The following is a 144,179-nucleotide window of genomic DNA, read 5'->3' on the forward strand; positions in this document are numbered from 1 at the left end:
CGAGCAATGTTAGTGACCTCTTGGTATAACAACTGCCTAATTTGCAGGGCTAAATGGAATATTGGAAGTGCACAGGATTCTTGGCTGGGTCTGTGGCTGCTCCTTAGCAAGTAAAATTAGCTAACACTGCCCAGGGATCCACTGGCTGCAGTTAATAATCCTGAGAGTTTGTGAGAGTGTGGATGGGGTAGAGAGGTCCTTGGGGCAAAGGGGATGATGAGGACCAAGGTGGGAAGAAGAAAAGGCTGATAGATCCCTGGCCTAGTTTGAGGGACTGATTTTGGGCCATCCCCAACCAGGGCCAGGGGTGGAGAGTGGGGGTAGGGTGTGCCAGAGGTGATGGGGAATAGTTAGCTTGGCTGGGGAGTGGGGCAGAGGATGGGGAAGGTCGGGGCATGGAGTCAGAGGCTGAGGATACTCTGTTCACGAAGGCATCTGTGCTGCTGCTTTAAGAGCCAGGTGACCCAGTGTGACTCAAAGTTAAGGAGAGGTGTTCACACCACACCAGACCCCCACTGAAGGTTTAGGGGGCCACCAACAGAAGACAGACAGCTGCACCTGACAGAGCAGTACAATAAACCAAGGGCACCATCAGCAGGGACAGGATGGCTTCCAGGCAGCAGCCTGCAAGCAGGAGTGGAGAAGCATGAATGGACTCACACCTGAGCGCAGGTAGGCAGAAATACCTGGGGGTTACTATGAGAGCACCTGAAACTCCTCTGTGAGCAGATGGGACTCATAGCTCTCATGATGTGAGATTCAATGTTAATTCAATCATATTTTATACTCTCAGGCTGAGGAAGCCAGGTGACTTGAAGTGACACAGGTAAGGCTAGCAAAGGCCAACAAATAGTAAGTGTGGCTTGTGTGGCTTATGTGGCTTTCTGCCTCCTGCTTAACCCCCTTTATAATAAAAGGCCCTTCTGGTCCAGATTCCACTGTTTCGTATTTCAATAAGAACCCTCTTTACTTCACCTTATTGGCATCATTTTGCACATAGCTCAGCTCCTCCATATTGTACTAACCATAAAATGAACATACATTCTCTGTTGCCTGGCAACATAAGAAAAAGCTGATATATGAGGCTAAGAGAATAAGCAGAGATAATGATATTTACTCATCCATTCAACAAATATTTAGCCTAATATGTGCTAGGCATTGTGTTGATTCCAAAAAAATTGTATATTTATTTCAAAATAAACTTGATAGTACAACCGATGCATCTACAAAATACATTTTTGTTTTTGTATTATGCTTTTTACTTCTTGTATGAGATTTTACTATAAGAAAAACTAGTATTTACTATGACATAAAACACACACACACACAACAAAACCTTAGCAACTGCTGGCTAAACAGCGTAACATGTAGCACACTTTCCTGCTTTCATATGTCATTCACTTTTAAAAATCATAGTTGGACAAGCTGCCCCTCAAGTGGGTGATCACATGATTTGCATGCAGACATAAGCTAAGAGAAAGCAGTACCAAAAAAATCCTTGCCCTCCAAAGAGACTATAACCTGATTGGAAAGGTAAGAGATATTCCTGAAATAACTACATTCCCCACAAAGAGACAAGCACTGAGTAGACTACCTTCATAGCCCCCTGTTAGGGAATGAAGCCATGTGACACGTTTGGTGTCACTTTCAGGCCAAGCATTTAACTGTCTATTCAAGACCTTCCAGTGCTCTCTTTTCCTCTGGCACAGCAATCAGCACCATTTGAATTGTGTCAGTGCTATCATTTTGGGTCCCTGGGTGTTTGCTGTGAGCAGAGCTCCCTCCTAATGCATGATAGATACATAGCAGGAATGAGAAAGAAACCTGTTTTTGTTTTAAGTCATTGAGTATCAGAGATTGTTTGCTAACACAGCATAACCTGGGTTATTCTGACTGAGAAACACTAACAGGGTGAAATGGCCAAATGTCTAGGGCACTTTAGAGAATAGAGGATCTTGAAGAACTGAGACCAGCAAACACAGGTATTTTTTAAGGGTGTTCCAGGAACTACAGGCTGCCAAGTTTGACTTTTGCTCTCTACAAGAATCTAGATGGAACAGGTAAAAAGAAAGGTCTGTGGGCCTGTAGAAAAGAAAGCAACAATCATAAGTAATCAGTGCAGTTCACCAAGGACAATCACAGCCAACTAATTTTCATTTGCTTTCCAGACAGGTTTTATGGCAGGGTCTTGGCAGGTAACAGATGGCGTACTCAAATTAGGATGACATTAAAAGAAAGTTGTATAAAGGGACTATATACAAAGATGAACATGATGTACAAAAATTACAAGGAATAGTACAGAATCTTGGGCTAGTAACAGTGGGGATGTTGCTACCTCTGAGCATGAAGGGGTGGGGGCAGCCTGAACCCTGGAACTAGCAGCGTGCAAACAGAGGGACTAAATGCAGAGACACTTGCCCAGCCAGAAGTGACCCTGCATTAAGGGAATTTGGAGATATCCTAAATTCCGAACTCCTCCTTCTCTTTCCTTCCAAACTCCTTTGTCTCCATTGACCAAACTCAACTGAAAATTCAACCAGAGGGCCAAAAAGCCATTGATGTAATCCATGCGGTCAGCTCCTGGGGCACAGAGCAGGGTGGACAGGGTGGAGAGCAGGTCTGCAGGGGCCAATAGAAGATTTCCAGCTGAAGACTATTATGGAAATCAAATATTCTAAATGTATCTGGACACAAGTGAGGTATTTGACAAGGAATGTCAGGAATTCCTTGAGGAAAAAGTGAAGAAATTCATGCCAGATACACATATCTGGTTGAACAAAGCACATGTCATTGACGTGATATAAAGCTGCTTATAGAAAGTAAAGTACCGACTTGTGGAAATAAAAAATAAGATTTATTATTGTTTTTATTATTGTACTATAACGAAAAGGTGCTAAATAAGAAAGCAATATTGGTCACAGTCTCATTTGTGCTCCAGTGGCACATTGCATTCATTCCTTGGAGTGGGTGGTGGACAATGGAGTTTCACTACTTCAGCTTGCACCTCCATCTCACCTCTGGCAATAGCACCTTCATATTTTCCAGGGAACTTAACCCTAATCCTTGTGTTTCAGATGCGGTCAATTGCCATACCGCATCTCCTAATCCCCAACTCCAAAGGATGGACACTGGAATGAGTCAGGCCAACATTCCCACAGCCACTAGCCAGAAAGATGTTATCTTGCCCATGGGTTACAGTATTGGAAAGATGCAAGTCTGGAGCAATGGACAGCCATCTTCCCCAGCTCAGCAGGAGAAGCCATCTATGATAAGAGAGTTCATGATCCTCACAAGAAGTAAGGAAAAAAAAATCTATTGAAGAAAAATAATTCTAATAATATTGTCTGAGTTCCTGGATCAAACTTACTGATGTTAATCCCCTCTAAATTTCTCAGTTATATGAGCCACTCTATTAACTTTTTCACTTTTGCTAGCTTGAGTTAGATTTCTTTTGTTCACAACAGAGATGTCTAATTAATCTACTTGTATTATACCTCTTCCAATATTAACCTCACAGTGCCATCAAAATTTATTAAAATACATTTTAACCCAAATAAAGGCTAGAATAGTAATAACAGCAGCTACCATTGTTGAGTGCTCAGTAAATGTTCATGAGATAAATGATTGTCACCAAAGTAAATGAAAGCCTTGTCAAACAACAGGGTAAGGCCCAGCTGAGGCCACATAGTCTTGGATCCTTCTCTAGGAATTTCAGTGCTCGCCTGCCCCAGCCCTCATATAACATCTGCACTACTAGAGAAGCCACAGAAGGAAAGGAGGGCCGTGGTCAGTGTTGTCCCTTCCTTGCTCCATTGCTTTCGCCTTGCTCAAGCTGTGATTTTAGGCCTTCTCTTGGGTCACATGCAGGGAGAAACAAGATTTGAAGAAAAGAGCAAGGCCTTCCATACATAATATTGTAATCCAGCTTTAGATCCCTGTAGGTAGCAGATGCCAAAGTACTAGCTCTTTCTTTCATGGAATACTTTTTGTGGGTTTCTCAGAGACCCGCTACCCGGGGCTCCTTTACTATACCATCCATAGCTGTGAGTGATGCAGCTGCTCCCATCCTCAAGCCCCTGATCCTTTGATACATTCCAGGAAGCTTCTCTGTAGTGGCATGAGGTCCCTGGGTTGGATCCCTCAAGCTGATTAATGTCCCATGGAGGGTATGGCCCTTGCCCGGCTATCAGCACAATCCACCTAATTCACTCTGCAGTCCTCTCTCCTTGTTCTGACATCAGAGTCATCTCCAGCCAGGCTCACCTCTTGGCTTCTCCAGGCATGAGTCAGGCATCAGCTTCTGTACTGTATAAACTCATGAAGCTTCCCTTACTTGTCTGAAATTGGAGGAAGGGCACTATCCTCCTCTCTTCTATGGGCAGGGGAAGGAAATCACACAGCACTCCAACAACTCTTCTCAAAGAAATCTCCACTCCCCAGCTCTCTTTCTCTCAGCCCCTACTTTCTCTCACAAATGGTCAGAATAGTGGGATAAGGCTCATAATCATGTTGGAGATTTCCAGTTGGCAAGGCCTGCCTAGATGGCCAAATTCCTTTCTTTAGTACTGTACCATCCAATATGGCAGCCACTAGCTACATAAATATGGCTAATGAGCTTTTGAAGTATGGCTGATCCAAACCGGGATTGTACTAAGTGTAACAGACACAACAGCTTTCAAAGACTTTGTATAAATAAAATAATGTAAAATATCTTATTAATATTTTTTATATTCACTAGTTGTTGAAATAATATCTTTGACATATTGGAATAACAAAATATCTCAAAAATTGATTTCATCTCTTTTTATAAAATAAGATGTGGCTACTAGAAAATTTTAAACTACATACATGGCTTACATTATATTTCTATAGGTGCTGCCTTAAAATGTATGGGCACTTGGCTTTAAGGCCTGGACCAAAACTCAAAGAGTCTGTTATATGATATTTGTAAATCCCTTAGCCCGCTGCCTGGCACACATTAAGCATGCAATCATTAGGATAAAGGAGGGACTGGAGGTGGGAGAAGAGGAGGAGAGGTTGTTGTTATTTTTGTGGTAGTAGATGATGTTGTTACTGGTATTATTCACCTCTGTTTACCCATCTGTAAAATAAGAATAGTAATTGCTGTTCCACTGACTTCACAAGATTGAGGGTAGTTTGAGGGAAATAAAAGCTCTTTAAAGTGTAAATAGCTGCATAGACAGCGGTTGTCCCAGTACTAATAATCATGGTGGCCACTGTAACATCCTGGCTCCTGGCGGTAACCAGACCTTAGCTCAGCTGCTCTGGCCGGCTGGCCTGGGGCCCAGCAGCTTTTTTAATTTGCATGAAAACCTGCATAATGGGTCTGCCGCCAGGTGGCAGTGAAAGCCACGCTGCGGTCCCGCTAGGTCCCCTGAAGTGCAGTCCCACCTTGTTCAGGAAAACAAGTTAGTTCCCTGAGGACTCCCGGGTGAAGCACTTTTTGCTGCTAGGCACTGTGAGGAATACAAAACTTGTAAGGCACGGTCCAGCTCTTCAGGAGCTGCAGTGTGTTAAACAAAAGTGATCCAGGCTGTTGTTTTGGACTGAGCTCCTGCGCTAGGCCCAACAGACCAGACCAAATCAAAGTGGAGTCACTCGTAGTAAATGCCACATGATCAAACTGAAACTTTAAGGAAGCAACAGATCCCAAAACAGGCCTTTTTTTCCCCCCCCTGAAAACAGGGGATTCCAATCTACCCAAATCAGCAAAATAAGAAAGTCCCCTCTACTTTAATCCTTACAGAAAGGTAGCCTGAAGTAACCTGATGTAAACCGATCGGCTTTTCGAAAGTCTTTGATTCTGTTTCTTCATCCCCACCTCACAAAACCCACTCTTCTGCCATTGCCCAGTGGGAACTCTTATTCTATCTTGTTGAATGGAGGCTGCCCCAATTCAATCACGAATAAAAGCCAATTAGTTCTATACATTTGTGGTAATGTCTTTTGACAAGTGTAACAAAGGAAATGACCCCCAAACAACCCATCCAATAGAGGAGATCCCAGCTAGATCAGAGGGAGGACGGCCACTGTGGGAGCCCTTGGGAGGCTGTGGGAACAGGAAGAACTCCCTGAGATGTGACATTTGAGCTGGAGTTTTATGAAGGACATCTTCACTTGGTTGAGAAGAGTAGAGGAGGTTACAGGAAGAGGAATAGGCAAATGCAAAATACACATGGCCCATTTGGGAAAAGGTATGGGCATTTGGACATGAATGATGAGGGGGTTGAAGCAGATGAAATTAAGAGCAATGAAACCCAGAATCCTCATAAACCATCAACTAGTAAGGTGTCAACAGGTGCTTCTGCTGACACTGACTGGGATAATGGCATTGAAGATGCTTATATTTTAGAAGCTACTGAAGATGCTGAATTAGCTGAAGCTGCAGAGAACAGTCTTCTCAGTTACAACAGTGAAATGGATGAAATTCCTGATAAACTAATCACGCAAGTACTATACAAGTACCTAATTCACTATGGACACTTATGTCACCAGGCTATAATTTGCCTGATGTCTGTGAGATTTGATAACAAATATATTGTCATTAAACCTGTTTACATAAACTAAGTTTTATCACTTTGTTTTCCAATTTTTTCTTTCTATAAACCAGTTTTACCGAAAATTAGCTTTGGTGTACTTAAATTCAGTAGAAATCTCCTTCTTAATCAAAATTAGTTTATGTTCACATCAAGTTAATTTTATGTTTATTAAAACTCTTATATCTGGGGCTGATTAAGATACGACGTCAACAGTTTAAAATTTATTACTCAAGATATTAGCCAGAAAAGATGATCACGGCCTTTAAAACTATTTGAAAACCAGATGCCATTTAACATTGTTCACAGTCATTTAATTTGAATGACAAATATTAGGTTCTGATAACTAGGCCTTACTTATTTGCAAAAAAAAATTATTTATAAAAGTATAGTTTCAGAAGGTAACAGTAGCATGAAACTAACATTTCTAAAGGCACATTTTAGTAGGCTGCGCTTCTTTCTGGTCAAGGAGCTTCTCTAATTGATGGTTGATATTTTGCAGGTGATTTTCAGCTCCCAAAATTGTTAAAATAACAGAGCTGGAAGGCTGGATGAATTATACGTTTCCTTTATGTTTGGTTCTTTCTCCTGGACATCTGAATAATCTTGATAAAGCCATTTTAAATTAGATAAGAAATAAGCTGCATTCCTAAGGGAAGACTTTCTCTCCTTAAGTTTATCACATTTTGTTTGTAGTTGTTTCAGCTGTGGCTCTAATGAAGCAGTTCATCCTAAACTTCAATCAAACGTTGCCTTTTCTTTTCAATATCTGAAATCATCTTAGCATTCTTCCTTTTCAAACTTTTCAACATCTGGACTTCTTTAAACATTTTGATGGGTTCTTTTTAATGTTAAAATAAAATGTGTTGATGGCTTTCTTACAAATTTTAGATTCTATTCTTTGTTTATACTCTAGGAGGATTTTCTCGAATGTGGGCAAAACAATATTCAACTCCATGATGTTACTGGTTTTCTTATAGACACCAAATATGCACAATGTTGGAATCATCTGAGTCAATGGCTTTACTTCTTGATTTCTTCCTTTTGTCATAAGACATCTTTCCTTTTTCTGAGTTTTCAATTAAATTTCTGTTGCCAAGGTCTCTTTCTCAACAGAGGGCTGGGCACTAAGAGGTCCTATCTTTTTAGAAGTGCCATTAATTCATTCCTTTTTATGGCTAAGTAGTATTCCATGGTGTGTGTGTGTGTGTGTATATATATATCTATATACACACCACGGTTTCTTTATCTGCTCTTTGATTGATGGGCTGGTTCCACGTTTTTTCAGTTGTGAATTGTGCTGCTATAAACATGCATGTGCAAGTATCTTTTTCGTAAAATGACTTCTTTTCCTCTGGGTAAATAACCAGTAGTGGGATTGCTGGACAAATGGTAGTTCTAGTTCTTTAAGGAATCTCCACACTGTTTTCCATAGTGGCTGTACTAGTTTACATGCCCACCAGCAGTGTAGAAGTGTACCCTGTTCACTGCATCCATGCCCATATCTACCATTTTTTAATTTTTTTTTTTATTATGGCCGTTCTTGCAGGAGTAAGGTGGTATCACATTGTGGTTTTGATTTGCATTTCCCTGATCATTAGTGATGTTGAGCACTTCATGTTTGTTGGCCATTTGTATATCTTCCTTTGAGAATTGTCTATTCATGTCCTTAGCCCACTTTTTGATGGAATTGTTTTTTTCTTACTGATCTGAGTTCGTTGTAGATTCTGGATATTAGTTCTTTGTCAGATGTATAGATTGTGAAGATTTTCTCCCACTCTTTGGGTCATCTGTTTACTCTGCTGACTCTTCCTTTTGCTGTGAAAAAGCTCTTTAGTTTAATTAAGTCCCAGCAATTTATCTTTGTTTTTTTTTTTTTTGAGACGGAGTCTTGCTCGGTCGCCCAGGCTGGAGTGCAGTGGCGCAATCTCGGCTCACTGCAAGCTCCGCCTCCCGGGTTCACGCCATTCTCCTGCCTCAGCCTCTCCAAGTAGCTGGGACTACAGGCGCCTGCCACCACGCCCGGCTAATTTTTTGTATTTTTAGTAGAGACGGGGTTTCACCCTGGTCTCGATCTCCTGACCTCGTGATCCGCCCGCCTCGGCCTCCCAAAGTGCTGGGATTACAAGCGTGAGCCACCGCGCCCGGCCTATCTTTGTTTTTATTACATTTGCTTTTGGGTTCTTGGTCATGAAATCCTTGCCTAAGCCAATGTCTAGAAGGGTTTTTCCAATGTTATTTTCTAGAATTTTTACAGTTTCAGGTCTTAGATTTAAGTCTTTAATCCATCTTGAGTTGATTTTTGTATAAGGTGAGAGATGAGGATCCCGTTTACATGTGGCTAACCAATTATCCCAGTGCCGTTTGTTGAAAAGGGTATTCTTCCCCAACTTTATGTTTTTGTTTGCTTTGTTTAAGATCAGTTGGCTATAAGTATTTGGGTTTATTTCTGGGTTCTCTATTCTGTTCCATTGGTCTATGTGCTTATTTTTATACCAGTACCATGTTTTGGTGACTATGGCCTTATAGTATAGTTTGAAATCAGTAATGTGATGCCTCCAGATTTGTGCTTTTTGCTTAGTCTTGCTTTGGCTATGTGGGCTTTTCTTTGGTTCCATATGAATTTTAGGATTTTTTTTTCTAATTCTGCGAAGAATGATGGTGGTATTTTGATGGGAATTATGTTGAATTTGTAGATTGCTTTTGGCAGTACAGTCATTTTCACAGTATTGATTCTACCCATTCATGAGCATAGGATGTGTTTCCATTTGTTTGTGTCATCTATGATTTCTTTCAGCAGTGTTTTGTAGTTTTCCTTGTAGAGGTCTTTCACCTCATTGGTTAGGTATATTCCTAAGTATTTTATTTTTTTGCAGCGATTGTAAAGGGGTTGAGTTCTTGATTTGATTCTCAGCTTGGTCACTGTTGGTCTATAGAAGAGCTACTGGTTTGCGTACATTAGTTTGTACACCATTTGTATTATTAATTTGTACTTTTCCAGATAATATATTATCTGGAAACTTTGCTGAATTATTTTATCAGTTCTAGGAGCTTTCTGGAGGAGTCTTTAGGGTTTTCTCAGTAAACGACCATATCATCAGCAAAGAGCAACAGTTTGACTTCCTCTTTACCGATTTGGATGCCCTGTATTTCTTTCTTTTATTTGATTGCTCTGGCTAGAATTTCCAGTACTATGTTGAGGAGTGGTGAGAGTGGGCATCCTTGTCTTGGTGCAAGTCTCAGAGGGAATGCTTTCAAGTTTTCCCCATTCAGTATTATGTCGGCCATGGGTTTGTCATAGATGGCTTTTATTATATTGAGATATGTCCCTTGTATGCCAATTTTGCTGATAGTTTTAATCACAAAGTGATGCTGTATTTTGCGGAATGCTTTTTCTGTATCTATTGAGATGTCATGTGATTTTTGTTTTTAATTCTGTTCATGTGGTATATCATATTTATTGCCTTGTGTATGTTAAACCATCCCACCATCTTGGTATGAAACCCACTTGATCATGGTGAATTATCTTTTTGGTATGTTGCTGGATTCAGTTAGCTAGTATTTTATTAAGGATTTTAGCATCTATGTTCATCAGGGATATTTGTCTATAGTTTTCTCTTGTGGTTATGTCCTTTCCTGGTTTTGGCATTAGGGTGATATTGGCTTCATCGAATGATTTAGGGAGGGTTCATTCTTTCTCTATCTTGTGAAATAGTGTCAATAGGATTGGTACCAATTCTTCTTTGAATGTCTGGTAGAATTCTGCTGTGAATCTGTATGGTCCTGGGCTTTTTTTGTTGATAATTTTTTAATTACTACTTCAATATCACTGTTGGTCAGTTCAGAGTATCTAATTCTTCCTGGTTTAAGCTAGGAGGATGAGAGTCCTGGAAATATCTTTCCAAGAATTTATCCATGTCTTCTAGGTTTTCTAGTTTATGAGCGTAAAGGTGTTCATGGTAGCCTTGAATAATCTTTTGTATTTTGGTGGTATCAGTTGTAATATCACCTTTTACGTTTCTTATTGAGCTTATTTGGATTTTCTCTCTTCTTTTCTTGGTTAATCTTGCTAATGATTTGTCAATTTTACTTATCTTTTCAAAGAACCAGCTTTTTGTTTCATTTATCTTTTGTATGTGTTTTGTTTCAATTTCACTTAGTTCTGCTCTGATCTTGGTTATTTCCTTTCTTCTGCTGGGTTTGGGTTTGGTTTGTTCTTGTTTCTCTAGTTCTTTGAGGTGTGATCTTAGATTGTCTATTTGTGCTCTTTCAGATTTTTTTTTTTGAGACAGGGTCTCACTCAGTTGCCCAGGCTGGAGTGCAGTGGTCGATCTCCGCTCACTGCAAGCTCTGCCTCCTGGGTTAATGCCATTCTCCTGCCTCAGCCTCCCGAGTAGCTGGGACTACAGGCACCCGCCACCACGCCCGGCTAATTTTTTTGTATTTTTTTTAGTAGAGACGGGGTTTCACCGTGTTAGCCAGGATGGTCGTGATCTCCTGACCTTGTGATCTGCCTGCCTTGGCCTCCCAAAGTGCTGGGATTACAGGCGTGAGCCACAGTGGCGCCTGGCCTCTTTCAGACTTTTTGATGTAGGTGTTTAGGGCTATGAACTTTTCTTAGCACTGCCTTTGCTGTGTCTTAGAGGTGTTGATAGGTTGTGTCACTATTGTTGTTCAGTTCAAAGAATTGTTAAATTTTCATCTTGATTTCGTTTTTGACCCAATACTCATTCAGGAGCAGGTTATTTAATTTCCATTTATTTGCATGCTTTTGGAGGTTGCTTTTGTAGTTGACTTCCAGTTTTATTCCACTGTGGTCTGAGAGAGTGTTTGACATAATTTCGATTTTCTTAAATTTATTGAGGCTCATTTTGTGGCCTACCATAAGATCTATCTTGGAGAATTTCCATGTGCTGTTAAATAGAATGTATATTCTGCAGTTGTTGGATGGGATATTCTGTATATGCCTGTTAAGTTCATTTGTTCCAGCATATAGTTTAAATCCACTGTTTCTTTGTTGATATTCTGTCTTGATGACTTATCTAGTGCTGTCAGTGGAGTATTGAAGCCCCCTACTATTATTGTATTGCTGTCTATCTCATTTCTTAGGTCTATTAGTAATTGTTTTATAAATTTGGGAGCTCCAGTGTTAGATGCATATATGTTTAGGATTGTGATATTTTCCTGTTGGACAAGGCCTTTTATCATTGTATAACGTCCCTCTTTGCCTTTTAACTGCTGCTGGTTTAAAGTTTGTTTTGTCTGATATAAGAATAGCTACTCCTGCTCGCTTTTGGTGTCTATTTGCATGAAATGTCTTTTTATACCCTTTACCTTGGGTTTGCATGAGTCCTTATATGTTAGGTGAGTCTCTTGGAGGCAGCAGATAGTTGGTTGGTGAATTTTTATCCATTCCACGATTCTGTATCTTTTAAGTGGAGCATTTAGTCCATTTACATTCGATGTTAGTATTGAGATGTGATGTACCACTCCATTCATCATGCTATTTGTTGCCTATATACATTGTTTTTTTGTTTCTGTTTTTTAAATTGTATTTTTGTTTTATAGGTCCTGTGAGATTTATGCTTTAAAGAGGTTCTGTTCTGATGTGTTTTCAGGATTTCTTTCAAGATTTAGAGCTCCTTTTACCAGTTGTAGTAGTGGCTTGGTTGCGGCAAATTCTCTCAGTGTTTGTTTGTCTGAAAAAGACTGTCTCTTTCCTTCATATATGAAGCTTAGTTTCACTGGATACAAAATTCTTGGCTGATAGTTGTTTTGTTTGAGGAGGCTTAAAATAGGGCCCCAATTCCTTCTAGCCTGTAGGGTTTGTGCTGAGAAATCTACTGTTAATCTGATAGGTTTTCCTTTATAGGTTACCTGTTGCTTTTGTCTCATAGCTCTTAAGATTTTTTCCTTCAGGCCAGGTGCGGTGGCTCATGCCTGTAATCCCAGCACTTTGGGAGGCCGAGGTGGGTGGATCAAGAGGTCAGGAGTTCGAGACCAGCCTGGCCAACATGGTGAAACCCCGTCTCTACTAAAAATATAAAAATTAGCTGGGCATGGTGGTGCATGCCTTTAGTCCCAGCTACTCAGGCAGGAGAATTGCTTGAACCTGGGAGGCAGAGGTTGTAGTGAGCTGAGATTGCGCCATTGCATTCCAGCTTAGGCGAGAGAGTGAGACTTTGTCTTGAAAGAAAAAGAAAAAGAAAAAAGATTCTTAACTTCAGATAACCTGGTGACAATGTGCCTAGGCAATGCTCTTTTTGCTATGAATTTTCCAGGTGTTCTTTGTGCTTCTTGTGTTTGGATGTCTAGGTCTCCATCAAGGCCAGGGAATTTTTCCTCAATTATTCCCCAAAATGTTTTCCAAACTTTTAGATTTCTCTTCTTCCTCAGGAATACCAATTATTCTTAGGTTTGGTTGTTTAACATAATCCCAGACTTCTTACAGGCTTTGTTCATATTTTCTTATTACTTTTCCTTTGTCTTTGTTGGATTGGGTTAATTTGAAGACCTTGACTTCCAGCTCTGAATTTCTTTCTTCTACTTTTTCAATTATATTGTTGCGACTTTCCCGAGGGTTTTGCATTTCTTAAGTGTGTCCATTGTTTCCTGAAGTTTTGATTAATTATTTATGTTATCTATTTCCTTGAATATTTCTACCTTCAATTCTTGTATGATTTTTTGGATTTCCTTATGCTGAGCTTCACCTTTCTCTGGTGCCTCCCTGATTAGCTTAATAACTAACCTCCTGAATTCTTTTTCAGGTAAATCTAGGATTTCTTCTTGGTTTGGGTCTACTGCTGGTGAACTAGTGTGACTTTGAGGGTGTGTTAAAGAACCTAGATTTGTCATATTACCAGGGTTGGTTTTCTGGTTCCTTCTCATTTGGGTAGGCCAGATGGGAAGATCTAGGCCTGAAGGCTGCTGTTCAGATTTTTTGTCCCATGGGGTGTTCCCTTGATGTAGTATTCTCCCCCCTTTTCTTATGGATGTGGCTTCCTGGGAGCTGAGCTGTAATGATTGTTATCTCCCTTCTGGGTCTAACCACCCAGCAAGTCTACCAGGCTCCTTGATGTTATTGGGGGTTGTCTGCATGGAGTCCTGTGACATGAACCATCTGTGGGTCTCTCAGCTGTGGATACCAGCACAGTATTTGGGGTGTCTCCCAGGTACTGCAGGAGCAACCCGCTTCCTTTAGGGGGTCTGTGGGACCTCTCAGATTTCCTGATTTATTCCTGCAGTCATTCTGGAGCAAAAATTCATGATGCAAGCCTCCCCACACTGCTCTGTCCATCCAAGTTAGAGCTGCAATCTAGTCTTGCCTCCGGTTCGCTATCTCTCAAATACTTCTTGAAGTTCCCAAGGAATATTTGGCATAGAATCATGAACCAATCCATCAGTTTTAACCAACGCTTGGCCCCACCCTCTAGCTTGCCCTGGTTCTCCCTTGTCAACGTCCTCTGATGTCATATCTGCATAAGGGAGCATCCACACACCCAGAAATGGCTGTTCCCTTTCTGCTTGAGCCCAGAGTCTCACAACATCTGTAACTCATCTCTCCATCAGGACTCACAAACATTTCAAGGGGCTTGGCAGAAAATATACACCCCCAAAAAATATCCTATCTCCCTCTTCTCTCTGTCTTCCATCCCAATTAAATTATAATTGCTTATAATTTAAGCAATTATAGTACTATATATTATCCATGGGGGCTAACAGTACATAACTGTCATGCATATCAGCTCATATAAATAGAGTCCAAGAGGGTGACCGGTCCACCAGTTCTGACTCCCAGTTTGGGTTCAACTAGGACACTCTTGTGCGTATGTAACTACAATGTAGCAGTGACAAAAGCTATCTAGTTGCAAGACAGGAAAAGGGCATGTAAACCAGACAAGTATATCTTGGAGGAGGGGCATCTAAATTAGCCTTAAGCAATTAATAGGAAAAGTTGAAGGGATGACAGAGGGATGACATTCCAGACAGGAGGAACAGCATAAGCAAAGTTGCAGAGGCATCAGCTTGGTGTTGCTAGTGTGTAAAATGCAGGGCAGGGAAGAAGAGGTGAAGTTGGAGGAGTCAACAGAAGCCAAATGAAAGATGGTTTTATAGATGATATTGAGGAGATTGTACTTTCAGGCAGCAGAGAGGCCATTGAGGGTGTTTAGCAGAGGAGAGGATGATTAACTGTGTGCTTTAGAAAGATTCTTCTGGTCACCTAGAATAAATTTGAACAGTGTCAAAGAGGAGGAGTGGACCTACCAGGCAGGCTGTTGGAAAGATTAGGGTAAGAGGTTATAAGGAACAGGGCTGAGCAGTGGTTAAGGAGAGCAGGAGGAGGAAAAGGAAGAGGAGGCAGAGGAGAAGTGGGAGGAGGAGAAGGACGAGGATTGGGGCAGGTTCATAAGTAAAGAAGAGAAGGACAGCTCTCAGAATTATGGCTTAAATACCACATGTATTGTAGGCACTGACTAAGACAGATAACATAGTAGAAGGGAGAATTAGAAGATGGGAAGTTCCTTTCTGAAGATGTCTGTGATACCTTTTGGGAGTTGACAGGTGGACCTGTGGAAGTATGCATCTGAAGCTCAGGAGAGGTGTCTGAGCTGAGGATATAGATTTGGGGTCATCAGAGGGGAACTTTTGTTTGTGGATGGGTTATTGCCGGAGAGCATCTAAAGGACAGAAGAGTGCTGAGGGCAGAGCTTTGCGGGACATTGATGTGTAAAGAGCAGTCAAAAAATAAAAATAAAAAGTCAACAAAGTAGATTGGGATATCATTGTGATAAGTACAGTCAAAGGAAGGGAGAAACTCAAGGAAATGAATTGGTCAACAGTACCAATTGGTGCGGAGAGGTCAGATGCAATCAGGACTTAATTTTCAGCAAGTCCTGATTGCATCTGACTACATCAGATGTGCCTAGCCAGATTGCAATGTGCTGAAGTTTGGGTGGCAAGGGAGGGAGTTGAGAGAGAAAGGATAGACAACTCTTTTAAGTTTAGAGGTGGAAGTAGAGAACAATGAGGCATTCGTGTGAGGAGGAGCCAGTATAGGGAGTGCCTGTCTCTCCACAGAGTATATCAGAGCAGGCTGCCAGGGTAAAGGGAAGGAAGTGGACAGCAAAAGGCTAGAAGGAATAATTGATAGGTAGATGTCCTGGAATGGTCAAGAGGGAAAGGGCACATTAACACAGGTAGGAGCCTGGCTTTGAAGGAGAAGGGATGTGGCTGAGACCCAGGAGGGTGTAGGTCAGAGTCTGTAAGTTAGAGGGGTTTCATGACCAATGTTCTCTGTTATTTGAGAGAAAGAATCTGGACTGATTATGAACTTGTGGAGAGTGGAGAAGGCACAAAATGGCCACCGTGGGGAGTGGGCAAAGCAGCCCACCAGGGCTGTTCAGACAAGTTGTGCTTTGGTTTTGGTTTTCTTTCCCTACTGCCTGTGTGCAAGAGAATTTGCCCCAGCAGAAATCAACCTGAGAGTGCATGCTGATCCCCTTTTTCCTTTCACTTTTCTCCAAAAGAAAAGTGTCTTGTGAAAGCGTAAGCTTTCTGAGTCTGTGGCCCTCCCACCTGTCACAGACACCCACTGCTGATGCCCCTGACCTCATTCCACTCCTACATCTTCCCTACATCTTCATCACCCCTCATTTCTGGATTTACTGCAGCTTTCCCAGTTCCTCAAAGCTCAGCTGCATCCTGTGCCCAGACACCTCAGGCTTTGGGACCAGCAAGAGTCCCATGGAGCCCAAGGACTAGCTCTTCTGTGCCCACCCATGCCTCCTGAGCCCAGGCCTAGACTCCTACTTTGGCAGTTATTGCCTGCCCAGCCCTGCCCGTGGCCTCATGACTAGTACTTTCTCCCATAGGGTGACTTCTCAATGCCTGACACTGGCTTCTGGGCTCAGAGGCCATGTGAATATCTGACTAGCTGAAGCCCTCTTGCTGAGGGTGCAATCACCTGTCTGAGGGTTGCTGTGCTCCGGGCGATGTCACCCTCACTATGAGTTCCTTGAAGATAGAGAAGGTGTTGGAGCCACAGTTATCTCATCAGCCCCTGACCAAGAACCTGACACAGGGTCCATTTGTGGACAGACACATGGGAAGATGGACAGATGGGTAGATGTGCGGATACATGCACTGACCACTGCTGGAGTCTGCCATGTGACCCCTGCCCTGACTGCCTCTCAGTGAGGCTCTGTGATAAGTCTGGTCCTCACTGCCTCCTGGTGTTTCAAAAGATGAGTCCAGTTGGCTCCAGACTTTCTAAATAGGAGGCTCTTAGAAGTGGTAAGCAGGTTGGAAAGGTCAGCGAGAAGATCTGCCTTAAACTTGCATTTCCATTGCAAGCACCGTTTTTTGTGTGGTAGAAATAGAGATGTACCACTGCACTCCTCTTTGAAGAAGGACTTGCTGCACAACTGCAGGGGATGTAGCCAGCAGACAGCCTTCAATGTCAGTTCCTTCCAGGTCTACCTCACCTGCAGAGTTGCCAAGCCCAAAATCATCAGTCTTTATCTGGTGCCTGAGAGAGGTGGGGTATCAAGGCTTACCCATTGCAGCTTGATGCACCACACTTTAACAGGCAATACTGACTCCTGCGCTCCCCGCCATGGGGCTGAAACTTTATCAGGCCTGCAACACAGTTTGATTTCTTTCTTTGCCCAATCCAGCTTTCACTCCCTTCTTTTCACAGGTATTGATCCCTCATATAGATCTTGAGCCCAAATTTCAACCCAACCCAGAGTCTAGTCTGAAGAACCCAAAGTCCACATTACTTAACTTACAGATCAATATAAGTAGCAATATTTTCTAAAATGCTTATATGCAAGCTTTTTATGATAGAAAAATTATCCCTTTCAAAGAATAACAAGGGAAGGCTATGGGATGTTAGTGGAGATTATGAAGAGGCTAAAACTCCCTCCAGTCTCCCCTTTTCTCTAATATTGACTTTTGGTGGGGCTCTCCGGTTTGAAAGTCCTAAGGGTGCAGGTGAACTTAGCAAAGGGTACATCGGCAACAGGGAGCTTGTTGCCCTTGCCTAGTGAGTCAAAGAAAGCTTCAGGTTTCTTTCTAGACATTAGGTACTTCCTTATTCAGACAGCCAGAAACACTACCAAGATTAGATTGAGGGTCAAAAGATGAGGAAGGAAAAGTGTTCTCTACCTAGTGACACACTGTCAGCTTGGACCAGGCTGCTTAGAATCCAGGAGAAGTGTGAGTCAGGCTAGCCAGGAAGATGTCAGCAGGGTACAAACAGCAAAGCAGAGCCTCACACGGCAGGGTGGTTTCCTAGTTGCCTTTGGACCATTCTCTGTCTGGTAGGGAGCCAACAGGAAGTTCTCTGGGCCCAGCCAGTGAGTTCAAGCTGGGAGCTGAGTGACTCCGCAGATCCCTTAAAATGAAAACTAAATGGATCTGACTATATACATAGGCAGAGAAGTGGAGACTAATGGAGAGCAATGGTCCACCTGCATGGAGGAAACAGAGATCAGAGGCTGGAGCTGCTGAAATGGCTGGAAATTGAGGGTCAGGATACAAGATGGAGGGAGTTATACAGGGAAGAAGCTCCTGAAATCCGCATATGGGCCCCTTTGAGTCTTTGGCCAAGTGCTAAGCAGAAGATGCACAGAGCAATAGACCACAGGCCTGTCAAGAAACAGCTAATGGGGTCCCTATCAGCTAAATGATAATTCTGAAGCTTGCACACTGCTGGAGATATTGGTCTTCCATCTAGCCAGAATAAAGAGACTTCACTGAGTACCCCAGGCATTCAGTTGAAAGCTTGGAATGACCATACCTTTGGAGTAGGTCTGCTCTAGTCTTAGAATAACGGGAGGCCAAGGCAGGAGGATCACTCGAGGCCAGGAGTTCAAGAACCACAATGTTCATCAAGCAATAATAATTACTAGATACGAGAAGGAGCAGGAAAATGGGACCTATAATTAGGAACAGCAATAGCAACAACAACAACAACAAACAAAAAAGTGCAAAGAAACAGACCCAGACAGGATATTTATGTTTTGTTTTGTTTTGGAAACAGGGTCTCACTCTGTCACCCAGGCACAATCATAGTTCACTGCGACCTCGAACTCCTAGGCTCAAGCGATGCTCCCACTTCAGTCTCTTGGATAGCTAGGACTACAGGTGCATACCATCACACTTGGCTAATTAAAAAACATTTTTTGTAGAGTTGGGGTCTCACTATGTTGCCCAGGCTGATCTTGAACTCCTGGCCGAAAGTGATCTTCCTGCCTTGGCCTCCCAAAGTGCTAGGATTATAGATAGGTATGAGCCACCAAACCCAGCCCCCAACATATATGTTAAAATCAGCAGTCAAGGACTTTAAAACAGCTATTACAAATATATTCAAGATTCAAAGGAATAGATGGACATAGGGACTGTCAGTAGAGAAATGGAAAGTAAAAAAAGATAATTACATGAAAATTCTAGAACTAAAGTGTATAATATTTGAAATGAGATTTTACTGGATGGGCTTAATAGTAAATAGGACACTATAAAAAAAATCAGTAAACTTGAAGACAGGTCAATAAAAACAATCCAAACCAAAGCACAAAGAGAAAAAGAAATGAAAAAGTAAACATAGACTGAGTAACCTATGAGGTAACACTAAAGAGTCTAATATATGCATACACGAAGTCTCAGCATAAAAGAGAGTAAGACTGGCACAGAAAAAAAAACTTTTAATGGCCAAATTTTTCTAAATTTAATAAAAACTATAAACCCCTAGACCCCAGAAGAAGCTCAATAAAACCTAAGCAGTATAAACATTAAAAAAAAAACAAAACCTTAACACATTCATTATAGTTAAATTGCAGGAAGCAAAATAAAGCAGCCAGAGAAAAAGGGTGTAGTACATATAGGAGACCAATCCTAAGAATAATCACTGATTTTTTATGGGAAGCAACAGAGGTAAAAAGAAAATAGAATGATGTATTAATATTTAAAGTAATAAGGAAAAAAATTGTCAACCTAGAATTTTTTCCAGAGATAAAAAATAGATGAAATAAAGACATTTCCAAATAAAGAAAAAAAGCTGATGAAATTCATCAGCAAAGCTATATACTACAAGAAATGTTAATGTTTTCAGGCTGAAGGGAAATGTCAGCAGTTGGAAATATGAATTGACCATGGAGTTTTGGAATAAAAAACTTCAGAAATGTTTTTATTATTGTTTAAGTTCATTACAAGAAAAACAGTTGATTATTTAAACAAAAATATTAACTATGTATTGCAGCTCTGTGTACCATTTGGAAAAGTTAAAAAAAAAAAAGTTGACCACAGTGAAGCACAAAATAGGGAGGAGATAAATGGAAATATACTATCGTAAGGCTCTTATATGTTAGGTGGTGTAACATTAATTCAAAGTATACTATAAGTTAAAATATTAGCCAAATAAATTTAGTGGTCTATACGAAAGCTAGTATAACATGACTAATTGAGTTTAATCCTAGAAATGTGAGGTTTTATCATTTAAAGTGGAATAATTCACCAGCTCCACAGATTAAAGGCAAATAATCACAATGTTTTTCCTGTTCTAGAACTGTCCTTTTCCATCCTGACAAGGTAAATGGAAAACTGTATTAACACCAGGCCGCTTATAGATACATAAGTTTGACAAAAGATGGCAGATACATAGCACACATTGTCATGTTTTTGTTTTCTGCACCCGTGACAGACATGACTGAATGATCATGCATGGCATTCTCTTCTGCTGAGCCCCTCTTGGGCCTTAACATTTTTCTTAACACAGGTATCAGCTATTAACTAGCTGATTTGCAAAAACATCAGATAAAACCTGGTTCTTTGTGATCCCTGGTTTGGACCAGGAGAATGAGAATATGGAATAGAGTTTTATCAGAACCATGGGAGCAATAATTTAAAAGACTAATCTTACTGTTATAAATAAATAATAATTTATATTAAAAGTAATAGTGATAAAAATAAAAATATAGTGAGTCAATGCTAGCCACTGCCACTTTCCAGACTTCTTACATAAAAAACAATTAACTGCAGCCTGGGCTTCTAGATATTTACAGTTGAAAGCATTCCTGATACAGACATGATGCCCACATTGAAACATGAAAGACAGGTGAAAGTAGACAGAACTTTGTAGGCAGAAGGACATAATGATGAAGGCAAGAAAGAGACTAGAATTTTGGTGGAACGAAAAGTGCTTGGGGTGTGAGAAGTAGGAAAAATGTGAGACATGAGAAGCTATTGTCCAGACCATAATGAGCTTAGAAATTGTTTATGAAGTATGGACTTGATCCTGGGGCCAGTATACAAAAGGGATGATCAGATTTGTGATTCAGAAAGATTATTCTGGCTGCTGAAAAGGGCATGCTTTGGAAAGGAACCACGCTAGAGGCACAAAGACCAGTTACAAAGATGTTATAATCCATGTAAGAGAAGTGTTGGTCTTCAGGATCACAGTACTAGTGGTGAAGACGTAAGAAAGTTAAGGGGGCCGGGCGCAGTGGCTCACGCTTGTGATCCCAGCACTTTGGGAGGCCAAGGCGGGCGGATCACGAGGTCAGGAGATGGAGACCACAGTGAAACCCCGTCTCTACTAAAAATACAAAAAAATTGGCCGGGCGTGGCGGGCGCCTGTAGTCCCAGCTACTCGGAGAGGCTGAGGCAGGAGAATGGCGTGAATCCGGGAGGCGGAGCTTGCAGTGAGCCGAGATTGCGCCACTGCACTCCAGCCTGGGCGACAGAGCGAGACTCCGTCTCAAAAAAAAAGAAAAGGGACTAGGGTGGAAAACATGTGGTGACTTATGCAATATTTAGTATAAGGAGAGAGAAGATTTAAGAATGATTCCTGGCTGGGCACGGTGGCTCACGCCTGTAATCCCAGCACTTTGGAAGGCTGAGGCAGGCAGATTATTTGAGGTCAGTAGTTCGAGACCAGTCTGACCAACATGGTGAAACCCCGTCTCTACTAAAAATACAAAAATTAGCCAGGTGTGGTGGCAGGTGCCCATAGTCCCAGCTACTTGGGAGGCTGAGGCAGGAGAATCACTTGAACCCGGGAGGCAGAGGTTTCAGTGAGCCGAGATCATGCCACTGCACTCCAGCCTGGGCAACAGAGTGAGACTCCATCTCAAAAAAAAAAAAAAAAAAAAGATAATTCCACTTTGGGGAACCTTGAGCAGTCTCCTCCTCTTCTAGAGCAGAGTGGATCTCAGGGAATGGATGAAGGGCACTCTTCTGAAGTGCTATGACTTTCAGACTGGGTAGAAAAGAAGTTTGTGAAGGCAAAGAATTTGGTTTCTGGACGTTGGTGGACTAACCAAATCTGTGGTCTCCACACTCTGCCATATAATGACACGTGAAACAGCATACATGATTCCCATGTAATGATGGTGTCCTCATGGTACATCAGGTACTGACAGGGAAAGTACTCGCCAATTGGAAAAACAGAAAAAGGCAGTGACAATTTTTGTCAAGACTGGTCAACAGGCTTTATTCCGTCATATTTGGTGTCTTGAACCAGCACTACCAAAATGTATATGAGGAGCTGTACCCAAGTCCAGCAGAAAGCAGCACCCTCAGAAAAGTAACAGAGTTTAAGGAAACGACTATTTACAAATGTGTGAGCAGGGTCATGGCGCCCAACAAGAGATGGTGAAACACAATGAGGAGAATGTCAGGGCAAAGGGAGGTGGCAGTTATTGAAACTCTGAGAAATGTGTAGCCTTAAGAGTAGGGCCACCCTATGGAAGCACTGGCATTTGGCAGAAGAAGGCAACCACTGCTAAGCCAGAGCCCATAGGGAGTGACACGAATAACCCCTCGGTCCTCTCTTCGGTCCTCTACTCCTGCCAATGCCTCTCATTGGCTGAACCCCACCAGAAGCCAGAAGGCAAGGGAACCCAAATGTGTCACCCACAAAGGTCAGCTTGCCGTGGCAAAGAGCAGTGTGGAAAAGAGAGAAGAGGGCTCTGCAGGGGTGAAGGGGGAACACTGAGCATAGGAACTCTCCTTTTAGGGGAAGGAGGTTAGGGTGGGGATTGAATCAGAATTAGAAACTCAACTCAGTTGAAATAACTAGGAAATTCTAGCCAAGGAAAAAAGATAAAAGATAACCAGGTTTATTTTGTGAATGTATTCATTTAAACTGTAATGGAAAAAAAGAGTAAATTAGCCTAGAAAAAAACCCTGGCAACTGACTGTGGAAACATCGTACACACTCCTTTGAAAATGAGAATGGCTGAGAAAGCTGATGGAATGCCTGGAGCAACAAGACCCAAATCGTAACCACGCCAGGCGTGGTGGCTCACACCTGTAATCCTAGCACTTTTGGGAGGCCAAGGCAGGTGGATCACTTCAGGTCAGGAGTTAAAGACCAGCCTGGGCAACATGGCGAAACCCCATCTCTACTAAAAATACAAAAATTAGCTGGGCGTGGTGGCAGGCATCTATAGCCCCAGCTACTCAGGAGACTGAGGCACGAGAATTGCTTGAACCCGGGAGGCTAAGGTTGCAGTGAGCCAAGATCATGCCATTGCACTCTAGCCTGGGCAACAAAGTGAGACTCTGTCTCAAAGAAAAAAAAAGACCCAAAACTAGAGCTAAGAACCTGTGATTTAACAATTTCTAAACACATGTGTTTTGCAATTTCTAGTTGTAAGTGAAATTATTCTGGCATAGATTTTTGTCCTGAGGAAGGAACCTAGCTCAATTTCAAGATTTTAAGTGCATACACGGCTAAGTAGATGATTTCCTTCCTGTTTCAGTTAACTGGGAGCTTGTTTCCCGGACAGTTTAAAGTCTTAATGAATTATAAGCCACTGCTCGTCCTGTGCCTATAATTTTTCAGCATGGAGGACTATAAGGCTAGTGGAATGTGAAATGTTCTTGGGAGCCAAGTTACACAATTAGAAAAATCAAATTATTTTGTGTTTCAGGTTTATCTCTTTTAAATACATGCAAAAGGAGGGAAACTCCCAAAATGTTCTTGGGAAACAAATAGGGCCCAAGTTACATGCTGTAAATTTCTCAACCCCAGAAGAGAAGACAAACCCTTGTTTGCTTGAAAACTGGCTGCCTACAGACCACTGGAGGTGGGAAAGAGGGTGAGTTGTCTCGAGGTCTGGCTAACAAAAAAAAAACCATGGGATGGATAATTTGGAAGCTGCAAACTGAGGAATTCTTCTGCCTGTGGGAGAAGTAAGTAGGAATTGTGTCGTTGGGGGGGAAAGATTGGAAGGATCTTCTCTATCTCTGAGGCCAAGAACTGCTGGCTGCAGAAAAGCCACAGTAGGGGAGGTGCTCAAGGAAAGAGATATTATTACTAACACCACAAACAGAAAAGGGAACTAATGTTTTCTATTTTTTCTCAAAATTTCAGAATCTGTAATCCTTAAAAATAGTTTTAAAAAAGAAAATGTGATAGAAATAAAATGTTAGAAATCGGAAAACCATAGAGTAAAAGTGGAAAATATAAATTAGGTTGCATTAATATAATTCTAATATAATTCCTTTTATAGTTTGGGACTTTTTTTGGTGATTCTGAGGGAAGAGTTACTGAATACTTACTATGTACCACACACTTTCTATTCATTGTACTATTCAAATGCTTACAACCACCTTCCCAGGTAGTTATTTTACAGATGTGGAAACTGAAGCTGAGAGGCTGACTCATTCATGACCACACAGCTGGTAAGTGGCAGTGAATTTATACTTAGTCAGTCTCTCGCTTTCCACAATACAGTTCTGCTTCTCTATCCTTATGGAAGAATTTTGTTGGCCGGGCGCGGTGGCTCACGCTTGTAATCCCAGCACTTTGGGAGGCCGAGGCGGGCGGATCACGAGGTCAGGAGATCGAGACCACGGTGAAACCCCGTCTCTACTAAAAATACAAAAAATTAGCCGGGCGTGGTGGCGGGTGCCTGTAGTCCCAGCTACTCGGAGAGGCTGAGGCAGGAGAATGGCGTGAACCCAGGAGGCGGAGCTTGCAGTGAGCCGAGATCGTGCCACTGCACTCCAGCCTGGGCAACAGAGCGAGACTCCGTCTCAAAAAAAACAAAAAAAAAAACAAAAAAACGGTTTTGTTATCATAGTTTTTTGTTTGTTCTTTTAGACAGGGTTTCTTTCTGTCACCCAGGCCAGAGTGCAGTGGTGTGATCATGCCTTGATTTCCTGTGTTCAGCTCCCCAGCCCTACCCACCCCCGCCTCTAGTAACTGGGACAACAGGCACATACCACCATGCCAGGCTAATTCTTTATTTTTTTTGTAGAGACAGGGTCTCACTATATTGCCCAGGCTGGTATTAGTTTTTAAATTTTAGAAGTGACCAGGTACTTCTGCTCTGGAGTTACTATGGAATAGTATGTTAGAGATGCAGATAAGGTATATTTATTTACAAAAACAACAGAGTGTTTATACTAAAATGGCAGTGGAATTTGCTGAAAAAATGCTAAAGAACTGAAATTGTGTACATTGTTGTCATCTACTTTTGTCTTACTTGGAAAAAATGCTGGAATTTTTTCCCCAAGAGTGGCAAAACATTTCTTGAAAAGGTTTGGGTGGCTCTTAAATACCCTAAGTATGTCAAATCACCCACAAGGATTATTATAAATGTCTAGTCCGTGTCCCAGTTGTCTGGGATACATGGCTCCTAGACACCTCTATGTATATGGAGCTCTTCAGATGATCCTACTGCATATCACTGGCTTAGGGCAGGCACAATCAAATCTGGATCATCAGAGTCACTGGGAGAGAATTTTAAAATTGAGATCCCTGGGCTTTTCTCTAATCACAAACTCTAGAGGTCAGGCCGAGCATGGTGGCTCACACCTGTAATCCCAGCACTTTGGGAGGCCAAGGTGGGTGGATCACTTGAGGTCAGGCATTCGAGACCAGCATGGTCAAAGTGGTGAAACCCCGTCTCTAGAAAAAATACAATTAGCTAGGTGCAGGGGTGCTAGCCTGTAGTCTCAGCTACTTGGGAGGCAGAGGCAGGAGAATTGCTTGAACTCAGGAGGCAGAGGTTGCAGTGAGCTGAGATCATGCCACTGCCCTCCAGCCTGGGCGATAGAGTGAGACTCTGTTACAAAGAAAGGAAGGAAGGAAGGAAAGGAAGAAAAGGAAGAAAAGAAACAAACTCCAGGGGTCAGTCCAGGGAACCGCTATGTTTAAAAAGTTAGCCAGTAATTTTGACCTGGCCAGATATGAGATCTTGGTTTGGGGGTTAGCTAGAATGAACTCTGAGCTTGTGGACTGCAAAGTGATTGGCATCATCCAATGAGATGGCATTTTCAGTTTGGGGCTTTATAAACTTATGATCTGATTCTTCAAGAACCCTAGCAATGATGTCAAGAGTGTGAGCTCAGAGAAATCATCTGAATTAAAGAAGAATTAAGTAAGCATAATGTTTGACAAAACTTTTCTGCTTTTTAAAAACTATTGTTTCTGAAAAGGTCTCCCCCAACAAATTAATATTCTCTGACAGCACCTTTTATTTGCTGAGTTATGTGACATAAAAGGAATAGGATATATATATTAACATTATATATACACACACACACACACACACACACACACACTGACTCCAATTTTACCACTGACCCTTGAAGGGTCAGTGGTAAAATTGGGAGTCAGTTTAGCAAGTTAGCAATATTCAATGTTCTTTAAGAATCCCTTTCAACACTAATCTTTAACTGCTTGGTTATTTCCAAAAGTGTCATTCTTCTTGTATGTGGACCTTATAGGAGCCCAGTCCCCTGGAAGAAGAATGCCAGCTGATCCTGGGAGGCTCATTGCAGCTGGCAAGGGAGCTTTCAAATGGGAGATGGGGAAGGCACGAGCAGACAGGATCAGTCAAGGAACTATGTGACAGAAAGAAGAATAGCAAATGAGACCAGGGTAGGCAAACAAGTATAAGCGGCTTTCAAAGAGATGAAGCTAGGTTTATACAGTATGCTCAGGCTTTGTAAAAAAAGCCTGTGGAGTTTTAGAATGCCTAAAAGTCAACATTTGCCCCTTGCATTTTTCTCCACTAAGTGAAAAAAAGATTTCCTTTCTGCTCTAAGGGGCTCTTCCATTTTCCTCCTACAGGATGGTTTTTGTGTGTGTTTTTGATACTAATATATCTACCTAGTGCCAAGGAGGATTTCTGGGTACTCCAGGACCCAAGTACTGACATTTATTTAAGAACTATCCATTTACTCTGATAACCCAGAATCTAGTGGTCTAGTAAAACTAACAGAGTATGGATATATACAGTGTACTTGTAGGTGAAGTATATCTGACAATACATGAGAGGCAGAAGGGTGTTTATAATGTGGTTTGAGTTAGAACAATATTGAATACTGAGGGAACTAAGGCTTGAAGTCTGGTGAATCTCAGAACAAGGTAGGCAGTTCTTACAGTGCACTGTGTACTGTCTCTTGTACCAGATGGGGGAAAAATAAAAAAATCAGTGCAGGTCTATAAGATGCATTCTGGCATATTGCAGAAGGCAGATATAGGCAGGGCAGTGTTCCATCTACTGTGCTCTGTCAGGTGTCACATGCACAGCCCACCCTCCTAACCACTTCAGCACTACTGAGCTCAGCAGAGTCATCAAACCTATCCATAAACCAGAAATCAAGTTGCCCCTCAATCTAGACAACTAGATCTCTTTGGAAAAATGTCTTCAAAGAAAAACCCTGGAGGTGTAAAGGCATCTGTTAGTACTTTGATTATGATCTGTTAACAATTTAGAAAAGAGCACTTAGTATGATTTTACATTAATGGATCACAAACAGCTAATCAATGCTTATTGAATAAAAGACAGTAAAGTTTGTCAACTGTGGAGTTTCTAACATGGGGTATTTGCATTACACATTGCGTTAACATCTCTAGGTGACCAACAACAAGAGTTAGTGATGTTAACTTTTATACCCTCCTTGGCAAAGTCTTGATTGCAAAATCTTATATATAAGCAGGAAGCTTAAGAATCCTGTGACTGATGGAAGGAAGGACAAACTTCATTCTACAGTTAAGATGAAACATTCATTGAGTAACTTCTATGTGCCAGGTACCTTAAAAAATAGGCCCTGCCCTGTAAGAATGCTCATACATCAAATAGAGGAAACAATGTAAATTGGCGTTTTTAATGTAATGGGGTAGGTTAGGCTGTTTTCATAGAGGTTAAGGCAAAAGAATCTTGATTATTTCAGATTTCTTCTAATAACACATTTGAAAATTAGCAATACTTTCTTTTTTTTTTTTTTTTTGGCATTTCTATATTTCATTTTATTTTGCTTTTTTTTTTTTTTGCCTTTTTTTTTTTTTTTTATTATACTTTAGGGTTTTAGGGTACATGTGCACAATGTGCAGGTTTGTTACATATGTATCCATGTGCCATGTTGATTTCCTGCACCCATTAACTCATCATTTAGCATTAGGTGTATCTCCTAATGCTGTCCCTCCCCCCTCCCCCAACCCCACAACAGTCCCCGGAGTGTGATGTTCCCCTTCCTGTGTCCATGAGTTCTCATTGTTCAATTCCCACCTATGAGTGAGAACATGCGGTGTTTGGTTTTTTGTCCTTGCGATAGTTTACTGAGAATGATGTTTTCCAGTTTCATCCATGTCCCTACAAAGGACACGAACTCATCATTTTTTATGGCTGCATAGTATTCCATGGTGTATATGTGCCACATTTTCTTAATCCAGTCTATCGTTGTTGGACATTTGGGTTGGTTCCAACTCTTTGCTATTGTGAATAGTGCCGCAATAAACATACGTGTGCATGTGTCTTTATAGCAGCATGATTTATAGTCCTTTGGGTATATACCCAGTAATGGGATGGCTGGGTCAAATGGTATTTCTAGTTCGAGATCCCTGAGGAATCGCCACACTGACTTCCACAATGGTTGAACTAGTTTACAGTCCCACCAACAGTGTAAAAGTGTTCCTATTTCTCCACATCCTCTCCAGCACCTGTTGTTTCCTGATTTTTTAATGATGGCCATTCTAACTGGTGTGAGATGGTATCTCACTGTGGTTTTGATTTGCATTTCTCTGATGGCCAGTGATGATGAGCATTTCTTCATGTGTTTTTTGGCTGCATAAATGTCTTCTTTTGAGAAGTGTCTGTTCATGTCCTCTGCCCACTTTTTGATGGGGTTGTTTGTTTTTTTCTTGTAAATTTGTTTGAGTTCATTGTAGATTCTGGATATTAGCCCTTTGTCAGATGAGTAGGTTGCAAAAATTTTCTCCCATTCTGTAGGTTGCCTGTTTACTCTGATGATAATTTCTTTTGCTGTGCAGAAGCTCTTTAGTTTAATGAGATCCCATTTGTCGATTTTTGCTTTTGTTGCCATTGCTTTTGGTGTTTTAGACATGAAGTCCTTGCCCATGCCTATGTCCTGAATGGTATTGCCTAGGTTTTCTTGTAGGATTTTAATGGTTTTAGGTCTAACATATAAGTCTTTAATCCATCTTGAATTCATTTTTGTATAAGGTGTAAGGAAGGGATCCAGTTGCAGCTTTCTACATATGGCTAGCCAGTTTTCCCAGCACCATTTATTAAATAGGGAATCCTTTCCCCATTTCTTGTTTTTGTCAGGTTTGTCAAAGATCAGATAGTTGTAGCTATGCGGCATCATTTCTGAGGGCTCTGTTCTGTTCCATTGATCTATGTCTCTGTTGTGGTACCAGTACCCCGCTGTTTTGGTTACTGTAGCCTTGTAGTATAGTTTAAAGTCAGGTAGCGTGATGCCTCCAGCTTTGTTCTTTTGGCTTAGGATTGACTTGGCGATGCGGGCTCTTTTTTGGTTCCATATGAACTTTAAAGTAGTTTTTTCCAATTCTGTGAAGAAAGTCATTGGTAGCTTGATGGGGATGGCATTGAATCTATAAATTACCTTGGGCAGTATGGCCATTTTCACGATATTGATTCTTCCAACCCATGAGCATGGAATGTTCTTCCATTTGTTTGTATCCTCTTTTATTTCATTGAGCAGTGGTTTGTAGTTCTCCTTGAAGAGGTCCTTCACATCCCTTGTAAGTTGGATTCCTAGGTATTTTATTCTCTTTGAAGCAATTGTGAATGGGAGTTCACTCATGATTTGGCTCTCTGTTTGTCTGTTATTGGTGTACAAGAATGCTTGTGATTTTTGTACATTAATTTTGTATCCTGAGACTTTGCTGAAGTTGCTAATCAGCTTAAGGAGATTTTGGGCTGAGACAATGGGGTTTTCTAGATATACAATCATGTCATCTGCAAACAGGGACAATTTGACTTCCTCTTTTCCTAGTTGAATACCCTTTATTTCCTTCTCCTGCCTGATTGCTCTGGCCAGAACTTCCAGCACTATGTTGAATAGGAGCGGTGAGAGAGGGCATCCCTGTCTTGTGCCAGTTTTCAGAGGGAATGCTTCCAGTTTTTGCCCATTCAGTATGATATTGGCTGTGGATTTGTCATAGATAGCTCTTATTATTTTGAGATATGTCCCATCAATACCTAATTTATTGAGAGTTTTTAGCATGAAGGGTTGTTGAATTTTGTCAAAGGCCTTTTCTGCATCTATTGAGATAATCATGTGGTTTTTGTCTTTGGTTCTGTTTATATGCTGGATTACATTTATTGATTTGCGTGTGTTGAACCAGCCTTGCATCCCAGGGATGAAGCCCACTTGATCATGGTGGATAAGCTTTTTGATGTGCTGCTGGATTCGGTTTGCCAGTATTTTATTGAGGATTTTTGCATCAATGTTCATCAAGGATATTGGTCTGAAATTCTCTTTTTTGGTTATGTCTCTGCCAGGTTTTGGTATCAGGACGATGCTGGCTTCATAAAATGTGTTAGGGAGGATTCCCTCTTTTTCTATCGATTGGAATAGTTTCAGAAGGAATGGTACCAGTTCCTCCTTGTACCTCTGGTAGAATTCAGCTGTGAATCCATCAGGTCCTGGACTCTTTTTGGTTGGTAAGCTATTGATTATTGCCACAATTTCAGAACCTGTTATTGGTCTATTCAGAGATTCAACTTCTTCCTGGTTTAGTCTTGGGAGGGTGTATTTGTCGAGGAATTTACCCATTTCTTCTAGATTTTCTAGTTTATTTGCATAGAGGTGTTTGTAGTATTCTCTGATGGTAGATTGTATTTCTGTGGGATCAGTGGTGATATCCCCTTTTTCGTTTTTTATTGCATCTATTTGATTCTTCTCTCTTTTCTTGTTAGTCTTGCTAGCAGTCCATCAATTTTGTTGATCTTTTCAAAAAACCAGCTCCTGGATTCATTAATTTTTTGAAGGGTTTTTTGTGTCTCTATTTCCTTCAGTTCTGCTCTGATTTTAGTTATTTCTAGCCTTCTGCTAGCTTTTGAATGTGTTTGCTCTTGCTTTTCTAGTTCTTTTAATTGTGATGTTAGGGTGTCAATTTTGGATCTTTCTTGCTTTCTCTTGTGGGCATTTAGTGCTATAAATTTCCCTCTACACACTGCTTTGAATGTGTCCCAGAGATTCTGGTATGTCGTGTCTTTGTTCTCGTTGGTTTCAAAGAACATCTTTATTTCTGCCTTCATTTCATTATGTACCCAATAGTCATTCAGGAGCAGGTTGTTCAGTTTCCATGTAGTTGAGCGGTTTTGAGTGAGTTTCTTAATCCTGAGTTCTAGTTTGATTGCACTGTGGTCTGAGAGACAGTTTGTTATAATTTCTGTTCTTTTACATTTGCTGAGGATAGCTTTACTTCCAACTATGTGGTCAATTTTGGAATAGGTGTGGTGTGGTGCTGAAAAAAATGTATATTCTGTTGACTTGGGGTGGAGAGTTCTGTAGATGTCTATTAGGTCCACTTTGTGTAGAGCTGAGTTCAATTCCTGGATATCCTTGTTAACTTTCTGTCTCGTTGATCTGTCTAATGCTGACAGTGGGGTGTTAAAATCTCCCATTATTATTGTGTGGGAGTTTAAGTCCCTTTGTAGGTCACTGAGGACTTGCTTTATGAATCTGGGTGCTCCTGTGTTGGGTGCATATATATTTAGGATAGTTAGCTCTTCTTGTTGAATTGATCCCTTTACCATTATGTAATGGCCTTCTTTGTCTCTTTTGATCTTTGTTGGTTTAAAGTCTATTTTATCAGAGACTAGGATTGCAACCCCTGCCTTTTTTTGTTTTCCAGTTGCTTGATAGATCTTCCTCCATCCCTTTATTTTGAGTCTATGTGTGTCTCTGCACGTGAGATGGGTTTCCTGAATACAGCACACTGATGGGTCCTGACTCCTTATCCAGTTTGCCAGTCTGTGTCTTTTGATTGGAGCATTTAGCCCATTTACATTTAACGTTAATATTGTTATGTGTGAATCTGATCCTGTCATTATGATGTTAGTTGGTTATTTTGCTCGTTAGTTGCTATTGTTTCTTCCTAGCCTCGCTGGTCTTTACAATTTGGCATGTTTTTGCAGTGGCTGGTACCGGTTGTTCCTTTCCATGTTTAGTGCTTCCTTCAGGAGCTCTTTTAGGGCAGGCCTGGTGGTGACAAAATCACTCAGCGTTTGCTTGTCTGTAAAGTATTTTATTTCTCCTTCACTTATGAAGCTTAGTTTGGCGGGATAGCAAATTCTGGGTTGAAAATTCTTTTCTTTAAGAATGTTGAATATCGGCCCCCACTCTCTTCTGGCTTGTAGAGTTTCTGCTGAGAGATCAGCTGTTAGTCTGATGGGCTTCCCTTTGTGGGTAACCCGACCTTTCTCTCTGGCTGCCCTTAACATTTTTTCCTTCATTTCAACTTTGGTGAATCTGACAATTATGTGTCTTGGAGTTGCCCTTCTCGAGGAGTATCTTTGTGGCGTTCTCTGTATTTCCTGAATCTGAATGCTGGCCTGCCTTGCTAGATTGGGGAAGTTCTCCTGGATAATATCTTGCAGAGTGTTTTCCAACTTGGTTCCATTCTCCCCATCATTTTCAGGTACACCAATCAGACGTAGGTTTGGTCTTTTCACATAGTCCCAAATTTCTTGGAGGCTTTGTTCATTTCTTTTTATTCTTTTTTCTCTAAACTTCCCTTCTCTCTTCATTTCATTCATTTCATCTTCCATCAGTGATACCCTTTCTTCCAGTTGATCGCATCTGCTACTGAGGCTTCTGCAATCTTCGCGTAGTTCTCGAAACTTGGCTTTCAGCTCCATCAGCTCCTTTAAGCCCTTCTCTCCATTGGTTATTCTAGTTATCCATTCTTCTAATATTTTTTCAAAGTTTTTAACTTCTTTGCTATTGTTTTGAATTTCCTCTCGTAGCTCAGAGTAGTTTGATCGTCTGAAGCCTTCTTCTCTCAACTCATCAAAGTCATCCTCCATCCAGCTTTGTTCCGTTGCTGGTGAGGAACTGCGTTCCTTTGGAGGAGGAGAGGTGCTCTGTTTTTTAGAGTTTCCAGTTTTTCTGCTCTGTTTTTTCCCCATCTTTGTGGTTTTATCTACTTTTTGTCTTTGATGATGGTGATGTACAGATGAGTTTTTGGTGTGGATGTCCTTTCTGTTTGTTAGTTTTCCTTCTACCAGACAGGACCCTCAACTGCAGGTCTGTTGGAGTTTGCTAGAGGTCCACTCCAGACCCTGTTTGGCTGGGTGTCAGCAGCGGTGGCTGCAGAACAGCGGATTTTCGTGAGACCACAAATTCAGCTGTCTGATAGTTCGTCTGAAAGTTTTGTCTCAGAGGGGTACCCGGTTGAATGAGGTGTCAGTCTGTCCCTACTGGGGGGGTGCCTCTCAGTTAGGCTGCTCAGGGGTGAGGGACCCACTTTAGGAGGCAGTCTGTCCGTTCTCAGATCTCCAGCTGCGTGCTGGGAGAACCACTACTCTCTTCAAAGCTGTCAGTCAGACAGGGACCTTTAAGTCTGTGGAGGTTCTTGCTGAGTTTTTGTTTGTCTGTGCCCTGCCCCCAGAGGTGGAGCCTACAGAGGCAGGCAGGCCTCCTTGAGCTGTGGTGGGCTCCACCCAGTTCGAGCTTCCTGGCTGCTTTGTTTACCTAAGCAAGCCTGGGCAATGGCGGGCGCCCCTCCCCCAGCCTCGCTGCCGCCTTGCAGCTTGATCTCAGACTGCTGTGCTAGCAATCAGCGAGACTCCGTGGGCACAGGACCCTCCGAGCCAGGTGCGGGACACAATCTCCTAGTGTGCCGTTTTCCAGGCCCGTTGGAAAAGCGCAGTATTGGGGTGGGACTGACCCGATATTCCAGGTGCCGTCTGTTTCCCCTTTCTTTGACTAGGAAAGGGAACTCCCTGACCCCTTGCGCTTCCCGAGTGAGGCAATGCCTCGCCCTGCTTCGGCTGGCGCACAGTGCGCTTCACCGACTGTCCTGCACCCACTGTTAGGCACTCCCTAGTGAGATGAAACCGGTACCTCAAGCAGAAATGCAGAAATCACCCGTCTTCTGTGTCGCTGGGGCTGGGAGCTGGAGACCGGAGCTGTTCCTATTCGGCCATCTTGGCTCCACCCCTCGAAAATTAGCAATACTTTCAACTGTTGGTACCATGCTATGGTAGTTAGACGTTCCCATAGCACAGGCTCTAGAACTCAGCTTTAAGGACCAGAAATACCTTCTCAGTCTACTATGAGTTGAGCAGTCTCTGTGAGAGCTGATTCTCTATAAACTCACAGTTACTTGATTTATAAATGAGAATGCCAACATAGCATTATAATGGGAATCACAAAGGAAAACTAAGCTAGCTGGAGGAGTGATTACTTATTATATGGACAGGATGTATACTCGGGGGTTGGCAAGGTCATCAGAGAAAGACCAAGTTAGAAACTGGTAAGGGTGGAAGTATTTACCAAGTCCACCAAACACACAACAAAAAAAACCTGGACAATCTCAAGGGCCACAGCAGCCTAGTAAATTATTGTTCCCTACTCACAAGAAAAATTGTCTCAAGCTAAAAATTCAGATTGAATGAACCCTCACTTTTTATTGGAGATAAGACATTTTTTACACTTTTGTTATTTTTCTATATCCAAGCATCCTCATCCTTACATTACTTTAAAAACTTTGCTTTGGTTAAAAAATCATTCAGGGTCACTGCAGAAAACTAATATAAAAGAACAAGGGACTCATGACCACCACATAGCGCTAACTTCTTTAATATTTTGGCCTTATTCTTGCCAGTTGACCTTTTTCTATGTACACGTTTGGTATTTTTTTTTTTTTTTTTTTTTTGAGATGGAGTATCACTCTGTCACCCAGGCTGAAGTGCAGTTGTGCTGTCTCAGCTCACTGCAACCTCTGCCTCCCAGATTCAAGCAATTCTCCTGCCTCAGCCTCGTAAGTAGCTGGGATTACAGGTGTGCGCCACTATACCTGGCTATCTTTTTTGTATTTTTAGTAGAGATGGGGTTTCAACATGTTGGCCAGGCTGGTCTCAAACTCCTGACCTCATGATCCGCCCACCTCGGCCTCCCAAAGTGCTGGAATTACAGGCTTGAGCGACCGTGCCTGGCATTAAACATTGATTTTTAAATGGTGCTTACTTGACCCTGTCCCAAAATCCCAGAAAAGCAGTCCACTTAGATCGTGTTGGTATGGCATGAAGACTGACTCTTAGGCCAGTGGTTCTCCAATCTTAGTGTGTATCAGAAATACCTGGAGGACTTGTTGAAATAGATTGCTGAGCTCCACCCCAGTTTCTGACTCAATAGGTCTGGGGTGGGGTCCGAAATTTGCATTTCCAGTGAATTCCCATGTGATGACCATGCTGACTCCTCTGGTCTTGGGATTGCACTTTGAGAATCATAGAAAACTGAAAAAGAAAGAGACTGGTTGTTTAAACGCTGGTATGGTCTGTATTCTCAAAAAACAAGTGACACTATACCAGTATTTTTTTTCTCTTCAATTTTCATTTAGAAAATATATTTAAAAGTCTGTTCATTTAAAGTACAAAATCTACTCGTATTTAAGAGAAATTGGGTATGTCAGAGACATCTGAACCAGAGCAACTCCATCTTGAATAGGGACTGGGTAAAATAAGGCTGACACCTGCTGGGCTGCATTCCCAAATTAGGCATTCTATGTCACAGGATGAGATAGGAGGTCAGAACAAGATACAGGTCATAAAGACCTTGCTGATAAAACTGGTTGCAGTGAAGAAGTCAGCTAAAACCTACCAAAACCAAGATGGTGATGCGAGTGACCTCTGGTCATCCTCACTGCTACACTCCCACCAGGGCTATGACAGTTTACGAATGCCATGGCAAAATCAGGAAGTTAACCTATATGGTCTACAAAGGGGAGGCATGGATAATCCATTCCTTGTTTGGCATATAATCAAGAAATAACCATAAAAATGGGCAACCAGCAGCCCTCAGGGCTGCTCTACCTATGGAATAGCCATTCTTCATTCCTTTCTTAATAAACGTGCTTTCACTTTATGGATTCACCGAGAATTCTTTCTTGTACGCGATTCAAGAACCCTCTCTTGGGGCCTGGATTGGGACCCCTTTTCCAGTAACAGATGTGCTTTGGCTAGGAAAACCTTCTTAGTGATGTTGTAATAGCCATTCCATAGCCTATAGTGCATTCTGAGCGTCTGAAGGCCCTCAGATGGCCCAGCAATCTCTACAGCTTCATCTTTCTTTAGCCATCCTCTCCTTTAGCACCAAAACATTTCCTCTGGGTTCCTTACACCTCCCAGCTTTTGCAAATGCTCTTCCTGAAACCTGGATGCTTCCCTACCCCAGCATTCCACCAATCTGACATAAAACCACAATTCAAAAGTACTCTATGAGCTTTCTTGAAATAGGCAAGAAATCGCTTCTCTGTGTGCTCTTAGTATTTTGTTCTTGCCTGTCATTACATATTAAAATTATCTGCTTATTTATCTATATCAAATCATAAAATCCTAAGGGAAGGCAGTGTGTCATATTCAGGACTGGGCCACTGAGCAGCTTAGTTTGGTATGTGATACAGATAATTGCAATAATTGCAATATAAGACACAGTGCCTAAATCATAACAGGCACTCAAAATTTGTTGAATGGATGAATGCTGGGTTTTTTAAATGAAGTCAACAAAGACATTTAGTACAAGTCAGGTAACCTCTGAATAGTCCAGAAATATCTGTATTCCTATGGTGAAAGAGAGTACAGTATAATGGACTGGAGCGTGGGCTTTGGAACTAGTCTGAGTTCAAGTCTCGGCTCTGCTACTAGCAGTGTAACCGGGGGTACTTTATTAACATCATATACCTTAGTTATCACACTTACAAACACAGAGGGCATAAGTGGGTTATTACATGTAAAATGCTTATAGTAGTGCTTGGCACATTGTAAGAACTTAACAAATGTTATTAATGTTGTTTTTATAACATAAAATGTGCAATGCTGGTTTCGCTCTCAAGAAACCAACAATCAACTTGGGAGAAGTTAGGGGAAATGACAAGAACCTGTTAAGGATGTGACATAAAGCAGAAAGTTAGGTATTAAATGTCAAACAACTAAATACTGATAAACAATCTGGATGACTACTTTAATATAACTACACCCATCTGTCTAGGTTCAGGTGTGTTAGAAAACCAAAGAAAAAAAGGCAGCTATACTAGACTGAGCCATATGAGATTTCTTATAGGTCAAAGACATATTAGCATTTTTATATGGCTCAACCTAACACTTTCTAGTTATACCTTGCTCAAAACAAGTGAAAGGAAGCTCTCTAGATTTTTATGAGAGAGAAAGAATTAGGTTTACTGTACAACAGCAGAAAATAAAGGAATTCTGCCTCCAAAGCATCTTTGGAAGATAGCTAATTCAACTTCATGGAACTTTAAAAATGAAAATTAAATGTCTAGAAGAGAAAAGTATTCTGAAGACAATAACTAAGAATGTTAACTTTGTTTTAAATAAATGAATTCAGAAAAATCTTGTCTCTCTCTCTTCCCCCTTGTATAAAATTACAGGTATCATAGCTATCTGTGATCTCTGGCCAAAAAACAATTATATCCTTATTTCTCTGAGTTCAGGCCCATGGTAAAGACATTAAACTTTACTTACCACTTCATGTTTTTCTAAATAAATGAATTTTAGAGACATCAACTTGCAAAGGAGCACATCAAACTTAATGTTACTCAAATTTTTCTTTAATAAAGACAAAGGATTTAACAATTTTTGCACAACTAAACTGACAAAGATGATTTGTTTAGGATCTTAAGGATAGCAAAGATATATGCTAAGAGGGTACCACCAGGAAAAAAGACAAATACATTCTATCACTAGAAAATGCTTCAAGACAAAAATATTAATTCAATAAGAAAATACTTCATATATTTCTTTTATCACAGAGACTATTAACTCATTTCTGTAATCCAGTTACGTGGCGTACATTCCTTTTTCTAGTTTCTCATGCAAAAGGTTGGAAAGTTTTTCTCAAAACAGCAAGTTAGCGCTAATGGTTTCATGTCAGGGCTGGGAGTCAGCCTAGAAGAGCATGCTCAGAAGGCCATTTACACTTACCTGACCCCAGCCTGATGCTCTCCCCCGTCCAAAAGGGGTCAGTTAATTCCTATTACTAATGAATTATCTCTTATACTTACTCGATAGACATATAAATTACTACAAATATACCTATAAATTAACAAGATATCATTCAATGTGGAGGAGAGCAGCTGCAACCTAATGACACCCTGGAGGTATCTTGGTTACTTTTTAGAAAACAGAAAAAAACCTGCCTCATTCCAGGTAATACATAAAAATAACACTTTAACACAAAGTGTTCATCCTGCCTGTATGCTTTCCCTAAAATGCTGTGTGAACAACTCAGAATTAAATAAAATTAGGACATAAGAATTAACAAGTACACCTAAAACAGACAAGAAGTGTAATTAAGGACTGCTTCCTGTAATCCTAGCCATATTGTTCCACGGATAATTTTCAGAACATAAAAATACAATAAATACTATAATGGAAATATAGGGATTCATTTATTACTTTTTGGTTTACAAACAAAGGCACCCAATAATGCTTTTATTTACTTCTTATAAAAGATTCTCAATTTACATTTAAAACAAACAAAAAAAACCCCACAAAACAAAAAATCCCAAGTTAATTCCTACAGACAACACAAAAAAAGGGGGAAAAGGAAATTCTTTTCCCTGCTTTCAAGCTTTATTACACAGGTTCAAAAATGATTATTTTATGCCATCCTTAAGTCAAAGAACATACTGCCAAGCTTCTCTGCACTGAGTCTTAGGACTTGTTACTGTTGCCAAGTCAAATATAAATATAGTTTCAATGACATCACAATTTACAAATGCATATTCCAAGATTAAAACTGAATGGGGGAAAAACCCCAAATGTTTTAGAATACAGTTTAATCAAATGAGTTAAATGAAATAAGAAACATTTAATTCAGTAGGCTATCCTGTTAAATAAGAAGTTTGTGTAGGAAATATAATCAAACAGAACTAAAAATCACGTCTAGTAAATGACACAAATAATTTCTCAAATCTTTAAGTCTGACTTAAGTTCAAAGTCTAGTTGGTGGGGATTAACAATCTATATACTCTTTATACTAATCTTAGAACTTTAAATTCTAGAATGACAAACTAATTTATTCATTAGTTTTCTTTTGACAACAGAACTCAACACACAAATTAATGCAGTGGCCTCAGCACCCTCCCAGTTAACATTTCTTTAAGCTAGATTACAAGAACAATAAAACCGTTCAGAAGACATATACTCCTTATGCACTTCATAGGCCTGCCCAAGTTGTCCCCAACTCTTTTGCAAGACACACAGACAATTCATCTGATTCTAAGTCTATTCAGCAGAAGTATAAAAATCATACAAATGTTAGCATGTTTTCAACACATTATGGAAATACATTTGGAGAGATGGAGTACTCAAATGTATATTATGTGGGCCACTTTAAATAAAAGGCATCATTATCTATTCCATTTTCAGACATTGTCATGGTCTCTTATACCTTTATATAAGGTATGGTCCTAGACCAGAGACTTTAATATCATTCCAAAGAATATAGAGATATTTATATACATATTTCTTTTAAAATAATATTTAAAAGTTTTACTACAGAAAATCTGGCTTCAACATGGAAGCATTTTTCCTTTTTAAGATTATACACCTGCATGAAAGTAGGTGATTTCCTTTACATTTAGTTTTTCACAATAGCAAAATAAACTTCTTATACATTGCATTTAAATTGACAAAGTTAAGATGTAAAGCTCCATGTAACTTTTTGTATTGCAAACTGTTCTCTTTAAACATACTCCAGATACACTGCTGATTATTTAATACAGTACAACTTGATAAACTTAATTAGAAGTGTTATGCTGAACAATTTGTTAAATCAAATGTATGTTAAAACAGTAAGTAGGGTTAACTATTATGATTAAAAGGGAATTTTAATGTATCATTAAAATATACATCAATTTTCTTGCTATTGTTTCTAGAATGCATTTCTTTCTAAAGCTAAAACCACATGCATAAAAAATAAATGATACCTTCAAACTCATTCAACAGTTTGCTACCTTATGTGGTATGTAAATAAAGTTCTTTATTTAATTTCGTACACATTATCTTAAGCATTATTTTATTTTTCTTGAAGGAATTCATCTTTCAAGGTCAAAATTAGTATGTGTTTACACACGAGTACATTTTTTTAATGTTATTACTACCTGCAAATACATTCTTCCATAATAATGCACTTTCAGTTTTCATTGGAAAGATAGCACAAGCCTTTTAAAAGTCCTATGAATAAAATTTATAAAGGGAGGAGAACACAAGCATGGTGAATCCCTCCCAACTCCCACTTCCATCAAAGTCTCAAGAAATCCTCCTGCTTCAAAACATAAACAATCTCACAGATTTTTATTTGATCATAATGTGGACAAGAAAACTGTATTCCTATTCTTTTTGATACTAACAGTTTTACTGAATTTGTTTTCACTTTCTGTCAAAAAACACGTTACGGTGCTGATATGGATTCTCAAACCCATTTAGATCGAATAGAGTCATTAGAATAATATAGCCTTCTGATTTTAAAAGCAACTGATTGCTTATAGAAAAATGATATGCATCAGACATTTAATAAGAAAAAGAAAAATGAGAACATGTCTTTCATGTTTGATACCATTTAACTTACAGAATGATGTGAAAATAGGTTGGTTATAATTTTAACAAAACTAAAACCCACTTCCACTAATGAAAAAAACAAACACTGAAGAATCAAATATCTACCAACTTAGCTAGTATTACTGTCCAAATGAATGTCTTCCATTGCACTGAACATTAGAATTAGAAATTCACTATATTTTAAGGCATATTTTAATTAATATGTTCCAGAATTGCACAGTTATACTGGTCAGTGTTCCTATTTCCCCACTCTTGTCCTCAGCACACCCCTTTCTTCTAGGGCTCAAAATATTAAGTCATGGTTTTGGTGGCTACTGTAGATTTGAGCTGGCATAACACAGTGTGTTCACTAAGTTTTATGAGCATAAACATTAAAATGTTACATAAAATATACCATAATTTACTTCACACTCCGATCTAAGATGGTTTAATGTCTTGACAAAAGGTGAGATGACTTAAGTACATTTTACATTTTGTACATTTAGATCACCATATGTATAGATGTTCTAATGCTGAATTCTTGGTCTTCAGTATCTCATAGTGCTGGATGCTCGGAAGTATGACAGAAACTTGTAACACAGACTAACCACAAAGTACCAGATATTTCTTGCCATTTGTGATCTTGCAATAAAAATGCGCCAGATGAGGATCACAAGGATAGTATTAAAACCATAACGTATATTCCGCAACCTGGAAAGCAAATCAAGAGATATGTTCGACAGTATTTTCCAGAATAAAATATTGTTAGATGGCAGCTAATACTGAGTTTTTAATCAAAGCTCAAATCCATATTAATTTGAAACTTACGATAGGCATTAAGTATACTGTAGGTAAACCAGGTATGTACCTTGAATTTCTAGAGCTTCCCATCTTATCTAAAAAGGTTCATTCATTACTTACATCACAGTACAGACAAAATAGAGCAAACCTTTTTTTTTTTTTTGACATCTTTAGTTGCTTACAAGTTGTCAGACAAGTAACTTACTCTTTCAGTTACAGCTGACAGTCACAAGATCAAAGGCCAAGTGGACAAGCCCTTATCCAAGCATAAAACATGGCATTAACTTGATAGAGGATCTTCCCTTTTCTCAAAGAGTAACAATATGTTACTCTCATGTTTCAGCTCATGTTTCAAAAAATTTTGATGTTTCTGATGGTGTTTGAAAGAAATACAAACCTTTAGATATGTAATAATGTTACATAAATTATACTGACTTCAGCAGACAGTGCAAGATAGGACTGCAATGTAAGAAAAATGATGTAGAGAAAAGAGCTTCGAATATGGAGTCAAAGATCAATATTCTAGTTTGCTTTGCCACTCAATACAATATGGCCTAGGCAAATACAACTTTCCTAAGCCTCAATTTCCTCATCTGTAGAGCTGGCTGCCCTGCAAAGTCTCACAGAGTTATGAGGCATGAGAGGGATAATAATGTGAAAGTCTTAAAAAGTGTCATGAAAATCATATTTAAAAGCACTACTAATGTAAGAGATTACCATTAAAAATTATCTGCATCTTTGAATGCTGGATTACCAGTGATTTTTCCTCTATTTTCTGAGTATTTAAAAAAAAACCAGTGTGTTACTCGTATAAAGAGATAAAGATATAGCTCTATTTTATATAAGAAAAAATATTCTATGCTGAATAATGTATTCTCTTCTCTTCCTCCAAAGATTATTGAGGATTAAAATAAAAACACAAACCTTTAAAATAGATTATCTAAACTATCTTTCTTCTAATATCTTTACTTTTTAAGTAGCAATATAAATAAAGATAATAGTAATTTCTGAAACTCAATTCCACCTGAACTTCATACTAAGAAAGACATAAACTGATGAAGACAGTAAGTTTCAACAATCTTAGGCTAAAGTAATACTACCATAGTTCCAGTCCAAAGGTAAGTACTTTTCCTAAATATAATAAATTATTAGCAATATCTTTTATTCAATATACCAGTTTACCAAAAAAATTGTGGAATATTTCATAAGGAAGACAAGCAGCAATCAAATCCATGCATCAAACTCACTTGTTCAGATGTTTTCTGGCTGCAGGGAGGCCAGACATTTCTTCATTCAATACGTACTTCTTAGTTCCCAAGCAGTAGTTCTCTATATATTCTGCCCAATGTAACTGCCGTACATCAATATTGAAGGTCTACATTAACAAAAAAATTACTGATTATTTTCTTGACTAATTTTTCTCACAACCAGTCAGAAATTCACACTTTTTCTAAAGGTCAGTTCCAAGTGACATAATTACAAAATTCTTAAATACAGAATTAACTTCTGAAATCTTACTGCTAGTCGCAGAAAAGTTTGTATTCCTAGTTCATACCATCCATTAAACATGGAAACATTTGAGAAGATAATCTGGAAACTAATGTCAGCATTTAAAGAGAAGTAGGTTAAATATAAGAAAAAAGCCCGGACGATTTTGCTAAACAAAGAAAAAAAGACAAAATTATATTGTCCAAATAGATCTATGTATTCCTCACTACTTTATGCATGTACTGATACATTTCCAGTTCCTTTCTATGTGCAGTCTCTTCTCTCTTCCTGTACATCATGCCTACTGAACAGACTAATTTTCCTGGAGAAGACTTCTGACATCAAGAGGCATTATGAAAACAACATCTCTGACATCAAAATATGTTATGAAAGCTGGCTAATGAGTTTGGATAACAGTAATTAGATTATTTGATGAAAAGGATAGGTAAATCCAGAAAATGAAAGCCTTCAGGAATGTTATGGCAAAGTAAGAGGGCTATGCATTGCTCAGTGCTCCTTAGCATATAATCAGATAATTTTTTGGAGTTACAAAGGTATTATTCAGTATATACCATCACTTATCTAAAAATAGCCAATTCTAGGAAGGGAAACCTACTATAAAAAATTCAGTAAAACATTAAAATGCAGTAACTCTGCATTAAAATGAAGACTTAGGAAACATTTTGAGAAGGTATATGTGTATGTTATTGGGAATCCCATAAGAACAGTTATTAAAAAAAATAGAAGCAGTATCTGAGAAGACAATGCCTGGAAATTTTCCAAAAATAAGAAACCAAGTCACGAATTCAAAACACAAATACAACTCCCACTCCCCCCATCCCTGCCCCGACACACATCTAGGCATATGAGAGTCAGAAAGAGGTCCTATAGATTACCTCCAAAAGAACAACTATTAGACTGTAAGTTGACTTCTCAACAGAAGCAATGAAAGCCAAAAGACAGAGATGTTTTCCAAGTACTCAATGAAAATAAGTGCTAAGATAAAACTCTATGCCAGTGTAAATATCCTTGAAAAATAAAGGTGAAATAAAGATATTTCCAGAGAATAAAACCTGAGACAATCTGACATCAGCAGAAAACCCATGCCAGAGAAAGTAAACTTAAGGACATTCTTTAGGCAGGAGAATGATTCTAGATTTAAGTCTGGGGATGGAGGAAGAAATAAAGAGCAATAAAAGGACAGTTACGCTGGTAAATCTGTATGAATATTTATTGCATAAGCTGCAATAAAAATACTGGCTTGTGTGGCTTAATATATATATAGAATTAAAACATGCATTATGGCTGAAACCGCAATTACTTTCGCACCAACCTAGTAACAATAACAGATACATGCTGATTCTTCACTATCAGAGAAGGATAAAAGTATCAATTTATATTAGACCTTGCTAAATTAAAGGACATTGTAATCTCTAGAGTAACCTACTAAACCAAAAAGGAACATAATTCTATGTAACACGTATAGATGGGAAAATATTAAATTATTCAAAATATAATCTAAAGGGCAGCAAAAAAAAAAAAACAAAAAACTTAAAACCAGCGTGACAAATACAAAGCACTACTAGTCAGACTAAATCTAAAATGATAGGAATTACATAGGGGTTAAGTTCTCCAATTAAAGGTCAAAAATTGTCAGACTGAAAAACAACTATATGCCGCTTACAACTAACTATATGCTGCTTACAAAAGACATATCTAAAAGATAAGATACAAAATGATTGAAAATAAAATGGAGAAACATACACCATATAGTTCTACCAGCAATGTGTAAGGATGCTGATTTGTCCAGGGACTCACCAGAGTACATTGTCCAAGTCTGCATTTTTGTAAATTTGATAAATAGTAAATAATATCCCAGTCTAACTTTAGTCTGCATTTCCACTGAGTAAAGCTGAGTATCTTTTCAAATACTTGGGAATCATTTTCTGTAAACTGTTCATCTCTCTAATCTATTTTCCAATAGGATTTTTTTTTGTTTTACTATTTTTAAATAAACATTTTATGTACTAGGGAATGTATACTAAAATCATTTTGTTATACCACTATTTATCAACTAAGTGGCTAAAATTAAAAATCAAAATTAAAAGGCCAAGTGTTACGGAGGATGTGGATTAACAGGAACTCTCATACACTGTCCTTTGGAACGTAAACTGATATAACCACTTTGGAAAACTGCCATTACCTGGTAAACTGAACGTATGAACGCCCTATGCTATCCTATTTCTAGGTATATACCCTACACAAACGTGTACACATAGACATAAAGAATGTTCATAGGATAATTATTCCTAATAGCCAGAAACTGGAAATAACTCAAATGTCTATCAACAGAAGAATGAAAAAATACTGTATAATACCATTTATGTAAAGTCAAAAATAGGTAAAACTAATATTTAGTGCTAGAATTCAAGAGTTGTTCCCCCTGGGAAGACAGAGGAGGTACTGATTAGGTGCATTAGTCTATTCTCGCATCCCTACAAAGAACTACCTGAGAATGGGTAATTTGTAAAGATAAAAAGGTTTAATTGACTCATGGTTCTGCAGGGAGTACAGGCTTCTGTTTCTGTACCCACCTGTGCCTCTTGGGCACTTTTAATATGGCTAGCTCAATATGAAAAAATAGAAAGTGAAATATCCTTTAAATAATTTTTAGGTTTTTGATATGTTCAAACAATATTTTTTATTATATATTAGGTTAAAACATTTTGAAAATTAAAAAAATAAGTGGGAAGAGAAAGGAAGCTGGCACTGGATGAAAAAAATTCTTGAGAAACTGTAATGAACCAAATCTACAGTCTTTTTTTTTTTTATTTTTATTTTTTGAGGCGGAGTCTCGCTCTGTTGCCCAGGCTGGAGTGCAGTGACACAATCTTGGCTCCCTGCAACCTCTGCCTCCTAGGCTCAATCCATCCTCCCATCCCAGCCTCCCAAGTAGTTGGGACTACAGGCATGCGCCACCACGCCTGGCTACTTTTTTTTTTTTTTTTTTTTTTTTTTGTAGAGAGAGGGTCTCACTTTGTTGCCCAGGCTGGTCTCGAACTCCTGAGCTCAAGTTATCCGCTGGCCTCCCAAAGTGCTGGGATTACAGATGTGGGCCACCATGCCCGGCCCCTACTGTCTATTTAAGGCCTACATTAATCTGAGTTGTGCTAAAAACCTAATCAGATATTTTAAAGGGGCCCTGGCTTATAAATGCCAGCTAGCTAATTAACTAGGCTACTGGTAGAAGCAAAGGCAAATCCTTATCAGAAAACTGCAATTTCAATCCTGGCCTCAAAAAAATTCTCACCCTCAAAGAATATAAATTTATAGTCAAACAAATATTTTTTTTAAAAGATGCCATGGGTGAGACCTAGCTCAAGCAATAGATGGCAGAATCAGATGCTGCAAATCATCTGGAAGCTTAAATTATCAGAAGCAGAATGTAAAACAATTATATTTAATATGTTTCAAGAAAAAGTTCTAGAGACTGTTTAAGAAACATAAGATCTGAAAAATAAATTATACTTTCTAAAACTGAAAATAAAACAACTAAAACTCTAAATTCAATTGGATAGTTTAGATACAGCTGGCAGACTGTCACAGAATCTTAAATTATCTAGAGTTTAGCCCAGAAACACAGAGATACAAAATATGAAATTAAGGTTAAAAGATTTGGAGGACAGAATAATCTTACACTAGGAATTTTGGAAGACAATATAAGAATAGTGAAGAGGCAATATTTGAAGAAACACTGGCTAAGAAGTATTTCTCTGAATTGCTTAAACACACCAAACCTCAGATTCAGAAAGCCCAATCCAATCTAGGTAAATTTTTCAAAATTACACCCACTTTCATAGTGATACTGCCAAGCAGCAAACATAAAGAGAAAATGGAAGACAAGCCAGGAATAACAGATCACCTATAAAGAAGAGTCAACTACTGACTTTTCAACAGCAAAAATGTAAGACAGAATATAAAAAGTTTTTTTTTGTTTTTTTGTTTTTTGAAAGACTGTCACTCTATTGTTCAAGCTGGAGTGCAATGATGTGATCACATCTCACTGCAGCCTTGACCTCCTGGGCTCAACTGATCCTCCCACCTCAGCCTCCTGAGTAGCTGGGACTACAGGCACATGTCACCATGCCTGTCTCATTTTTTTTTATTTTTGTGGAGATGAGTCTCGCTATGTTGCCCAGGCTGGTCTCGAACTCCTGGCCTCAAGCCATCCTTCCACCTCAGCCTCCAAAGTATTGGGATATAGGCATGAGCTACTAGGCCCAGTAAAAAAGTTCTTTAACGTGCTGAAATCATGTTCCAAAACCAAGGGTGAAACAACACACATATCAGACAATCAAAAACTCAGAATTCACTATAAAACAGATTCCCTAGTAAAACATATTCTAGGTATGCTGAATATATTTCAGGCAGAAAGAAGATCATAAGGAGAAAATCTGAAAGCACAGACACTGGTATACACATATACATATATATATATAGAGAGAGAGAGAGAGAGAGAGAGATCTAAATAAAAACTAAATGAACAAAAGAGTATCTCAACACGGGGTTTAAATAGAGAACTGTGCCGGGTGTGGTGGCTCACGCCTGTAATTCCAGCACTTGGGGAGGCTGAGGAGGGCAGATCACCTGAGGTCAAGAGTTCCAGACCAGCCTGACTAACATGGTGAAACCCCATCTCTACTAAAAATACAAAAATTAGCTGTGTGTGATGGCATGTGCCTGTAATCCCAGCTACTTGGGAGGCTGAGGCAGGAGAATTGCTTGAACCCGAGAGGCAGAGGTTGCAGTGAGCCAAGATTGTGCCATTGCACTCCAGCCTGGGCACAGAACAAAACTCCATCTCAAAAAAAAAAAGAAAGAGAAAGAAAAAAAAATTAGAGAACTGAAGTAATGTATTAATGCAACCATTTTAAGTGAGTGGGGGTAGTAACCACAACTAAAACATTTTAAGGTTCTAAATATTATTAATATTAAGGAGGCTATGAATATTGCTTAACTTAGTCTGTGTTAGATATACATGTTAAAACATCTACAGTAAGCCCAAAAAGAACAATACACAAAGAATTTAAGTTCCAAACTAACAAAGGGCAAAATGTGGAATAACAAAAAGTAAAAGAGTTTATAAAAAACAATTTCTTAGAGAAGTTTTTTCTCAAAACTCAGAGAAAACAAAGTGTTTGAAAGAAAAACACATAAAGATAAAATTCTCTCTGAAACCAACATTAAGGAAAAAAAAGAATCAACATTTCAATCATGCTTTGAAAATACCTTTGCCACTCTAAAATACTTACACTAGAAATGTTAAGATACAGCAATTTTATTTCACCACTAACAATTATGACTAAAGCTTTATGAGAGACTATAAATAATGGCTTTCTTGTTGCATAATAGCTGTGGAAAATATTTCTCAGGTTGCTAATAGTTCTGTAATTAGTATGCTACTTATTTTCTAATATAAAACAGAAAATACTTGCTTGCCTTTTTATCTTCAGGGTTTAGTTGATTCATTAACATATTGACATTGTCAGTATTCCAAACCCAAGAATTACTTGTGAAATATTCAAGAAACACCATAGCTTTGTGAAGACGAGTTATTGTTTTCATCATCCTGTATTGTAAGAAAAATTGACAGATTCATATTTTGTACAGATGAGGAAAAATCCTATCACCACCCAGGGTGCAAGTTTCCCCCTATAATATAGACATTAGTATTAAAATTATAACATTTAATCATTAAGTGTACCAAATCAGCAGGGAATAAGACTATTTCTGCATCTTGGATGAATAATTTATAAATCCAAAAGGAAAATAAATTTTTTTTGAAAGCAGCAGCAAATGCATTTAATACCACCTAAACAGAGTTCTGCTGATATACAGAATTAACTCTCAAAGGGTATACAATACTCTTAAATTTTCTACATAAAATACTAAGCAAATGAATGGATTCAATTAATATTTCCTTGCTTTCTATTCCTTAAACTACATTTTAATTCACAGCTGCATTTGCTAAGATTTCCTGTGAATTCATAACATACTGTGTTATATTTATAATTCCAACTCTTCAGCACTGCTGAAGCAAAGAATACAGAAATATTCGTTTGCCACATAGTCAACTCTATTCATTTAAAAAAACAAAACAACTTTTCTTTAACAATGGTTGGCGCCACTCTTGATCATCTGGATGTGCTGTGAAATCAATGACTCATGCTGAAAACTATCTGAAATAGATATCCACTCACCTCCCCATACCCCAATACTCATCTTTATAGAAATAAAGGAGTGTGACACTCTTTTTAAAGTGTGTCTTTAAAGAAAGAGTGTGATTCTTTGTTTTTAAAAGTACAAGGAGCTTTAATCTTTAAATCTGTCATTTTATATATCATGGCTCACTGTAAGTCACTGATATCATAACACTAACTTGAGCAGTAACATCTATACAATAATATTTATGATAAGTAGTAGGGAAAGGGAAGAAAGAACTTTTTGAAACAAAACAAACTCCAAAAAAATCCCAACTTCTGTGAACAGAAAAATAATTTGTGGAGAAGTACTTTTTAAAGATTTCATTTATATTATAATAACGATTAGGATTATATGTATCATATAGTTTAGACAGTCTCAAAATTAGGGGTTTTAGAAATGGGACGGGCATGGAGGGAAATTACATTAGAAATAAGGAGAAAAAAATCAAAGTATCATTAGCTAAGCAATTCTGGTAACACATTCAATACATTTAGAAATAAACTCTGAATCCAGAATACTGGAAGAAAATGAAGCAATATAAACTATGTAAACAAAAACTATATTTCATCTAATAAAGTAATTTCAAAATAAAATCTCAATTAAACACAAAATGAATTATCAAGCATCGAAGGCCATTTCTGGACAGGGATAGTTCTGTAGATAAAAAGCATCTGAGGGGGACAAACACATGCTGCTCTTAGAAAAGATTAGGTGATTATTTTTTTCTAAACAAAAAGATACAACAACTGTCACTAAATTAGTACATACTATCATGCCAGTTTAGCATACTTAAATCTCTCACACACACACAGCTAACACGGTTTTCCTATACATACCTTATTAAAAAGTTTTTCTTAACTCTTGTTCACTGATAATTCTCTCACCTAATCTTATCTTCAGATTCATTCAAGTGACACAATCACCCTAACATTAATCAGTAATTCAGCCATTCAAAAAATAATTGCAATAAAAATTGGGGAGGGGGAAGAAATTTGAAAGGCCATATATTTGTGTGTGAAATTTATAGAATATTTATCATGCAACAAAAATACTGGATTGAAAACTATTGGGGAATAAGAAATGTAAAACTTTGCACCATCACTCCTTGGTTAAACATACCTTAGAACAGATGTTTATGACTACATTGCCAGGTATGTTCTGAATATGTATTTATTGTTTATTATGGCAACTTAAAAAAAATCACAATCTTTTAGAGTAAGGCAAGATCTTAATGATTATCTAGTCCAGGGTTTCTCAACCTTGGCACTATAAATACTGTGGGTCTGATCATTCTTTCGTGTGGAGGGCTATCTTGCGTGATGTAAGATGCTTGTCACCATCCCTGGCCTCTAGGTGCTGGTAGCAGCCCTCCCCCAGTTGTGATAACTAAAAATACCTGCAAACGTTGTCAAATGTCTCCAGTTGAGAAGTACACAGATTAAAAATAGATATCTGGTTTAGAGAAGTTAAGCTAGATAAAGTTATGCTAGTTAACCAAAACATAAGATCATGGAGCCATTTTTTAAAAAAATGTCAGGTCAGATGCTTATCTAGCTCACATTCAGAATTATTACGTAAACGAGTAAACTGGATAAAATGAATGACATGACTGACATCACTTTAATGTAGAATTAGGCATCATAGTAAGGCCCCAATATAAGGTGTAAAGTCTATTACTGTGCTCAATAAATTTCTGAACAAATGAAATAATATAAATTATAAGACTTTGTATTTAACATTTATAAAATTGTCTAAGTAAAAAAACCTTTATATTCCTTGTTGCATTCAGATTATAAGCTCCTGGAGGTCAAGGATCTGTCCTGCTTTGATACTTAGAAAGACTCACAAGGCACAAACCTCAGGTAAGAAGACTGTTTCCTTAATATTTCCTATTTAGGAAAGATATTAACTTCCAAAGATGCCTATGATATTATCTCCCATCCTACATGCCCACCTACAATACAATGTCACCTTGACTGTATTCTCAATGAGAGTTGAAAATAACTTAAAACCAACAGAATGAGGTAGAAGTGACATGATGTGACTTCCAAAGCTAGGTCAGAAAAGGTGTAGAGCTTTCTGTTTTGCTCACTGAATACTCACCCTTGAAGCCTTCAGTCACTGTGTATGCTGTCCAACTCCCCCTGAGGCTGCCATACTGCGAGGAAGCTCAAACTAGTCCATATGGAGAGGCCACATGGAGAGGGTCTGACACTACTGGAGAGAGATGCCCAGCCACCCCAGCTACTCTGTCCCCTTCCCCCCTTTACCACTGACTCCACAGCAAAGCTGCTCCAGTCCCTGTCTGACTACAATCATTTGAAAGATCCTGAGCCATTACCATCAAGCTAACCCTTCTAGAATTCCTGACCCACAGATATTGTGACACACAAATAAAACGATTGCTTTAAGACACTAAGTTTGAGGTGACTTGTTATGTAAAACAGATTAACAAATCTCAACACAGATCTCAATACTGGGAGGGGCTGCTATAATAAAAACCTAAAACATGTGGTACTGGCTTCAGGGTCAAGTGGTAAACAAAATCTGTAAGGCCTGTGAGGTGATCAGTAGTGAAATGTGAAAGGACCAGGAAAACATTATTAATGGAAGCCTTAAAGGGTTTTAAGAAAGCTGTTGGTGAGGGCTTGAAGTGAGGACAACAAACTGTCACCTCTGGTTATATGGAATATAGAAAGTGTACTAATAAACTCAGTGATCTAGCCAAAATTTGCTGAAAGAGGGCAAAAGAGGACAAAGATGATCTTAAAAAAAATGAACTATTTGAGTGGAATTTGGAGGAAATGTAAAATGTCAGCCAGGAATTCCTTAAGAAACAGTTTCTGAGCATAGCAGGGTAGGGGAAGGTGAATCCTTTGTTAAGACTTTAGAAAGACCTAGGCAGTGCCTTCTAGAACTTTAAGACAGACAAAAGGCACTCTCCAGATCTTAAAGAAATGTGTAACAGAAACTCTTACTGTTCAAAAGGCAGGATCTAAGAGGCAAGGATCTAAGATCTAAAAGTATTGTCCCATAGCAACCTCACAGGGGACCCAAGATAGAGAAGAGCTTGTATCAAAGAGACTTATGGGTATGGCTTTCGTCTAACAGGTTGGATTCCTTGAAAACAGATAACACCGGAAACCCACACAATTTTTAAGCAATCACGTCAGATTACATGTAAAGGGATAGACAAAAAAAAAAAAAAAGAAGAGACTGCTATATCAAGGGTCAGCAAACCAGGGCCTATATACCAAATCCAGCCCACCACCTGTTTTTGTAAGTAAAGTTTTACTGGGACACAATCATGTTCATTCATTTGCCTATTGTCTATGGCTGCTTTCATTTTTAACAGCAAAGATGAGTAGCTTCCACAAAAACCGCATGTCCTGCTAAACCTAAAATATTTACTATATGGCCCTAATTTACAAGAAAAGCTTGCCAGTTCCTGCCCTGATCCCCTAACCTTTCATGGGCACGAAGCAGGATAAGAAGGCTACTTGGCTGCACACAGAGCCCACAGGCCAGTTTCTATGCATAAGGAAGGATGACTCAGAGGGCAGAGGCAAGAACCTCAGAGAACTCCCAGAGAATAAGACTGAGCTCCTAATCAAGAAATCATCAACACATATCTGACTGCAATTCAGAAATGTTATAGACCAGTGTTTGTTGGATGCCTCCCAATTTCTCTCTTTTTGAATAAAACTGTCTAAAGCCATTATCCTATGCTTACCATCATTTATGATGGGTGTATGGGCAGTCAGTAACTCGTTGCTTTAGTTCACAGATCAATTCTTGAGGAACTATACTTGAGGAGCTATACTGACAAAATCACTACTAAAGAGCCTCATCCGACAATTGACCAGATTTAGATGACAAAACTGTGGCTTCCAGCTGATGCCACAGGGATCTGGGGCGGTGGTGGGGGTGGGGAGGCACGAGGGGGAAGGCAGGATGAGCGGGGGAGAAACAACTGTCCTTTCCATGTAGAAGAAATATGAATTGTTTTGGCCAGAAGGCTGACTATAGCAGATTGTACTTTCCAAAAATGATGGCAACAATACCCTTCATCTTGATCACTTTCTAAATCCCCTTATTTGGACACAGGGTGGGGAATATCACACACTGGGGGCCTGTCGTGGGGTGGGGGAAGGGGGGAGGGATACCATTAGGAGAAATACCTAATGTAAATGATGAATTAATGGGTGCAGCACACGAACATGGCACACGTATACATATGTAACAAATATGCACGTTGTGTACATGTACTCTAGAACTTAAAGTATTTTAAAAAAATGTGCTGTCAGGCACCAAAATAAAATTATGAACATATGAAAAAAAATTTAAGAAGATTTGTGACTCACTCGTGACTAGAAGAATGAGGCAAAAGTGATGCTGCATGACTTCTATGGGTAGCTCAGAAAAGGCAACGCAGCTTCCACCTTACTTGCTAAAAGACTTCCCCCTTGAAACCATCAGCTGCTATATAAGATCAGCTGCTATATAAGAAGTCTAATTCCCCTATCATTAATCCTTGCAAAGAACTATATGGAGAGATCCTTATGACATGACAAAGAGTAACAGCAGTCCCCTTGCTGTTCCACTGCCTCTCTGCCCACCTGCTTCTTTCATCTGATCACAAACACATGAAAGACTCCAAGCCAAAACTGCCCAGTGGATTCTTTCTCAAATTCCTGATCCTGACAGAAATAATTGAAAGAAATAATAAAATGACTGTTGCTGTTTTTAGCCTCTAAGTTTGAGAAGACTTGTTATGCAGCAACATCTCCTCTGAAGCATTTAGTAAACTAGCTATTCACTTATTTTTTTTTAATTTTACTAAGCCCCCTTTCTTTGTGCAAGGTAATGTGATATATTTAACCTGTTTTTTTTTTTGACTCGGTTTTTACTTTTCTGCCCTAAATTATAACAACCTTATTAATATAAAGAAAGCATGCACTGCCACCATTCATGAATTTACATCTGCTTTTTAGCCATGAAAGAACGCTTCCAATGGCAAGTATTGCATTTTGCAGATCATTCTAGAAAAGTCTGAAAATATTTCTTTACCTGTTCTAAAGTTGTTCAACACCTCTCACATATTTCAATTAGCTAACATATAGGGTTAGAAACATCATGGAAAAGTGAATCCACAGACAATACCTACAAGGAACTCAGATCCTGATACACTGTAACTGGCAGATACCTCACTTTTATTTTTTGAGTAGTTGATGGAAGTTCTGGGATCAGCATCTTCTTTATACAAAAATACTCAAATCCTGAACTCTCCAATCAACGACTCCACTGTAATGCCAAGGTAGTTAAAAAAAAAAATTAAGTATTTTAATAGTATATTCCACTGTTAATTGTGTGGTAAAGACGGTAGGAGATCTTTAAGTTTGTGGGATTTCAACAAAAACAAAAAAGAAAGGCAGTAACAACTATAAGAAAACGAAATTTTCCATTTATTATTAACTTTTTTTTCATAACTATGCCATTCCCAACCTGGAAAATTAGTCAAAAACTGAAATAACCATATTATAAGCTGAAAAGGCAGCTGAGGTATTTCAAGTAATTTTCTAGAAGCATCCTATATTTTTCACATAAAACTGCACCATCCATTTAAAGCAAAATGTTTGCCCTTAATCCCCTATACAAACTCATCCCTAGGTTTTTAAGAGGGAGAGAAGGGCTCAATTTCAGCTTACAATAACAATGACAACCATGATGTAGGACATTTCCTATATTATGGAATTTTGGAGGATGAACGATCCAATACGATGTGATCCATAGTTAGTGACCCCAAAGATCTCCAAATTCTAAGAAATGTCCTAGCATTCTGATTGTGATTAATCAGGTGAGTAAATCTAAAGGTAAAGCTCATGCTAGTGATTTTTTCATCTCTCCACCAAGCTTTCACCACCTTACCAATACATAGTATATTTACTGCTATTCTTCTTACCGCGGTTTCTGACATGTCAACATGAGTGCAATCGAGCAATAATGCAGACACTCTATGGCTGACACCCTTCCGATAATGATGCAATAGGCTGTTGGAATTAAACTTAAAACTGGGGCACCTGAATACTTGGTTTAAAGGATTCATCTTGAAGGAATGACTTACATAATATCCTGTAGGAAAAATAAGCGTCAAAGCAATTTAAATATTGTTATTCAGAAAGAAACCTAAAGTAAGACCTAGAATTCAATACATGACAATAACTTATCCAAACTTTAAACAAATTAGAGTGACTTACAACACTACCTTTGCTTTTCTGACAAAGTCTAAAATTCAAGCGTCTTCTCATTCACAAAAGGCTATTAAGCCTTATCATAAGCATAAACAAATACAGAGTTAATATGCATTTTAGTGTAAGCATGGGTTGTTTAACAGAGGAACAGATAAGACAGAGATAGTCACCATTACCTTGGGCTTCTTCCAGTCATCCTGAGGTAGATATCATACAGGAATGCTGGGGCTTTATGGCTTACAGCAATCCAGTAATGATATAAAAGATGATTGGAGGTTAGATTTACATTGGGCCGTCTGAAGGCCTGTTCGAGAGGATTCCTCTTGAAAGTGGAAATTACATGGTACTCTGAAGAAGAAAAGTTGCATAACAGCTTTGATAATAACCATGTAATGAAGTTTTGAAAAAAAATCATGTTTTTACAATGCAAAATATTTTACCAAAGATGTCAGAGTGCGTACATTTAAAAAACAAACTTTTCTACTCTCTAGTAGCTAAGAGAATATGGTTATTAGACTGCTAAACTCAAGTGGTTTTATAACTGCCGCTATTTATGAATTTTAGATGAATGAATTTTTGCTAAAATTCACTCTTAAAATCCTTTTAACGCTTTATCTACGTCAGTTTAGTGTCACTTTCTATATTTCACCTCTCAACAATAGCTTCTTCCTTTCTGTTCCTCTTTCCAGACTCTTATTACTGTACTTACTTAAAAAAGAAAAGGAAAATAATCATCCTTTGCTTAAGATGCTCAAATTAACATATGTTAACAGGCTTAAAACAACCCAAAATTAACTTCTGTTGTAATTTATATAGGCTATGTAATGTCAACACAATCAAATCTAGTATCATCTATATTAATACTTTACTGGAAATGTATATGGAGATAGTCACTAAAATATAATGCTCAATTTCAGCTTTTACTAAACTTTACAACACAATAAAAGATTACCAAAAAACCTAACTCATTAAAAATGTTTAAATATTCTTAAAAGAATACTGAAAATAATTATCATAAAGTTAAAATCATCTTAGATTTTATCTTTTTCTTATATGCTCTAAAGGTCAATTTTACACTGAAATAAAAATGCCACAGAAAAATCCTAGGACAAATGTCATAAAAAATTTACATTGAAATCAAAATTGTTCTGCAGGGGTAATTAATCAATTAGAGGTTAAATAAGACCTATCACTAAATCAATGCCAAAAAAATTTTACTTTAAATTTGAACTCATCAACCAACAATTTAAAAATGACTCAATTTCAATGGGTTTTAACTATTCCTATTTAAGTTATACTATTCCTATAGAACTAGGAACATGTACATCTGCTGTGAATCCATGAATTTAAATAGATTAATAAAGGTTAACAGAAAATATTCTGGCAAACTGTATCCTACTTCCTAACTCCTTCATTTATTACTCTGGGTACCACTTGATATACCACCTCTTGTAAGAAGTGATACTGCCTATGGATAGGCAACATCAAGACCGAGGGTGCTCACAAGGGAGAAAAAAAGCACTGTTCCCATGCCATAGGTATCTACGAGGGTTACTGCAGACGGCAGCAGAAAAACAGCAAGGCTTAGACAAGGGTAGGGTGGGTGGGTAAGAATAGACAGCAGGATATTTTTAAATTTGTTTAAAACAAATTAAGGACCACAAGGTAGTATTGGTAGATAATACTTCTAAGACAACAAGCAAGAACAAATTGGTAACTCAGTGGCCTTAATGCCTCATAGGTATTCTAACATTAAAACTTCAGGGAACTTGGTTCTTTAAGATTTATTCTAACATTCAAAAACACAGGTAAAATCATACCAACTTCACCCCAGTGGAAAGGATTAGTGCTGCCTGTTGTACAATTATACACCATGATGTTCCTTGGTCTGCAAAGACAAAGATGAAACCAATTAATCATAATAAGAGGCCAAACATATCCAATCTAAGTCCTACATAGTATTCAAGAAGACATGAGGATGATGGGCACCTTTTCTATACTAATTATTTTTTTTTTAAATTATCCTTAAAGGATTAGTTTTTACTTGAATGACTATTTACAACTACCCTTTCTTCTTTCCCTACCAAAAATTACTTATTTTTAAAAATACAGACTTTTTTTCTTTCACATTTTTCCTCCTTATATTAGCAAGAATGTCTATTTTTAAACACGAGGAAAACAACAAACGACCTCAGCTCTTCTTGTCTCATTTTCAGAGGATCTAGCTGAAAAAAAATTATGGACTAAGTTTCCTTTTGCGAGAAACAACATATTCATATAATCCTCTCTCTCTTTTTTCAGGACAGAAAATACTGATGATCAAAAATAAGGGTAGTTTACTACCTAGAAAAAAAAAGTTATTGGGAAGTTTAAAGTTTAAGTGTTACCTGTAAATGCTACTATTATCTTTTAAAGGAAAGATGCTCATGGGCTGCTCTGGTGTACCATGTTTAATATATGTAAACCATATTCTGTGAATTTCAGCTCTTTATATATACGCCAAGTTTTAGTTTGGATTAAAAAATCATCCTTAGGGAGGGTATTTTTTTTTTTCGTTTTTAACCTCTAGTGAACTTGTCTATCCTGTAAGTAATACATGAGCATTAACATTAATTCTTCATTACTACTGATAGGAGCACTTGCTATCATCTGTGATAATACCAACTCTTGGAGTTGGCAGTGATATTGCCTAAATATTGGTATGGCAATATCTGGATAGAGGGATTAATTAACATTACTCAATAGCTATGTCTTCCCTTTTCAGTTACTATACATTTAATAAGCGACATTGTCACCTCATATACCTATTAACTCCGGAATACCAGGCTGCCGCAAGACTCATGTTGACAACTACATCTACAGGAACAAGATCTGCAAGGGCATTGTTGGAGGCACGTATTGTTCGAAGAATTCCTTTCCCTGCCTTTGTTGAAATTAAAAACAACACCTTAAGATATATAAGCCATAGTGTATATATATTTAAAGATATACAAAAAGCAGGAAAATGTATAGAATATTAAATAAATCAAAAAGTTTACTTACCGCAATAAAGAGACCACTTGGTCCATTAAAGTTATCAATCCATCCCTAATACCAAAAATTTTAAAAGGGGGAGAAGCTTAGAAACATTATGAAGCTAGAGATTTATTATTTGAACTCTACAACCCCAAATATATACTTGGTAGCTGTCTTCTAAAAACTAAAAAAACAGACTAGATTCAGGCCAGACTATTTCTACCAGTCCCAAACAGAAGCAGTCTTCCTCTGGGATCAAAAATGATTGAGTAAAATCATTTTCAAAGGGCTACCTACTACTCTTCCATTAACTCTCTGCAAAGAGAAATTTATAAAAGAGGGTTTATATTGTTGAATATTTTTGCAAAATTAAGCTTGTTCAAGTTTGATTTTATGCTATTTACTAATTCAGTATCCTGAGATTAGGGAAAATGGTAAATCCTCCTCAAAATTATGAATAAAACGGAAAAATAGAATAATTGTCAAAGCAACAAGAGATGCTATCACTTACTACCATTACACAGACCTAGGTTTTGCCTAAATCAATTGACCCAACTGGTTTATATTTCTGCTTTCTCTCATACCAGGAATTCACAAATAACCTAACACCCTGTACCTTTTTTAGCTTTGTGATCTACAGAGGAAGGGGTCTACCTCTTGGAAGGTCTGCCTCTTTTTGGTACTAAGAAACAAACCAAATCTCCTCTGACTTGAGAAAATGTCACAGCTTTTAATTTTCAATTAGGATTTTTTAAATGTTGATCTACATTTCTATATACCCAGCATCACATTATAGAAATGAAAGTACCAATAAAATTAACTCTATGAACACAAAACAACTTTGCCATGGTAATTCGCCTTTAGTAAATAATACCTGTTCTTAAAGAACTGCCAGCTCTTTTTATACAGAGTTACAACTTAAAATTCTCAACTCCAATTATTTATAAAGGTTTTTAACAACTTACTGGAAAAGGTTCTTTCCAACTGGCACCAACAATCGATGGCCTTACAATTGCCACATTTAGTTTTGCTCCTTCTTGTTGTACAACATATTCTGCCAATGCTTTTGTGTATATGTATGTATTAGGTCTGTCTCCTATCAATTTTGGCGTGATATCGTTTACTAGGCCATCATCCATCCACCTGGTAAAGAAATTGCATACAAATATATTTCCAGATATTTTACTATAAAATAAAAAGCTACGTAATTGAACTTTGCACATTCAAACATACCTGTTGTTCTGACTCAAATCATTTGACAACTTTTACTGAAAAATGGAACTTAGTCTTATTTTTCTTAAACATCAACTATAGGTCCACAATCCCTTATCTGCAATTTCTGTATCCAAAAAGATCTGAAAACTAAGAGTTCTTTCATAAATCATACAGTGGATAGCAAAATCTGATCTACACTGACTTATGGTCTTTTTTTGATACAACTTAGTTTAAACATGCATATATTTTATATGTATTTCATCAGGGATACTAACCCAGATCAAGTTAAAGTTTTTTCTTATTACACAGTACATAAATTATATTCCCTCTCTAAAGTTCAAATAAATTCCAAAATATATCTGAAACCTTCTGGAAGTTTGCAGGTTAGGAAATATAGATCTGTATATAACCACCTAATGAAGTAACATGTTAATTATATACAGTTACAATTAACATACATTTATAATGAACATAAAAGGCATAAAAGGCCTAGTATTTAAGGTGCAGCACTGCAAATCATATGCTCTAATGAGATTAACAAATACTATGATGAACGATAAAAATAAATTGAAGCATGCTATAAAAATTCAATTAGCAACCTACTATGAAGTCAAAAAATTCCTCCAATTCTCTTTGAAGAAATGGTCTACTCTGTTCATCTGTAAAAGGAGGGCGATATACTAGGTGGTGTCCATGGTTTTTCCTAAACTTCTGATTCTAATACGTTATGTACTTGTTTTTCCTTCTTGTCCATAATGCTGTGTATGCAAGTAGACTCAGTATATTGTCATACTCTAATGATACCCATACTAATTGATAACAAAGCATAAAATGGAGATTATCAAGATAAAATTTTCTTCTGTATATGGAAGTACTTTTTGCATATGAAAGGAAAAAAAATTAATTAAATTGAAGGGAAATTGCTACCCAACTTAGGAAAAATTCCACCATGGAGATGAGATTTGAAAAATGAAAGGGATAGTTGATACATGAGGAAAAAAAAAAAACCTGCCTAAACTCAGGAGAAACTTTGGCCAGTAAGCCTTATTATTAGAATGAGTTTATAGAACAAACCCATGAGTTATCCTAAAATTATGTTAGCTAGATTTCTTTGCAGCAAGGAAAGGAGATACAGCATTAGCTTACAAGTTCTTTTTCAGTTTCTCAAATGTTTGTATATATTGTTAGTAAGAGAAAAAGTAAAATGCTCCATTAACTTCCACACTCAACTTTTCCCACAGATATTAAACACTTCTGTTTATTGACCTATGAAGAAAATGAAGTAGATATTTGGGACCATCTAAGAAAATGAGTGAGAAAATAGAAATTAGGGAATTACAATGAAAATCTCTTGGTAATTTCTCATACTTATTTTTTTTACAATCTATCTGTTTCCTCATATTAGCAGGAAAGCCTTAAAGAAAAGACTGTGCTTATTTTAGGAGAAAGCAGCAGATGTTAATGAAGCAGTCAAAGTGGATAGAATCTCTGGAAAGAAAGGAGACTAAAAGAGGGAAGAATAAAGGAAGAAAAAATTCAAAGATATTATATAAGGATTAACAAACATGAAAATATGGTGGATACTGGAATGTTTATATAATTGTAAAAGTAAAAAAGATCTCTCTTTTTCTTGTCTGAACCTTGTCTGTTTGATGAGAAAGCCTAAGCTGCAGCAAATGAGAACAAGGTCATGGTACATACTCTCCCTCATTTAATCCCTATCAATACTCACAAATAATTTTCATGGAACAATTGCTGACAGGATCTCAGTCCTCAGAAAGATGATAAAAAGTAAGGGTATGAATTAAAAGACTATTATTCCTCTGATTCTCTAATAATTAAAGGCCCCTCTATATATATACTCCATGGGTTGGGGGTGGTGAGGGCAATCCTTTGATAAATTAGAGCCTTGCTATTAAACAGGCAGTCATGGGTCTCCACTGGTACTTCTTGGTTGCTAAGATTGATTCCCCGAAAAAGAGAGCCCCTAACATCACTAATAAGATGTTCAGGAGCCTTCCTCCAAATATTACCAGTATACTTAGTCAAAAGTGAAAACTACACATTGACTTCATGAACATTTATTTAGATATTAATCTATACAATAAGAATGTGGGGGATATGCAAAAATTTTTGAAGAAGAGATAAATGTGTGTGTGTGTGTGTGTGTGCACGTGTATATGGGGTGGGGTGAGGAGAAGAGGGAGGGACTTGAATCCAAAGGTGTTTTTTTTGTTTTTTTTGAGACAGAGTCTCACTGTGTTGCCCAGGTTGGAGTGCAGTGGCGCCATCTCGGCTCACTGCAACCTCCTGGATTCAAGCAACTCTCCTGCCTCAGCCTCCTAAGTAGCTAGGACTACAGGCACCTGCCACCATGCCTGGCTAATTTTTTTTGTATTTTTAGTGAGATGGGGTTTCACTATGTTGGCCAGGCTGCTCTTGAACTCCTGACTCATGATCCGCCCGCCTTGGCCTCTTTTGGGATCAAAGTAAATGTATATAAATTTTAAACAAACATACTCTAAAGAATCAATCAGCTTCTTGGGATCCACAGGTGGTGGATAGACTACTTCATCAATATGCTTTCGATTACAGTAGGCATATGCTGTTGATACATGCATGAACACTTCCAGATTCTTCATTTGTTGTGCAAGGAGAATAAGCTGTCGTGTTGCAATCACATTTAACTGAACAGCATCTCTGTTTAAAAAGAAAAAGTGATAATAGAAAATTGGGAAGCTACGTTATTTTACCTGTTAAAAAATATTATTTTCATTAGGGAAGTAGAGAGAGAGAAATTTTTGTTTCTTTACAACTTATCCTTTAGCTGTATTTTATTTCCATATTAAACATGTTTAATGTATTTTATTTCCATATTAAATGTTTACTCTATCAGCTGCGTTAAAAAAATTTTGATTATAAAATAACCTGCATTGTAGCTCTTAAAAATTAAAGTAGAAATTTAAAAATTATATAATTGTCCAGGAACAAACAGATAATTTCAGTCTTTAGCTTCTATGCGTACATTTTTAAGTCATGCTAGACTTATTTTGCATCTTGATTTTTAAAAGTATAATCTTGCATAATATGGATGTTCCACAGGGAGAAAAAAACAGAATGGTTAAGTAATTTTAAAATGTTAAGGTAGAGTCACTAATAAGGGTGATACAGCCAGAGAAAACTCAGAAACATTAAATTATATTAACATATAATCAAGAAAGAATATGTTTATTTCCCTCTTTGTAGCAATCAATCCAAACACTTTTCTAAGGCTACCCTACAAGAGTCAAAGGGATATAATAATAAAACTGGTACATTTGTTACAAGGCATATGCAAGACCCCAAAATTATATATTCCCTTCTTGGAATTTACTTGAAGTAAGTAATTCCACAAAAGCAGAAGTATATATGCAGAAAAGTTATCAATGAAGCATCATGTAATTAATAAAAACCTAGAGAGCCCAAATATTCACTATGGAATACGGAATGACTCAATAAAGTATTTTATCACAATGAAAGAATATAACTACTAAAATAATTATGTGAAGTCTATAAAAACATGAAACATTTGTATAAATAATACCAAAAAAATACATACAATTTTTTTGAAGCAGGATTAAAAACAAGGCTCTGGAATCAGACCTGTGTTCAAATCCTGACTTGGCCTACCTATCAGGACATAAACTGAAGCACTCAGGCCTCAGTTTTCTTACCTGGAAATGGGAACAATAATGAAACCTACCTACTAAGACTGGTATAAAATTAAACAAATAGCTTGTAAGCATTTAGCAGTATTTCTAACATAGTCACCAAACTGGCAGTTGACAAATATTCCTTAAGGTAATGAGATGGTGGATAGATTTGCTTTCTATTAAACTTCTGTTTACAGCTTTTAAAAAACTGACCAAGAGATCTATTGTACAACACAGAAACTATAGTTAATATCAATGTATTGTTATTTTTAAAAATTACGAAAAGAGTGGACTTTAGGTATTCTCACCACAAAAAGTATGTGAGATAATGAATATGCCAATTAGCTCATTTAACCATTACAATGTATACATATTTCAAAACATGTTGTAAACGAAAAATACATACAACTTTTATCAATTAAAAAAATAAAAACTAACAAACAAAAAGATTTAAATACTCAATACCAGTGACAAAAATGGCAAAGTAATACACTGTTGTTGATACTACAAACTGACACAAATGATTTGAAGGAAACTAGGACAAAGTACCAGGAATTACAGAAATGGTATATTTATTAATCTAGTTAACCTGTTGAAATTAACTCAGAGGAAAAACTTGTTCTAGTCCTCATTTTTCAAATAAAAAGAAACTAAAATTCCTTAAAGTTTATTCTAAGTGAATAATACATAAACTGTGGTATGTCAACATGATGGAATATCATCAAATCACGAAAATTATAATTATGGAAAAAATTAGAAATACAGAAATTTTCTATATTAAGTTTTAAAAGTAAAATTAGAAAGTATGTTTATAATAATGAAAAATAATGTTCAAAGGAAATTTTTTAAGAAAACGTTTTCAGTACTTTCTAAAATTCTTATTATTTTCAATATTTAAGAAAAAAAAAATCCAACTATTGTTTTAAAAGACCAGGAGATGTCATAGATAGAATCCAGTCTACTTCACTGTAAAGCAGTGCTTTGATGTCTATCGCATTTGCAAAACAATGGGGATAGGGAGGGTACTGTTTGGGAGAGGAATACAGAGAATATTCTGTTACAGGTTCCTGAGGACAGGACAAGTTCTGGGTCACCAGGAACAAGGAATAACTCCAGGAGAGAAAAAAAGTCCTGTGCCATAGTTTTTCTTTTAATTTAATAGTATCCAGGACCCTATGAAAACACACTAGAAATAATTTTTCTAATGAAATAATTGGGTTGAGTTCTTAAAATCATGGATGCATTTTTTTTTTCTTCCTTATCTCAATTGAGGGAGAAAACCTGTTCAAGTGAAAATCTGACAAGAAAGACATTTCACATAGACGATACTGTCCACTAGACTATAAGGGAATGCACTATTTTCTTTTGCATTTGTGAAACAATGGGGGCAGGAAGAGCCATGTTTTGGGAAAAGTACACAAAGGATATTCTGTTACATGTCCCTGAGGATGGTGACAGAGTTTCTAGGTCACTGAAAATAAGGGATAATTTGAGAGGAACACTTCTGTGCCTTGCCTTTTTCCCTTTGCATCTGTACCTGAGAGCCCAAACCTGAAGCCATTCTGCGCCCACATGAGTAACGTCTAGTATCTCTCTGCCAGGCTAGTTAACCTAACTCTGTTTTACCTCAATCCAATTTCTACTCCACTGACCTTCAGACTGAGACTCTGACATGTTATATCAGAAATCATTTAGTACTAAACAAAAATAATGTTCTCATTGGTTTTGGTTATATGGAGTCATAAATGTATCTTCAATAAGACAGGCTTTTGGGAGAGGGGTACAAAATGAGAAAGTCTTTGTAATTAGAATCCTTCACTAAATGAAGACATGGAAATCACTTCAAAGAAAAATTTAAAAAGAAAAAAAAGCTCAACGACCTGAAGTGCCAATACATTTTCTTGTTCGTCTTTCTTCTACAGGCACCTTAGGTTTTTCAAAGAAATCTATGTTGATAATACTTCTAAAGACCTTAAACCAGGGTTCTCATACTTGGCATAACATATACCTAGCAGTTTATTAAAAATGCAGACTCTTGGACCTCATCATCAGATACTTTTAACACATGAAATGAGGTCTGGAAGACTATATTTTAAATAAGTTCTCCAGGCCATTTTGACACAAGTCTCTTTTCCACCCTCCTGCCCCTGAGAAAATACTGTCTAGATGAGATCTCATCACTACTACTGCCATTTTTTTAAATCTTAATGAAAATATAGACACAGATATTTAAGGAAATGAGTCAATCTTAGGGTAGGGGGCTCAGTCATCTGTAATTTAAAAAATGTCTCCAAAGGTGATTCTGACAGCAATGGTTCTCAAGGGGCAAAACAAGGTCCAACAGTGACTAACACCTAAGGCTCTTGCTAAAAACAAGAACTCTGGAGTATGATTCCAAAATTAAAAAGTCAAAATTTGGCAAGCGCAGTCTAGGAATATGCATTTTTAACACACTTTCCAGTAATTCTTAAGATTCTTAATACATTCTAAAGTCTGATAATCAATGCCCAACAAACTCAATAGTTTCTTGATCTTTTCTAAGCATCAATCTTAACTTCCATTCCTTTCTGAAAATCTTTCATATTCATACCTTGGGTTTTATCACTCAGAATTGCTCTATTTCTAAAATTTTGTACTATGAATTTTCCGCAAACCACACCATCTGTCCATCCATCTCTCCCTTCAGCCTGGTTTTTGTCCTCACATTCTCTAGTTTCTTGCCTCTCCATTACTCTCAACTCTAGTGACCCTGTCTTATTTGCACTTCCTTTACTAGTACCTTCCCTTATACCAGCTAGTACCTTCCCTTATGCCAGACCCCATGATGAACTACTTAAGTTACTCCATTTATTATCTTCACTTCTCCTCTCACTTTTTTTTTTTTTTTTTGAGACGGAGTTTCGCTCTTGTAGCCCAGGCTGGAGTGCAATGGCATGATCTCAGCTCACTGCAACCTCCACGTCCCAAGTTCAGGTGATTCTTCTGCCTCAGCCTCCCAAGTAGCTGAGATTACAGGCGTGCGCCACCATGCCCGGCTCATTTTTGTATTATTAGTAGAGATGAGGTTTCACCATGTTGGCCAGGCTGGTCTTGAACTCCTGACCTTAGGTGATCCACCTGCCTCAGCCTCCCAAAGTGCTAGGATTACAGGCGTAAGCGACCACGCCCAGCCCTCCCCACACTTTTTGTCAGTATTTCCTTATGAATCCTAAGCCTATCTATTTTTCTACTGTCTCAAGATTTAGGAACCACCACATCTGAAAATAAGTGAGCTCTATCTACCTTCTCTCAACTCTAATAGCATTTCATGTGTGCTCCTTAATAAATCCTTATTCTCTATCCTACATTATGGTTATTTTGCATATCCTATCTCCTCTAGACCACATGCACTTTGCAAATAAGATCTGTGTGCAATTTATGTTGGTTTCTCTCCCAAGGTACTGGGCTTAATGTTGTAGTAACATCTGAAAACTTCCCCCCAACAGTAAAAGCTTCATGCCATTTTTTATTTGTGGGTTAACTTAACAAGTAGTTATAAAGAGTAATTGTTAGTGAAACCCTGTCTCTACAAAAAATACAAAAATTAGACAGGCATGTTGGCACATGCCTCTAGTACCAGCTACTAGGGAGGCTGAGGTGGGAGGATCACTTGAGCCCAGGCGGTCGAGGCTGCAGTGAGCCGTGATTGTGTCACTGTACTCTCAGCCTGGGCAATAAAGGTGAGACCCTATCTCAAACAAAAACAAAAACAAACAGTAATTCTTTCATACGAAGTGTTATATGCCTGCCTGGAGTATTATAGAGTGTTGGACTCAAACCTAATGTCCTATCACCACTTGGAAGTCAATATCCCTTAAAACTGCTTCCCAGAAATAATTTCAGTGTAATGACAAGGACTAAGTCAGTGAACATACATGCTTTGACAAAGGAAAAGAAAAACAATGTAATACGTAAGATGCCTTCTGCTATGGCATCTCTAGTAAAAGAAGAAAATAATAACGAGAAGATATCCTTTTCATTAATGGTAGCCTTGCTTACCCTAGGGGGACAGAAAGAAAGTTCCCTGAAAGTACTGTACTTTGGTCCTCCTTGTAAAGCTTCCCTTTATGAGTCTTACCCTAATCAATGTTTCCTGTTCACCTTTCAAAGCATGTAACTTCCCCCGTTAAGTCAATGAGGACTATACTACCATTAGCCAATATCTACATATGTTTTTCATGAAAACATGCTAAGCTTCATACAGCTGTGTGAACTCTTTCTTTTGTCTACGAAGGAAATAATAAAAGCCAGAATTATGGGGGAAAAAAAATCTACTTTACTGACCATTTCACGCTAATGAGTTTTAGGAAAAGATAAATCACTAAAAATTAAGAGACCACATTCACAATCTTGGAAATGCTAGTTAAAAACAAATAGTTAGACCTATATGCAAAAATATACACACACAACGAAAATTTTAAATGTAAAAAATAAAGAGATTTGTTAGTTGATGAGGGTATTAGTCCCTTTAAGATTTCTTATAGGTGTTACTTTTAAAAATAATTTTAAAAAGTCATTTGTATACACCTTTATTTGAAGATTAATACACGTTCATAGTAGAAAAAATAATATACAGGTAAGACTAAAAACCTACCTGTAACTGCAACATTCAAAGATAAATGTATTATCAGCAAATATAGAAAGACATGTACATAAATACATCTACACATGTATTTTATGAAAATAAGATCATATTATAGTCCTAATAACATACTTTTGTCACCTTTGAATCATTAACACATAATGGCTGCACAATATTTTACCTGTCAGCTGCACAGAAAGAGCTAAAAAATAAATAAAGCAACTGCTACAGATTCAGATTTCCTGCCATGGACAGTCAAACTGAGACATCACTTAAATTTCCTGAAGGAAAAAAAAAAATCTTTTGAGAAATGTTACTTCAATTTTATAAATCAAGAAGCTGAGGCTTAAGGAGGTTAATAACTTACACAAACTCACCAGTAAATGAATGATATGGTCAAGATTAGAACTAATGTATGTAATTCCAAAGCTCATAGCCCTTCCGTTACAATGCTGCCTCAGCTTCCTCAAGCGTACAATGGATTTGCCTATATTACAGTAGGTAAGGTGACCATGGAATAAAATAATTAATGAGGAACTACATTGAAAACCCATAAAGGACTACTGCAGAGATCTAAGGGACTATTACAGTGCCCTCACCTGGAATACAGGCAAAACACACTGTAATGCTTTGGCACTGAACTGTCACCTTATATAATGTTGACTGACATTTATACTTCCATATTAGATAAAGACAATATGGGGAATAATATCAAACCTTTTGTAATCAGAACTTAATTTTTAATTTTTTAAATTCTTAATTAAAATATTTTGTTTGTAGAGACGGGGTCTCATTATGTTGCTGATGCTGGCTTCAAGCGATCCTCCCACCTCAGCCTCAGAACTAAATTTTTTAAACTTTTAAAAATGTATTTTATTTTTTAAATTGACATATCATAACTACATATTTATGAGATACATAGCGGTGTTTTGATGCGTACAATGTACAGTAATTAGATCAGGGTGACTGGCACATCTATCATCTTAAACACTTATCATTTCTTTGTTAGAGCATTCAATATCCTCCTTTTAGTTATTTATCTTTAAAACATTTTAAAGACAACATTTTACATTTCAAGTAGCTTTGAAACCTATACCAAGTCTACACCATTTTAATTGGCATGAGACTATACAATTAGATTAACATTATAAAAACTCTATCTTTAGCCACACTGTCAAAAAGAATGCTCTGAATTCAGAACCATTATTTGAAATGCATACTCATTAGATTTTTTAAGAATGGTGGACATTTAGAGTCTTAACTTTTTCTTGCAACAGGAATCTTGAAAGAAGTCTAAATTATTTTTAAATTAAATTTATGTCCAACATACCTTGCCCATAGCACTACCGCAAAAGTTTGAAAATAAAAAGGTGTGATTTAAATTTATAAGCAATTTTTCCTTATCCTGTAAAACCTGAGCCTAATTTTGTTTATTTTCACATGGATATGATGTGGATTAGAAGAATAAAGCTGCTGGGGTATAGGCTTCTGAAGAAAGAGAAGACAAACACTATTAGTTGTTAAGACTAAGTTTTCTTCTACTCCACTTTTTGCCTCTTCCCTGTTGCATGTTTAAATTCATGGCAACTTCTTCCAATAAACATGTATTAGTTATCCAAGGTTTTTAAACTGAGAAGAAGAAGAAAATTCTTTTAACACTCTGTAGGACACTGAAAGCCACAGTTAACATATGGCAAATAGTTTCAAATCACATTCGAAACAACTTGACTAAAAAGTAGAATTAAAATGAGATGTTTTAATAACTATACTGAAGTTCAAATATTATATAATTACCTGTACTTACCTTAAATTTTCATTAAACCTTACTGTAGCTGCACAGTGGAATATAATATTGGTAGAATCTATGATCACCTCTTTATCTTCTTCACTGAGAGCCAGTTTAGGTTGGGTAAGTTCGCTGTTGATTGCTATAATTTTCTCTCTAAAATCTGGATTTTCATCTCTCAGTCTGTCAAAGAGCTATCAAAGGGGAAAAATATTTATTTTAGGGCAGTATTTTTCCACTTTCTAAAACTCATTATCACCATTTTTTCCCACCAAGGATGACTATTTTTTTTAGAAACTTAAACTATACAATTCCTAAAGTTGCTATTCTTAATTGCTATTATTCTGTATAGAAAACACCCTATGAGGCCCACGCTATTATCCTCATTTTGCACATAAGGAATCTGAGACTCAGAGCAGTTAAGGAGTTTGCTAAGTACACAAAGCTGGTAGCTCACAAAGTTGAATTTGAACTGTCCATGCCTTGGCTGATTAGATTGTATCACCCCTCAGAATAGACTTCAGCAATACAGACATTAGGACAATGTTTAAAATGATCATTCAGATTTCTAAAATCTAGATCTTAATTTTTCACTTCACTTCATTTTTATTTTATTCCCTTTCAGTAGATTAGAAAAAAACACGATTTACATTCTACCTAAAATCTTAGAACAAATTTTTAAAAAGGAAAACAAAGTCAATATGTTAAAGGAAAAAGTTGGTAGGCAAATGCAAACTAGAAACTGAACAAACTTCAGAAGTATTACATATATAGGATTTAAGCTGAAAATTCAACATTCTTTAAGTGTACCCAAAGGAATAAATTTTGCTAGACAATCAGATCATAAAATGATTACAGTTTAAAGGCATATTCAATTGAGTCAAGTTTAACTTTTTATCCCAGATTTGACAGAGAAACACTGATGCTACCTCTAGGTCACTGCTCTATCACATTTTGACTCTCCATTTGAAGTTCAAACTTGCAGTTTAAGCAGGATTCTTAACCTAAGAAGAAAGTCTATATAACATATCAGTGCTCACTTCCACCTTCCTGGATGACTTTAGTATGTAACACTCTTCCCGCTCCTACTGATAGCTCTTACTGCTACTTCCACTGCTAGCACATGACTTGAATATTAATGTTTTCTTATATTAATTTAAAAAATAAAAACTTACTGAGTATTTCATATGAGCCAGGAAGGCACCTTCTAGATTCTAAAGACACAAGGAAATGGCCTTTGGTCCAAGTAAATGTACAATTAAAATACAGTGTTAAGTAATAACAGGTAAGTGTTATGGGCCTGCATAGGAGAAACAAACAACCCAGCTTTGAAAGACCACACACAAGCTGGCTTCTCAGAGAAAATGACATTTAACAGAATGTGTGTGTGTGTGGTATGTGTGTGTGTGTTAGGGACAAAAGTGAGGGAGGAAGGCCCTGAAATTACAAAGTAGAATAATAGTGTTTCCAGGCAGAGGAAGTAGCATGTATAACCCCTTAGAAATCAGAAGGCATTAATATGCTTGGGAAATTAAAAATAATTCAGTCAGCCTGGAACATAGAGTATGCAGGAAAAGCAGCTAGAGTTGTACGGAGATAAGAAAGGCCAGATAACTGTGTCTTTTAAGCCACATTAAAAAGATGAATTTTATCTGGGAGTCATGGTGAACTACTGATAAAGATTTTTTTTTTTTTTGAGACGGAGTCTTGCTCTGTTGCCCAGGCTGGAGTGCAGTGGTGAGATCTTGGCTCACTGCTAGCTCCGCCTCACGGGTTCACATCATTCTCCTGCCTCAGCCTCCAGAGTAGCTGGGACTAGCGCCCGCCACCACGCCCGGATAATTTTTCTGTATTTTTAGTAGAGATGGGGTTTCACCATGTTAGCCAGGATGGTGTCGATCTCCTGACCTCATGATCCCCCCTGCCTTGACCTCCCAAAGCGCTGGGATTATAGGCGTGAGCCACCACGCCCGGTCTCTATTGACAGATTTTAAGCAGAAAGGTGATACAAGCATGTTCATAATTTTTAAAAAATCCTTTGGCAGTAATGAGTTTTAGGACACTCTTGTGGTTACCCATATCAAGACATTTACTGGTCTGAATCAAAATAACAGCAATGAGATTCAGGATGTAGTCATTTTGGCTTATGACTGAATTTGAGAGATAAGGAATGCAAACTTCATTAGGGTAGGGTCCATACCTATTTTGCTCAGCACACAGGTCCAAGAGAGCAGATCTTGCCTGGCAAGATAAAGACTTTAAACATTTGTTAAGTGAATAAATTCGGTAGACTAAGGAACACAGGGAGAGAAAGAAGTACTGTTTTGGAGATACAAATTCAGTCTTGTGAATGTCGAGTGTAAAGTGCCTACATGACACCCCAGAAGACAGGTCTAGTAGAGGTGACTGGCTTTGTGGGTCTAAGTTCAGGGAGAGAGCTAGACTATCAATATAGATTTTACTAACCACATACAAGTAGTAACTGAAGCCCTGGGAGTAGAAGAGTTTATCCAGGTAACAGCAATAATAAGTACCCAAGATCCTAACTATATGAAACTAAATCCAAATCTAATTTAAAGGACATCCATTCATCTCACATAAAACAGAGGGAGGCTGAGTAACCATCTCACTGGACCTAATAAGATACCAAGGCCTGAGCCTGAAACTTGAAGAATATCAATCCTTATGGGGCAGAGGAAAAGGAACCTAACGAATGACTAAAAAAGTACTTTTTAACACCCTGAGTTCATACTTCTTCATTCTCCTAATTGCTGAATACCTTTAATTCCCTTTAATATCAGTTATCTCTACCACTACCACCAGGACATGATCATGCTGCTCTTAAATTTGCTAGATCTTAAATGTGATACTCTTCCCTTCTCTAGCCAACATCTCTTTACTCAATACCATCTTTTCTGGTGCTTTCAACCCACTAGTACCCAATTAGTTCCCACTTTACTACATTTACTAATGCCTTTTTAATATCCTTGATTCTCTTTCCTGAATTTACTTCATGATCAACTACTTCATTTTATTTTTTATTTTTTTGAGACAGGGTCTTACTTATTATCCATGCTGGAGTGCAGTGGTGCAATCTCAGCTCACTGCAACCTCCACCTCCCAGGTTCCAGCGATCCTCCCACCTCAGCCTCCCGAGTAGCTGGGACCACAGGCATGTACCACCACGTCCGGCTAATTTTTGTATTTTTTAGTAGAGGTGAGGTTTCTCCATTTTGGCCAGGCTGGTCTCAAACTCCCGGCCTCAAGTGATCCACCAGCCTTGGCCTCCCAAAGTGCTGGGATTACAGGCATGAGCCACCGTGACAGGCCATGATCAAGTATTTTAATTCAATCTTCATCACCCAATGGAGTTTCTGTTACCTGAGACATTTCCATAAGTCATGGTTCTTGACCAGGGGTGATTTTGGTCCCCAACAGACATTTGGTGATGTCTAAAAACATTTTTGGTGGTCACAAGAGTGAGTGAGGCCAGGAATGCTGCTGATAAACCTACCATGCATAGAACAGGCCTCCAGAACAAAGAATTAGCCAGCCCAAAATGTCAATGGTGCTGAAGGTGAGAAACCCTGCTATAAGTCAATGTCCCACATGGTGGTATGTGCTTTTGGCCTTATGTTCTTTATTCCTATTTCAAAATCAGAGTAGACCATACCTAAAATTTCTTACTAACTTTAAGTGTACACTCACTGCTATTTGACATAAAAAGGACTCATTTTTATGGACTCACCAGCAATGCTATACATAACGGAGAATACATGGCTTTAGGATTAAGTGGTAGGATGTGCCAGGAGGTAACTGAAGGCATAAGATAAAATTACATAATTTTACGGAGTATCAAGTTTAGTCAAATACTTGGGGAAAAAACTTTTTTTTATTGAAAATAATAGCTGTATGTTCAGGCTAAACCACTGAAGTTCAATGAAACCTCAGGCTCTAAGTAGAAAACACTCCTTTTCTTAGGCTTAGTGTGGAAGAAATTTTAGAAGCACTGCTCTGAAGACCCCGAAGAAGATGCCCAAGTCATCTTCATGTTTTACTCAGACCCTCAATTCTGGCCAGCACATCAACTTAAATATCTATTCCTATCTCCTCCTGACATTTCTATCACTCCCTCTTCCTTCCCTCTTAAAAACTGTCTAAAAGGCCAGGAACATATCTTACTTATCCCTGAATTCAACCCCCTACAACAAGTCAAATGCCCAGGACTAAGCAGGCACAGTAAGTATTATCTAAAAAATAAAAAGTGAGTAAGAACAAATAACCCCTCACTGGGGGGAGAGGAGTATCAGAAGAAAAATTAAAACATACCAATTACAAGTGGTTCATAATAAAAATGCCAAGATGAGTAAACAAAGGGCAGAGAAGGCAACAAAACACACATGTAGACATTTTACTTATAACAAGCCTTTTGGTTTTATAGCCCCATTGATGACTCCTTCCTTGTAGGTTTTAAAGGAAGCAAAGGATTCCAGAAGGGTTCAGCAAAGAATCAGAGAGAAAAAATGATTAAGGGAGACTAATGCAGACTAATTTGAATAATTTAAAAGAATAATAGTAATTTTTAAACTTCTAAGAAAGAATCTTACATCCTATCATTAAAAAATAAAACCAACATAATGAGGAATATCTGTTGCATGGTGTCAAACAAATGCTAATGTGATATGACAATTAATTCCAAAGAACTATCATAAAGGTATATGAAGTTCATTCAAAGTCAAAAGTCTGGTTGGTTGTTATGAAGAGGCTTGCTACAGTTTCAGGATTTTTTAAGAGGCCTGTAAGAATGTAGATATTCAAATGAGTATTATTCTAATTATTAAATAAATGCTCTACTTGAAATTCCTTTTTGAGATATGCCTGCAGTCAGATTCCTTATGTGTACCAAAATTGAGCTTATAGCCTTCTGATTCAACTTACTATTTATTAGTAAATGTCAGATAAATTCATTCATTTTGAGAGAATTCACAAACTTATGATCGTGAAATAATTTTATTCTAGCTCATTTCCATTTTTTCTTAGTAATATTTTTCCAAAGGCTCAAAATATATGACATATTATATTCTATATGACCCCTCTGTCATCTGTCAAATGGGAATATGTGACTTCTCAACCTCCTAATACTGTTGTGGTGGAGTAAGTGGTGTTTATAAATTTTATCAAAGCATAGTGTCTTACAGAATAGCAGGTAGTCTCACTACCTAGTTACTATTATTATCAAAAGACTATCTAAATTATTTAGTAGTTACAAACAACCTGCCTCAAATGTTCTAAAAAACATACTTTAAATACCCACCAGAAAGGTAATTTAGAGCTTGTTATACAATTTTGCCAGTCACAGAGGAAAACTTTTTCTCCTTGTGATTCACAAGTCATATCCAGTTTTGTGCCATCCTGTAGGAACTTACTAAATTTTTTTTACTAATTTTTTCAGAATACTGAAGAAATACACCAAGCTATCGACAGCTACAATAATTATATACACAAGCACACACTTTTTTCTCCATTCCGAGTGCTCATTTTCCATACCTACCTTGCCACTAAGGACTTCTTCCACTCGCTCTTGTGGTGTCTGTCCAGCTTTCTGCCTCACCAAAACATATACTGAATTCACCTTAGGACAAGACCTCAGCAACTTTTCCAGAAGCACCTTCCCTAGAAAACCGGTAGCTCCTGTGAGGAGGACATTCTTGCCTTCATAGTATTCTGGGATTGAAACCATTTTGATCCTGAGAAAAACATGGCATATAAGCATTAGTTTAAGGATTCACCATCATTCTTACATACTAAAAATCTCTTGGTATTCAAATAAGTATTTTAAAAAGCAGGCAAAAGTCAAAATAGAACATTAACAAGAGAGGACTCTAACCTCAAGTTCATTATAGTAAAGTGGAAAGAAGAATGAGAACTATAGCTTGTTTTTAACCCTGTGTTTTTCCCTTGGATCACCTGAGACAAGTCACTCACCTTCTCTGGACCTGAGTTTCTTTGGTACAATTTGTACTAAAGGATGTCTAAAAATTCCTTCCAGCAATAAGAACTCAAATCTTCATTCAACCTCAGTTATACCCTAAACACAAATGAATGGTGTTTCTCTGACTCCAAAGGGATTTATAACACCAAATACAGGTCAGCAGCAAGACTCAATTACCTAGCTTGTGTAACACTGGAGGTGTCATATTCACCTATCAACACCCATTGAAACAAGAAGAGGTAACACCAAGCCCTTTCTACTACGTGTCTCTTAGTGACAGTATATCCAAAAGGTGCTTAAATCTCCCCTTTTAAAAAGTTAGAGTAAGAAATACATGAGCTGACTTATCTTCTCTACCCAAATTCCTCTGAAACAGCAGAAAAGATATATTAAGAAAACAAACAACCATAATGAAAGGAAAAATAAAAACAAGGTGCAGAAGAATTCATGTATTATGTCACTACAAAAAGCTCTAACACATTCAAAACAATGCTCTGTATTGTTTAGAAATGCATACAGATGGAAAAATATTAATAGATGCATGAGAGGGAGTGCAATACAACCAGAGAGAGAATAAGGAGCTTGAATTGTATTTATGTTTTATTTAAGCTGGGGAGTAGATACATGTGAGTTATGTCCAAATTTTTCATAATTAAAAAATATATGTTCATAACAACCTGGAAAAAATAGCTCCATTAAACTAAGCCAAACAAAAAGGAAGAAAGAAAAGAAACAGAAGAATTTCTGGAAGAAACAGGTAAGACTGAATTGGTAGAATAGCCATACCAGAAGAAACAGCAACCCAAGCAAAACAATCACAGGAAAGGACTATAACGAGGCAAGAGCTCTTTTTACCAATCTCCTAAATGGAATCTGGGAGAAAACATCAAGGTCAGGATCCAGAAGCTGGACTAAAGCATAAGGAAATCAAGATAATGAAAAGATTGCTCACAGAACAGCAGAGCTACTCATCAGTCTTACTTTCTACATAAACTTTGGCTCCCAGGCTTAGTATCTAGATCTGATTGAGAAAAGCATCCAGCACGGGTACTAGGGACAAAAGAGAACTGGAATTTAGCCTGATGGTTGCTCCAAACATCCACAAACGAAGGTGGGAGAGGCAGTGGATCAGGAGAGAGCAAACAAAAACAAACAAAAGAAAAAAGCATTTATAGCGCTCAGAATACATTTTAGGTCCTCAGCCTCTGCTGCTGGCCTTAATGCAAGCTTGTCCAACCCATGGCCCAGGATGGCTTTGAATGCAGCCCAACACATATTCATAAACTTTCTTAAAACATCATTAGTTTTTTTGTGATTTTTTTTTTTAGCTCATTAGCTGTCGTTAGTGTATTTTATGTGTGGCCCAGACAATTCTTCTTCCAATGTGGCTCAGGGAAGCCAAAAGCTTGGATATCCCCACCTTAAAGGAAACTCATGCAGAGTTCTCAATCATACCATCTGTGGAAAAGCTCTTTTGAGAAAACAGACCTCAAAAAACTAGAGCAAGCCAGTATCAGCTACCAAAACCAACCACCCTATTCCATTATAAATACAAATAGATAACCACGGATCACCAGATATTTGAAAAATACCTACAAAATAAAGAAAGACCAAAATGAAAAGCAATAGAACTACAAAGGAAACTAAGGTAAGGAAAAATTTTAAGATATCTTAAATTCCTATATTCTCTAAGTTGTTCACAAGACTGCTACATCCATAATATAATTACTAAAAAAGGAAACAAATAATATGAAAGCATTTAGAAATTGGAAATTCAGGTCTAAGTACAAAATCCAATAAATAAATAGACTATTAAAATTAATAGCCCCCAAGCGAATTTAATGTCACCTGATTACCAGGTTTATATGGAGAAAAAATGTATTTCTATATACCAACAACAAACAGTGAAAAATTTTAAACTCAAAATTATACCACTTAAAACAGTATAAAACACCAAAATTACAGAAAAAAATAAGTGTTGGTGAAGACGTACAAAAATTAGAACAATCATACACTGTTGGTGGGACTGTAAAATGGCTCAGCTGCTGTGTAAAAATGTTTGGCAGTTCCTTAAAAAGTTAAACAGAATTATCATATGACCCAGCAATTCCACTCCTAGGTAAACATACCAAAAAACTGAAAACAGGTTCTCAAACAAGTTGACACAGGTTTGTAAAGTTAAGTATCCCCTATCTGTAATGCTTTGGACCAGAAGCATTTCATAGTTCAGATTTTTTTCAAATTTGGAATATCTGCATTATGCTTACTGGTTGAACATCCCCAATCTGAACATTTGAAATCTGGAAGCATTTCCTTACAGCATCATGTTGGTGCTTAAAAGTTTTTCCTTCTGGAGAAAGTCTCACTCTGTCACCCAGGCTGGAGTGCAGTGATGTGATCTCGGCTCACTGCATCCTCTACCTCCTGGGTTCAAGTGAATCTCCTGCCTCAGCCTTCGAGTAGCTGGGACTACAGGTGCCCGCCACCATGCCCAGCTAATTTTTGTATTTTTAGTAGAGATGGAGTTTCTCCATGTTGGACAGGCTGGTTGTGAACTCCTGACCTCAAGTGCTAGGATTACTGGCATGAGCCACCACACCCAGCCAAAAGTTTTGAATTTTGGAGCATTCTGAATTTCAGATTTTTGGATTAGGGATACTCAATCTATAGCAGCACTGCTCACAATAGCCAAATGGCACAAATAGCCCATATGTCAATCAGCAAATGAATAAACAAATTGTGGTATATACATACAATGGAATACTACTGAGCCATAAAAAAGAACAAAGTTCTGATACTTACTACAACATGGATGAACCTCAAAAACATATCAAGTGAAAGAAGTCAGACACAAAAGGTCACATATTGTATGATTCCCTTCATATGAAATATCCAAAACAGATACATATACAGAGACAGAATGCAAATTGGTAGTTGCCTGTGCCTGTGGCATAGGGGAATAGAGAGTATAGAGAAACTGCTTAAGGAGTTTTACTTTCGAATGATGAAATGTTTTGGAACTAGATAGAGGTGGCAGTTGCACAACACTGAATGTACTAAATGCCACTGAACTGCTCACTTTAATGGTGCTATGATTTGAATGTGTCCCCTCCAAAATTCAGGTTTTGCCAATGTGATATACTATTAAGAGGAGGGTTCTTTAAGAGGAGATAAGGGCAGGAGGGCTCCTTCCTCATCAATGGGATTAAGGGCCTCATAAAAGTGGCTTCACTCAACATTGTGCTAGTTTGCTTCTTGCTTTTCTTTCTGCCTTCTGCCAGGTGAGGACACAACGTTCCTTCCCCCTGGAGGGTTCAACAACAACGTGCCATCTCAGAAGCAGGGAGCAGCTCTCACCAGACGACCGAAACAATCGGTGAATTTTGATCTTGAACTTCCCAGCCTCCCGAATGGTGAGAAATAGATTTCTGTTCTTTACAGATTACCCAGTCTAAGATATTTTGTTATAGCAGCACAAAACAGACAGACACAAATGGTTGTTTTATATTATGTGAATCTCATCTCAATAAATTATTTTTTAAAAAATCATCAAGAATTGGAAAAGGATAGAAAACATATATAAGACCTCTATTCTAAAACCTACTAAATACTGACAGAAATTAAACAACACCTAAATAAGTGGAGACATATACTATATTCCTAGATTGGAAGACTGAAGATGTCAATTTACCATCCTTAGAGTCAATATAATCCCAATCAAAATCTACGCTGTTTTTTTTAATATGGAAACTGAGATTTTAAAATGTTTATGGAAATACAAAGGGCCAAGATTAGCCAAGACAAACATAAATAACAAAGATGGAGAACTTACATTACCATATATTGAGATGTATTATAAAGCTACAGGAATGTGGTATTAGGACAAGAAGACAATGGTGCAGAGTCATTATCCATACAGAAAAAATGAAATTTTGAACTCTATCTCACACTATACACAGAAATTCAGATAAACTGGAGATCTAAATGTGAAAGGTAAAACAATTATGTTTCTACAAGATTATAGAGGAGGACCATTTCCATGACTTTCATGCAGTCATTTCTTAAATAGAACATAAAAAGGAAAATATTGCTACACGGGACAAAACTAAAATTAAGTTTATCCCAAGACATTAACAATAAAAAGAAAAGGCAAACCAGAGTAAAAGATATTTGTAATATATATATAATGAAAACATTAATATCTAGAATACATAAATATGTAAATTCCAAATCAGTAAGAGATAAACCAATAGAAAAATGGGAAAGGCTTGAACAAACAAGAAAAGAAAGTATACAAATGGGCATTACCAAAGAGGATCAGGCCAGGCATGGTGGTTCACACCTGTAATCCCAGCACTTTAGGAGGCTGAGGCGGACGGATTACCTGAGGTCAGGAGTTCGGAGACCAGCCTGGCCAACATGGTGAAATCCCATCTCTACTAAAAATACAAAAATTAGTCGGTTGTGGTGGCACACGCCTTTAATCCCCGCTACTTGGGAGGCTGAGGCAGGAGAACTGCTTGAGCCCAGGAGACGGAGGTTGCAGTGAGCCAAGATCCTGCCACTGCACTCCAGCCTGGCCGACAGAGCAAGACTCCGTCTCAAAAAAAAAAAAAAAGAGATCGAAATGACAACACACGAAAAGGGGCTCAACTTCATTAGTTATCAAGTTAAAACCCCTATGTGATCCCACTACACTGACCCTCAGAATAACGGTGCACAATAACTGGAACTCTCATCTTACTGCTGGAGAAAGTACAGGTTGATATAATACTTAGGAAAGATGGTACTACCTGCTAAAGCTGAACATTCACATATCATAAGACCTAGCAATTCCACTCTTAATTATATACCCAACAGAAATGAGTACATATGTTCATCAAAAGAACAAGCAAGTATGGTTATAACGGCACCATTTCTGTTGGCCCAAAATAAAACCCAAGTGTTCATCAACAATATAACATATACAGTGTGGTATATGCATATGATGAAATATTTAAAAACAATAAAAATGAAGGAACGATCGCTAAAACACAATGTGGACGGATCTCACAAAGGGAGCACTGAGCTGGTAAGGCCAGGTAAAAAAGTATGTACTACTATATGATGCCATTTATATAAAGTTCAAACTAGGCAAAACTTACCTATGGCCAAAAGTCTTGCAGGGAAGAAGAGGGAGTGACCAGAAGGTAACATGAAGGAGACTTCTGGGATACTGGTCATGTTCTATTTCTTGATCTAGGAGGCTGACTTTTTAAAAATTCATCAAGCTGTCCACTTAGAATATATGGACTTTCTGAATTTATTGTATTTCGATAAAACATTTACTTTGAAAAATAAAAACAAACAGGGTGATCATATGTCCTAGTTTGCCTGGAAAAAGCCTGGTTTATACATGCTGCTCCCACTTAATTTTGATTAATTTCTCAGAAGTGTCTCAGTTTGCACAATAAATTATATGGTTACCTTCATTATAATCTACTTCAGGTTTGAGACTATTTCAAGATTTCAGTGACAAAAAGCCTAATTAAAACTACAGAGCATTGAAGTTCAAATGAATGGTCCCAGCTACTCTGAAGGCTGAGAGAGAGGTGATCGCTTGAGCCCAGGAGTTCAAGGTCAGCCTGGGCAACACAGAAGACCCCATCTCTTAAAAAAAATAAATAAATAAAATGGTTTGATGTCAATAACCTCATATGGGAGATATGAAGAATAGTTCTGCATCAATATACTTCCTAACAAGTAGGTATTAATGACAATTACATACTCAATATATATTAAATAGTATACTGAGAACATACCTAGAACAGCTAATTCTTTGAGCTTTTTTTCTTACGTAAAAATTTATTCAACAAATATTTATTAAGGACCTACTAGGTACCAGGCACCAGAAAGTTTTCCATAGGTGTACATATGCATGTAAGACAGAGAAAGATATTAAGCAGTTTTCCCTCTAACAATTGAGAAATTAGAGCCTGTGATTAGTTCAACCCTAAAAAAAAACCAAAATGATGTACTGCCTTCAGTTATCAAGATATCTGCCCTACCAAAGCCTAAACAGCTAATCTGTCACCACCAAATAGCAGAAAATTTTTACCAAACTTAATTCTCTTCAAGCCTAACAGAATAAAGATTGCTTGCTAAGAGAGTTGTAGAGTGAAGCGACTTCTTTCAAAGCTATTAACAAGTGATTTTATACTACTATAATGACTTAACGCAGTTTTCCTCCTAGGGAAAAAAAAACAATTCCCACAACTTAGCATAATGCCACCAAAAACTTTACAAGCACTAAATATTTTTAAACCCTGCCTCTGGCTCAAAGGAAAGCTGCACTAATTTGAAAAGAAATGTATTCTTGGCTTCCCCATCCAACCAAAACACTTCACCCTACAAACTTATTGGCAAAGCCAATAAAAATGAGAATTCTTTTAAGAGAAGTTCAGACTTGTCCTATCTTCCACAGTCCTGCCAGAGTGGCCAGAAGCAACTAGAAAAGCAAAAGCCATGAAAGGAATGCTGACAATCCTTCCAGAGCATGCTGTTCAGATTCCTGCTACATCTACAAGCGCCTATCATCTGTTGAGAAGTAGCTGCACCACTGCAATATAAGAAAAGCTGCAGCATTAGCATTCCCACACACTTGGGGAAGGGGACGACAGGACTGTGAAAGGTGATTTACATTTATTTTCACTGTTCTTGAGCTGCTTTAGGAAATATCACCTAGCAGTCGTAGCTAGCTATTTTGTTCAAAACACACCTTATCTTTTGACTCAAATTAAAGAAGCAGAAATCTTTCTGAAGATCAGCAAAATGCTGAGTACCATACATCACCATTATTTTCAAGGAATTCACTTAGGCTTACTTACAAAGTGGGTTTTCCTAGTGGCTGTAAAAAAATATTATCACATATTTGCATTTATAAGTGCATTAAGAGAAACATATTACAAAGCTACTTAAGATATATTTACTTGCTAGGAGTTCAAGTCCAAACTCTGCCACTTAGCAGCTATGAGATCCTAAGATAAAGCTACTACTCTGAACCTGTTTCCTCATTTGCAAAAGAACACGCGGGTCTCATGGGCCAAAAGAGCCTGAAATGACAAATGGAGAATCACAGAGAACTTCTAAGGTAACACCCCACTCAATATAAACCTGCACTTCTGTAACATGATTGTATTCTCTTAATAAATGCCCTAATATTAATGGAAGGCTAATCATGTTGTTTCATTAATTTTAGAAACTTCTGGGTAATTAAAGACAAGATCCTCTCATTTTCAACTTTTAATATAAGAGTTTTTTAAATAGATAAAGCAATTAAAAGGAGAGACTGCAGTATTCCAATAATCAGAAAAGTGTAAACCTGGTCCGAAGATATTGAGTTACCACAACTGATTGTTCACAGTTACAGATTGCCTCTTTGTTCTACTTGTTCCCTTCTTCTCACTATCGCACCTGACTAGTCATTTTTTAAAAAGCACAAAAAATTATCATTTTTTTTTTTAAAAAGGCAGCTTTTTGGTGCCAAGAAATGAGAACTCCTTTTTCTGTATTGGAATTTAAAACAACTCAAATTAATTAAAACTTTTAACATAATATTAGCTGATTATTTCGGATACTTGCTAAGCAGTAAGACAAATACGAACAAATATATAAGAAGTGGGGTATGGGGAAAGGAAATGAGAGGAAATTCCATAGGCCAGCCAGGTAGAATAAGAATGAAGTTTTAAAGAAGACTCACCAGTGATGAGAAAAATACATAGTTAAGGGAAGAAATGGAAAGAAAAATTTATTTAGCACAAACTGTCTCTCTCTCTCATGCCTTCAGATACTATTTTCCAAAAGTCTCCTTAATAACTTTTCTTGCCTAAGGTCCCTCAGCACGTCTATACGGGTAGGGTGAAATTGGAACCAAATCTTCTAACTAAATCCCACTTTTAGAGAAGGCACATAAAGTTTCTACTTGTCCTTCAGCGAGGTCAAGGCATCATGTCATGAATGAGAATTGAGTGCACAGCACTAGAAGAGAAGTTCAGAGAAAGTGAAGGGGTTAAAATAGATGATGTGGAAGGTCCTACCCAGTTCTAAAGTTGTATGACTCACGACAGGAGGAAACAACAGCAGTCTCCACTACAAGGCCTCAGCTTTTACTAACTGCATACAATGGACAAAAATCTGCTCCACAGAAAATTTTAACATATGAAATTAGACAAACTCTTGCTAAGAATCCTTAAAAATTCCACATCATTGCATTAAAAGTTGATGGGCCAAACCAGCAACTCAGAATAGAAATTTTACTGTTAAAAAATTCAGGCTCTCTCTTCCTTTCTCCACCATCATTGTGTGTGCTCGACTTGGCTTCTCACCACGTCTTCTCACAAGAGTTTCCGGATTAAGCATTTCCTGGCCAAGAAACAAAAGCAAAAAATTGTCCTATTCCCAGTGGATTTAGATGAAAACTGGTAATAAAATCAGGTACAACTCCAAAAGGAGACACTGGAGAAGAACCAGACTGGGTCTATAAAGAACTGCACATGAGATGGCACACATACTTACGCTATGTCAAGGTCACGACCATGTCACCGTATCAAGCTGAAAATGTCACCACTATCTGGACAGTTGGACATGTCTTATTGGGAATATATTTTTTCTCTCTGTATGTGCTATGAAGGTGCCAGTTGGCTGGGTTCAATAATAAATATGTGAGACCTTGCATTTCAAAAAACAAAAAAAATCAGGTAGTTAAAATCTAAAGGCAATTAGACTTTACCAGGATTTCCCTGAGGGCCATGTCCAGAGGCAGCCAAAACAAGTGGTCTACTGTCAACCTTAGAACACTACTCAGAAGACCATCTTCTAGGTGGATTTAATTATTGACACTATCAATTTGAATAAAAAGACATCATTTTCAGGTAAGACGCACATATCAAAGATCAGTGACTTTATTTCCAACGCCACCCTACCTGACCCACAGAGAGATGTTACCTAGATAGAATCTTTTATTGATATATTAGAAATAAAAAAACCCCAAGGCAGTAGAGTTAATAAGGTAGGGTAGAAAACAAGAAGCTTTGGGGTCTTGCTTAAGAATAATAATACATTCAAACACGTTTCTACAAATACCTATACCAAGGTAATCCTATGGATCACTTCAGTTTGAAAATACACATTGTAACCTAAACGCCTTAAACTTAAATGGTCGCCATGTTCACAAAGCAATAAAGTACACAGACTAGTGAGCTATTAGGAAACTAAATGTTTAGTGAAAACATTTTCCATACTGAATGAAGTGAGGCCCAGCTTATAAACTCTCCTTCCTAAATAAGGTAGGCCCTTTATAGAAACAAGCCTTTCAGATAACCCGGTGCCAAGACACAGTAGAAATCCCTGGGACTCCGAGTCTAGCAGGTTTAGGTTAGAATCTGAACTCACCTATTTATCGTGTTGTTGAGCTTGCTTACCTGTTTGGGCCTGCAGTTTCTTTATCTTTAAAATACAGATGGCCGGGCGCGGTGGCTCACGCTTGTAATCCCAGCACTTTGGGAGGCCGAGGCGGGCGGATCACGAGGTCGGGAGATCGAGACCACAGTGAAACCCCGTCTCTACCAAAAATACAAAAAATTAGCCGGGCGTGGTGGCGGGCGCCTGTAGTCCCAGCTACTCGGAGAGGCTGAGGCAGGAGAATGGCGTGAACCCGGGAGGCGGAGCTTGCAGTGAGCCGAGATTGCGCCACTGCACTCCAGCCTGGGCAACAGAGCGAGACTCCATCTCAAAAAAAAAAAAAAAATACAGATAAAACACCCAACCCACCCAACTCTATCTTACAGCATTTTTGTGAAGATAAACACAAAAGACTGGGCACACAATTACATTTCCTTATGCATCTTCCCTTTACTTCTATGGTAATGATTCTCAGTATGGTCCTTCAGCTGTCAGTCTGATCTGTAATATTTCAGAAATAGTCTAAAAATTTTTAATGTGATGCTCAACCTGTATTTTCCTTCTTTTACTAATCTTTATTACTTAAATTCATTCCATTTCTTTATTAGATGGAAAATGTATTAAAAACATTAGATGGTTACTTATGTATGAAACAAATAATTAACAGGACTCTAACAGGATGGATTTCCTGGATGGAATGTAAAAAATTATTTTCCCTCTCGAGATAATGTTGATCTTGGAAATGGATGTACCTTCTTCTATCTCCTGCGAGATACACCTCATTCACAATGTTCACCATGTTCACAAAGCAATAAAGTACATAGAATATACAAATATAGTACAATACCCAATATAGTACTGCAGTCAAGTCTAGACTGGCTCTACTTGTATGCATCTTTCTGTATCATCATTTATTGTACAAACCCAGTAACTCACAACAAGTGTATTTGTAAAGACTCTTAGTTCCATGTTTTAGCTGCTACATATTTATTTAGGGAAACTAAGTACTGCAATGGAAAGTCTCAAATTGAATATCTAACTATTAAATCCAGCTACCTAAAAATTTCTACCACCTATAGCTATACCTGGAAGTCTGGCCCATTTACGTGTTTTTTCTATTAAAATTGGCTCTTCTGTGCCTTCTGCAAGTAAACAAATTCAAAGTCAAAACCTACCAATGAAGCTAAGCACAGTTGTTCACGCCTGTGATCCCAGCACTTTGGGAGCCCAGGCAGGAGGACCACTTGAGGCCAGGAGTTCAAGACCAGCCTGGGCAACATCACTAGACCCCATCTCTATGAAAAATTGTTTAAAAAAACAAAAAACTTACCAATGGAGAGGCAGCTTTGAGCAAATGGACAAATAACAAAATATTAGTATTTAATCTATGTTTTTATTTTTTTACTCCCAATCAGGTGCAATTCCTGTGTTTAACACAGCTATATCTTTGTCATTAATTCTTTTTTTTTTTTGAGATGGAGTCTTGTTCTGTCGGCCAGGCTGGAGTGCAGTGGCGTGATCTCGGCTTGCTGCAACCTCCGCCTCCCAGGTTCAAGCAATTCTCCTGCCTCAACCACCCAAGTAGCTGGGATTACAGGCACCCACCACCACGTCCAGCTAATTTTTGTATTGTTAATAGAGACGGGGTTTCACCGTGTTGGCCAGGCTGGTCTCGAACTCCTGACCTCAAAAAATCCACCTGCCTCAGCCTCCCACCCAAAGTGCTGGGCTTACAGGCGTGAGCCACCACTCCCGGCTGTCATTATTTAATTAATTCTGCTTATCTCATTATCTTATCCCTTTCAGCTGGAAGACCACATGGTAGGAGTACTGAAAGAAATTCAAGCAGCAGATAGAAAGTTACGTTAAATAATCTTTTAATATTCATTAGATTGCCTGAGTTTAAAAGTAAAAGAAAAAATATCTTCAAATGTCCTTTAAAAAGGGGAACTGGCCGAGAGCAGTGGCTCATGCCTATAATCCCAGCACTGTGGGAGGCCAAGGTGGGCAGATTGCTTGAGCCCGTGAGTTTGAGACCAGCCTTGGCAACAAGGCAAAACCCCATCTTGAAAAAAAAAATACAAAACTAATCCAGGCGTAGTGGTGCACACCTGTGATTCTAGCTACTTGGAAGGCTGAGGTGGAAGGATCACTTGAGCCCAGGAGGTTGAGACTACAGTTAGCCATAATTGCGCCACTGCACTCCAGCCTAGGTGACAGAGTGAGACCCTGCCTCAAAAGTAAAAAACTAAAAAAGTAAAAAGGATAATCAACTAAGAAATAGTCTAAACCAGGAGCTGGCAAAGGTTTCTGTAAAGGGCCAATTAACAAGCATTTTCCACTTTGTGAACCATACAATCTCAGCAACAACTTCTCAGCTCTGCCACTGTACCAGGAAAGCAGCCATGGATAATAAATAAATGAATGGGTGTGGCTGTGTTCCAATAAAACTTCAAAAAAACAGGAAGACAGTTTGCAGGCCATAGTTTGCCAACCTCTGTTTTAAACAATGATTTCCAATATTCCACAAACATTCAGAAAAATGAAGTATAAATGAGAAAGACATCAATGGGAAAGCAGTACATCTAAATATTCGTTATCTATGATTTCACTACTACTATTGTTACTGCCACACTGTAAAATGGGCAATAAATGCTTGTTTGATACAATAATATCTTCGTAAACAAAACAACACATTAATGCCAGGCTTCAGAAATATAGATATGCCAGAGGCTGAATGCAAAAGGACGACATGACCTATAGCCTTTTTCAACATATATATTTTTTAAAATTTGTATTTCTAAAAGGAAAGCCCATTAAAGATATGCAGGGATGAGGCTTGGGCTGTATTATTTTGCAGAAAAGACTACAAGTGAAGAAGAACACATAACATAATCCTGTCACAAACTCAGAGAAACTCTTGCCCACTACTTTGTTCAAAAACTTCATACAATAAAAAAAAAAAAAAAAGCACGGAATTTAAAAGTACGGATGGGAAAGTAGTATTGGAGTATTCTGGCTACCTATCACTACGTAACAAAACCACTCTAAAACTTAGTGTTTTAAAACATCCACCATTTTATTTTCTTCCACAATTTTTATGAGTTAGGAATTTGTAAAGGGCTCAGCTAAGCAATTCTGGCTGAGAGGTTCTAGCTCCGGACTTTAGCCTCTTCGATTTTCCCCATGAGACAGTTTGGGCTTCCTTATAGCATGGGGACCTCAGAATAGTCAGATGCTTACAAAGCTGCTAATGGCTTAAAGACCAGTATTCTTGTGAGCTAGGCAAAAGCTCTCTTGCCTTTTCTGACCTAGCCTTGGAAGTCATACAGTGTAATTTTCTGCCACATTCTACTGGCTACAAATGACTTACAAGACTGCCCAAATTCAAGGGACTTAAATCCCACCTCAGAATGAGAGAACAGTTACAGTCTGTACAAGCTCACACACATGCGATGGAAAATATTGTTGCAACCATCCTTAGAAAATACAGTCTGTCACAAACAGCATCAAGTAAAGTAACTGCCTGTTACTCTTAAGACTGCCAACCACCAACCCATGTTGGACCTATTTCACAGGACTACGGTACAACGAAGAGTTGTTTCTTACTACCTATTTTTTTAGCCACTCAAAACCCATTTTAAAAATATGGACTCATGGACCTCACACTTTGAAATATTCTGTCTACCCAATAACCTCATCTACTGAACAAGAATTTCACATTCCCACGTTCAATTAACTTTCCCATGTTCAACTAACTATGAACTCCTGAACCTGGCTTTAGCTGAACTAAGGAGCAAAGTTCTGCAGCATTACCATCTGGAGTTGACACACCTCTAGTCAAAAGCAAGACAACTTGTTTTACAGAAGTTAGACTATGAAGAAGCCTGGAGCTAAGTATATCCATTAAGATTTTCTGATAGATTCCCATCTGAAGCATTGAAAACCAATGATCCAGTGTTTTTTCTACTATATTTTGGTAACTGCAATCATCACTTAACGTTTTGATTAAGACTGCTATGGTTTAGATATGGTTTGTTTGGTCCCACCAAGTCTCATGTTGAAATTTGATTCCCAATGTTGGAGGTGGGGCCTGGTGGGAGGTGTTTGGGTCATGCAGGCAGATTCCTCATTAATGGCTTGATGCCACTAAGCATTCTCACTCCTAGTGAGAAATGACTCAGTTCTCAGCCACAAGAACTGGCTGTTGAAAAAAGCCTGGCAGCTCTTCCTTTCTTTCTTGCTTCCTCTCTCACTGTGTGATGCGTGCTCCCCTTCACCTTACGCCAGGAGTGGAAGCCTCCTGAAGCTCTCACCAGAAGCAGATTCTGATGCCGTGCTTCTTGTACAGCCTGCAAAACTGTGAGCCAAATAAACCTCTTTATAAATTACCCAGCTTCAGGTATTCCTTTATATCAATACAAAGGGACTAAGACAGACTCAACATGAAAGAAAACATCCTCTGAGCCAGGCACAGTGGCACACAACTGTGTGCCCAGCTACTTGGGAGGCTGAGGCAGAAGAATTGCATGAGGCGAAGAGTTTGAGTCCAGCCCATGCAACAGGGTGAGAACCTATCTCAAAAAAGAAAACCTCACCTGAAAGAAATCTATAAGCAACAAAAAAAGAGCCAAAATGCAAACCCAAAGTGAACAAACTATTTAGTGTAGTCAAGCTCATAATAATAGTGGGTTCCTTTTTCCTTTTTCAAAAATTAAGGCTTATTGAGCATTTTCCACAAATAAAGATCTGCTGTAGCGTCCTGGTTAACATTTCTTTTTTCAATAAAAGATGCTAGTGTCCAACCCTGTGGTAAGTACCCATTGAAGTAGATATAATGGCCACTCTGTTTGCCTACACAAGCACTGATTTACCAATATTTAACTGTCTATATCCTATTTTCTCCAATACTTCCCCCCTAAGGCACTTCTCGGTAGTAAGGAATCTAAAGACGTTCATTAGTTCTTAGGCCACTATACAACTGTTTCATATAATGATGCTGTTCCATAAGCATGGCACTTTGACAAGAGTTAAAATGCTTCTAGGATCTTACTATCCTGGGAAATGTTACACATTGAGAAAAATAAGATTCAGAATTCCTCTGAGTGATGTAAAAATCAAACATAAAGACACCTTTAAAAAGTCAAATTCTACTCTATCAGAGAGGAGATGTACGTTTTGTAGCACTAAAATTATCTGCAATCAGAAAACAAATTTTTCAATAATATACATTTTCCTTTGTTTCTGGTTCTGTCCTTAAGGCCAGAGCCAGTAGGGTAACTTCTCTACTACAAAGCCTACAGAAGGTGGGCTGTGTTCTTGTTAACACACAGCTTGAGAACACTGAATAATAAACAGGAAGAAGCACCCAAAATAACAAAAAAGTAAATAGTTCTAAAGTTAAGTTAGTGAAATTGGAGGGGGAAAAAAACAGTCTGCTGCTTGCAAAAACATGTATTCAATTTCCTTCTAGGGGAAGAAAACAGTTTTTTTAAACAAAGTAATTCCCATAAGTCATACATGACTCTTTTTTTAGGTAAACTATTGTGCTTGATCACTTTTTACCTTAATAATAATGTTTTCATATTGACATGAAATTTTTATCCTAATACTTTCAGACTCAGAGAAGTGAAACACAGTATTCCAAGATACAAAGATATACTAATATTTTAAGTGTACTACCAAAGACAGAGCTTTTCAAACTTTTATAACAGAATTGCAATATCTTTTTTGCTAAAAAAATTTATAAAATTTGACTTCACAATATACCTAAAGATCTTATATAAAATATTTCAAATTGCTGAGTAAAACTGATGTTATAGAAAAAGGTACCATATTTACCCTGAACACTACATATACACTACATACAGCTTCACCCAAAATTAACAAAGGTAAATTATGTATGCTTCATATATATGCTGTATTTTCTTTCTATTTTTCTTGTGTCACTTTCTTATTCCTGCCTTCTGAATCTGTTCTCAAGGCTGAACCTAAAAACAGTCCTCCAAGGCAGCATTTGTGGTAAATGGCGCTAGGAAACTATATGCTTTATCCCAAGCAGATTAAAGATGTATATTAGCATATCAAAGATTACAAATGTCCTGAGGTAAAAACAAACAAACAAACAAAAAAACCCACTAAATTCTATCTAAGCCCTGCTCTTCATAAATTTCCCAACACAGCTAGGGAAACAATGCTCATGAGAAGCTCAAGGATTACTAAACCAGCCTTCAAAAGTAATGATTTTCCAAGAAAGGGCCAAGCCTCCTGATGACTACAAATGATTTAGAAAGCATGACCTTCGTGGCCATGCCTGTAACCCCAGCACTTTGGGAGGCCGAGGCGGGTGGATCACAAGGTCAGGAGATCGAGACCATCCTGGCTAACATGGTGAAACCCCGTCTCTACTAAAAATACAAAAAATTAGCTGGGCATGGTGGTGGGTGCCTGTAGTCCCAGCTACTCAGGAGGCTGAGGCAGGAGAATGGCGTGAACCCGGGAGGCGGAGCTTGCAGTGAGCGGAGATAGCACCACTGCACTCCAGCCTGGGCGACACAGCGAGACTCAGTCTCAAAAAAAAAAAAAAAAGAAAACATGACCTTCCTTTAATCCATAAAGCTACTTATGAATAAACTATTAAGCTACTTATCAAGAGTTGCAAAAATGAAGACTTTACTAGAATGTACCAAAAACTTCAATTTGTATCCTACTAGTATATCCAGTTGCTGCAACTGGTAATGCTGCAAGCTCCCACCACATATGCATACTCAAAATGTAGAAGTCGGTAACTTTCAAGAGGGGCACTCGCCATCAGTGAAACTGTGTTGTCTTTAATTGGTCTTCGTTTTCAATTGTCATTATTCTTGCCTTTTAATTAAATTACCATTAGGTTTGGCTCATCATTATCAATTTAGTTTTTGGTTATTTTATTATAACTGTAGAGAATATACTGATACAATTCCATCACTAGGATTTGAGGCCTGCAGTTTTCTAATTAGTCTAGACTTTATGACAAGTATATTTTTTGTGATTCAGTTAGGAACCATCCATATAGCTCTTCCCCAAAAATGCTTATACCTTGACAATTGTTATTATTCCATTAGAAAGTAGAAATTATTGAGCTAAAGAATGACTCAGCTAAAAGGCTAGGACTAAAAAAGCTTGACAGGCACTGTTCTAAGGGTCCTCACTCTGGCTATGTCGCTAATGTACGGGGCAAGTCTTAGCCCCAGCCAACTTTTCCAGATGAACCAAACGTGGCAAAAGAACTCACAATCAGGATCAGTCACGTAAGTAGTAACTTCTTTGAACCTGGATGTCAATGATCCTTCCAGTGTCTAGTTTTGAGTAGGGAAAAAACAGCTTTTAGGAATGTATTTAAATGACTAAATCCCATAACAAACTCTCTTCTCAAAAATCTTTTCCTAGTTTATTTTTAAAACTTTGCCAAGTTCATAGACACAGCTTGCAACTAAATGCTGTTAGGCAAAGATCACTCCAGAAAGGTATAAAAAAGCATGAGGAATATGTTTTAAGAATTGTGGATTCTTAATATCTGTTTCCAGCTGTGGAATGGAATTAAGCTCCTAAAACACGCCTACCCTAATAAATCTTGTAATTATGGGTTATTATGTTAAAGATGGAAGGAGTATATGATGGCAAAGTAAAAACATTATGGTATAACATTTCAGGGAATTCTTAGCCAATTTACCAATAATTTAGTTACCATGCTAAAAATCCTAGTGTTAATATACTTCCTTCTCCAAATACTGAGATCCAGAATGAAATGACAAACAAAATAAATAAGCACAATAGACTTACCAAAAATCAGGTAATGAGAAACAACGCTGTTGGGATTGCCATAATCAACAGACCTTAGGCAAGTCAACCTCTCTGATAACTCTTTAAATTCACTGAAGGAGAGGCCAGATCACTGATTGTTAAAATCTCTTCTGGCTTTCACAGTCTGTATTTTTATTACTATGTATTGGAATAAGTTGTTTCCTACTAGTAGATTAGGTACTTGAAAAATTATTAACTCCAACAGGTCACAAGGGTATCACTTTAAAGCAATTCACCTAATATTCACTGAACTTCAAACAGTCTGTGCACAGCTCTGCAGGGTCAAATGTCCCATTACCAGCTAATTCACCTGTTCCTATCTCCTGAGAATTCTGCTTATGCTAATAATCATTATGATAATTACATTTTAATTACAATCCACAACTTTTTAAAACCACCTATTTCTAAGAAACTCATTTAGGGCCATTCCTCAAACTAAGTGAACGATGAGCACTTGTATCTCAGGGCTCCACTGAGAATCAATCCTTTGTCAGCCAAAAACAGTTTCTAAGCTCCTGCATTACTTCCGGTTGTTTCAACACAGATGTGAACCTCAAAATACTTTACAGATCCTTTCCTCCACAGATCTTAACTGCCTAAGGACACAGTAAGTCAAGGTTTTTACTTCTGGGGTAAAAAAGGCATTTATGCATTTATTCATTCGTATGTCATATATTCTACTTCCTGTTAATCCAGGATGGACAGGAGCCATAAATAAAGTACCACACGCTTATTCCAAAATCTTTAGTGAAATAATTCCTATTTATTAAATTGGCTACAGCTTGTTTTTCCCCAAGAATTCAATTAAGAATTAGTCTAATTTTTTAATTAGGCATTTGCAATAATAAGCTTTATCATTTTATCACTCTTAATAATTAAAAACACTTGTTTGTAAAAGGCAAGCAGAACACACAGAAAGATAATTGAGTTGAATTTTAGCAGTATGCTTTCTGCCTACACATTAAAGAATAAATTATTAAGCCAGAATCCACAGGCCCCCCAAGGATATTTGAATGTACATTTTTCTGATGAGATAGCACAACACTTTGAGGAGATGCTCAGAGAAGTTCATGACCTTTGACAAGCAATTTCTGCATTAGGGAATATACTTTAAGATTTTATTCTCAGAATACTTCAAAATAAGCTATAATGATAACAATTCCCTAAATTCAAGGATTTCTCATGAATTATCATGCCAACATTTCTGGAAAAAATTTCATGTAAGACAAGAATGATCTAAACTAGACATTTCAAAATAATCTTAAAATTGTCAAATAGTTAACATTTAAGTTAAACACACACACACACAACTGCACACCAAAGCTGATGGCACAAACCCACAAACATTCTAACAAGAATGGATCCATTAATACATGTGGTATTAAGATATTTAGAAGGCTTTTTAACAGAATGTGCCAAAAAATTAACCACGAACAGTGATATATTCACAAAGTAGTGTGTCCTAATTTCTACTACAGCAATTGGCTTTGTTCAAGTTCTGATATAACATCTACACTAAGCCAATTACATGTTCTAGTAGTCTAAAAGATAAAGATAGAGAGATACAGATTTAGACATAACTTATTCTATGAAGCCAAAATTAGATTTTCTAACTGCATGCTTTATCCATGTGATTACCCTCACCTTATCCCTGAATGTTCTCTCTATTGCCACTTGTTTAAGTTCTACTTTCACTCTGAAATAATGTCAGTTCCCACTTAAGAGTCTCTACCACCAATTTTGGCACATGATCCAGTGTTGCTACATTCTGTTTCACATATGTACAGTTTCTTCAATTATATTATCCCTGCCCTACAGTAGCTTACTATATCTAATTTCTCGTGCCCAGAACAGTATAATGCTCAAGTCTCAAAATATATTTATATGAACAAATTTGCACCTCACTTGGATTAACATGTCTATTATTATACTTATCACACTGCATGGTAACAACTGGTAAAAAAAAAAAAAAAAAAAAGTCTAGGGATTTGCTTCAAAATAAAGAAGGAAGTGGATGGAGGTATGGATGAAGCAAGACTGACCACAAGTTGGTAACTCTTAAAGTTGGTGATGTGTGTATTATTGCTGTCAGTTTTCCATAATACAAAGTTTAGAAGTTTGCCTCTCCTACTAGTAAGAGGGCTTCTTAAAGACAAGTTCAAGAGTTTTCTTCTTTGTACATCTATCCAATACAGAGCAGACGAATTGAACTTTACTAAACACGTTTCATTTTTTAGGTAGAACTACTTTTCAATGAAACTTCAACATCTTTTTGATGGTACTTTATTTAAAATATTTTTCATTAAGTCAAGTAAAACATATATTCACTCATTCATTATTTTCTGGGTCCCTACTTCCTAAGATATGCTGTCCTGGTAAATGTAGGATACCAAAAATAATTTATCCTCTCTAATAAATTATGAAGGGAAAGAAGGAAGATGAAAAGAAAATATTGTAAAATGCAGTAATACAGTTTTTAAGAAAGGCATCTAGGGCATCTATGTTTTTAATTAGAAAGAAGGCATACAACCTATTCAAGGAAGACGGGCTTAAAGTTTCTCCTCCCCCTCCATTTTACAGATGAGGAAACTAAAGCCCATAGAGGGGAAGTGACTTGCCTAGCAAGTTACACATCAAGTAGCTAACAAAACCAAAATTAAAGCTCAGATCTGCTGATTCACAGTTCAATTTGAATTTTCTTTCTTTCTTTCTCTCTCTCTCTCTTTTTTTTTTTTTTTGAGATGGAGTGTCGCTCTGTTGTCCCGGCTGGAGTGCAGTGGCACTATCTTGGCTCACTGCAACCTCTGCCTCCCAGGTTCAAGCAATTCTTCTGCCTCAGCCTCCCGAGTAGCTGGGACTACAGGAAGGCGCCACCACGCCCGGCTAATTTTTGTATTTTTACTGGATGGGGTTTTCACTATATTGGCCAGGCTGGTTTCGAACTCCTGACCTCATGATCCGCCCACCTCGGCCTCCCAAAGTGCTGGGAATACAGGCGTGAGCCAACGCACCCGGCCCAATTTGAATTTTCTACATCATAATGCGTTTCTCTATACTGTAATGTTAACTAATGAAAGAGAATGAGTTATTTTATTGGTAGTATGTATTTCATTTATTAAATCATATTTTAAAAAACAATAGGATAAGATGGGGAAGCCTGGGAAGAAAAAGTGCACAACAAATTGATAAGATACTTATGTCTGAAAACTATAGGCATATGCCACGCTTCATCAATTCTGAGATACATTTAAGATATAGTAACCATTTCACAAACATTTTGAAGTAAATATAGACAATATACATCTTCAAAAAATTCTAAAATATGAAAACATACATCTCTAAAGCAAGAAAATATAAGGTATCCTATAAGACACTAAAAAATCACTATCATTTATTTAGAGGCAGTGTCACAGAGCACAAACACTCAGAGCAAGAGTCTCATCTTCTAAGGTAACAAATAGTTACTAAATACCTAAGGCTTGTGGCATTTTTTTTCAATTGAAGGTATAAATCAGTCCTCCTTGCTATTAGTTTCACAAGCATGAGTTTTGGAGTTAGACAAAGAAAGGTCTGAATCCCAGCTCTGTCACTTAGCTCTCCAACCTTGGAAAGTTACTAACTTCTCTGAGTCTCACTCTCCTCATCTGTAATATGGTATTCACATTTTAGAGAATTATATGAGAATCAAATGTGGTAATTTATTGAAGGATTATGATACAGTGCCTAGATGAAATAGGAATCACATTAATATCGTTTCCTCTCAGAATCCCTATGGGCTAAGTGAAATTAAACTAAAAGCTAGACGAATTCACGCAACTCTTTCCTCTCTGTTTAGGAGACTGTAATAAGTCTGTACTGATCCTAGGGCAAATCCTACTAGTTTGGGAATCATTCTTTGAATAAGAAAAGCTTATTTTCTTGACGTCTGTCTCCATTCTTCAAATTGAGAACCGAAAACAATGGTGAATTTATAAGTGTTTAAGTTGATCAGCTATACCTAAATCCAGCACTTTCATTTTGTCTTACTGAACTGAAACTCCAAGCCTGTTACGAACCCATTAATGAGAGGAACTATAGAACCAATGTGTAGGAAGAAGAAGGATATAAAGCCAAAAGAAGCAGTTAAAATGACACAATTCTATCAGTGGTTTGTTGGGTTTTTTTAAACCTTAAATTCATGTATTAAACTCTAAGGAAACAAATGTTCAGGAAAACAAAGACTGTATCTCCACCATTCAGGGTGTGTTAGTAACTGGATCCTTCAGGTTAAGCAAATACCACCTTTCAGTACATACGGTTTCAGTTTCCAACAGTGACAATCCAGTCATTTCCAAGATGGGAACACACCTACCAAGGTGGCTCTTACGGAGTAAGGACTGAAATAAGACTATCTTCTCTCCTACCCCAAGTTCAGACTAGCCTACCCATATTTTCCTGAGTATTAGCTCATTTCAGTTGAATGCTTGTCCCCACTAATTATAAAAATAAGGCTCACTTTTTTTTTTTTGAGACAGGGTCTCACTTTGTCACTTAGGCTGGAGTACAGTGGCGTGATAAAGGTTCACTGCAGCCTCAACCTCCCGGGCTCCCACCTCAGCCCCCCAAGTAGCTGGGATTACAGGTGCGCACACCACCTTGCCCAACTAATTTTTTTGGGGGGGGGGAGAAAAGGGGTTTTTCCATGTTGCCCAGGCTGCTCTTGACCTCTTGAGCTCAGGTGGTCTGCCTGCTCATTTTTTTAAATTTGAAAAAACACTAAAAAGTGCAAGCATTTTAAAGCATCCATGATCTTTCCAGCCAAAGATTAAAACATTACAAGGGGCCATACCATCATCTTTCCTATGAATCTGACTATAACTGTGAAAATATTTAAATTTGCATAGAGTACCTGCCACTAAACACAATTAACTACCAGCCCAAACATTAATATCTTCATTCCAGCTTTCTTGTGACTAAATTCACATTACTTTTTTACTTACTTAACTCAATGGTTTCTTCTCAATCGTTCTGAGTCTCTCAGCTATATATTTTGTTGCTAATCACCATCTCTTTAAAACTCTATCCCAGGTTTCTCTAAATAGTGTATTCCTCACTAGCTACAGAAATCTCTCCAACTAATCTTTTTCTTTCTTCACTGGCTCTTCTTACATAAACTGACAATCTCTAGAAAATAGATGAGGTCTGACCTGAATTTTCTTGTCAATGTTGAACACCCAGCACTTAGTACAGTGCCTGGCATCAAGCAGATGCTCAACTAACATTTACTGACTGATTCTGCCAATCCTGACCTGTCCACTCCTAGCTGTGTGCCATTGGGCAAGTTATATCTCTCTGAGTCTTACCTCCCTCAACTATAAAATACAGATAATCAGAAGATGAGATAATATTTGGAAGGTTCAAAACAGTGTCTGCCACAAAGTAGCACCCAATAAATTTTGCTATTATTATCAATATACTCTAGCACAGGACTCAAAAATGTTTCCAATTTATGATATATGGTTGACTGTTAAACCTACCTCTCAATAACCTTACTTTCACTTCATTCTCCTATAACTATCAAATAATATTTTTATGCTCTTTCCTTTATTACCTATCTCCAATCCATTATCAACTGTTAATTTTCTCTCCTAACATAAAAAATTATTTATCAGCTAAGCTGCAACATAGACTTGGTTGATTTCCAAACCCCTAAATCTTCATTAGAATCTTCAATTATCCTTAAAAACCATTTTTAATTTGTCGCTCTTGTCCACAGTTGCTTACACCAAGCACAAACTACTGGAATGTCATCCTCATGTCTTGTAATAACCCACATCCCAACTTCTAGTTCACATGATGGCTCAAAACTCACCCCTTTCAGGAAACCTTCCCCGATTCACTCTACACCACTCAGATTACTTCTCTACTGCAAGTCGCATCAGCACTTAGGTATTGTTATACTAAGGGCAAATGTGATCACAGTAAATAGTATCACTAAGAAATCGCTTTCACAAAATTGTTTCTAGATCATACATAATGGTCCATTAGTTAAAATGCTTTGCTGATCTGGTTAACAAGCAAACATGTTACACAGCAAATGCTCTCTTTGGCTTCTGTCCTTGACTCAACTCTTCATAAACCTTTTGTCCTACCCTCAGAAACTCTATCTCCCATTTAAATACACTGGAAATATGGTAGTGGGCCACCTTCTTTTCTACTACCTCTTCTCTGACCTCAGTCTCTGCCTCTAGCCTCTATCCACACCCCATAAATAAAAATTCCAAAAGCTTCAAACAGAATAGCAGTGATGCATGCATACCATGTCTTTCCTGAGTGGAAAAAAAAAAAAAAAAAAAAACCGAATCTACTTAGCTACAAAATTCTTCACAAGGATGATAAATTTCCCAACAAGCCTAATACATAATCAAACTCCAGAAAATTTATGTGGAATTTTTATGGATAAACTTATGGAATAATTTTGGCCAGCGTGGTGGCTAACGTCTGTAATCCCAGCACTTTGGGAGGCCGAGGCGGATGGATCACTTGAAGTCAGGGGTTCGAGACCAGCCTGGCCAATGTGGTGAAACCCCGCCTCTACTAAAAATATAAAAATTAGCCGGTGCGGTGGCATGTGTCTGTAGTGTCAACTACCTGAGAGGCTGAGGCAAGAGCTGATCACTTGAACCCAGCAGGTGGAGGTTGCAGTGAGCCAAGATCGCGTCACTGCACTCCAGCCAGGGCAATAAAGCGAGACTCTGTCTCACACACACACACAAATTTATAAAATAAAATAAAAAAATTATAAAACAATTTTATGGAAAATGTATGGAATAACAGGGCCTGGGTGGGGTGGCTCACCCCTGTAATCTCAAGCCTTTGAGAGGCCACGGTGGGAAGATCTCTTGGGCCGAGGAGTTTGAGGCTGGAACGAGCTATGATCTCGCCACTGCACGCCAGCCTGGGCGACAGCAAACCCTGTCTCTGTTTACTTTTTTAATTAATTTGAAAAAAAGACATCAGGATTGTATTTATAGGTTAATTCTCACTTGTGTTACTGTAAGAGATCTTGCATCATTTTTATGCTATATTACACATGCCCAACATGACAGCTGAGAAACTCCCCTGGAGGGCAGATTTTCTGAGAGTATCTTCTGATGTTGTCTTTAAACCAACACTTTTTTAATATGAAGAATTAAGGGATTCCTGACTGCCATCCAGTCAAAAGCAAACAATATGTATGCCATTACTTCGGAGGGAGTGAGTTTTTGTGCTGCTGAGGCAAAACGAGATGAACTGTCACAGGGATGGCAGGAGGGGTGGAGTGTAGGAGGAGGATCAGCCCCAGCAGTGAGAATTAAAAACACTTGAGTATTTGGCCCTCCACTAGCAGTAAATTAACCTTCAAACCTGACCAAGACACTACCTGAGACCCTCCACTCTCTGACACTGCAGAATCAGACAACTGTTCTTGCTCAACTACTCATAAAAGATTCACAATCTTCACCTAACACACATAAATCTACCGCGTTTGCTGCTTGTATACTTTGTCCTAACAAACCAACTAATGCCTTCTAGTCCAACAGCCTCCCGTCCACACCTCACATAAAACCTTCTCTCAGCCACCTTTCGGTTTCAGTAGGTGCCTCTTACTCCAGATCCACGTGTCCCAGTTCTCCAGAGACCTTCACCTTCAAACCCCAAGCCCTTCCTCCCTTCACTCCCAGGTGATCTCCCCACAAGCCCTATCAATCCTTACTTCTAAGAGGCCAACCACACTCCCCGGCCCGCGCCTTCTCCCTGAGCACCCTTTTCTGAGCATCACCTATTTCCCACCAGTTTCTTCCTCCCCAGACCCGGAATCCTGCAGTCACTAGGCCTCACTTTGCCACTACCCTCCCGCGAGCACGCGGAGCCCGCTGCTCCGTTAACCACCCCGCCCCACCTTCGCCATCTCTACGCGGCCTCCCACCCCAGGCGGCCCCCCGGGCTCCGCGGCTGCAAACCAGGCCCCACCGTACGTCCCCCTCGCCGTCCCGGCCCTGTGAAGGGCGGCGGCGGGGCCAAGAGGCGCAGAGACCACCCCGGGTAAGGCGGGCGCCCTCACTTCTGGGCGTACCCGGGCGGAGGCGGGGGCGGGGGCGGGGGCGGGACGCCAGGTCGGCGCCCCCGCCTCGGCCCGGCCTTCAGCCCGGGCTCCCGCAGCCGCTGCCCGAGACAGGCGAGGAGGAGCCCGCAGCCCAGCCCGGCCGCTCCCGCTGGCGCACCCGCTTCTCACCTAGACGCAGAGGCTCAGGCTTCGCTCTCCCACTGGCCGTCCAGCAATAGCTGCGCCGCCGCCGCCGTCGCGCTCTCTTCACTCGCTTTTCCACCGCCCCCGACCGGCTGCTGAAGAGCGGACGGGCAGTGGCACGCCCATTGGCTGAGGCCCGCACTCGCGTCAGCCGGCCGCGACCGCACCTCGCGATGTGACTGGCTGGCGCGGCGCCTCTTTTCGACATCCGCTTCTGATTGGCTCTCGCGCACACCCTTACCCGGAGGACCACTCATCCTCCTCCCTACTTTAGCCTCCCACCCCCAACCCGGTTTCCCTGCGGGCGGGAGTGGGGCGGGAGCGGACGCCAGCGGAACGCGAACGGCCAATGGGGGCGCGGAGAGAGGGCCGGGAGGTGGGCCCTGCGGCCAGGAGGCTCGCAGGGGAATGCTCAGCCAATGGGCCCGCGCCCCACATCCCGAGTCCTGGAGCGCCCCCGCCGGCTGCTGGCGTCCTGTCGGGTCGCGCCCAGGGCCACGCCCGGCTGTCCGTCGCGCGGGAGGGGCGCCAACTCCCAAGGTTGGGAGCACGCGGTTGAGGCCCGCGCGGGAGACAGCGGGGCTGCCATTGTGGCGTGCTTAGCGCTATTACGGTGGGGCCTGGGGGCCCTCCGGCCATTGCTGGGCGTGAGGGATCCGTTCGGAGAACTACCAGCTTGGCGGGTGTGGCCCGGGTCGGTGAGAGCGGAGAGCTCTGTGGACCCTTGGATCCTCCACGGGTTTCGCCCAGCCCCAAGGGACTGTGGGCCCATTCATTCCACCTTCCACTTCCTCCAAACTAATTCCCTACGAAACTTACTGATAGTGACAGGAGTTAGAATAACGTTTACTTCTGAGGGGTGGGGCATGAGGGAACCTATGGAAAGCTGGAAATATTCCGGGCTGTGCACACATGGAAAAATTCATCCAGCCGGACACTTAATAGTATTACCGTACTCATACGGCTCATTTTTAAAAATAATAAAAGGATCATGAGAATTCTGTAATAATATTACCACAACCTTTGGGCTCCGTGGGACTCCATTGTATAAACAGTCCGCATTAGGATTTAGCTGTCATTCAAAACATGCAAGCCATAGGAAGAAAAAAAAGGATTTGTGAGAAGCCAAAATGAGTGAACGCTCTTGGCACGGTGAATAGCATGCACAGGTTGGTATTTAGGGATGGGCCAGGATGGCTCAGAGTGATTTTTCTGTGGGGATTTAGAGCTTGTTTCAGTGCCTGGCCCTGTTAGTAGCTAAAAACAGTCATAGTGCTGCATCCAGTTGGACACTACAAAAGCTCACTGAACCTACTTTGTGGCAGATGTTAAGTTCTGGCTCAGGAAACCAATTTGAATGCCATGGCTTCTGCCTCGATGAGCTCACAGTCTTGCAGCAAGTACTGTCATTTCTGGAGGAGGGCACAGAACACAAAGCTAACACACTTGCTTACCCTCAGGGATGTCACATTCCCCTACTTTAGGCAAGACAGTGTACGCCTGGAACCCATCCAGTCCAAAAGCCAGATTCATAAATAGCCAGGATCAGGTGAAACACTTCTTAGAAGTGGGTCAAAATATTCTCCCAAAACAAACGTAAGAACTATGGACCAAATTCTAACTGTAAAAGAACACAAGCAACAAAACAAAGATTACAGTATTCATATTTATTAATTTAGCCATTGAGTTGTTTAAATCAGGCAAATGCCTTTATTTAAAGTGCTTGTCACTACACTAGGCATATAAACTTGGATATGACAGTATTCCACAGAACATAGGGTTTAATGGAGAGACAGACATAAACAATGCCAGTGTAATACAGGATGAGGGAATACCTAGAAAGAGGATGTAACCCAGCATGGGGGATTCAGGAGCATCTTAGAACATGTGTAGCTAAGCTAACTACTGCTAAGGTTTATCAGTATACTGATAGGGTAATATCACTATAGGAAATAGACACTATTTCCAGAAAATACTTCATAAACTTTTTGTTGTTTGTGTATATGTCTTAATTTAGAAAATTGATATAAGTACAAAAGCAAAGTAATGCTTAGTTCTGAGGAAAACGTGATGTAATTATTAAGTACTCACTTAATAAATGATTCTCAGAAATAGCCATACACTTGAGAGCATAAAGGGATCTCATTTGATTCAAGTCAATGTGTATGAAATGTGTGCCTCCAGCAGACCCCCACAAATGGACAGAGTGCTTTCTGGAGGAAGACTTTAAAAAACAATGGATCACTCTCAAAGATGGTACAATTTCATGGGTAGGGCATGTTGTATGACTCAAATCTTCCATAATATACTATCATTCTTAAATGAATTCAGAGAATTAATCTACAAAAAGTGAGTAATTAAATAAAAGGCAGTGAAAGATTTTGCACCAGAGTTTAAACTAGAAAAATGTAATGACATCAATCATTCATTCATCTGCCTTTCCCATCTTTATACAGCAAGATCCCTGAAAATTGGGCTGCCATATATTGGTATCAACTGCATTATAATTTTATTCAAACATGAAACAACTCCATATCCTCTTGATCCATGCTATAGAAACAATATTTTGTAAATGAAGGTAAATTACACCAAGCCAAAAATGTACTATTATAGTTTCTAGCCTAAAAGGAGATACTATGTATCATTGAGAAAATATATAGGAATAAAAACCAAAACGAATGTGCTACCCTTAACGTGGTTAGCATATTGGCCATAACGTGGCTATTATGACTCTCAGAATTTCATAACATTTTTAGAAACAAAAAACAAGTTCAAGCATTTTTATGCAAATACTGCTCTGAGGAAACAGTTTTCTTCTGGCATGTGTCATTTTCTAACATATTTTTTTGTGGGAATGTCTTATTCAGTATAGTTCTGATGAAGTCTTCACTTTATCCTCACAGCAACCCTATGCAAGTATTCATCTCTTCATCTAAATTCTGTAGAAGACGAACTTGAGGCTCAGTGAGACAAGTAACTTGTCTAAAGACACAGAGCTGTTAGGTGGCAGAAGTGGGATTAAAATCTAGATAGATTTGATGGCAAGCCCCATTATCTTTCTACTCATGCTACATTTGCCTCTTCCAAAACCAGACCAAGTCATTATGTCTTGTCATTATACATCTTTGTATTCCTCACAATAAGTAGTACAGAGTCTTTTTTTTGAGATGGAGTCTTGCTCGTCGCCCAGGCTGGAGTGCAGTGGCGCAATCTCAGCTCACTGCAAGCTCTGCCTCTCCGGTTCACGCCATTCTCCTGCCTCAGCCTCCCGAGTAGCTGGGACCTACAGGCGTGCACCACCATGCCCAGCTAATTTTTTTTTGTACTTTTTGTAGAGATGGGGTTTCACCATGTTGGCAGGGTGGTCTCAATCTCTTGACCCTGTGATCTGCCCGCTTTGGCCTCCCAAAGTGCTGGGATTACAGGTGTGAGCCACCGTGCCCGGCCTTCAGCCTTTTTTTTTTTTTTTTTTTTTCTTTGAGACAGAGTCTTATTCTGTCGCTCAGGCTGGAGTGCAGTGATGCAATCTTGGCTCACTGTAACCTCTGCCTTCCTGGGTTCAAGCGATTCTCCTGCCTCAGCTTCCCGAGTAGCTGGAATTAGAGGCACCTGCCACCATACCTGGCTAATTTTTGTATTTTCAGTAGAGACAGGGTTTCACCATGTTGGCCAAGCTGGTCTCGAACTTCTGACCTCATGATCCACCCGCCTTGGCCTCCCAAAGTGCTGGGATTACAGGCATGAGCCACCACACCTGGCCCAGCATCTTATGTACACACCCCTCATGGAATTCACCAAATTAATCCTTCTTTTCACCATGCTTTACTTTACAGATTGCATGACAATAGAAAGTATAAACTATTTAAAAGTAACTAGCACATTAAAAATATTTGTTTTGATAAAACTAATGAGAACACAACTTTCTTTGTAGTTGCTGTGGAAAACCCATCATAGCTGTCTAGAATGCACCAGAGATGTTCACTCTCAGCATAGAAAGAGTTACAGGCAACTTTTCCCAAGTGAACTAAATTTTAATGAGAGCAGTATTCTCTGTAGTTCATTTTATGATATCTGCCTTGCCCTGCACCCAATCATGACTTCCAGAATAGATCTGCTTTAAAAATATTTTTAAAGCCTGTTAGTAAAAACAAAAACAAAAAATCCTATTAAGGTTTTAATATTTCCACCAGTACATTGATTGCCTGTCTAGGCAAGTATACACGGGTTCCTGTGGCTTCATTTCCTCAGTGTCTGTTCTGGGTGTTTCAGAGATCTGTGAAATAAGTTTGGTTTTCATCTGGAGGGGAATGCTCTGACCCTCAGATATTCCGCAAGTTTAATCTAAGTGGAACAAAAATGGAGCTGCTATGTCCCTCGATCTTCTAAATTACTCTTTGTGTCTTGACTATTGACTTTCTGGTTCTCGACTGTCTCCTCTAGATGTTGTTCACTGATAGAAGTGCCCTGGTATTACTGAGCTCCCAGGTCTTGGAAAGAAGAGGCACAGTATTTGTAACATGTTTTAGATACCATCTGTTGTCAATTTCCCAAGCATCATTGTGAAAAGAAAGCATCTTGTTGGCCAATTTATTTCCACATCTCATTGGATGGTCATTGTTCTGCCTGTCTTTTGTGGGTAGCATTGCCATGGTTTGGAGCTCATTTGGGAGCAATAGTAACTGTATAGAACTCTGGAAATTATTCGTCTTTTTCCTGTCTTCTTTTCTTTTTCTTTCGTTCTTAGGGATTTACTCCCTTTGCACATGAGTCAGAACAGAGCTGCCGCAGATGCCCAGAAATGAGAATGACTAATTCGACATCTTTTATCTAGGGTCATAGCATGTCCAAGGTGTAAGCCCCAGACTCTGACTTGCCCTGTTCTTTGGGTGGTGCTTCTTGAGAACAGTACCTAAAGTTTCTAAAGTCACTACCAGCACACCCTTGGGCTTCTAAGGTAAGGCCTCCTCCTGGATATATTTGAAAACAAAGGCCCTAAACTGGGAGAACTTCACACAGCCAACCACACCTATGTGTAAAAAAGCTTGTCAGTGTCTACAAAGGTATGACTCTAAGGAAATAAAACATTTGACTCATTTGCTAATCTCCAGTTATCCGAAGTAGAGAACAGTGCACAGATTACAGTTTCTCCATAAAGAAAGCCATTCAATCATTCTGTTATGGTATTTCTTAGAGCAGCCAGTTATTTATAGATATATAATTAAAATTATTTTCATCTGTTTCTTTTTTTACTTTTTTTTTTTTATGTGGCTACTAGAAAAGTTAAAATTATATGTGGCCGTTAGCCAGGAATGGTAGCATACGCGTATAATCCTAGCTACTCGGGAGGCTGAGGTGGGAGGATCACTTGAGCCCAGGAGTTTGAGGTTACAGTGAGCTATGATCACACCACTGCATTCCAACCTGGGGAACACAGCAAGACTCTTTCTAAAAAACAATAAAAATAAATTATATGTGGCTTGTATTATCTTCCTGTTGGACAGCATTTGTCAAGATGGCAAAAAAGGCCGGGCATGGTGGCTCACTCCTGTAATCCCAGCACTTTGGGAGACCAAGGTGGGTGGATCACTTGAGGTCAAGAGTTCAAGACCAGCCTGGCCAACATAGTGAAACCTTGTCTCTACTAAAAATACAAAAATTAGCTGGGTGTGGTGGCAGGCACCTGTAATCCCAGCTACTCTGGAGGCTAAGGCACAAGAATCACCTGAATCCAGGAGACGGAGGTTGCAGTGAGCCAAGATAGTGCTGGTGCACTCCAGCCTGGGCAATAGAGCAAGATTCAGTCTCAAAAAAAAAAAAAAAAAAGGCAAAAAAGATAAACACAATAAAATATAACTGCTATAGGAAAAGTCAATAGAAAGTATTGTGGGCACACAGTGGAACAACTGTGAGTAAGGATATTGATAAGTATTTCCCAGGCAGAAAATGAGCATGTAGAATGTTACATAAACATGAAAGAGTGACTAGCAAGTTGAAATGTTAAAAATAGCTTGCTGTTTCTCAAGTTTGGCATAGAGGGCAGGGTGCTCGCTGAAAAGTAGTAAGAAATGAAGTTGGAAAAATAGATTAAAGCAAGATATGAAAAGTCATGAAAGCAAGACACTATTGATATTTTTAATAAAAAGGATTGATGTTTCTTGAGCTTTAGAAAGATAACTCCAGTGGCCACATGGAAGTTGAACTAAAGAGGGGAAAAGACCTGGGGTGGGAGAATAGGAAACAAAGATAGGAAGTTTAAATGGCTATAATTTTGGGCAATGGTAGTGAGAATGCAGAGGACAGGGCCACAAAATGTACCTCAGAAGTAGAATTGACAAAAACTGGTAACTCATGTAGGAAAAGTAAAGGAAAGAGAGGAATTAAGAGAGATGCCCAGAAGTGTTCCCACTAGGTCATAGGCTAGAGTGACAATTTCCTTCTGTTCATTCAACAAATATTTACTGAAGGCCCATATGGGTGCCAGGTAGTAGGGTATTGGTGCTTAATGGGCTGCCGGTGACAATGTCATAACGTTGTGTGATTCAGTTTAAAACATTTACTAGAGATCAGGCATGAGGCACAGTTCCTGTAATCCTAGCACTTTGGGAGGCTGAGGTGGGTGGATCACTTGAGGTCAGTAGTTCAAGACCAGCCTGGCCACATTTCTGCGGTGGGCAGGTCTATGCAAATCTACCCCCAGAAGTCCAAAGGAGCTGAGAGGCTGAAGAAAGAGGCTGAAAAACTAAGTTTCTCAAAAACAAAACAAAAAACCATTTAATAGGAACTTACAAACGGAAGCCATGTCTGTGTTTTGGGCAGCAGCAAGACAAGAAGGTGAACCCCCCCATAACATTACCTCCTAGACCCAGGGCTTATACACCATAGGGAGGGAATGTGTAGGGCAATTGTAGGAAAAGCCAAAAATGTGATGGTGAAACCCCATCTCTGCTAAAAATACAAAAAAAAAAAAAAAAATTAGCCAGCCATGGTGGCACATGCCTGTAATCCCAATTACTTGGGAAGCTGTGGTGGAAGAATGGCTTGAACCCAGAAGGTGGACGTTACAGTGAGCTGAGATCGTGCCATTGCACTCCAGCCTGGCAACAGAGAGAGACTCTGTCTCAAAAAAAAAAAAAAGATTTCTATTTTATGTACTGTTCTTGTGTAAGAGCATGTACCTACCTTAAATCCTATCCTTAGGTCAAAACAACCTTGACCATAAATCAGGCCCTAGGTATATTCACATAACATTTTTGGCTTTTCCTACAATTGCCTTACACATTCCCTCCCTATGGTGTATAAGCCCTGGGTCTAGGAGGTAATGTTATGGAGGGTCCACCTTCTTGTCTTGCTGCTGTCCAGAACACAGACATGGCTTCCGTTTGTAAGTCCCTATTAAATGGTTTTTTGTTTTGTTTTTGAGGAACTTGGTTTTTCAGCCTCTTTCTTCAGCCTCTCAGCTCCCTTGGACTTCTGGGGGTAGATTTGCATAGACCTGCCCACCGCAGAAATGTGGCAAGCCAGGCAGGAGCTGAGAGACCAAGAAATGGGCAAAGGAAATAAAGCATCCGTGGAGGAAATCCCAAGCTGGCCAGCCACTTCAATGTGGAGTGGTGTGGCTTACCTGTTAGACATTGGTGGGCCACAAAGCAAATCCAGAAACACCCTGAAAATGCTGATGGGTTTAGAGCAGTCATTAACTGTGAGCCATCTGTCACACATCACACTGCTGTAAGGAAGAGTGCTGAGTAGCTGATGCAGTGGGATGGCTGCTTCTGTAGGTTGTCCATTTGACCATGAAAGCCCAGCTACCAGTAGAAGCAAAGTAAGATGGCTTGAGGAAACACTTTAAAAAACTGTTTTTTAAAGAGCTCTATAGTCAAAAGTACATATATACTGTTTTAAGACCTCTGTTCTCTCTGTAAAACTCAGTTGACTGAATTCTGTTTTCCTATCTGTCTGTCCCTCCTTTCTCTTGACACCTTGGATATCACATGAGGGACCTGAAAAAGGGAATTTCAAATAGCTTGGTGTGTTAGTCCATTCTAACACTGCTATAAAGAAATATCTGGGACTAGGTAATTTATAAGAAAATAGGTTGAATTGGCTCAGGCTCTGCAGGCTGTACAGGAAGCACATCAGCTTCTGCCTCTAGCGAGGCCTCAGGCAATTTACAATCATGGCAGGAGACAAAGTGGGAGCCAGCACTTTGCATGGCTGGAGCATAAGTGGGGCAGGGAAGTGCCACACACTTTTAAACAACCAGATCTCATGATAACTCTATCTTGAGAACAGCACTAGGGGGAAGGTGCTAAACCATTCATGAGAAACTACCCCCATGATCCAATCACCTCCCACCGGGCCCCACCTACAGCATTGGGGATTACAATTCAACATGAAATTGGGTGGGGACACAGATCCAAATTATATCATTCTGTTCCTCATCCCTCCCAAATCTCATGTCCTTCTCACATTGCAACATACAATCATGCCTTCCCAACAGTCCCCCCAAATCTTAACTCATTTCAGCATTAACTCAGAAGTCCAAAGTGTCATCTGAGACAAGGCAAATTCCTTATGCCTATGATCCTGTAAAATAAAAAACAAATTATTTACTTCTAAGATACAATAAGGATATAGGCATTGGATAAGTACTCCTGTTCCAAAAGGGAGACATCAGCCAAAAGAAAGGCACTACAGCCACCATGCAAGACTGAAACACAGCAGGGCAGCCATTAAATCTTAAAGCTCCAAAATAATCTTTGACTTCATGTTTCACATCCAGGACACACTGGTGCAAAGGGTGGGCTCCCAAGGCCTTGGGCAACTCTGCCCCCAAGGCTGCTCTCATGGGCTGATATTGAGTGCTTATGGCTTTCCAAGTGCATGTTGTAAGCTGTTGATGGCTCTACCATTCTGGGGTCTGGAGGATAGTGGCCCTCTTCCCACAAATCCACTAGGCAGTGCTGCAGTGGGGACTCTGTATGGGGGCTCCAACTCCACATTTCCCTTCCACACTACCCTTATAGAGAAGTTCTCCATGAGAGCTCTGCCCCTGAAGCAGGCTTCTGCCTGGACATCCAGGCTTTCCCATACATTCTCTGAAATCTAGACAGTGGCTCTCAAACCCCAAATCTTGCATTCTGCACACCCATAGCCTTAACACCATGTGGAGGCCACCAAGGTTTACAGCTGCACACCCTCTGAAGCAGTGTCCCAAGCTGTACCTGGGCTCCTTTTAGCCACAGCTGGAGCTGGAGTGACTGGTATGCAGGGATCAGTATCTTGAGGCTGCACAGTGCTGCAGGGCCCTGGGCATGGTTCACAAAACTATTGTTTTCCTAGGGCTCTGGGCCTGTGATGGGGAGGGCTGCCACGAGGGTCTCTGAAGTGCCTTCAAAGCATTTTCCCCATTTTCTTGGCTATCAGTACTTGCCTTCCTTTTAGTTATGCAAATTTCTGCAGCTAGTTTGAATTCCTCCCCAGAAAATGGGATTTTCTTTTCTAACACATAGTCAGGCTGCAAGTTTTCCAAACTTTTATACTCTACTTCCCTTTTAAATATAAGTTTGAGTTTTACATCATTTCTTTGCTCACACATATGAGCATAGGTTGTTAGAAGCAGCCAGGCCACATCTTGAACACTTGGCTGCTTAGAAGTTTCTTCCCTCAGATACCCTATATTATCACTCTAAAGTTCTTTCACAGATCCATAGGGCCAGAGGCAATAGTGCAGCCAGCTTCTTTGCCAAGAGGTAACAAAAGTGACCTATGCTCCAGTTCCCAATAAGTTCCTTATCTCCATCTGAGACCTCATCAGCCTGGACTTCACTGTCCATATCACAATCTGCATTTTGGTCACAACTATTCAACAAGTCCCTAGGAAGCTCCAAACTTTTCCTCAACTTTCTATCTTCTTCTGAGCCCTCCAAACTCTTCCAACCTCTGCCTGTTACTTGGTTCCAAAACTACTTCCACATTTCCAGGTACTTCCACATTTCCAAAACTACTTCCACATTTCTTTGTAGCACTGCATCACTCCTCAGTACCAATTTTCTGTATTAGTTCATTCTTGCACTGCTATAAAGTAATACTTGAGACTGGGTAATTTATAAGAAAGAAAGGTTGAATTGGTTCATGATTTTGCTGGCTGTACAGGAAGCCTATACGATGGCTTCTGCTTCTATGGAGGCCTCAGGAAACTTATAATCATGGCAGAAGGTGAAGGAGGAGCCAGCATTTCCCATGGCTGGAGTAGAAGGAGAGAGATGGAGTGAAGTGCCACACATTTTAAAATAATCAGATCTTGTGAGAACCCTATCACGAGAACAGCACTAGGTGGATGGTACTAAACCATTCATAAGAAACCACTCCCATGATCCAGTCACCTCCCACCAGTCCCCACCTCCAGCATTGGGAATTAAATTTCAACATGACATTTGGGCAGGGACACAGATCCAAACCATGTCACCTGAGATCCCTGGGAAAAACAGGGAAAGGTGACAAAGACTCCTTTTTTGGAAAGGAATCTCTGTTTTTCCTCATGGAACCCTAAAAGTTGTAAATAGATAGATTCCACTCAGGTTTAAAACTCCTCTTTTTTGTATTGTTTTATCTGATCTCTTTAGGTATGGGGGGACACCAGAGGTTACTTTGTACTATGAGAGGACTTGACATCAGTGTGTATAATGGCTGGCAGTCATGGGCAAGAGCTACAGTGTTAGAGGTGACTGATGACAGTTGCTTATACTAAATAGTTATTTCCACAAGAAGCTACCTGTTTTTCTTTGGTTTATGTACCTAGAGGATACAGAAACTCTTGACACTGAGAGATAAAACTCCATGGGGGATGGGCTGATCACTGAATTGGCTGATTGGCATTGGGTTGCCCACCAGCCTCAGGGAAATGGTCTTGCAGGAGGTGCACTGTGGTAGCATTGCATTAACCAGTTCATGGTTTTTCTTTTTGAGGACCCAGGATTCAGTGTAAAATGGAATCCTTGATTTTGTGGGATCTAAGTCTTCTGCCTTTTGGTAAATATTAGGCCCTAAAAACTGCATGCTTTCTGTCCTCTGTTCGTTGAAGGGTCGTATGGTTTTGCTCTGTGTCCCCACCCAAATCTCATCTTGTAGCTCCCATAATTCCCATGTGTTGTGGGAGGGATCCAGTGAGAGATAATTGAATCAAGTTGATGGGTCTTTCCTGTTCTGTTCTCGTGATAGTGAACAAGTCTCATGAGATCTGATGGTTTTAAAAACGGGTTTCCCTGCACAAACTCTCTCTTTGCCTCCCACCATCCTCCTTGCCTTCCCCTATGATTATGACGCCTCCTTGGCGACATGGAACTAGAAGTCCATTAAACCTTTTTCCTGTATAAATTACCCAGTCTCAGGGATGTCTTTATTAGAAGCATGAAAACAGGTTAATACAAAGGGCTTCACCCTGAAGCTGGTAATCTAATTAAGAAGCTAAGTTAAAAAGAAGACACTTTCTATCAGTCTTATCTTCAGATAATGATGTTAGGTCTAAGTTCTGTGCCTTCGAAATTAAACTTTTCTTTTTTTTTTTTTTAATACTTTCAGTTCCAGGGTATGTGTGCATAATGTGCATGTTTGTTACATAGGTATACATGTGGTAAGTTGGTTTGCTGCACCCATCAACTCATCATTTACATTAGGTATTTCTCCTAATGCTATCCCTCCCCCAGCCCCCCACTCCCCAACAGGTCCCAGTTTGTGATGTTCCCTGCCCTCTGTCCATGTGTTCTCATTGTTCAACTCCCACTTATGAGTGAGAATATGTGGTGTTTGGTTGTCTGTCCTTGTGATATTTTGCTGAGAATGATGGTTTCCAGCTTCATCCATGTCCCTGCAAAGGACATGAACTCATCCATTTTTTTTTTTTTTTTTTTTTTTTTGAGACGGAGTCTCGCTCTATCGCCCAGGCTGGAGTGCAGTGGCGCAATCTCGGCTCACTGCAAGCTCCGCCTCCCGGGTTCACGCCATTCTCCTGCCTCAGCCTCTCCGAGTAGCTGGGACTACAGGCGCCCGCCACCACACCCGGCTAATTTTTTGTATTTTTAGTAGAGACGGGGTTTCACCGTGGTCTCGATCTCCCGACCTCGTGATCCGCCCGCCTCGGCCTCCCAAAGTGCTGGGATTACAAGCGTGAGCCACCGCGCCCGGCCTGAACTCATCCATTTTTATGGCTGCATAGTATTCCATGGTGCATATGTGCTGCATTTTCTTTAACCAGTCTATTATTGATGGACATTTGGGTTGGTTCCACATCTTTCCATTGTGAATAGTACTGCAATAAACATGCATGTGCATGTGTCTTTATAGTAGCATGATTTCTAATCCTTTGGGTATATACCCAGTAATGGGATTGCTGGGTCAAATGGTATTTCTAGTTCTAGATCCTTCAGGAATTGCCACACTGTATTCCACAATGGTTGAACTAATTTACACTCCCACCAACAGTGTAAAAGCATACCTATTTCTCCACATCCTCTTCAGCATCTGTTGTTTCCTGACTTTTTAATGATTGCCATTCTAACTGCCAATCTAACTTGTATCTCATTGTGGTTTTGATTTGCATTTATCTGATAACCAGTGATCATGAGCATTTTTTCATATGTCTGTTGGCTGCATAAATGTCTTCTTTTGAGAAGTGTCTGTTCATGTGCTTTGCCCACTTTTTGATAGGGCTGTCTGTTTTTCTATTGTAAATTTGTTTAAGTTCTTTGTAGATGCTGGATATTAGCCCTTTGTCAGATGGATAAATCACAAAACTTTTCCCCCATTCTGTAGGTTGCCTCTTCACTCTGATGATAGTTTCTTTTGCTGTGCAGAAGCTCTTTAGTTTAATTAGATCCCATTTGTCTATTTTTGGCTTTTGTTGCCATTGCTTTTGGTGTTTTAGTCATGAAGTCTTTGCCCATGCCTATGTCCTGAATGGTATTGCCTGGGTTTTCTTCCAGGGTTTTTATGGTTTTAGATCTTACATTTAAGTCTTTAAACTATCTTGACTTAATTTTTGTATAAGGTGTGAGGAAGTGATCTAGTTTCAGCTTTCCACATATGGCTAGCCAGTTTTCCCAGCACCATTTATAAAATAGGGAATACTTTCCCCATTTCTTGTTTTTGTCAGGTTTGTCAAAGATTAGATGGTTGTAGATGTTTGGTGTTATTTCTGAGGCCTCTGCTCTGTTCCATTGGTTTATATCTTTGTTTTGGCACCAGTACCATGCATTTTGGTTACTGTAGACTTGTAGTATAGTTTGAAGTCAGGTACTGTAATGCCTCCAGCTTTGTTCTTTTTGCTTAGGATTGTCTTGGTTATGTGGGCTCTTTTTTGGTTCCATATGAACTTTAAAGTAGTTTTTTCCAATTTTGTGAAGAAAGTCAGTGGTAGCTTGATGGCGATAGCATTGAATCTATAAATTACCTTGGGCAGTATGGCCATTTTCATGATATTGATTCTTTCTATCATGAGCATGGAATGTTCTTCCATTTGTTTGTGTCCTCTTTTATTTTGTTGAGCAGTGGTTTGTAGTTCTCCTTGAACAGGTCCTTCACATCCCTTGTAAGTTGATTCCTAGGTATTTTATTCTCTTTGTAGTAATTGTGAATGGGAGTTCAGTCATTATTTGGCTCTCTGTTTGTCTGTTATTGGTGTATAGGAATACTTGTGATTTTTGCACATTGATTTTGTATCCTGAGACTTTGCTGAAGTTGCTTATCAGTTTACAGAGATTTGGGGCTGAGATGATGGGGTTTGCTAAATATACAATCATGTCATCTGCAAACAGAGACAATTTGACTTCCTCTTTTCCTAATTGAGTACCCTTTATTTCTTTCTCTTTCCTGATTGCCCTGGCCAGAACTTCCAACACTATATTGAATAGGAGTGGTGAAAGAGGGCATCGTGTCTTATGCTGGTTTTCAAAGGGAATGCTTCCAGTTTTTGCCCATTCAGTATGATATTGGCTGTGGGTTTGTCATAAATAGCTCTTACTATTTTGAGATACGTTCCAACAATACCTAGTTTATTGAGAGTTTTTAGCATAAAAGGCTGTTGAATTTTGTCGGAGGCCTTTTCTGCATCTATTGAGATAATCATGTGGTTTTTGTTATTATGGATTACGTTTATTGATTTGCGTATGTTGAACCAGCCTTGCATCCCAGGGATGAAGCGGACTTGATCGTGGTGGATAAGCTTTTTGATGTGCTGCTGGATTCGGTTTGCCAGTATTTTATTGAGGATTTTTGCATTGATGTTCATCAGGCTTATTGGCCTAAAATTCTCTTTTTTTGTTTTGTCTCTGCCAGGCTTTGGTATCAGGATGATGCTGCATAAAATGAGTTAGGGAGGGTTCTCTCTTTTTCTATTGATTGGAATAGTTTCAGAAGGAAAGGTACCAGCTCCTCTTTGTACCTCTGGTAGAATTCGGCTGTGAATCCATCTGGTCCTGTACTTTTTTTGGTTGGTAGGCTATTAATTATTGCCTCAATTTCAGAACCTGTTATTGGTCTATTCAGAGATTCAACTTCTTCTTGGTTTAGTCTTGGGAGGGTGTATGTGTCCAGGAATTTATCCATTTCTTCTAGATTTTCTAGGTTATTTGCCTAGAGGTGTCTATAATATTCTCTGATGGTAGTTTGTATTTCTGTGGGATCAGTGATGATATCCCCTTTATCATTTTTTATTGCATCAATTTGATTCTTCTCTCTTTTCTTTTTTAATAGTCTTGCTAGCAGTCTATTTTGGTGATCTTTTCAAAAAACCAGCTCCTGGATTCATTGATTTTTTGAAGGGTTTTTTGTGTCTCTATCTCCTTCAGTTCTGCTCTGATCTTAGTTATTTATTGTCTTCTGCTAGCTTTTGAATTTGTTTGCTCTTGCTTCTGTAGTTCTTTTAATTGTGATATTAGGATGTCGATTTTAGACCACTCCTGCTTTCTCTTGTGAGCATTTAGTGCTATAAATTTCCCTCTACACACTGCTTTGAATGTGTCCCAGAGATTCTGGTACATTGTGTCTTTGTTCTCATTGGTTTCAAAGAACATCTTTATCTCTGCCCTCATTTCATTGGTTATACAGTAGTCATTCAGGAGCAGTTTGTTCAGTTTCCATGTGGTTGTGTGGTTTCAAGTGAGTTTGTTAATCCTGAGTTCTAATTTGATTGCACTGTGGTCTGAGAGGCTGTTTGTTGAGATTTTTCTTCTTTTACATTTGCTGAGGAGTGTTTTACTGCCAATTATGTGGTCAGTTTTAGAATAAGTGTGATGTGGTGCTAAGAAGAATGTATATTCTGTTGATTTGGGGTAGAGAGTTCTGTAGATGTCTATCAGGTCTGCTTGATCCAGAGCTGAGTTCAAGTCCTTGATATCCTTGTTAAGTTTCTGTCTTGCGGGTCTTTCTGTTTTGTTGATAATATTGACAGTGGGGTGTTAAATTCTCCCATTATTTTTGTGTGGGAGTCTAAGTCTCTTTGTAGTCTCTAAGAACTTGCTTTATGAATATGGGTGCTCCTGTATTGGGTGCATATATATTTAGGATATTTAGCTCTTCTTGTTGAATTGATCCCTTTACCATTATGTAATGTCCTTCTTTGTCTCTTTTGATCTTTATTGGTTTAAAGTCTGTTTAAAGACCAGGATTGTAACCCCTGCTTTTTTTTTTTTTTTTTTTTTGCTTTCCATTTACTTGGTAGATCTTCCTCCATCCCTTTATTTTGAGCCTATGTGTGTCTCTGCAAGTGAGATGGGTCTCCTAAAAACCGCACACCGATGGATCTTGACTCTTTATCCAATTTGCCAGTCCATGTCTTTTACTTGGGGCATTTAGCCCATTTACATTTAAGGTTAATATTGTTATGTGTGAATTTGATCCTGTCATCATTATGTTACCTGGGTATTTCACCTGTTAGTTGATGCAGTTTTTCCTAGCATCACTGGTCTTTACAATTTGGCATGTTTTTGCAGTGGCTGGTACCGGTTGTTCCTTTCCATGTTTCCTGCTTCCTTCAGCAGCTCTTGTAAGACAGGCCTGGTGGTAACAAAATCTCTTAGCATTTGCTTATTTGTAAAGGATTTTATTTCTCCTTTACTTATGAAGCTTAGTTTGGCTGGATATGAAATTCTGGGTTGAAAATTCTTTTCTTTAAGAATGTTGAATATTTGTCCCCACTCTCTTCTGGCTTTTAGGGTTTCCGCTGAGAGATCCACTGTTAGTCTGATGGGCTTCCCTTTGTGGGTAACCCAACCTTTCTCTCTGCCTGCCCTTAACATTTTTTCCTTCATTTCAACCTTGGTGAATCTGACAATCATGTGTCTTGGGGTTGCTCTTCTGGAGGAGTATCTTTGTGGTGTTCTCTGTATTTCCTGAATTTGCATGTTGGTCTGCCATGCTAGGTTGGGGAAGTTCTCCTGGATAGTATCCTGAAGAGTGTTTTCTAACTTGGTTCCATTCTCCCTGTCACTTTCAAGTACACCAATCAAATGTAGATTTGGTCTTTTCACATAGTCCCATATTTCTTGGAGGCTTTGTTTGTTTCTTTTCACTCTTTTTTCTCTAATCTTGTCTTCTTGCTTTATTTCATTAATTTTATCTTCCATCACTGATATCCATTCTTCTGCTTGATCAAATTGGCTATTGAAGCTTGTGTATGCTTCATGAAGTTCTTGTACTGTGGTTTTCAGCTCCATCAGGTCATTTAAGCTCTTCTGTACACTGGTTATTCTAGATAGCCATTCATCTGACATTGTTTCAAGGTTTTTAGCTTCCTTGCAAATGTTTAGCTCAGAGAAGTTTGTTATTACTGCCCTTCTGAAGCCTTCTTCTGTTACCTCGTCGAACTCATTCTCCGTCCAGTTTGTTCCCTTGCTGGCGAGGCATTCTGTTCCTTTGAAGAAGAAGAGGCATTCTGGTTTTTGGAATTTTCAGCTTTTCTGCTATGGGTTCTCCCCATCTTTCTGGTTTTATCTACCTTTGGTCTTTGATGTTGGTGACCTATGGATGGGGTTTTGGTGTGGATGTCCTTTTTGTTGATGTTGACGCTATTCCTTTCTGTTTGTTAGTTTTCCTTCTAACACGCCCCTCAGCTGCAGGTCTGTTGAAGTTTGCTGGAGGTCCACTCCAGACCCTGTTTGCCTGGGTATCACCAGCAGAGGCTGCAAAACAGCAAATATTGCTGCCTGATCCTTCCTCTGGAAGCTTCATCCCAGAGGGGCAACTGCTTGTATGAGGTGTTTGCCAGTCCCTACTGGGAGGTGTCTCCCAGTCAGGCTACACAGGGGTCAGGGATCCACTTGAGGAGGCAGTCTGTCCGTTATCGGAGCTTGAACACCATGCTGGGAGAACCACTGCTCTCTTCAGAGCTGTCAGGCAGGGACGTTTAAGTCTGCAGAAGCTGTCAGCTGCCTTTTTTTCACATATGCCCTGCCCCCAGAGATGGAATCTAGAAAGGCAGTAGGCCTTGCTGAGCTGCGGTGGGCTCTGCCCAGTTCGAGATTCCCTGCTGCTTTGTTTACACTGTGAGCATGGAACTACTTACTGAAGCCTCAGCAATTGCAGATGCCCCTCCTCCAGCCAAGCCCCACCATCCCAGGTCAATCTCAGACTGCGACGCTAGCAGCGAGCAAGCCTCCATGGGCGTGGGACTTGCCAAGCCAGGCACAGGAGGGAATCTCCTGGTCTGCCAGTTGCAAATACCATGGGAAAAATTGCAGTATTTGGACAGAAATCTACCATTCCTCCAGGTACATTCACTCATGGCTTCCCTTGGCTAAGAAAGGGAAATCCCCCAACCCCTTGCACTTCCCATGTGAGGCAGCTCCCTGCCCTGCTTTGGCTAACCCTCCATGGGCTGCACCCACTGTCCAACCAGTCCCAGTGAGATGAACCAGGTAACTCAGTTGGAAATGCAAAAAACACCTGTCTTGTGCATCAATCTCGCTGGGAGCTATAGACTGGAGCTGTTCCTATTCAGCCATCTTGGAAGCAACCTGAAATGAAAATTTCTACCTTGTTTTACCTAAAAGTCATGTCTCTGGAAATGACTGATAGTCTCTAACAGGAGTAGAGAAATGATTTGAAAACTGGCAAATGAAGAATGTTATAAATCTGTAAGATCAGCTTCTATGTCTCTGTATGTCTTATATGTGTCATGTGTATTTGATATTTACTACCAAGTTATATGAAAGAACTCTAATTAATTGGCTTAAAGAAAAAGTAGCACTTACAGAAAAATAAAAACCAACTCAAATGCCTTTTAGTTCACATGACTTTAGTGATCTTTGATAAATAAAACTTGTTTCAACATTTTCTTCAGTAATTTAAAATTTTAAAGTCATGTTATGTTAAATTAAGCAATCCTAGATTTTTCACTGGAAATTAGAGTTACTAGGAGTTTAAATAGTAGTTAGTATGTGTAATTAAAACTACTATATATAAGAGAAACAATTCTATATAAAGAGTATGTAAAGAAAGATGTGTTTTTGGTAAGGAAGTTTATAAAAAAGACATAAAGATGTGGTTTTTGCTAAAGAAGAAGTGATTTTTTTCTAGTTTAGATGTTAGTTAAAGGTTGTTTCAAAATGAAGGAAAAGGCTGGGTGTGGTGGCTCACACTTGTAATCTCAGCTTTTGGGGAGGTCAAGGCAGGAGGATTGCTTAAGGCCCGAGTTTGAGACTAGTCTAGGTAACAAAGCAAGACCCCATCTCTAACAAAACAAACAAACAAACAAATAAGCAAAATTAATCAGGCATGGTGACACATGTCTGTAGTCCTTGCTACTTGGGAGCCTGAGATGGGACCACTGCTTGAGCCCAGGAGTTTCAGGTTACAGTGAGATATGATGGCTCCACTGCACTCCAGCCTGGGCTCAGGGCAAGACAGAAGGAGAAGGAGGAGGAGAAGGAGGAGGAGGAGGAGGAGGAGGAAGAGAAGGATGGTATAGATAAAATTAAACTGACAGAAAATAAAGGATAGGCCATGTGTGGTGGCAAATATCTGTAATCCCCAAACATTGGGAAGCCAAGGCAGAAGAGTCACTTGAAACCAGGAATCTGAGACCAGCCCTGTAGTCTCAGCTACTCAGGTGGCTGAGGCAGGAGGCTGAGGTGGGAGGACCACTTGATCCCAGTAGGTCAAGGCGACAGTGAGCTGTGGTCATGCCACTGCACTCCAGCTTGGGTGACAGAGTGAGACCCTGTCTTGAGTTAGTGTATATATGAATATATATTATATATATAATGAACACATTATGAATATATATGTTCATTTATGAATACATATACATTCAAATATATATTACACACATATACATATTACACACATATATATACACATGTATACATATATACACATGTATATACACATATATATGTGTGTATATGTGTGTGTGTGTTTATATAAAGAGAGAGAGAGAGAGAGAAAGGATAAAAGGGTGGGGATGAGGAACTTTTCATTCCCAGGTGGCCATGTGGTCACCATCCATGGTATAGAGCTGCAGCTGTGCTGCACTCTGTTACTGAAGGTAAGTTACCAGTGGAATTCAGAGATGGAGTCAACTCCATTGGATGCATAAGGAAATGCAAACTAATAAGGAAAAAGCAAAATATTCAATCCCTCGGTTATTGTTATCTATAATAGCTAAAATAAAAGTAAAAGAGAGTGCTGGATCAGGCCTTGAGGCTGGACCAAGCTCAGATGTGGTCTGTCTGAGCTCAGGTCACTAGGCTCAAAACTACCCATGAGGGGCAAAATTATGCCAGGGCAACAGAAAGTACCTTTAAGACCTGTGGTCACCAAGAATATAATCAATGTGGGGGAAAGGAAAAACCAAGTTAATTATTGAAGCCAGAGGATACAGTGTGAATAAAGTGATCCATTTTGCAGATAGGTATCATCAGCTCCCTAAGTAGCCTTTAATAAAGTGGATTGTGAGAGTAACTAATTTAGGGGCAGTATCTTTGGTTTTAAGTGCTGCAGAGTGAAAGAGCATGAGAGCATGTTTGGGCTGATGCAGGACCCAAAGCTCAGTATTGAACAATGTATAGCAGATGGCTATACATGATCCAGATACACAGTAGGTTATACCTGAAGGAACAGCCAGTCTGGTGGACTAGATAAAAGCCACTGTAAGATATGTTTACCCGGAGAAGGGGGCCTGCCCAACGCTCCCTATAAATGCCAAGTGAAGTACCCCAGCTGTCTTTGTTTGTTCTTGCATTGCTATAAAGAACTACTTGAGACTGGGTAATTTATAAAGAAAAGAGGTTTAATTGGCTTATGGTTCCACAGGCTGTACAGAAAGCACTGCTAAGGAGGCCTCAGGAAACATTAAATCACGGCAGAAGGTGCAGGGGAAGCAGGCGCATCTTACATGGCCAGAGCAGGAGGAAGAGGGTGAAGAGAGAGGTGCTACACACTTTTAAACAACCAGATCTCGTGAGAACTCACTCACTATCACAAGAACAGCAAGGGGGAAGTCTGTCTGCATGACCCAATCACCTCACCAGGCCCCTCCTCCAACACTGGGGATTACAATTCTATATGAGATTTGGGTGGGGACACAAATTGAAACCATATCACCAGATGAAGAAGCTGATACGTTTCATATGCAAACCATGTGGGACTGGCTTCATGACCACAGGGCCATTCAAATGGCCATTCAAAATGTCCATTACCCAGGTCATGATAAATGCTGTGGCTTAGGAGAACCCTTCTACATGGGCATCCCATGTGATGCCATTACTTCTGCAAATCCAACAATGGTTTGGTTCTAGGAACCTTATCAAATGTGCTATCACGGCTTTCTCTCATGGGTCTTACAGATGGTAATAAAAACATTCAATTAACAAGAAAACGGTGAACAGTAGAGGGAAGAGTCAAAAGAATTATCTCATGAAGGTGAGAATTTTTGAAAAGTAACTAAGCAATAAGGTGAATAAAGAAAACATTGGATTGGATGCAGTGGCCCATGCCTGTAATATCAGCACTTTGGGAGGCCAAGGCAGGAGGATCACTTGAGCCCAAGAGTTCAAGACTAGCTTGGCCAACATGGTGAAACCCCATCTCTATTAAAAATGTAAAAATTAGCCAGGCATGGTGGCATGTGCCTGTAGTCCCAGCTACTTGGGAGGCTGAGGCACGAGAATTGCTTGAACCTGGGAGGCGGAGGTTGTAGTCAGCCGAGATCACACCACTGCACTCCAGTCTGAGCAACAGAGTGAGACTGTCTCAAAAAAAAAAAGAAAAAAAGGAAAGAAAACATTGATCAGGTGAAACTAAAAGAAAAAAAGTCACGGGACTCATTCCAACAGGGTGGAAATCTGTAGACGGTTATTAAGAAATGAAATGAGTAAAATAGAAATTGATGAGGTTAGAGCAAAGATTTTAATACAACACTATCAAAAGTTGAGTGAACCAAAGGGAGCCCCAAATGAGTTTTCTGTATCTACTCCAGATTGAAAAAAAAATTGGAAGGCAAAGGTTACAATGAGAAAGCTGACCAATTGCCTGGGGCAATGTTGAGGTGAGTTACTTGGAGCAAATATGGGCCAAAAGCCTCCACCCTGTGCTGGGAACTCAAATCCTTTTTCACAAGAGAGGGTAAAATGTCATGAAGGTGGAAATATGAAGTTTCTGGGACCAGAACACAATATGTAAAGGTTGACAGCATTATGAAAGTTGAAAAGTTTAAAAAAGCTTTATGTAAAGTAGTTGTGTATCTTTTACCTAAATGTTTTACGAAAATGAATCTTATGTTTAAATGGGGAATGTTTTCCCTACCTAGTACTTCAAAAGAGAAGCATGTAATTCTGCTCTTTGAGCAATATTAATCGGGCATGCTAAATGGGAACTGGTAAGGTTGCCCAAGCCCACACAGTGTAGAGTAGAAGCTGGAGTGCTGTTAAGGACAAATTCTCCACTCAATGGCCCTTAGTGGAACATTTATTGGGACTCATGGGGTGATATCAGGGAACCACTTTCATGGGGATAGCAGTGCCCAAAAGAGTTCCATGATAAAGTTGAAATGGTTTTGCTACCTAAAGCATGCAGAGATACTCATGAGCAGGGAACTCCTTTTTCCCCTAGGACTAACTCTGACACTGTGTGAGTTGCTGCTGGATTCTAGGGAGACTGATAAACAGCTCTCACCTGACTGACAAAGAGCTGCTTGGTTTGTGGATGGCAGTTCTAAAGTGAAAAAACAACATCTTGTTTGGAAGTCTGCTACTCTGATTGAAGAAGAGTCAAGAAAACCTTTTTCGACCAGGCAAGGTGGCTTACGCTTGTAATCCTAGCACATTGGGAGGCCAAGGTGGGCAGATCACCTGAGGTCAGGAGTTTGAGACAAGCCTGGCCAACGTAGTGAAACCCCATCTTTACTAAAAATACAAAAATTAGCCAAGCATGGTGGCAGGAGCCTGTAATCCCAACTACTCTGGAGGCTGAGGCAGGAGAATCACTTGAACCCAGGAGGCAGAGGTTGCAGTGAGTGGAGATCACGCCATTACAGTTCAGCCTGGGTGACAAGAGCAACACTCCATCTCAAAAACAAACAAACAAACAAAAAGAAAGAAAACCTTTTTCTTTTAAGCTGTTTATAGCTTGAAATTATTTTATACCCAAACTATTTCCTGGCTCCAAGAAGTCTCTAAAGGAGAATAGGGTTTTAATTTTCTTCCTGTGGTGGCTCTCTAATGGAATAGGTTCTTTTTGTTATTGTTCTGACATACAAATTCTCTTTTGACATAATCATTGCATCATATTTTTACTATTCCAATTATTAATGTTTTGTATCTCGTTTTACTTTTTCAAAGAAAACTGAAGTCATGGTATTTCAAAGACAAGAGATGATTCAACAGAGCCTGTTAATCTCCCTCATTTGGAATCCCACTGGGCCTGATCTGTTTTCCATTGCCTATGCACTGCTGCTAAAGCTGTACCATATTAACCACTCTCTCTAAAAGCTCAGGGACCATCACAGAAGAGGGAGGTGCATGAGATTATAAGAGCCAGGTTAGCGAGGTGGAGTGTGGAGGCCAAAGCAACTCCATCTTAAATACTAATCTGCCATTTTGATTTTTGATTAACCGTAGTTCCAGGAAGAGCTCTAAGATTTCTATTTTATGGACTGTTCCTTGTGTAAGAACACATACTTACTTTAAATCCTGTTCTTAGGTCAGAACAACCTTGACCATACATCCTGCCCTTATGCTATTCCTATAGCATTCTTGCCTTTCCCTATAGTTGTCCCACACATTCCTTCCCTGTGGTATATAAGCCCTGGGTCTGGGCAGTGATGGAGTCACCATCTTGCCTCACCACTACCTGAGATATAGACACGGTTTCTGTTCAAAAGTCCCTATTAAATGTTTCTTTCTGAGAAACTGTATACTTCAGCTTCTCTGCTTCCTTGAATTCTTAAGGATAGGTTTGCATAGGCCTGTCTACTGTGGAATGAGGAATCATCAAAATAAGTTATGTGCCATAAAATTTGAACAATGAAGAGGAAACAAATATTCAATAACTTTGGTTTTCATTCTGCTTACCTAAGAAGATATCCTGAATGCCTTATGCTTGACTCACTGACACATTCTAATTGACAATACAGCATAGCATTTGGTGATCTTTGAGTGGTAAAGAAAAGCTCTCAGTTACAGTAAGTACTAAAAATTATTGACAACTACGTTACAGTCACGTTGGCCAGAAGAACTTGAAATTCAAGGCAAAGTCTTAGAAGCTATAAAAAATAAAGTGATAAAGAGGAAGGACCTAATATTTGAAATACAAATGAAATGTGTATTTTTCTCTTTATCTCTGAAAAGAAAAGTGGCAATTCAGGTTACACGGGCCTTCAAACACATAATAATTAAAAGCACAAGGAAAGTACACAGAGATTAAAGAAAAATTCATTACATGAGAGGGAGTGAATCAAGTTTTTTTCTTTTAACACGGTAAAAACCTAGTTGAGACTGGATTCTAGGGCCATTGATTATTATTCTGTATTTTCCACAATACAGCCAAAGCTTTTAATTAATAAAAATGTCGAGAGAGAGGGATGACAACTAGTGTTCTTATTACTTAAGAAAGTAAAAGAAATGCCAAAGTATCAGAAATAGGCTTGATTGTATGTAGCAGCTTTGGCGTTGCTGGGGCTATTCCTGAGAGAGCTAGCTACCAGGACAAATGGGCTAGAACAGCAACAGGATAAAAGAGTGAAGGCATAAGAGAGTGGGGAGGTGACTAGCGGTGTGTGTGTAGGGGAAGCCCCTGAAAGGGTTTGGATTTGTGTCCCCGTCCAAATCTCATGTCGAATTGTAATCCCCAGTGTTGGAGGAGGGGCCTGGTGGGAGGTGACTGGATCACGAGGGCGGATGACCCCCTTGCTGTTCTCTTGATGGTGAGTTCTCATGAGATCTGGTTGTTTAAAAGTGTGTAGCACCTCCCCCTTTCCCCTCTTCCTCCTGCTCCAGCCATGAAAGACCTGCCTCCTTCCTTTTTGCCTTCTGCCATGATTGTAAGTTTCCTGAGCCCTCCACAGTCATGCTTCCTGTACAGCCTGTGAAACTGTGAGTCAATTAAACCTTTTTTTTTTTTAAATTACCCATTCTCAGGTAGTTCTTTATAGCATATGAGATCGGACTAATGTAGCCCAACAGCTTGTAGGGCTTCATTTTGAGCCTTGGTGGTCCAGAAAGCAGACTTTAGATCCTGGGATGAGAGAGACTCAGTAATTAGATTTTCTGAGGTTGATGCAGTTGTCTTGAATGCTAGTTAATTGATTTACAATTTGAGGATATGTGATGGTTAACACTGAGTGTCAACTTGATTGGATTGAAGGATGCAAAGTATTGATCCTGAGTGTGTCTGTGAGGTTGTTGCCAAAGGAGATTAACATTTGAGTCAGTGGGCTGGGAAAGGCAGACCCACCCTTAATCTGGGTGGGCACAATCTAATCAGCTGCCAGCGAAGCTAGAATATAAAGCAGGCAGAAAAATGTGAAAAGAGAGACTGGTCTAGCCTCCCAGCCTACATCTTTGTCTTATTCTGGATGCTTCCTGCCCTTGAACATCAGACTCCAAGTTCTTCAGTTTTGGGACTCGGGCTGGCTCTCCTTACTCCTCAGCTTGCAGACTGCCTGTTATGGGATCCTGTGATCATGTGAGTTAATACTTAATAAACTCCCCTTTATATTTATCTACCCTATTATTCTGTCCCTCTAGAGAACACTGACTAATACAGGATATATCTTCCTAGTAACAGGATGCTCATGTGCCCTCTTTGATGCATTCCTTTTCTCAGGACCACAGTCCCATGTTTGCTGAATTCCAAAATTTGCTGGTTAAGCAAGGAATTCTAGCCAAAGGAGATAGCTAGACTTGAGGCATTTTTCAGACAACTCATGCAGAGGCCTGTGGAAATATTCCTGACCTACAAAATAATACTTTTCTTATACTAGATGCTGCCAGAATTTGCTTTTCTGAACTTGCTTAACTATTTTTATATTACTTGTGAAATAATTTTAGATTTACTAAAAAGTTGTAAAGATAGTCTATAAAGTTTCCATATACCTTTCACTCAGCTTCCCCTAATGTCCACATCTTATACAATCATGGTGCAGTTGTTAAAACTAAGAAATTAACATTGCTGCAATACAAGTAACTATGGAAATTATTCAGATTTTGTCTGTTGTTTCACTAATGTCCTTTTTCTGTTTGAGGATCCTATTCAAAATCCTACACTGCGTTTAGTTGATATGCTTCCTTAATCTTTTCTAATCTTTGATGGTTTCTCAATCTCTCCTTGTTTTTCATGGCTTTGACAGTTTTGAGGAGTTCTCTGGTCAGATATTTGTAGAATATCTTTCAGTTTTGTTTTTTCTGATGTTTTTCTCATGATTATATTAGAGTCATGAGTTTTGGGGAAAATTACCACAAAGGTGAAGTGCCTTTTTCATAACATCATATCATATCAGGGAGTACATGCTATCAACATGAATTATCACTGATGATGTTAACCTTATCTACTTGTTTCGAGTAATATCTGCCAGTTTTTTTCACTGGAAAGTTACTACTTTTTTTCTCCCATATTCTGTTCTTTAGAAGGAAGTCACTCAGTTCAGTCCACACTTAAGGTGGGGGAAATTAAGCACCACCTCCTGGAGGAACAAATATCTACAAACACGTTTAAAATTCTTCTGTACAGAAAATTTTCTGCTTTTCCTGCACTTACCTATGTATATATCATTTATTTATATCAATACGGGCTCTTGTATATATTTTTTATTCTTTGGTTTATAATAGAATACCATCATTATTTTGTTGTTCAAATTGTTCTAGCTTTGGCCATTGAGAACTCTTTCAGGCCATCTCCTGTGTCTTTTTACAGTAGAATTGTATTTAGAAACAATTCCCCAAAACTCATGAGGATTTTGGTTTATGAGGGGAGTCTTGGAAACAACCCACTGTGTATACCAAGGGACAACTACATGTACACACACACACAATCTCTTATTGGTTCTGTTTAGAGATCTCTGGGAACTCTGGCTAATGCATACATCAAACTGTAACAAAAACACAGTGAATTCCCACAGAAATGTCTAGTTCCCATCTCACTACAAAAAATGATGAAAACTCTTAGTGCTTATTTTAGTCCATTTGATCTGCTATAACAAAATATCTAAGAATGGGTAATTTATAAATAATAGAAATTTATTTCTCACATTTCTGGAGGCTGAGAAGTTGCAGATCGATCTAACAGTAGATTTGGTGTCTGCTGAGCGTTCTCTGCCTCTAAGAGATGCCCTCTTAGAAGGTGCCTTGTTGCTGTGTTTTTGCAGAAGGGCAAAAAAAAAAAAATAGTGGAGAACCTCACTGGTTCCCCCCTGCCCTTTCATAAGTCACTTATATAGGGAAGGGCATATGATCCAGTTCTGGCAAGATGAAAGAGAAAATCTGTTCAGGGGCTAGGGGAGGAAGGAAAAGAATTCTGAGGAAGATGTTCCTTTTTGAAAAAAAAAAAAAGCTAAAAAAAGACAAAGTCCTTTTAGTCTCTTCTTTCTTGCTGCCATGGAGGCTGATGGACTGAATTATTAGAGCTGTGGCCACTATCTTCTGATTCTGAGGTATGGCAGAGCAGAAAGATAAGGACAGCCCAGGTCCTTAATGACATACATAGTTAGATTGCTGAATCAACCTTGGAACTGACTACCTTTAGATATTAGATATATGAGAGTGCCTTTATTGTTTAAACTGTTAGATAGAGATTCTGTTATTTGCAGCCCCAAGCATTGTAACAGATAGGATTAAAACATAATACGACTAGGGATCCATATTAAGAATTCTGCCACTCTCTGAAAAATACCCAAATGGTACACGTGTAGAGAGGTGTGAGGTGTTTAAAAAGAAACAAAACTGGGTGTGGTGGTGAATGCCTATAGCTGTAGTCCTCGCTGCTTAGGAGGCTGAGGTGGACGATCTCTTGAGCCCGAGAGTTAGAGGCCATCCTGGGCAAAGTATTAAAATTCTGTCTTTGAAAAAAAAGTATTAATCTGTAATAGGATTAGAGTAAACATAAAGAAAGAAAATAAAAAGAAACATATATAACTTAAAATACTGTGCATATTCAGTACTAAGGAACAGGAGAAAATGTAAATGAGTGCTTTACACTAGGAAAATTTAATAAGAATAGCAGTTCAATAAAGCAAGAACTCAAATATCAGATAAAACAACAACAGAAGATGGAAAGAGGAATAGCAGATTTAAGAAAACAATTCAAGGATCAAAGTAACAACAACTGTCAGTTAATAAATTGACATGAAATGGAATGGACACAACCGAAATGAGATTTCTAACACAAAAGCAAGCCTGCTTACTCACTACAATGGTGGAGGAAAAGCAAATCAAGGTTAAATCAACTGGAGATAAGTTAGTCAATGTAAAAGACAAACATACAGCACGAGACTAATAACTGTCCCTGAAAGAGCAAGCCTAAAACATGCAGCAGAACAAAAAGGTGTTAAAAAAACCCAAAGTCTGAAAATTAAAGGGGCCATCTTGTTCCAGAAAAAAAAAAGTGATTGAGCTGAGATGACACATCAAATTAAGTTAAATTTTGAGGATTAACGAATGTTCTTCAGGCATCCATACAGAAAAATAAGAGGGGAAAATCAGATTATCCTCTAATCCTTCTCAGCAATATTCAATGCCAGAAGATAACAGAGCAAAATCTGGAAGGTTAAAATGTGAGATGAGATTATTTCATAGCCAAGTTGTTTGCATATAAAAGAAGCCTATTTACATTCCTAAGCATCCAAGAACTTGGAAACTACAGTACCCAGAAGTTCTAGAACAAAACTACTTTCAATAAAATCCATATATCCACGTGATTTGAGTGTAGACAAAGTAAGAAAAAAGATTCGTGGTAAATAATGAATACACTTAAATATAGAATTAAACAGCTGTGATACAAAGCATGGTCGGAAATGGTATTTACCAAATACTTATTATTATTGCTAGGTAGTAGGACTTTGTTTTTTTTTATGTTCTCATTAATATGTCGCTCTGTTGATTGAATGCTTATCCAAGAATATGCTATATTTCTATCTTCATAGATACAATCATTATAAAAATACATTTATGATATAGTTTAAATAAATTATTGTATCTTGTTCATAAGAGTATCTTTGTAATAATTTTGTATCCTTTTAACCCAGAAGAGTAGACAAAGCAGAATCTATCATTTTCTTGGCCTTAAGTTGTGAAACTATAGGTCTTCTCAGACTGAAAAATAAAAGGAGGGAACACATTTTAACTCACTCTATGAGGCCAGTACTACTCTGATACCAAAACCGGACAAAGACATCACAAATAAAGAAAAAAAACTACAGACCAATATTCCTTATGAAGACAGTCACAAAAATCCTCAGCAAAATACGAGAGCATAGTTTTACAGATGCAAACAAAATTCAGCTGAATATACAAAGGAATATATTGTGACCAAGTAAGATTTATCCCAAGAATGCAAGGTTGGTTTAATATCAACCATATGGATAGAATAAAATTTGTAAAAAGCTATATGATCATCTCAATATTTCTGATAAAAACATTCAACAAACTAGGAATTGAAGGAGACTTCCTCAATCTTATACAGGGCACATACAAAAAACCACAGCTAATATCATACTTAATGATGAAAGACTTAAAGCTTTCTCCATAAGATCAGGAATAAGACAAGGATGTTTGCTTCTGCCACTTTTGTATTCCACATTTTACTGGACAGTATAGTTAGGGCAATTAGGCAAGAAACAGACATTTAAAAAGCATCTGTATTAGAAAGGAAGAAGTAAAACTACTTCTACTTGCAAATGCCATAATCTTGTACATAGAATATCCTAAGGAATCCATTAAAACCACTAAAATTAACGAATTAATTTGCCAAGGTTTTGCAGGATACTAGATCAATATACAAATACAATATACAAATACCATTGTATTCCTATACAGCAGCAATAAACAGCCAGAAAATAAAATTAAGAAAATTCCATTTATAATGGCATCAAAAAAGTTAAACACTTATAAAGAAATTTAACAAAACATTTAAAATTTTGAAAGAAATTAAAGATCTAAGTACATGCAAAGACATCTTATGTTCATGGATTGGAAGACATATTATTAAGATGGTAGTACTCCCATATTAATCCACAGATTCAGTGTAATCCTTGTCCAATGCAGAAATTGAACAAGCTAATCCTAAAATTCACATGGAATAGCAAGAGACTCAGAGTAGCAAAAATAATCTTGAAAAGGATTTAAGGTTGAGGATACAAACTTTTTGATTTTAAAACTAGTTGCAAAGCCCAGTAATCAAGACAGCATGGTACTAGTATAAGGATAGAAATATGAATTAGTAGAATTGAATTGAGAGTCCAGAAATAAATGCTTACATTTATAGTCATTTGATTTTAAACAAGGGTGCCAAACAATTAATTCATGGGAAAAAGAAAAATCTCTTCAACACATGATGCTGAGACAATGGAATATCTAGAAACAAAAGAGTGAATTTGGATCCCCTACCTCACACCACATACAAAAATAAACTAAAAATGGACAAAAGACCTAAATATAAGCATTAAAACTATAAAACTTTCAGAAGAAAACAGGTGTGAGTTTTTGTTATCTTGGATCAGGCAATGGTTTCTTAGATATGCCACCAAAAGTACAAGTAACCAAAGAAAAAATAGACAGATTGAACTTCATTATAATTAAAAATGTTTGTACTTCAATTTCAGAAAAGTAAGATAACAAACCAGAGAATAGAAGTCCAAGTGTGGTGGCATGTGACTGTAGTCCTAGCTGCTTAGGAGGCTGAGGTGAGAAGATTGCTTCAGCCCAGGAGGTCAAGGCTGCAATGAGCCATGATTGCACCATTGCCCCCCAGGTTGGGCAACACAGAGAGACTCTGTCTCAAAAATGAAAAAAAAATTAACAAACCACAGAATAGGAGAAAGTATTTGCAAATCATTTATCAGATAAGACTAGTATTCATAATATATAAAAGTTACTTTCATCCTTTCAACTAAATCATGAAAAGACAATCCAATTAAAATATGGGCAAAGAATTTGAATAGACATTTCTACAAAGAAGTTACACACATGGCCAATAAGCACATGAGAAAAATGCTCAACATCATTAGCCATTGGGGAAATGCAAATCAAAACACAATGAGATAAAATTTCACACCCCCTAGAATGGTTAACATTCAGACAAGCATCTGTAAAATTTAGACAGACAAGTGTTGATGATGTGGAGTGGAACCCACAATGTACTGCTTTCGAGAATGTAAAATGGCACAGCCACTATGGAAAACAGTTTGGCAATTCCTCAAAACGTTCAATGTAGAATTACCATAATTCCACTCCTAGGTATATACCCAAAATAATTGAAAACATGTTTACACAAAAACTTGTACATGATGTTCATAGCATTATTGTTTACAGTAGCCAAAAGTGGGAATAACCCAAATATCAATGAATGGCTAAATATATTGTGGTACAATGATACAACAGAATATTATTTAGCCATTAAAAGAAATAAAGTGCTGACACACACTATAATATGGATGAGCCTTAAAAACATTATGCTAAGTAGAAGACAGGCACAAAAAGCTGCATATTATGTGATTCAATTTATGTGAAATGTTCAGAATAAGCAAATACATGGAGACAGAAGTAGATTAGTAGTTGCCAAGAGTAGGGTAAGGGGAGAATAGGGAGTAACTGATGGAAACATTCTGGAATTATACAGTGGTGATGTTTGCACAAGTTTATGAATATACTAACAACTACTGAAATGTATTCATTAAAAGGGTAAATTTTATGGCATGTGAATTATCAGTTAAAAAAAAGAATGAGGGAGTGTGACAGTCCTGGTATTGCCCTTGTTTGGGCTGGTCTTCTGAGCCATACTAGCCTAAAGCATTAACTGGGAAAGGAAATAACTATAATATTGTGACCCCTTCCTTTCCCACATGAAAAATGCCCCAAGAGAAAGCTGACAGAAAAGACAAGTTAAGAGAATCCAGCAGAACGAAATACTCCCAGAAGAAAGTTGGAGTCTTTTTTGAGAGGCCGTAATCATTGCTGTCGAAAATATACAAAGAAAAACAGAGCAGCACCCTTTTCCTCAGTGGTCTGACTCAGCTAGTTTGGTTGCAAGACATTGAGAATCATCAAGTAACAGTTATGGGATAGCTGGTGTAAGATACTCATAGGAACAAAGACAGAAATGTCAATCACGTGAGAAGGCCTATGGCAAATCAGGAAAGGACAATAAGCCATGTTGCTTGGCAGTGGACAGTTCTAGCTTTAGCTTTCCAATATTCATCTTTTTCTCTTTTTCCTCCTCTCAGCACCCCAATTTCCATTTTCTTCCATTGCCTTGTCCACTTTAATTAGTAAAACTATTGTTTGGGACTTGACTTCTTATTGTTTGGGACTTGACTTGTTATTGTTTGGGAGCAGGTCTATGACCCAAGCTAGGGCAACTATGTAAGTTCTCCCTAGAATTTGAATCTCTGGCACAGGGATAAAGAGACTAAAGGTTCCCCTCGGTCTGCATAGCAGCACCCTGACCAAACCATTCCTTCCATGAGACAGCTATTGTCTCCAGAGCTGTCTTGGTTCTCACCAGTTCCTAAGCCTGATTCTCCTGGCTCTTGTCAATTTGGTTCTATTCCTAATTCCTTTGCATAAATCCCCTTCTGCCTAAGTTAGAGCCATTTTCTGTGGTTTGCCACCAAAGGTTTCACTCATGAATGGCAGGAACTCTGGTAGGGCTGGGTCCGGTGAGACTGGATGGTCATGCAGAATCCAAAGCAGCCCTCAGGTCCTCAGCAGGAGAAATTCAGAACTATTTCTCCAGTGTGACATGGTCAGCTACTCTTTGCCTAATTGCTGCTCTCCAAATCTGTGTCTCTATCACCAATCAATTTCTTCACCTTTTGTCTTTTCTCTAGCTCATTGTTTCTGTACACTCAAACTTTCAGTTATTCTCTTCAACACACTCACGATGCCTTAGGGAAGGAAAACTTTTCTTCTACCCTTTTAGGTTCTGTGGCTGGACCTGAGAATTAAACTGGTATAAAATAGATTACCAGGAGAAAAATGTGCATGTTTTATTTAATAGGAGCCTTCATAGGAAAAATGAAGACCTGAAGAAGCAATTAGGACTGAGAGCTTATATACTTGTTTAAAAATAAAGAACAATAAATTTGCAGAGAAGTGGCAAGACAGAATAGGATTTCTACTATTAATAGGATATTTACCACTTCTAGGAGTGGCAAATTGTGAAGAAATTTCTAGAAAGTGACTAGAAAATATAGAGAAGCTAAAGGAAGATAAAGGTTATTTTGGTAGGTTTATTTGTATAGATCCATTGCAGCATTGACTTCCATTCTCTGGTGATAAAAATGTTATCTTCCTGGTCCATAGAGGGCACTGTTCTCATGGAAAAGTTTATGATCTGCTTGTAGGTAGAAAAAGAGAAGTCAGAGAGCCCTTCCTGCATCTGCTGTTTCTCAAACATCTGCAGCTCAAAGTAATGAATTTGCCAAAAGGGCCTATTTTGGGTGGCATGTTCTAAATGCCGTCACCCCTGAGAGCTTCTTCTTTGGATTTCTGAGCTTCTCCTGTCATCTCTAACTTACTGGAACTTTCAGTATTCTGAAATTCAGACTTTGCCAAACTCATTCCCCCAAAATCCAGAATACCACACCAGGCCACTGCTAGGGTAAAGCAAGCAAGGCACCAGGGCTCAACATTTCCAAAGTCACTCAGGCTGTGGTGCCCACCCTATAGCTGAACAGTCTTGAGAGAATGCACCTCCTTAAAGGTCCCACCCTGGACACCTCACTTGCCTCACCCTGCTGGCCCTGGACTGCCTCAGCCCAGTGTTTGGGAAGCTATGCCTTATTCTATCCACATGCTAAGGGCCAGCCGAATTCTTGCTAGAGTACCCTTCCACAAATTTCTCCTCATGCTAAGGGCCAGCCGAATTCTTGCTAGAGTACCCTTCCACAAATTTCTCCTCATGCTAAGGGCCAGCTGAATTCTTGCTAGAGTACCCTTCCACAAATTTCTCCTCATGCTAAGGGCCAGCCGAATTCTCGCTAGAGTACCCTTCCACAAATTTCTCCTTCCTAAGGTGCATTCCTCAAATTCCAAGGCTCAATGGGAGAGAAATTACTTTTATATTTTCCTCCAGAGTCCTCACTTAAATGCTTGAAAATTTGTCTTATCCTACGATGACTGAAGGTAGGAGCCACAAATTCTCTTCATGTCCACCCTCAAGTCTGTCCTTTCTTACCTTAAGCTCTCACCAGAAGGTTCCTCTGAAAATAATAAGTGGTGCATTTTCCAAAATTTGAATAATTTGATTTTTAATAATATCACATATAGGCTCCCAACTTAAGTTCATTTTGAACTATTATAGTTTATCTCCGGTTCTAATATTCTATTTTTAATTATTTGGACAAATTCACATCCATTTCTTCAAAACAGTGATTTTGAGATATAGGCTATTCTAGTTTTAGATTGGGGAAAATGTTTTTAATATCATTTTTCAGGGTCTGCTAAAAGACCAGTTTATTTTTCTAAATTTAAAAAATTTTTCAACCTAAACCCACCCAATTTGGGTATTTTCATTATTTTCCCAAAGAAAAATTGCCAGATGTTTAACTTGTATCCATGTAACTATAAAGCCATGTGAAAATGATACTTCCCAACACACAAAGAAGGTTCTTCTTGTAAAGCAAGCTGTTTTTCCATCCTGGATGGCAGAAAGTGCTTGCAACATATAAAATGAAACTTTTCCTTTATCTACCTTTTTTTTTCAGGTTTAGTCTTTAGCATTCAAACCCCTACCTCAATTAATGCAAAGCATTTCATGCCATCCTACTGTACAGACGTGGACCAGGTCATGTGCTGGTTGTTCTGCAGTCAGAGCCGTATCTGGCTCCAATTAGGGTGAGGTGATCACATAATATAAAACAAGGTTACTGGTCAGCATGAGCATGGATAGGGCTGAGAACATGTCAAGTATTTCAGTGGCTCTTTCTGGTATCTAATATTATGTCACAACCATAACATTAAGCTTAGTATTGCAGACACAGAGAAAAACACTGTATTCTAAGAGTTAGCATGGGGTCCCTATCCTTCCATAAACAGTGATGCAAGAAGCAAGCCAAATTCTTCCTTGGAGTTTCTGCTTCTACTGAGTATACTGTGTATTTGCTGCAGAATATACCAGAGAAAGGACCAGTGTCTGGAGATTAGAGCAGAGTAAGTGAAAGAAGGGAATTCATAAAATAGTAATGGGGCTTTACAGGCATCTAGTTGCTTGACAGGACTGAGGTGATTGGTTTTCTAGCACTAGGAATGTAGCCCTTTATTTGGTCCTTCGGATTTTCTTTGTGCAGGCAGGAAGAAAAAAGCAAGTGGGATGAACTGTTAAATGGACACATCTGGTTTAGAACCACTTTCAACAGGACAATATTTTGCAGTTTGTTTTCTTTTACTTTGCATTGTGTTTAAGTTTGAACAAATGAAAAGTTAACAGACAAAAGCCAAAGGATGGAAAAGGTTTCACAATTCCTTTCCTTTTACCTCCCCTCTAACTAGATTTTTGCTTTTGTGGGTTGATTTGGTTTGATCTGTGTTTCTGCCCAAATCTCATGTTGAATTGTAATCCCCGATGTTGGAGGTGGGTCTGATGGGATGTGATTGGATCATGGGGGTGGATCCTTCATGAATGGTCCCCTTAGTGCTGTTCTCATGACAGAGTTCTCATGAGATCTGGTTGTTTAAAAGTGTGTAGCATCTCCCCACTCTTGCTCTTTCTCCTGCTCTGGCCATGTAAGACTTGCCTGTTTCTCCTTCACCTTCTACCATGATTGTACATTCCTTGAGGCCTCCCCAGAAGCTATGCCACCATGCTTCCTGTACAGCCTGCAGAACCATGAGACAATTAAACCTCTTTTCTTTATAAATTACCCAGTCTCAGGTATTTCTTTATGGCAATGTGAGAACAGACTAACACATGGTTTTTTTTAAAAAATTTGTTTGTTTTGTTTTTAATCTTTGCTTAATCATAACTGTATGTCTGAAGAGCCTTTCTCCATGACCTGAAATAATACCTTCCTTAGCCAACTCCAACTCTGCTTTTAGAGAAACATTTTTCACTTTTTAAAATGTTTTTGACTTTCTTCCTTAAGAGATGACACTTTCTTAGATGACTCCACTATGCTATTATTTTTTACATATTAAAAGTTTAAGTGGCATATTTAACTCAATTTCTACTGCACTATCGTGCCTTTGGTTGAACATCTAAACACAAAGCTTTCTGTCCAGCTGTCTTCCACGTTAACTCAAATAGGTTTAAGGCTGTTATCTAATTCCCTGAACTGGGAGGCTGTGAGGCTAGAGATGGAGTATTCTTTGCATGCTGTCAAAGATCTTAGAGCCAAATAGTGAATATTAAAGTTGTACCTCAAGTTGACCTAGGCTTTTCCATAGTCAAAAGTGCCAGAGGCAGGTATTAGGAAGGAATCTAGGTTCAGAGCAAAAGAAGCAAGGAGAACCAGCAATGAGGAAGAGCAAGAAGGAGCAGTTTTCAAACTCATGTAGTCTTAAACAGATTCTGATCCACAGGCCTGAATTGAGGCAAGATATCTGCATCGTTAAGACCAGAAGTGATTCTACTTTGAGAATCCCTGGGAAGGATGTCAGTGAAACCAGAGTATCTGTTAATGAGTTCACCATGAAGGAGAAGAATCAGGGGTTTGGATTTGACCTGCTGTACTCTCAGCCCAACTTGGCATACATGGGTTTGATTCACATAAACGGGAAAAAGTTCAGCGAACAGGTTGAGTGAGTATCTTGCTTAAGACATCCAAAGAGTGTATTAGGGAGGTTGTGGAGTAATATAATATTGGGTCAACTAAATAGAAGATTCTCAGAGCCAGGCCATTTAGTATGTCCCATCTTAACAACAACAAAAAATGCTCTTTACCTCACTTCTCCCTACAAATGCTGCTTTTTTCTCAGTCCCACTTTACTGCAACGTTTCTCAAAAGAGTCATCTATTCTATTTTATTTCCAATCCTTCAATTCCCTTAAAATCTACTCTAATCAGGCTTTTGTTCCAACAACTTTGGCAAAGTTATCAATGCTCATGTTTCCAAATTCAATGGTTATTCCTCAGTTTCATTTTATTAATCTTTCAGCTGTGTTTGACACAGTTGACCACTTACTCTTCATTGAAATATTTCTTCACTTGGCTTCCATGACATTGCGTGCTTTGGATTTTTTCCTTCTACCTCATAGTCTGCTCCTTCAAAGGTTCCATTGTTGATTCATCCTCAACATTTGTTGGAGTCCACCAGGCTCAATGCCCAGCCTCCTTCTCTATATATCTTCCCTCCCTAGATCATCTCACTATAGATCTTATATAAATAATAAGGTTTATAAGAGAATAGTATGAACAGTTATACACCAACAAATTAGATAACTTCAATGAAATGAATAAATTTCTAGATATACACAAGCTACCAAAACTGATGGAAGAAGAAATAAAAAACCTGAATAGGATTATAACAAGTAAAGAGATTGAATCAGTTATTTTAAAACTTTCAAAAAAGAAAAGCCCAGGATCAGATGATTCACTAAGAATTTTATCAAACATTTAAAGGATTATCACCAATTCTTCTCAAACTCTTCCAAAAAGTGGAAGAGAAAATGAGAACTTCCTAACTCATTCTATGATCTGGTATCACCTAATACCAAAGTCAGACAAAAAAATCACAATAAGGCTGTGAGAGATGGCTCATGTCTATTATCCCAGCATTTTCGGAGGCTGATGTGGGTGGATCACCTGACGTCAGGAGTTTGAGACCAGCCTGGCAAAACCCTGTCTCTAGCAAAAATACAAAAATTAGCCAGGCATGGTGTGTGCATTTGTATGACATGTCCAGTACAGGAAAATCCACAGAGACACAAGCTGGTTACTGGTTGTCAGAGGCTGAGGACGAGGGTTAGGGTGGAATGTGGAATGAAACCCTAATGGCTAGGGGCTTTCTCATTTGGGTGACGAAAATGTTCTGGAATTAGTGATGATGGTTGCACAACATTGTGAATATATTAAAATCACTGGATTGTATATTTTTAAATGATTCCAAAGGTAAATTTTTTAATGTAAATTTTACCTCAATTTTTAAAAATTGGCTTAGTGTGGTGGTGCACGCCTGTAATTCCAGCACTTTGGGAGGTCAAGGTGGGTGGATGGTTTGAGACCAGGAGTTTGAGACCAGCCTGGGCAATATGGCAAAACCCCGTTTCTACAAAAAATACAAAAATTAGCAAGGCATGGTGGCTCACCTGTAGTCCCAGCTTCTGCAGAGGCTGAGGCAGGAGGATTACTTGAGCCCAGGAGGTCGAGGCTGCAGTGAGCCAAGATCATGCCACTGCATTCCAGCCTGGGAGAGAGAGAAGGACACTGTCTCAAAAAAAAAATCAAAAATCATAAATTGCTTCATCAACCTGTAAAACTGTTTTTCAGTTACAAGACAATAACAATGTGAAAAAGATGGCCTGTCTAGAAAAAGGGTAGGTGATACAAAGACAACTCAGTAGCCCAGAAAGATATGAAAAGAGACTGAATCTCACTAGAAAACAAGAAGATGCAAATTATCAATTAGATAGTAGTAGACTTGCAAAATTAAAAGAGTTTAAAAATATCAAGGGTAACTAAGGGTGGGAAAAAGATGATCTCATACACTGCCAATAGTAAATTGCAGTCATTTTGGAGGGCAATTTGGCAGTAAACTAATAAAACTTTAAAACATATACACCCTGTGATTCAGCAATTCTACTTCTCCATATTTGCTCAAAAGAAATATCAATATAAGTGAACAAGGATGCACATGCAAAGATGTTCATTGTAACATTGTTTGTGTATGCAAAAATAAGAAGTAGACTAAGGAGTGTGGGGAAATAAATTGTGGTAGAGCCACACCGTAAAATACTATGTAATCTTAAAATAAATAATGTTAATATGGAAACATCTGTAACATATAATATTGAATGAGAAAAAGCATGTTTCAGAACGTTCTTCATTTATATAAAATTTAAACAAACCTACAAAATTATTTATTCCCCATGGAAATGTATGGTTGAATGTATATAAATGCAGAGAAAGAAGTCTAGAAGGTCAAAAATTTAAGTAATATCAGTAGTTACTTATGGTGAAAGGGGACGGATCCAGATTATTGATGGTAATCGAAGAGAATTTTAGCCTTATCTAAAATATATTTTACATGGAGGGATGATGATAATAAAACAAGAAAAATTAGATTCAAAAACCAAGATTTAAATGGTGAACATATGGCTGGGCCCAGTGGCTCATGCCCATAATCCCAACACTTTGGGAGGCTGAGGCAGGCAGATCACTTGAGGTCAGGAGATCAAGACCAGCCTGGCCAAGATGGTGAAACCCCGTCTCTACCAAAAAAATACAAAAATTAGCTGGTTATGGTGGCATGTGCCTGTGGTCCCAGCTACTTGGGAGGCTGAGGCATCAGAATGACTTAAACCCAGAAGGCAGAGGTTGCAGTGAGCTGAGATCATGCCATTGTACTCCAGCCTGGGTGACAGTGAGACTGTCTCAAATAAAAAAAAAAAAAAAAAGAAAGAAAGAAAAAGAAAAAAAAACACTTCAATTAATTATTTAGTTATACTGAAAATTCATTAGAAAAGTTTTTCCAAACATCTAAAACCTGAAAAATTATCAGGGAGGAATACTCTTGCAAAAATCCTTGAATTGGGCCTGGTGCAGTGGCTCATGCCTGTAATCCCAGCACCTTGGGAGGCCGAGGTGAGTGGATCACCTGAGGTCAGGAGTTTGAGACAGGCCTGGCCAACATGGTGAAACTCTGTCTCTACTAAAAATATAAAACTTAGCTGGGTATGTTGGCGGGTGCCTGTAATCCAAACAACTAGGGAGGCTGAGGCAGGACAATCACTTGAACCCGGGTAGCGGAGGCTGCAGTGAGCCGAGATCACGCCACTGCACACCAGCCTGGGCAAAAAGAGCAAAACTCCATCTCAAAAAAAAAAAAATCCTTGAATTGGGTCATCAAGGTTTCTAATAATAGACACAGATGCTATTTATGGAAGGGCTGTTGTTGCTGCATATAATTATTTAGTATAATAAACTATGGGTAGGGGGCGAGGGGAATAAATTAAAAAGCAAAAAGGGTAATTGCAAAAAAGAGGTGGCAGCGGTGTTTTAGAATGCTAATTATGACACAATGGGAAAAAGCACAGGATCTGGAATCAATAACACAGGCTAAGTTTGACTCTGCCACTTTCTAGTTGTGTGACCTAGGCAAAACACTTAACTGATTTGTAAAATGAGAATAAGGATACTTGCCTTGCCTACCTCACTGGGTTGCTGAGAAAAGCATTATGAACCAAAAAGTACTAACAAGATCAAAAGAATTCAAAAGAGAAAAGTGTGAAAGAGATCAACTCGATAACATAAAATCCTCAGGAGAAGAGCTGCCAAAAGACTTGGGACAGATTTGTCCCAGAGAAACTAATTTTAGACCAGTATAGCTTTATTCTTTATATTTTGCCTATTAGAGTAATCTGCCAAGGATCATGCCCATGTTTTGCAGATCATTGCAGAAGAACTGCTCTGCAATCACCAGCTGAATCATTTCTATCAATACAGCCATGCCTATCTCACAGGTTCATTGACATAACTAAAATATACCAGTGTCTCTCATATACCCAAAACATGTGTTTTTGAGAATTATGTGATCAAGTGATGCAGTAGCAGAGTGTAAATAAGATGGGGATTCTTGGGTGAGATTGCCTTGATTCAAAGGTGAGTTCCACACCTTAACAAATATGTAGGCTTGGAAAAATTACTTAACTTCTCCTTGCCTCAGTAAAATGGCTTAAGAAAAGTGCCCAATATGTAGAACTGTTAGGCAGTGAAAGAAGGAAACAAATGTTTCTTAGAACAGCATCTAGCACATATTAAGCCCTCAATAAATGTTAGCTCTTCATTAATATATTAGTGTCTTTATTTTAATATATTAAAGCATATAATACATCAGTATATTTTCTTAAAGACACTACTATGTTATATATCTCAGATAGAAACTAAATGTGAGAAATATATATATATATATATAAAACATATATATCTTGCTGCACTGTATGTTAATGAGCAAAAGACCATGAGATTGTTTTCTCCCTTTTTAAGGCCCCTTTCTTCTTCAAGGTTAAAATATCATTACATTTAAAATTAACACCATTAAACAAGGGTTTGCATTTTCTGATTCCAGAGGCAAGAGTGAGAAAAAGAAAAAAATTCCACTTACTTAAATCTAAGACATGCATTTAACTATTTTAAAATTATGGACAAGTTGAGCCAAGATGGCTGAATAGATGCAGCCAGGAAGTGTCTCCAACTGAGAGACCAGACCATGAAGAAGACTGGCACAATCTAAACAGATCTTCAAAAGGAAGGCATTGAGAGTGGATGCAGACCCTAGGCTGAAGGGGCAGGAACCTGGGAACCCTGTATGGAGCTGCCAAGCACCATCACTTGTTCCTGGCCCCTACTGGCTCCTGAAAAAGGTGTGGATTAAATAGGCAAAGAGTGGCCCACTCTTACCACGAACCTCCAGAATCCTAACTGCAGGAGACCCCATCACCCCCCACAGACATTTGAGCTGGAAGGGAGAGCTGCTTGGAGAAGTGGCAGGGACAGGACTCCAGCCTATGTGGGGCCCAGAGGGTTTGGTTTAGAAACTACTGAAGTGAAGGATGGCCAGGGACACCAGTTCCCCACAGTTCACCATTGCTTATTTAGATGGCTTTGGTCTTTGTTGACTGTTAGACCTGGTAAGAAGAGGGCTATCTTGTCCATGGGATGGGGCCAGTCTGATCTGAGCATCCCCCTGTCTACCAGTCTCTCCTGGGGTCCCTCTACAGCCATGCCTACTTGCAGCTCAGCCTTGGAGGCCCAACTAGGGTACTTCCTGGTGGCTGCCACCACAGCTCCTTCACCAGCAAACCCTGTATAACATTGGAGAGCTTCAGCAAATGGGTCCCTGCCAATGTGCACCCACCAGCAGCTTCCCCCTACCACTTTGCCTGCACGTACCTGGCCACAGCCTACCCCTATTGGTTTCCATGTGTGTGTATGTGTTATGTGTACGGACTTCACTGCCCTGCTGCTGCTGACATGTGTGTGGACCTCACTGTGTTGCCACCCTGTTGCTACTGGTGCACATGGACCCTGCTGCACTGCCATCATTGGCACATGTGCATGCAGACCCTGCCATGTCACTGCCAAGCTGCTGCCAGCACATGAACATAGACCTCATTGCCACCATCCTGATGAAGCACTTTAGCTGGCACCTGCCATCAGAGTATTGTTGCCAGCCGACTGGAATCATCTTGACCTCTCTAGCACAGCAGGTGCTTAACCTTGGGGGCCAGAGAACAAAGCTGTGGCCTGGTCCCAGGCCCCTGTGGTTACAGCACATAGCCCAGGAGTGCTGAAATGAGGTTAGGCACCCTGAAATCATTCAGAAATGAAGCCAGTCAACTGGACCCAAATTACACTATAGTCAAACCCTTGAGGGCATCGAAGAATATTAAAGCAAAAACCCCTCCTCAAAGGACAGCAACTTCAAAGATTAAAGGAACATCAGCCCACACAGATGAGAAAAAACAGTGCAAGAACTGGCAGCCCAAAAACCAAGAGTGTATTCCTACCTCCAAATCTCCAAATGATTGACCTAGCTCCCCAGCAATGTTTTTTTTTTTTTTTTTTTTTTTTTTTTTGAGACAGAGTCTTGCTCTGTCACCCAGGCTGGAGCACAATCTTGGCTCATGGCAACTTCCAGTTCCCAGGTTCAAGTGATTCTCCTGCCCCAGCCTCCTGAGTAGCTGAGATTACAGGTGGCGCCACCAAACTTGGCTACTTTTTGTAGTTTTAGTAGAGATGGGATTTCACCATGTTGGTCAGGCTGGTCTCGAACTCCTGACCTCGTAATCCACCTGCCTTGGCCTCCCAAAGTGCTGGGATTACAGGTGTGAGCCACCACGCCCAGCCAGCAATGGTTCTTAATCAGGCTGAAATGTGTGAAATGACAGACTTAGAATTCAGAATCTGGATGGAAATGAAGATATCAAGATTTAGGAGAAAATGGAAACTTTCCAATCCAAGGAATCTAAGGAATTCAGTAAAATGATACAAGAGATGAAAGATGAAACAGTCAT

The 144,179-nt window shown here is 38.8% G+C and overlaps 1 protein-coding gene and 1 pseudogene across 2 annotated transcripts; both read right to left on the reverse strand.

The window, feature by feature from the left end:
• Positions 1-6,984: 6,984 nt before the first annotated feature.
• On the reverse strand, positions 6,985-7,716 carry LOC116476129 (centromere protein U-like; annotated as a pseudogene).
• Positions 7,717-38,509: 30,793 nt separating this feature from the next.
• Positions 38,510-101,413, reverse strand: FAR1 (fatty acyl-CoA reductase 1). 2 transcript variants are annotated; one of them, XM_032166550.2, is made up of 12 exons: positions 101,293-101,413; positions 75,318-75,513; positions 69,785-69,960; positions 62,188-62,367; positions 59,418-59,595; positions 58,480-58,524; positions 58,242-58,360; positions 57,258-57,325; positions 55,614-55,785; positions 48,422-48,551; positions 42,682-42,809; positions 38,510-41,344 (listed from the first exon to the last, which is right to left on the reverse strand). In XM_032166550.2, exons 2-12 carry the CDS (start codon positions 75,504-75,506, stop codon positions 41,182-41,184), a joined length of 1,548 nt encoding a protein of 515 aa, XP_032022441.1. In that variant the 5' UTR covers positions 75,507-75,513; positions 101,293-101,413; the 3' UTR covers positions 38,510-41,181. The 2 variants fall into 2 exon arrangements, with proteins under 2 accessions (XP_032022441.1, XP_032022440.1); XM_032166549.2 differs by having other exon boundaries at positions 58,233-58,360.
• Between the last annotated feature and the right edge of the window lie 42,766 nt (positions 101,414-144,179).

This window comes from Hylobates moloch, unplaced genomic scaffold, assembly GCF_009828535.3.
Source record: "Hylobates moloch isolate HMO894 unplaced genomic scaffold, HMol_V3 SCAFFOLD_11, whole genome shotgun sequence".
NCBI classification, from domain to species: Eukaryota; Metazoa; Chordata; class Mammalia; order Primates; family Hylobatidae; genus Hylobates; species Hylobates moloch.

What these genes read in the sequence shown, in the direction of transcription:
- FAR1 (XM_032166549.2), bottom strand. Translation starts at nt 75,506, where the DNA reads ATGGTTTCAATCCCAGAATACTATGAAGGCAAGAATGTCCTCCTCACA. An exon ending in AAGAAGTCCTTAGTGGCAAG is followed by an intron (nt 69,961 to 75,317) that starts GTAGGTATGGAA and finishes CCCCTTTGATAG; the next exon opens with CTCTTTGACAGACTGAGAGA. An exon ending in TTTCCACTGGGGTGAAGTTG is followed by an intron (nt 55,786 to 57,257) that starts GTATGATTTTAC and finishes TTTCTTCTTCAG; the next exon opens with AGTACCATGTAATTTCCACT.